This window comes from Xiphias gladius, chromosome 23, assembly GCF_016859285.1.
Source record: "Xiphias gladius isolate SHS-SW01 ecotype Sanya breed wild chromosome 23, ASM1685928v1, whole genome shotgun sequence".
Taxonomy (NCBI): Eukaryota; Metazoa; Chordata; class Actinopteri; order Istiophoriformes; family Xiphiidae; genus Xiphias; species Xiphias gladius.
In genome coordinates, this window is record NC_053422.1 from 16,271,903 (window position 1) to 16,392,638 (window position 120,736).

The following is a 120,736-nucleotide window of genomic DNA, read 5'->3' on the forward strand; positions in this document are numbered from 1 at the left end:
TCAGAACTGTGCATGAGAAAAATGATCAGCCAATTTAAAAAGAGGTTCACAGACAGCAATACAGCAACACATTGACAAAACATGTGAAACAGTGACAAAGATTTGAGGTCACCAGCTGGTTTATAACACATGGCAACTTCACATCTGTCCAGTAATACTGTAATGTGTCATAGACAGGTGTGTGCACACACGCACATGCAGATGCACACAGACACACACGTACACACACAACCACACAGTTAGTTACGTGGGGATTTGGGGACTCTGATAATTCTACCTAATGATTTCTCAAAGACAGTCCACTGAAGTAGGATATAGTTGCAGCAACACTATTCACTGGACAGTGAGTTGCAAATTCACCACAATCACTTCCACATTTGATGTTCTGCAAGATGTCTTAACACTGGGAAACAGGTTCATACTACACACACACACGCACGCACGCACGCACGCACGCACACACACACACATGCAAACACCCTCAATTGTCTTGTGATTCAAATGGCCTCTTGCAATTTCCAATGGTTTCCCTTTTGTCACGTCCCCCTCCATGTATTTCTTTTCTTCCCTCCCTCCCCTCACTCGTCTGGCTCTCTGGCAGCTACAGGCAGCAGTGATGGAGTGAGTATATGTGTCTTATTGTTTGTCTTGAAAATAGAATTTCAGCAGATGGATGGAGACATTCTGCAGGAGAAATATAATCTAAAAGCAAGTATGCACAGAAAGAATGGACTGTTATGGTTACCGGCTTCCTCTTTCCTAGATGGGGGAGTAATAGATTCGATTGTTCTTTTGTGTGTGTATGTGTGTGTGATCTGTGATATGTTGGCATGTGTCCTAATAAAGTCTGACTTTGTGTGTGTTCTTGACGTTTGACTTGTGTGGGAGGTGAAATGGGGAGATAGCAGAAATTCATTCCTGTATTGACTATAAAGGAAAGGAAAAACCTTAGCAGAAATTAACCCTAATCTGATATTTGCAATCAAACCCACATTTCACTACCTACACAGTGATGCAGATGGATTATCGTGTCTGGGGATGCATAACTGATTGTTTGCATATCAGCCTCTGTGTGTCGATATTTAAACAGACTGTGTGTGTACATTTTTACCAGAGTGACAAGAAGACAATAAAAGAGAGAGTGAATGTATTTTCCATATTAATGCTCCTCTCTCCTCTGCCTCCCTCTGAGATGTTGAGTGATGCAGAGACAATGAGCCAAATTTCCCCATGGGGATTATGAACAATTCATGTTATTTTATCTATATTCATATCATTTCATCTTTTCTTATTTTTATCTTATGAGCTCATGAATATGGATTCTGTTTTAATAGGATGTTCTCTAAATTTTAGGGAAGAAAATGCAACTTATGCCTTCATCTATCTATCTATCTATCTATCTATCTATCTATCTATCGTGTGTATCTTTACTTCTCAGACATTTTGATGAATATCTAAAGGGATTTAATATGATTGAATTAACTTGTGAAAGTGCGACTAAAATAAATCTATCATTTCCTTGATTTTTATGTCACATACACAATCATAAAGCCCTCAAAAATGATGTCTTCTGCCACATAAACAATAACAAACATGGGCAGTAACACAAAGCATAACTTTTTGGCCCGTCTACTAATGCAATGTAAGTGTAAGGCGGCACTAGATGGTTAGAAGCATCACGTGATTGGAGAACATACTGTATATCTGCCATTAACTACAGTAGATCACAGTTACTTAATTTCAATGTGTCAATATTTCTGATGTTTAGAGAAACTGAGATTGAGTAATAAATACAGCAGTGGGGTTATTAAAAGCATGCTAATGTTAATATATAGTAATTAGTAATCCAACACCATGTGGCTCAGATTCAACACACACACGCTTACTGGCATACTGGTATTCTGACCAGAAGGGTCTTCTCTAATAACTCTCTGATAAGAAAGCGTTTATATGAATCCTGAAATTCACTAGGCATTTTTAATAAAAAAGAAAAGCCTCTGCCAATTAATGACAACTGTCTCTTGATTTAATCTGCTCCTTCATTAGTTTAAGGGTGAATGATGGAGGGAACAGAGAGCAATGCTATAATGGAGAAGTGTTTTACCAACTTCACTGCTGCATAATTAATTCCTCCCCATCTTTGTTCAATAGAAACTATAATTATGTGCTTGGCTCATTGAGAGCTTGGCTGCGGGAGTTAAGGGAGAGGATGGGTGTGTCTGAAGAGAAACAAGATCTATTTCCAGATCTTGGACTGTGTCGACAGCTTTACACTCATTTTCAGTGTTGGCTCTCTGTTTCTTCTGAGTTTCCTGTCTGTGTCAAATAAACAAACATACCATCTCTATCTGTCTTTCTTTTTTAAGTACCCTTAAATCTAAAAACACTTTCCTTCGCTGACTTGAAAATGTGCCTATTGTGCGTTTGTGTCGCTGTGTGCTTCCAAAGAATATCTTTGTTTCTCTTCCATTCAACCACCCAGTTCTCTTTGTTCTGTTACCCCCTTCTGTATGCTTTCTGTCATCTTTAATGAGAGGAATTTAAAAATCTCCAGCAGTACCCATTTTGCTCTCTTTTGACTTTCACGCTGTAGCTTTTTCCTTCCTTTTTACCGCTCACCGCTTGCGTCTGTTTTACCGGCATGTGTACTGTAAATAAACTTTATTATAATGCATAGGAATGCAGGATCTCTTAGGGCAGAGCTGATGCTTTGAAATATCATGCAGATTAAGTATTCCTGCCTCATTCTCGCTGACAACACCCGTTTTCTTACTGTGTGTGTGTGTGTGTGTGTGTGCGTGTGTGCGTGTGTGTGTGTGTGTGTGTGTGTGTTTGTGTGTGTGTGTGCGTGTGTGTGCATGTGTGTGCGTGTGTGTGTGTGAGGGGGGCCTGTTTGTCAGTCAAACCTCCCAATCTTATCTTATCCACTCACTTCGCTTTGCTCGATCTCTCACCTATATATGTGCTGTCAACCACTTTCAGATCCATCATTGCCCAGTCCAGCTACCTCACTTTCTGGCTCCTATACCCTTTTCCAGTTTTTTGTTTTTTTAGGGGTTTTTTTTACATAGCTTTCCTCTGGCTGGCTGACACAGGAGAATATACTATAAATGGCTTCAATGCATTCCACAATATTAATAAAAATATGTTTTCTGATACTGTTATAATATGAGAAATGTAAGCCAGATTAAATATAAAAACTCAAAATGATGATATATGAAATAAGCTGTGTTCTATTGTTATCCATTAAATTAGACAAAACTCTTGACACATTTTAAAACAAAAGCTTCAATAGGTCATTATGTTATTTTATAATTAAAATTTGCTTTAAATCTTTAATTTGGACAACAGAATTTTGTGGAATGATAACATTATATGATTTAATCATCATAATATGGCTCCAATGAAAGTCAATTTTTGATAATATGTACATTTTTAACATGAACACTTACTTGAATGACAAATATCTGACACATGTATATCGCAATTCTCTGTCACTATGTGCTGTTAGATGCAGATTAAAGAGTTCTGAACATTTCCTATTATTACAGTCAGAACAGTTTGAGGATGTGCAGCCTTGGCAAAGGTATTCGCTCTCTAAGTTCTTCCGTGTTTTCAGGGTTTGTTTGTTTTTATGTTTAAAGGTATTTTACATTGTTGTGTGCCATGAATGTCGAATTATAAAAATAACTAAACAAAAAAAATAAACAAGCCACATTGTTAAATCATCATGGTATTTTGTCTGTTCTGTCTATTCTCTCTAACTTCTTCCTCTCAATGGAAGTCTTAAACCCAAGCAATTTAACCTTGACGAGAGCTGCAGAAATGTGGCAGTCAAAACACACACATCAAGGATATACAGATGCATGGGAGGGAGAAAGTTGGAGAAAAAAAAACAACAGAATGATAGATGTACACAAAAAAATAATGGAGCTATGTTAAGGACAGAGTAAAGGAAGGGATGTAAAGGCAAGAAAAATTTGGATCCATGGAGGACACTGTGGGACAACACAGCTGAAACCAGTGTTTGGATAGGCACTCGCTGTTACCTCAGATTTACTCCTAAATGTTGACTGATGACTAAATGATTTTGATATGGAATGCTGCCACTTACAGTTACAGCTTATACTGAGGGAAAAAAAACAACTATATGGTCCATTCTGTATAGTTCATCACAATGCATAACAAATCATCCTGAAAAAAAAAGGAAGCTGTCACATTTATTGCCAGAAATGTCCTTAAAACAGCAGGAAAATGGGAGAAATGCCTCCCTTACAGGCCTTTAGTGACAATAAAACACTACAGGTTTATAGTTGGGCCAAAAGACAAAAAAATATAATAGGATATATTATGTACCACACCTGGCTTTCCTCTCCGATTACTCAGTGCTGGTCCTGGTTTAGTTATCAGTATGTTATGGACACACTATCGCAAGCATTGGGCTAAACAGACTGCAGACTGTGGACTAAAAAATATGGTATCATGTGAATAACAACTCTTGATTTTGTAGCAAGCTCACTGTGAAGAGCTACAGGACCTCACTCTGAGTAAGTCTATCCATATGCCTCAAATCCGGATGACAACACAGTGCTAAGAAGCCGACAGGAGAAGACGGGAGGGGGTCGGGGGGTTGTGAGTAAACGCCACAAAGTAAAATTACTGTATTATGCAAATAAAAACAGGCAGGATATTGTGGCTGTCATACTGTAAAGAGCTAAAGAACTTCACTAAAAATGTATTTATTCATGTGCACCATACCACACCCAGTTAATGACAACACAGTGCCATAGTTTGTCAGAGGCTAGTCACGACAGGCTGTGTGACCACGGAAGCACAGCGGCAGTGTCACACCGAGTTTGCCGTGGGCACAGCACATCAACGCGGCTAGCACGATTTAAATGCGACACTGCCACGGGCGAAAAACGCGCAAACGCACTCACCGTCCGTGGGTCTACCTGGAAGTCAGCTCGTCGGTGTCCCGGGCAACTCTTAACCCCGACTGCAAGGATGAGAAACGCTGCAGCTTCAGTTGAGAGGCCGTTGGTGGTGGAGAACAGTGGCTGAATGTAAGCACCGACAGCAGAAAACTGTGCTGCTATCTTGGCTAACGTTAGCATAAATGTGTGTCCTTCAGGAGTAACAAAAGTTTTTTTTTTTTGTCCAGTTCCCAGTTTTGCTAGCAAAGCCCTTAAGCAACACGTAGCCTGAAGACTACAGGTGTGTCACAGTCTTTTTCTCCCTGCTGTAGTGTTTCCCCCAGAGCCCTCCTCCGCGGTTGGGGTTAGGAGTTTGGTTTAGGTTATGGTGGGGCCATGGACGGATTACGAGACTATGGGCCCCGGGGCACAGACAGGTAGCCCCCCCCCCTCCACAAGAGAAAGAAAACTATTTTGGGTTTGATTGTGGTGGTTTGGCATCTCTCTGTGTTCATTCTGTGTCTTTTAACTGAACTCTGTGACTTTTAAAAAAGAAATATCAACAGTCACTGTATACAGATGCACAGACCAAGTGCCCCCCTGACCTTTCGGGGCCATGGGACTGTGCCCAGAAGGGCCGTTCAGTACTCCAATCCATAGATTAGGTGTAGCAGAGATAGCTGTTTGGGGCTAGGGTAAGGTTGGGGTCAGGTTCAGCTAAGGGAAAACATGTTGACAAGGAAATTGACTCTGATGCAACTCCTGGTTTCATAGCAACAACATCTTCAGGTTCACATGCAGACAAGGGGCAGCAAAGGCACAATGGCATGCTGGGAGCTCTTGGCCTGTGGAAATGTGGGAACATACCGTTCCATCATAGAGTACAGTTTTATTCATTATGTTTAGCATGCACCTTTCTTTCACATACACCTCCCAATCAGATAATGTGCAGTGTCCTATTTAATGAATAAGAGCAAGAGATGCTAGCTAACAGTCAACTATGAGTTAACTTGATAGAGAAGGCTTTTACTGGAATTACTTTGATATGATTCTCCACAAAGCAAGGACTGTTGATATTTTGGCAGTCTACGCAGTTTCTTAGTTTAGGCAGTAAAAATCATTGGGATTGTTGAATTCTGTGATATCCTTAGGACACATTGAACACACACAGCTCACATAGTTCCATGAGCGATAATAAGACAATTAAATTTCTCTGTTGTACACCAAAACCCAACGGGACCATCTGTTTTCACAAAACCTCTCTTTGTATCTTCCTCCAAAAACAGCACGTTACCAGGGCAACAGCTACAGGAGTGCTTAATTCTTTCCAAAAGACCTGAATATAGTAACACTTAAAAACATAAGATTTCGGGCTACATATCAATACAGTATTTTGTTAAAATGTCTTTTGCAGATTTAGTTACAAGTAATGTAATCAGTACACATAAATAACAACTCCAAGTTTGAAATCCAGTCAAAATTTAAAGTCTATTTTGATGTAAGAGAGATTCAAAGACGTGTGAGTAAAAGTACAGCATCAACTCAGACGGATCCAGTATTACTACTTTATCTTTTATCCCTGTCTTACAGAGGGACCCTGTTTCAAAATCAAGTTTTAAGACCTTAATTTATCTATTTCATATGATGGTCACATGGCATATGTTCCAAAATATAGCTGTGTTCAGTCAAATTGCCCAACACGATTTAACATAACATGATACCATGTCATATTCCAGCATAGCATTACTGCTTGGTCGTGGAGTTGTATTATGCTGCAACAGGGTACAATACACAGAACGAACACAATGCACAGTAGGTGTACTGTACTGTAGGTGTGTGTGTGTGTGTGGGGGGGGGGGTCAGCAGGGGCTCTACAGCAAAGTTTTTACTCTAGGTCAATGGTTGTTGATCCGTAACAGGTGTCATTTCCTCTCAGCAGAATTCCCCAGTGACATTATTATTCTGTCTGAGAACAATGCAACACGTCACGATAAACCTGAATCACACAAGAGCATAATTAGATGCACATCACCCCTGCTGACAATATTATCGATGCTGTCACTTCAGTGTTTTCTGAGTGATTGTGAAAAACTGATGGCCATTATGTTTTCTGCTGCTATGTCATTCTAAACTGATCTGAGTTCAACATAATACAGTGTTTGATATTTGATCTATCGCACAGATTAATAGTCTCTCCTGAACTTTTCCTTGTGGGCCCAAACAAAAAATAACACACACACACATACACACACTTGACAATACAGAATAGCCATATTAGGCCTTAAGATTTAATTTTGCAGTTTTGTGTTCAGTCTAGCACATCACAGATAAAGAATGGACTGGGAAGAGCATTGTATTGTCTTTAAAGTAAGAATTCAATGTCAGACCCAATTTCTTTATGCCGACTTGTTCAATACCAACCAATGGATCCACTTTCAATGGTTTACCATGTATTAAAGTGTAGCCTTGACTGGCTCAGAAGCACCACCATCAAGCATCAAATATAGGTTTAAAACAGATCAGACTCTATTCTTTCTTTCTGCTTCTGAAACTGTCAACAAGGCCAAAAACACACTGATAAAGGACGTCTCATGGTAATTTTTTGAGGAGATTTCATTCACCATCGCGGTCCAAATTTCCCCACCTGCTAATTGAAATTGAACAAACTTCCTGTCGAAAACTTTCCAGACCTCTGCAGCACTATCCCCTGATATTGTAGCCTAACCCTGTTCCAGTTACAGTAGCAACCTCCCTTTCAGGGACTTGCTTTTTTTGTCCTTCATGCTACCTGCTTTTTATTACTCACTCTTATGGCCACTGCCTTTATGGGTACAATAATTATTTAATTTGAGTTACAGATACACCTCCACTGTAGATTGGAATAGTTTCTTTTTGAAAGCCTTTGACTGGTTGACTTTCACATTCCATCAGTTTATTATGTAATGTAGTTTTTATTTAAAATGTAGGTTTGCTTTATTTATGGGCTGTTTTACTGCAGTTAGATCTGTGCATCCACCATTATATCCCCTGATAATATTCTAAAAGGGTGATAAACCCATCTTTTACCTGTGTTGTAACCACTGTGGTTTGTTGGTTGGTTTGATTTTTATCAGCTTGACCTGTTGTAACAGGTTTCTCTATCCCCCTGCAAAGGGGTTAGTGATATGTACTCTACAATAGTATCAATGTAGAGCTAATTCAAGTGCATCAGTCTTCATATCCTTTACTCAAGTAAAAGTGTCAATACAACGATGTCGAAATACCATGCAATGCTGCAATCAAAATCCCACTTAAGTAGAAGCACAGGATTATCAGTTAAATGTTCTTAAATTATCAAAAATAAAAGTAATCATTATGCAGGAAATTGATTATTTTATTACTATATATGAAATTATTATATTGTTAAACTAAATCAATCAGTCTGTAAGTAGCCCTCCTTCCCCCCTGCAAAGGGTCAAAAGATAAATCTGAGGGGTCATGATATGACTGATAGAGTAGAGAAGCAGAAAGAAAGAAAGTACTGCAAAAGTGCAATAGTTCTGTCTGAAATGTTGAGGGGTAAAAGTATAAAGTAGTATAAAATGGAAATACTCAAGTAGTCTTAAGTACAATTATCTCTATCTGTGGTACAGTACTTGACTATATGTACTGAGTTACTTTCCACCACTGCCTTGTATGAACTACTGTACAGCTACTACATTGTTTTCTGTACAACAGTCTCATTTGTTTATATTTGTTTTAACAGTTGCTTTACTATCATATGTATCCTCCAGTAGCTTGTGTCTTTTTCCAGCCTCATGTGTTGTTTTGAAGTAGATGCTGATAAGCTGCCAACCTGGCACCCCTGGCTGTGTTTCATTTGTTTTCAACTTTTTTCTGCTTTTCTCTCTTCTCCCTTCACTGGTGATTCATTTGTTTTTCTGTTGAAAGAGATGAGGGCAAGAGGAAGGCGCATTCACAGGTGGCTGCTGTGGTAAAAAAAAAAGTTGGGGATTAGATTTCACACTCTGTGAGTGTTTGTACGTGTTTGGAAAGTTATTTCCAACTGTGTTATAAGGGAGTATGGAACATCTAAGTCAGCACCCCAGGTAGAGTTTATCACTGCCTCTAAATCTTGCTAATACACAGGATACCTATAGAGCATAACAAATTCTGCCAGACTCTACTTCTCACCTGTTCAGTTCTTTCTGTGAGTGGCATTGTGTGTCTTTATCTTTTGTGCTTTAACCAACAAGTTATACATATTTTCTCCTTCATGTTTCGAGTTCCCATGAGACCCTGTGGTTTGCTAATTTCAAAATAATCAGAAAACTAGTTGAGATTTTTACTATTCAGGGATGTTTTCTATACTGAAAGCATCAGTATAATTGAAGTTCTGCTGTAACTGTGCAACCCATTTAACCTCTCCAGTGCCCTTGGAGAGGCTGTGACGCTGTTTGTGTGTCTGACAACTAATGTACAAACCTGCCTGACCTCGCTGCGGAGCTCCTGTGTTCTCTCTCTCTGTTGTACCCCTCTATGTGTGTGTTTCTCAGTGGGTAAACTTACAGCTTTCTGAATCATTTCCCAACAAAATGACCTCTGGCACAGACAGCCATGTCGTGCCTGTCCAAAACAATTTGGGACACACCCAGAGAAACAGATAAGAGGGGTGCTCTGAGACTCATCCTGAGCCGTGATGCAAAATCTATAGAGAGTGGAGGGGGAGGAGTTGAGAGACGGGGCAGTGGGAGTGATATAAAGTCACAGGATGACAAAGTGCAGGGAAAGAACTAGAGATGTATCTCAGCATCTTAAAGCTGTATGGGGGCAGTGAAGAGAAAGATGAGAGAGGAATCTTGCAGTCAGAACAGTTTTAGGTTGTGGGAGCAAGTACAATGAGAAACTCTGATAAAGACAGACAGAGCAAAAGAGGATTAATGAAGTAAAAGAGGAGCGAGAGAGAGGATGACAGGCTGGATGATCAGACTCTTGAAAGAATTGAGTCCAGTTAAGACCAAGTTTTCGTAGCAATAGCTGTGGAGGAAAAGTGAGAAAATATATTATTTTATATTATTAATTATATTATTCAGAAAGAGACAAAAAAGATTCTGATACTCGATAGGATTATTGTAGTCCTCCACAGAATACCATGTATCTTTAAATTTGAGGATTTTTAGTTTTCAGATAAGCTGAAGGATTTAAGACCATTAAGGGTTAAGTTGCCCTCAAGGCTTTATCCCCAGTTTCAATGTAAATCGGAAAAACAGACAAGAATTCAGAAAAACACTATAAATATACTTAAATATGTCTGTGGTATAGTATAAACAAAACAGTTGCTCCGGTACCAAAAACACATTAGCATGGAATCTGCTATCATTCCAAAAATCTTTGACAGGTTTTTTAAACTCTAAAGATGAAAAAGTTGAGAAAACTCAAAATTTGAAGGCACCAAACCAGCAAACCTTTGAGTTAGGTGATATAACTTAATTTCTTAAGTTCAGACAGTGACATAGAATTTTTTTACTTCCCTTGCCCTATTAACCTATTACGAGTAACAAATTTTTTTAGTATGCTGAATGCACTTGGTGTTTTTAGTTTGTAAATGAGCATGGATTCATGTTTTTTTTTAATGTAATTTGTCAAGCCCTTCTTCTTTATTCTTCAGGACAGTTCTTGCCTTCATGCAGTCACAATAAGCCCAGGACCATTGTTCCTCAGTATGACAACCCTGACTCAAGTGCCTGACACAAGAACGGGCAGAAAGTGTCTGAACAACAGACCTGTCTTCATCATGGTTTGCACTGTTTTACTTTTGATCAGAGAGAAGACCATCTGACACCTCGGGGGCACATATATAAAAAGGCAGATAACTGCTAGGGAATTTTAACCTTAATGCAATACATGCACAATAAGCTAACAATGTTTCTAAATAACTTGAATCAATGAGTTAAGTAAACAAGAAATCTGACATTTTGACAATTGAACGTTATGTGATAAATTAACAATTTAAACTTTAAAACCGACAAACTTCTAAACTTCAAATCTAATTATGCTTAATAATAAAAGAAACGTCCAATTAATATAACTTATTCTGACAGCAAAAAGGATAAAGCAAACAGCGAGTGAAAATTGTTTTCCTGCCCAACTAACGAACACAGGTTAGCAGAAGGTGCTCTCGTTATGATGAATCGCAGACTAAGATTCAAAATTACGAGGACAGGAATAAGACACTAGTTTCATTTGTTGGCACAATTTCAATTTTAACTTTAAGTGCTGAAATTTAAGTCGCTATGACCTAACAACCTGTAATTGCTATTTATTTCAAAGAATAAATATTTTTTTACATTTTAAGTCATTAATGCTATGTGATACTGTAAAAGTTTTTTTTTCTACATCAATAATGTTCTTAACCACAGACGTAAATCAGATCTATAGTGTCATATGAAAAAAGTAATTTGAACACACATTATTTTGAACAGTTTGAAAAGCTTCCAAAATCACGATGAGCTGTTTGTTTACTGATATGAATAAAACAAGGGAGATTAGTTTTTTCAAACAAAAGCCCTTTCTGCCACCACTATTCCTGATACCATCCTGTACAAACATATATACATGGAAAACAAGCAGAGCTTTACACATAACAGAGCCTCTTTGTAATTCAGGAAGGTTTAGCCAAATTTTCAATCAGGAAGACTATCTTTATGCTTACTCTATTAATTACACATATTTCTCTGTCTTTTCCTTTCCTGCTTCCAACTAAATCAGCTGACTTCGGGCGATTACACTTTTCAATTCAACCAATCAGAATTTCCCACGACCTCTGTGAACCAATCATCTTCATGCTATCAAACTGTTCCTCGCTCTGCTGCTGTCAGTGGTCATTTCACTGTCAGACCGAAGTGACCTCCTCCACCAGTTTTTCGTTAGGAGCAGCTGTCAAGGTGGTCCTTCCCATGAGTTTATCAGAAACACCGCTCCATATAACACCCATTCAGATATTCAGCTAGACTGTTTTGCGCTCCTGTACCACCATCAGGAATATATTCCTGTACAGCTCATGGCGTGACTACCCCAGTAAAATGATGGTGTCACAATGGGGTCTACTCACCAAAGACTCCTTACACATGTCTTCCACTATTCCTGTTTTGCACACTAAGTCAAATGTATTAATTTAATTACAATTTAAGTCTTTCTTTCAGTTAGTCTATCCTGATTGAACTATAACTGCGTGGTGCTAAAACTCAAGGGCAGAGACTCATTTGCAAAAATTGTCTACAATACCAAGCTGCTGGCCAGGCAGCACAGACAACTGAATTTCCAGTGTAGATCAGCTGTATGCAGGAAGGCTCAGGCATGAATCAACAACACTAACTACCCCCTGAATCCTGAGTTTGAGTTTTCTCCTGTGTGGCTATTGCTGCAAAATACAAAAAGAAAGCAAAAGATCCTGTCTGCCTTGTGTTATAGACTCCTATAAGAAAGAAAACCAAACTAGTTCTTTAGATGTACAACTATTTTATATGTTGGATTTTCTTTGTATGTTGCTTCTATTATATCTTATATATATCTTATACTTGAGATAATAAGACAATTTTCCCTTCAGGCTCATTCTACTAAATAACTTACATACTGACAATTGTTGCCTCTTTCATAGTTGAAGAGCCATTTATCTATGATATATACTTTTGTGATATATGGTTTTTAGACAAAGATACCAGTTTGTTCTTTTACTTCACGTGTCTTGATGTGGTGTGCCAGGCTCCACTTGAACTTTAAGAAGCTGCCAGTTGAATGTAAAATGCCTCCTTTTGGAATATTAATACATTTTCGATCAGGCATGCCAAGAATCCATCTTTTAGATTGACTGTTTTGGTAAAAGGCAGAGAGCGTCTTCAGGGATTATTTTTGACCTGCACAAAAGAAAATGAAGGGAGCACATATAGAGATAGACTGATAGACAGGGAGGGAGAAAAGTCTTCTTAATTGGCAGTCAGACCCTGTCAGTGTCAGAAGTTTGAAGGAATGAGTGATTTGTTCAGCAGCGAAAGAGACTGACTTAAATTGGCAGTATCCAAAAATATGAGACAGGTTTGAAGGTGTTGACGGAGCTGTTTTCGAGCATTAATTTGATCACATCAAACCAATTCTCTGCAGGGATAATGTGTGGACAAAACTGTCTGTTCACACATTGGGAACCTCCCTTCCTACAGTTTTTAGTTACCTTCTTTCTTCCTTTGTTTATGGCTGGTAAGATCACTAAATCCACAATAATGCCCGAACCTCTTTTACCTGTAGTAGGCTTTGCAGGGAACACATACTGTACACGCTATCACGCACCACATAATATGATTACACACAAAAAAAGGAACTGCAAGCAACACTTTGTGTGCATGTACCTGTCAGCAAAGTCCAGAGATAATAAAATGTGAGGGATCAGTGGGTTTTATTATAGTTGTTCTCTGCGGATCCAGAGTGTAATTAGCTTTCAGAGCCGCAACTTTCCTTTGAGAAAACCTTGATAAGGGTAATCTATTTCCTCCCACTCCGAGGCAGCCGTGAGCCCACCACTGTGTTCAGTTACAGAATTTCCTATCTGTTGCTTTGGGTAGAGAAAGCCCAGTATCTTGTCGTGCTGGGAAGCAGTAATGACCGAGGATGTGTTCACACCTTTATTCTGGATCATCTCCCCAAACCAGAAAATGAAACTGTAGCATCATTTGTGTTCTAGTCTGCTCACACTGCCTTATAACAAAACAAACAAACAAACAAACAAAAAACTGACTCATATAGCCTCTAATTAAACTATGATTAGACAGTCTGCAGCAAAGGAAAATAATGGGAATAAAGACATACTTAAATGGGTATCATTGGACAAGGCTGAAACACGGTTTCTTCTATCATAAATAATAGACAAGGACCGCTTAGAATGTGTTCTATAAACTTGTGTTTTAAATTTTTGCCAGTTTTGGGCCGCTCTGCTTCATTGCAGATAATAGCTCTGACATGGAGTCAAGCATCCCTCCCTGGGGTACTGTTTTTTCTGGCCCCGGTGTCTGGTGAGAAACTCCTCTTGAGAGAGCCTCTCCTAACTGCCTGAGTCAAGAAACCTTGGTGCCCTTGCATGTTGCCTCTTCACTGCTACCCTGGAGGGAGGCCCAGCAGTTTTTGGTGCTATGCTGCATTGCAGTGCATCTCTCTGTTTGTTGTGTCCTCTCTAACAGTGGGCTGCTGTAAGAATAACCCCTCTGTGTGAATGCGGGTTTATAACATTAAACTGTTTTCTCCTTTTCCGTGTCTTCCGCTCTTCTGGAATATATGGGATAACACTTGGGAATCTTTACACCCTGAACACAACACTAGCAGCTGAGTGCGGTGCTGTTAAGAGTCCCTGAAAAGTTTTTTCTCTATTTCTGGTCTATGCTATCAAGTAACTCTTTTTTTGCAATATTTATCTATTCACTACTAGCTTTCCTTTTCCTTGGCCGTAACCTCACCGTCTGCCTTACTGTCTGTGTGTTGTCTGTCTTGCTAGAGGAATAGATGATCTCACACTGTACGAAAATGTATCAAACTTTTACTTCTGCTGACTATACTTTCTCTTTTGCTTCTCTCCCTTCTGGTTTCTCTCTAACTCTGTAGGTCTTTCTCTTTAGCTACAATATGTGTGTCAATGCCAGAGACTTTGTTCAGTTTATTGGGCCCCAGATTTTATCTGATTTGTTTGATGTAATTTTGAGGTTTGAGAGTGTTCCCCTAATTTTGGGTATTATTGTTTTTTCTCCTAATTTCATTGCAATAGGTCAGACATAAGTCAGTCAGTTGAGTTGTTAGATAACTGTTTTCGAGGTTTTGAAGTGGCAAGTGACAACTTTCAGCACCACGGAGAGCTCCTCTGCCTGCAGGGTTTCCTTGCTTCAGTAAACCTCACAGGCGTGCTGGAAAAAATCCGATTTGTATATTTTGAAATCACCACCAGACACCAAAATACTGGCGAGGCTTCTACCTAATTAATGTGATGCAAATGCAGGTTAAGAATTACAAATTCGATGTGGAAATAATGAATCACTTTGCTGGTTCAAATTGATTCATTCAGTTCAGCTCAAAGATTTGTAGTCACTCACTATGTAGTTCATTCACTTTTTTATAGTGCTAAGTGAATACATCCCCACTCAAATGCACTTCAGTAAGTACAACAATAAGCAAATGGATCACAGTTCATAACACCATGATAGAATCCGATTGTCCTCAGCTCCGTAGTACTTTAAGTCATTTGCCGGTCCAACCTGTTCAATTCAGCACAGTACAGAACTAGACCTATACAAGTATTGTTTATAAAGATGATAGCTAAGTGGCCACCTATTTGAAACAGAATAATGATATGATGATAGTTTCTGTGGCTTTTGTGGTCTTTCAGCAAGCTTTCAACAAGAAGTATTCACCTCTACTCTCAGTCAATAGTGAGAGGCTAAGCTGCTAAAAGCTGCTGATTCATTCAGAGACAATGGTGACTCAGTGAAGTCTATTCTGTTTGAAGACTCAGTGTTAAAGATTTGTTTGTAGGGTGCATGTATTGAACACCTCCACTACAAGTCCCATAACTTCAGTATTTAACTCAGGCCTTTTCTTCAAAGCTGCCTGGACGGTGCATGTGCTCTAAAAGAAGGTACTCCTGTAGCTGGAGGCCAAACAGAGCTCAGTTATTGAATCAGAATAGTAATATCACTGTGTCAACTTGTTACAACAGTTATACTTCATTTAAAATAATTTCTGTTCTTTTGTATAATTGGCTGTTGCAATGTTATCAGCATCGAATCCTGATGATGTCTCAGTGGAAAGAAAATCAAAACTCGCGGACATACTTTGAAAGTATAAATGCATTCCCTTTGTGTCATTTTATTCACGGCAAGCTCATATTCTTGCTTTGTTTTGTTTTTTTCATTTCGGCCCTTCTCATTTACGAGGCTAAAACATCTTTTTCAGCTAGAAATGCTGTGATGTTTTAGAAGATTTACAAACCTTGTCGAACCTGCTTTCCATACAAATGTTACGGAAAATGGCAAAAAAAGGCACCCATCTATTTTCTTTGGAAAAGATGACTTATACATGTGGCAGTACCAAAGCAACAGAGGTAAACATCAAAGCTGATTGCGGGCCACTTCTAAAAGAGTCAGATATCTGTAGTGATTTAATGTGTTTACATGCTTAACATTATCTCATTATTTTCTGGATGCTGAATCCCTTTTTTTAGATTGGGCATGTCATCAACATATTCTGTTTACTGTCACTGAAGTCCTTGATGAGGAACTGATTAGGATATGAATCCAGCATATAAAACCATCTGTCGGGATGCTGAGACATTTACACTCTTTATCCCATTTGCTGGTGGGTTTCATGCTCTATGAGTTTTCTCTTTTCATTCTATGTGGAACGTCAGATGTATTATTGGATTTACGAATGCCCCTAAGAGCACCGAGCAGAAACGTGAATTGCTGTGTGATGGAAATGCTACATTTTGCAACATTTTACACCTTGCACAATGGGACAGCCCAGGCAGATATCATCTCACAAGCTGATATGGCTTATGATCATGGTTCATTCTCAAGCAGACTGACTGAGCTGTTCTCTGGAGTCACTCAAGTGGAACTGAAGTTCTCATGCACAGGTTAAGTTAAAGATACAAAGCTCATTAAGCAACAGTCTATCACAACCCACTGCTCACTTTCAAACATTTCCTGCACACTTTCCCTCTCTTTCTCACTTGTCTCCAACACACCTACACACACACACACACACACACACACACACACACACACACACAAACCAACCACAACCACACAACTTTCATCTTTTAAACTTTTAATCTCATCATTCTCTATTTCCTTCTCTCACCCTCCCTCTTTTCCTTTCACCATCTGCACTTGCAATGTGGGAGATTTATGACTGTAAATTTACTGCTGAGATACTGCTCCCCTTTGCTTTGTGTCATATATTTTGATCTTTACAATTCAAAACTGGAACCCCTGCAGCTGCTCTTATCCTTCATCTCCCAGAGCCCCCCTGGTGGATGCTCGGATTTAGAGAAAGAGGGGGAGAGGAAATCAGGAGAATAACCAACTGAAGTGGGCCTGGATAGGATCCTTTGAACTCAGAGAGTGGTGAGTCTCTGGCTAAGCTGCTATAACAACACAATAACAATGATGTTTTTAAAGCACAGGGTTTGGTAAAATTTGAAAGAAAAAAAGCAAAAACCTCCCCAACCCTCGATACCCACTGTAATACATTTATCCACCCAACCATGATGTCTGTTTCAGTTTACATAGTGTGAACAGATAACTGCGATACATACATGTTACTGTCTAGTATTTTCTCAATATATATTTGTCACTGATATCAGTATTGTCAGTAATTTAGATAAAACAAAATGTATATATATATACATACATTTAAATACTGAAAACATTGTACTTTGAAGCCTCAAGTTTGCTATTTGATTAATCCTTAAAATATACCATCAGTGTCTTAAATTACATTTAAGGATATCTTTATCATCCCACCAGCTGCTTGGAGCAGTTCAGGGAAATGTATTGTTACTGGTGTTACAAACACTGATCTCTCTCTCTAGAATCTAAATGTAAATGTAAATAAGCCATTTGGCAGTAGCAGAAGGACAAATACTCAATCTCATCTCACATATCAAGTATCCCAACTTTACCCAGATTACTGTAAATGTCAAGGCACCCATTTAACACAGGCTACAAAATGATTAACATATACTGCATATATATGTGTCTTGTAAGAGCTCCTAAATGTCAAAATAAAGTATCTCACAATCAATCCGTTCCTAAGCTGCTTATGTTCCGAATGCCACCACTCACATAATACTTCAAGATGGCACAATGAGAAATGTGCTTTTAAAGCAGGAAGTCTCATTATTAGCCCATGTTACACAAACTTTCACCTCTATCCTTTAACCTTTTAAGGTTGAAGTGACTGTTGTATATTTCCAGGACACAATGACAGTGTCTTTCTTTCTTTCTATCTTTCTTTTTTGAACAATAAACATGTATGGAAGTAAAAGCCCTTCAATGGACCAATTTTCAATTTATGGCCCTAATATCCTCCATACAGGTTCATGGGCTGCCATAGTAGTAGTCTCATCTCATGTAGGTACTAAACACTGCAAAGATTAACTAAAGTACAGATGAAACCCAAATAGTTTTTCCACTAACATATTGTCGCATGAGTGTGACTTTAGATATAAAAGCACAACAACAAAACGCAATATCAAGCTTAAATGTCAGCAACTTTCCTCGTAAAAGAAAAAAGTGACATATCTGGAATTCCAATCTGCGAGACCTTTAAAATGTGAGCTAAAGCATAACTTAAACTACAAAAAATAAGTTTTCATAGGCATAATTTTGTTTCTTTCCTCTCTGGTGTCATTTTTGGTTTGCAGCGACCAAAAAGAAGATAAGCTGGGGGCTACCAAGAAAATGTGTCCTGTACAATTAAAACATACTGCCAAAGTAACTTGACTTTGGAATAGGGTCATTCCATTCCAACTCACCCAGAAATCAGAACTTTTCCCAGTTCATGTCATTGATTTTCTCAAAAAAATTAACAAAAAAAACAATTAATTCTATTCTAAAAAATTCTATTAAATTCATAGGACCTTCCACCGTATGTGTATATGTGTATTATAAGCCTCACCAATTGATTATTTTTCACTGGATTGGGTTGAAATTTGCACTGAACATCCAAGAAACTTTAAGGATAATTTGCAACATGTACATAGTTGTTGATTAATGTTTTACAGTAGTCAAATAAATAAAAATAAATATTTTTTTAACTGAACAAAGAAACTTTAACTTTCAAAAATTAATATCTCCACTAGTTTTCTCTTTCATGAACCAAATTTTGATTCCTTGCAGTATTAATATCATTCTATCACATCTTGCAGTTATTTGGTCCTGTGCCACAGATTTTGCTAAATATAGCTTTGAAGCTGAAAAACCTACTTTTCAGATATTTTGACTCTATAATTTCCCAGGAAGGATTGTTTTAATTTCTTTGAAACTTTTTTACGGGAAAGTGCAAACATTTATCGTAGATATATAAAAAATTCAAAGATGTTATGTTACCCCATCATCATTTAATATTTTTTTGAAACTAGCTAAATTTTCTTACTTTACACTGGCTGTAATTTTACATTCAGTGTTTTTATTTCATAGTTAGATATTTGTACTATGTTGACTTCAAGGTTTTCCATTTTATGTGTGACACCTGTTGAGCCTTTTTTTATTGGGTTCAAGAACTTTGCAAGTTACAGCTTGTAATGGCTGGTTGCACACTAGACCGTGTCATCTTGTTCCGTGTGTCTGGACAAAATATTAATCTTAGTTCCTTCGCTCAATACACATATATTATTTCCCAATTTCAAAGTTTTCTGAACTAATTTCTGACATAATCAGCTAGTAGCATTAGAAAGCAATAAAGCAAGTCTGGAGTAATCCCACTTGAAACAGGTTTAGGCAGATTATTGCAAAATGGATCGCAAAATACCCAGAGAAAAAGAGTGCAATTGTAATTGATTTTATGATTAAGCAGTTTGATGTTATAGTGAGATCATGGAGCCCTGCTCTATTGGAAAAAGCCTAGAAGAAGAAGCCAACTGTCACAACACAGTGTACACTACTGGAAAAGTTGATCTGTTGAGTTGGGAACAGACTAGGAACTACTGAAGTTGAGAAGTAGATGTTCTGAGTATAGAGATGATGCCATAGTTTGTATGCATCACTAGAGGTACTTTTTGGTAACATATACCGTCGCTTTCTTCAGAAACAGCGTTGGGATTCCTTCAACTTGCATCCCAACAGCAAACAGAGCTGCTCACTGAGGATCATAAATACGGCGAAAGCAAGAGAGCTTACAACAGTACAGGAGAAAAAGTCTGAAATTTCAAAATCGCAATGACATGACCTGGGAGGTCCTAGGTGAGTTGGTATGGAATTACCTAATAGTAAAAATCCTTGCATCCTCTTAAGGTCTCGCACTGTTAATGAAGGTTCTCTGTAAGAAAGTATCAGCCAAATGTATCAGCCATCACAAAGCTGAAAAGTGGTGCCACCTGTGAATCCCACATTTTATTTATTTTTAAACATCCACCCCTGGCTAAAGTGGATTTCATGGATGTTGATACATATGCAGTCACATGAAGAAGAGTAAAGAGAGTAAAAGTATCTATCCCAAAAGACTGAAGAGAAGCGTTAGACTACTGTGGATCAGGAATAATTATCACCACAGGTCTCAATCACTAAACCACAAATATCCTGTGCTAACACACTAATAACCTAGGAACTAACTGCTAATTGTAAAAAAAAAAAAAAAAATACATAAAACAGCTGCATAAAGACCACTTTCTTTGTGCATCGGACTGATTAACTCTGAAGCAGCTGCTACTGTAAATGACAAATAACTGATAACTAATAATTATTTTTATATTGCATACATATTAGCTACAGTTTTTGTACCCTCTCAAATAAAGACAAGTACCACACTGAGTTCTTAATGGGAATGAACCATTACTTCATGATTAACTAAGCATTAATTATCTATGTTGTCACGCAATGTAGAGTATAATCCTATCAAACTGACAAATAGCTACTGAGGTTTTACTTGGTTTGTATCATTACTACTTTAGGAGAGACGGCAGAAATCTCAAAAATCAGTTTTTACCAAGATATTCAGAACACATTTGTACAGTATTTACGACATGACAGACATGGATTCAAGCACCAGAACTACAACCAAGTTGTATTTATAAGTTGGTAAACTGTAATCCTGATGAAAATCAGGTGAGAAAAACAATATATTTTCTGATGATGTTTTTCAACGTTACAGCTGGAGTTAAGGGCTGGCTTCTCTGGTGTTCACCTGCTTCATTGAACCTCACAGGCCTGCTGGGACAATCTTGATTTATGTATGTTTAAGAAATCACCAGACTGCTCCCTGTTCATGTGACGACCATTCTCAACCCAGCTAATGCTTTAAACTTTGACTGTACATAATGTGGACAAACATGAAACACATAAAAGTTCAAGTTTTGGAAGTCCCTTATTTTTTTTGTTTTTCTTCCTCTTCATCTACTCAATAAAACCTGGATCTCACACTTTCCCACTTTAGAAAACACAGTTGCAAACTGTACAACTTCACTTAGTGTATAACCTGTTTCATTTTTAATGAGATTTGACAAAAACAGGAAATAAAAATAAAATTTGCAGTAGGCGTGTGATCTATAGGGTTTAATTTTCCTGGAAGAAAAAAAGTTCACCACTCAACCAGCACTGAACTCTGGGTGACAAAACAATCCTGACTTATTTAATAGTACGATAAAATATAAATATATAATGTTGGCAAAAGCAAAACCAACGCAGCAGGTCGAGAGGACAACAGCATCGTTGTTCTCGACTGTATCAATCCTGGCACGACTTTCCGAAAGTTCAAGAAATGCAAAAGAGAATTGTGACTGTAGCCAGAATAGTTAGAACGGGAAAACCTTTTATGTGAAACCGAGGGAGTTAAGGAGCTGTACCAGATCCCTGGCTTCTTTTTTGCTAAAAACGGGTCAATAAAAACAGACTTGAACTGAGCCACAAAAGAAATTACATCGTTTTCCACTACACGCACGCTCTCACCCGGACACGCATCCTGCAAAGGGAGGGAAAAGGAGGGCGAGGGTTTAGACAAGGGTGTTGCAGAAGCGAACAAAAACCCGGGAAGAGTCAAAGCAGACAGTCGCAGATTAAATATTGAAACATACAGTGGGGTCCCAAAGTCTGAGACCACATGGGAAAGTGGTGGCAGACTTTTGGACCCCACTGTTTATAGTTATATTCCTCCAAAATGAACGGCCCGGTTATGTGGCCCATCTATGAAACGTGTGTTTGAAAAGAGCGTTTGATGTGGCCTGTCTCTGTCCGTGGTGCTAAAAATCGCACTATCCCCAGCAGACCCCCACCCCCCCAACCCCAGTGTGGGACGTTTCGAGCACCAAAACAGCGCTGATTTAACGCTGTGTGTAACTTAATTGTATTTACTGTGGTGGACACACGAGCTCCGATTCCACAACAGAGGTGCGTGACTAAAACGCAATTTGTGTCTGTACACCCTGAACAGCGCGAGTTTGACACGGCTCCCAAATCCTGTCTGCTCTCTGGTGTGAACATAAAAAAAAGACACACACACCCCCCCGCTGAAAATCAATGACACGGTCAGTGCGTACTGGGGAGAGAGAGAGAGAGAGAGGGAGGGAGAGAGAGAGAGGGGGGGCGGTGTCTGGTGACCGGGGAGGAGGAGTAAGCTCCCGGTCCGCTCGTGCTAGCAGCTCTGTTTCGCAGTCAATCCTACAAAGCAGTCGGGTGCTACCGGAGTGCCCGGGGCCGTGGACTTATTTTTCCCCCGGGAATCGGAACTGGACCCCAACGAACTATCCCAGGTAGGTGCAAGCAACTGTGGCGGTTCTCTGTCAAAAAGAAATAGAAACTGCACATGAAAGTCACAATACTCGCCGATCCGTCGACTTTCGTAGCGCTGCTGCCGGATGGAGAGGAGAGCAGACGAAAGCCGGGACGGAGCTCCGTGGGGGCGGCAATTGTGTTGACGCCGCTAATTGCTTTTTAAATTGGCGGACGGGAGGCTCGGGAGCTAATCGTTTGGCGGTGCCCCATCTGCCGCGGCGACAACTCCACAGTGAAATAATCCGATTAAAAGCAGCGTCAGCAGTTTGATCAAATGAGCACTCTCCACACAGTGCGCACATACACAGCGGGTCGATTTTTTTTTTTCCTGCTTTGTGCTCTCTGGTGACACTCTGACCCGAAATGCGTCTCAGGGTGAGAGTTCTGGGTTCCCTAAAGTGCCGCGTCTCACTTCACTCTGCTCCTCTTACACTTCGCAGCATCCCCCTCTCCTCTGTGCCAGGTTTTTCTCACTCTGAGCGGCTCTGTCCGTCTTATACCCACCTGCCTCTCCTTCTCTCTGTCTTTGCTTTCAGAAGATGTTCTTCTTTCTGCTACCTGTCGTGGCTCTCTTGCTGAGCGGAGAAACGGCGGTCTCCGGTAACAGTAACGACAAATGGCTGAGCACCGTGGCTCAGTACAACAAGGACAGATCCTGGAACAGATTCAGAGATGTGAGTTACACTGAGAGACACAACATCTAGCCAAAAGGGGCATTATAATTAGCTTCAGTGTGTGTGTGTGTGTGTGTGTGTGTGTGTGTGTGTGTGTGTGTGTCTTTAAAGTGTGTACCCTTGTATGTGTATGTGTATGTGTGTTTGTGTGTGTGTGTGTGTGTGTGTGTGTGTCTGTGTGTGCCTGTGTATATGTGTGTCTGTGTTTGTGTGAGGGAGAGGGAGCGCACTACGCCCTTGATACACCCTGTGAGTACTTGAGCACTTGCCAGCAGGCATAATCCACCTTGTAGAAACTCAGCAGGCTCAAGCCCTGGTTGAAAGAGAGTCAGACTTACAGACAGAGAACATTAGATTTATGCACATGATGGAAAATTTCTTTATTTCTTAATATTTGACCTATTATTTTGTCTGACGGACTGATTTTCCAGAGGGATTACCTGTTTCTTTTTTAAGTAGCTGACCATAACGGTGGTCTTTTATCTCTGGTAATCGATCGTCTATTTCAGTCAAATGTTTTGATATTTCTGCCTTTCCTGTTACATTGTACATCCTGTACCCTTTTTTTCATGGCCTCTCTGTAAAAGATCATACAGTACATGTTGAGTCAACGGGCTACATAGGAGATAAGCGTACCTACTATGTGCAGGGGTATGTGGTTAGTTCAGATGTACATCACTCTAAATCCATTATGGAGAATCCCTGAGGCTTTTTCTTCAAGGATATCAGGCATTGGTTGGATGATATTTTGCGGGAAGTAACCATGTTAGCTCTACAGCTGACTGTAGGCTAGCTGACTGAATGTGCTGTCAAGCCAGTGCAGATGCATATTGATGCATAAACATTTGTGTGTAACTCTTGTATAAAGCGCCTTGATTGACTGAGTGAGATTTGGGTCATGTTTTCTATGTTTAAAACTTCTATAAAATGCTATTAAGAATCGTCTTAAGTTTTGACAGAAGAAGGACGGAGTGTATAAAGTAGATGCTTCAATAAAAAAATGATGAAAGTCACTAAAGTCTGATTCTCAAGTGCTAACTGCAGTGATACTGTAATGTAGGTCTAATTATTGTAAACTAAAGCACAGAATCAGCCGGTTGCTGTGCAGCCCAATTGTTCAAACCCACAGAACGATATTTTTTAGTAGAGATCCCCAGGTTTTCCAAGATACCAAATATATCAAACAGAATTTTGTGGGAATGTGTACAAAATGCTGCACAATACATAGAGAATTTTGATGAAATGGTGCAGCCATGAAAACATGCAGTCTTGGGTTTGAATATTTCACTCAGTGTAAACATCATATATACGTAGCTTGGATGAAGAGCCGGCAAAGAATATGCACAATGTGACCTTAAAGCTACTTAAGGGAAATTAAAGGGATTGCTTGTATTTACACTGAATCCAATGTCATGAGCTTAATGAGTTAAGCTTTCTTGTGCTGTGTTGACATTTAGACTGACTCTGTATCTTCAATCAACTCAACATGATCGCTCATTCCTAAAAGATCTTTCCATTGTTGGAGAGTGCATGACCTCCACCTGTATGTGAAACACAGCCATCTACTGGTGACTCCTAAATGCGTCAGGATACCGCTGGAGCTCACTTAGATAATTGATAAGCTGAGACCAAATCTTAACACCCAGAAACAGTCATGCATGCCATTTGTTCTTCGAAGAATTGGAACAAGCTTGTGTTCTTCATAGTATTCTCAGCACCCAAATTTTACTCAGAGCCCGGGCCTCAACTGCAGAGTAACCACAATGCAGAGCTAACACACTCTCCAGTCTCACCAGTCGTCTTCAGGCCGATTGTGACAGCAGTATAACCACTGACACTGTATTTGACGCCCTTCTCTTAACATTGCGATGTCTTTTGCTGCCTGCTAACGTGTTCTTCAGAGATTTCAGTAGACAGTGGGCTAACTTTGGCCTTATTAAAGCTGGCTTTCCCTGTAGAGTACTGGAGCCATGATGTGAGAGCTAGTATAAGGCATATCTGTATACACTCAGCCAGGGCTCTACTACCAGCAGTGTGTGTGTGTGTGGTTGTGTGTGTGTGTGTGTCTGTGTGTGTATGTCTGTGTGTGCTGCCCACTCTCTATTTCCCTCTGTGGTCTCCTGTGCAAATGAAACTCATTAACAGGAAACTGTCAGTGGAGGGTGGAGGACAGGAGGGGAGAGGAGGAGCAATGGACAGGGGGAAAGGCTGTGACATTTATGTTTAATATTTCAAGCAACGCCACCAACCAAATGCAGGAGCTGCTGGTGTGTTTATGTGTGTTCCTGTTCACTCGCGTCTGTGTGTGTTTTTGTGTATTGTTTGTCCTATCACATAGGGAAAACTGCTGGTTGTGATTTGTCTCCTGCAACATTTACCGTTGTTTGTTTCAATGCGTAGTCTTTCCTCCGCTCTTCTTTCTTAGCCCTGTCTCTCGTCCTCTCATTAGCACCAAACCTCTTAATATCACTGATAGCAAGACCTTAGAGTAGGAAATTGTGGTTCTGTATGAATTTCAGACAACACAAAGCAACCGTTCTTGCAATCATCTAAATTTGATGATTGGGGAAAGCCCGATCTTGAGATACTGTCATTCTGATCATGATGTGCTCAAAGGCCCCTTTAAACTGTGCAGTATTTGGCTGTCCCAGATAAAAAATTAAAAAAAAACTGTGGTGAAATCATTGATCATCAGTGAGAAACAGCGGTCTCAAATCGTACCGTGAGACTCATCCATGGCAACTGATTTAGAGCTTTGGTGACCAAAAACAGGCTGTGTCAGAATTCTGAAAATGTAGGACTAAAGTCCAACAATGTGACTGCTGCTATTATCCACATTTACAAACCAACTGATCAGAATATGGCATTTAAAAAAAACAGTAACTTAGAAATAGTGAAATTGTTACATAGGTTGTCAAGTAGCTTCTCTTTTTCTCTCATTTTCTTCCTCTGTCTCTGGAGAAGTGAATGACCTTGTGCTTCCTCAACTCTAGCCCCTCTCCATCTCCCCCTGTTCCCTCTGCCCTCACCCATGACTCGTCCTCTCTGCCTTTCCCTCCTGCCTGCCATGTTTCACTCTGCATCCCTGTTGATGAGCCACTTGCTCCCTCCTGCATAATGGATGAGCGTCCATTTGTTGGCAGGGGAGCTGGTGCAGTAGTTTAACAGTCAGAGTTCAGGTGGCTTATTATGAAAACATAAGGAAAATGGGATTTGATTTATTTGTTTACCTATTTATATTACTAATAACTGGACTCTAATGTGTTGGGAGATAAGTGTAATGTAGACAGAGGCAGTTTTATTCTAGTTCACTTCTACTGAGGAAGGATATGCAGTTGAAATTAAAACTATCCTGTCACGTTTTGTCAGTTCAAAAACATTTTTTCTTCAGTCAAATCAAGCCAATGTCTGTATACTTGCCGCCGACATGAATTTCAGCTGGTTTGTGGAGACAAAAGGACACATTTGTGGAATAAATGACACAACATATTGGCTTCAGACTGAAGTACATGGACAGGCTTGCTGGCTGAGCTAGTCTAATTCTTCACACACCCGCCACCATTGTTTAAGTGTCTGGATTTTGTGTAAACATTATGATTAGTTGAGTTGTCTTGTGAAAAAGATTTATTTTGTTTTCCTTTTGCAGTGCCTTTGTTTACATGATGGTATATGTATGGTTTTGAGCTTTCTCAGCTTGTTAGGGGATATCTAAATGTTTACGACCAATTAAACTGTTCCCTAATTCTTAAATTTGCCTAACCATCTTTGTTGCTCTTTTGCCAAAACAAATGTTGTTGTTATATATGCCATGAGTATTTAGATTTTCCTTAGGTTACAATCAACACTTTAATTTTCATGTGCTTTTATGCAAATAAAGTATAGCTGCAATGAATATACACACATTTGTATGCAGCAGTGAATTCAACTGTGTCTCTGTTTCAGGCAGGGTCAACTTTGTTGTAAGCCTGCAGCTGCCTCATGTTGTTGGCTACATCAAAGTATTCTGGTCAGGAGTTCAGCTGGGACAGTGATAGAACTAGCTTCAGTAGTAACAACGAACCCTGTCTCCTACAAATTACGTTTCTATAAAACTAAACTCCAACAACAAATACATTTTGTAGGAAAAATATTCGCTGGCTGGATTGTGTTCAGAGGCGACGTATTTTTTGACTGAATGAAGCGCTACATTCATTAACGGCTACGGAGGCGCCAGGAGGTGGTTTGGGTGGATGGTTAGGTGTACGAAGTGAACGACTGTTACACCAGAGACCGGGGTTCGCATCCAGATTCCTTAGGTTTAGGCAAGAAAAGCACTTTACCTTAAGTTAGGCAAAGATGGTTTTGCTTAAATGTAAATAAACAGGTTGTGTCAGAAGTCACAGTAAATTTTTCTGTGTTAAACTAGACCACGATTTTTCCCTAACCTTAACCAAGTGCTGTGGGTGCCTAAACATAACCATAAAAAAGTGTAATCACTACAAATGGATATTGCACTCCAAGATCAGATATTTTGACGGAAAACAAAAGTGTTGTCTGCAACCATTTACTGATATGTATCAGTATTCTCCTCCCCCTGATAATCTCTAAATTGGCACTCTCCATTAGCGTGTGCTAGATTTATTGTCTCACTCCTATTTACAGAGCCAGGGCTGTCTAGGAACACTGGATTTTTTTTCAGTGCTCACACAGAACAGACAACTAGCGGACCGTGAGGAGTTACTCACTGAATTTGGCAAAAAGTGTATTGGATTAGTATTGCTGAGACCACCTTTAATAAAAATTTTTATTGGATAGTTATTGTTCTTCACATTATGTGGCTAATTACTTCACCTTGATCACCTTGCGTGTCAACAACCGCTGACCTCAATCTTATATGCTCTCTGCGTCCAATAGAGGAAATCCTGTATGATGATTTGGAACAAAACTTTTTTTAACACAGCAGGGTTTATTGAAATGCAAAGTCATAAGATTGGAGACAATACCGGTATTTACAGTTTGGATAACAACAGTTTGAAAAGCTCTATGTATAATTACTTTTTTTTTACAGTTGTGAAATCAGTCATCTAATACATATTATGGTCTGTGGATTGAGGAGCAGGCATATCCAAGCCAGTTCAGCTATTCTGGCCTCAGCAAGCCTATTATTGGTCGATTTATGTTGTGCAAGGAAATTAGGTAGTTTGTATGTACAGTAAGCATTAGTGTCAGAGCGTTTGAACAGTGTTAAATGTGTGTGTAGAGAACTGATCATAAGGACTGCTGGAGATGAATGAGCCTGGTAAAAGAGAAAAAAGAGATCTTAGCAATGTGTGTATGCTGGCAATGATGTACAACCTTACTTGTATCTCACCTTAATACTTTTTAGTACCAGCCTAAAAGTGTATGTAGTATCAAGTATCGAAAACTGTCAAGTAGTGAAAGTTGATATCAAATGCGTGGGCAGACTTGTTTACTTAATCTTAGATCAAATATTTACTAATTTATGTCTTAATTTTGCAAATTTTAGACAGGAATGAAGGCAAAATTCTGCTTTCTGCTTGTTTTTAGACAACATTTAACACTTGAGAGCTTTGGCTTCTTTTGTTAAATGTAACAAGACAGTCTTGTCTTATTTTATCTGTTCTCCTCTCCTCTCCTTCCCTCTCCTGTGTCTCTTGTCAAAATCTTTGTCTGCAAAAAGCGACAAAAAAGCTGTCATTGCTATTCAGACAGCCCCACTTTTATCCTCAAGAGGTGAAAAAGTTGTTTCCACTCTTCTGAGCCTGTTGTTTCTTTCTGCTAAAAGAGGCTTTTCTTGTCCCCATCCTGCTTCCCCTATTTTCTCTCTTTTACTCGTGAAATCCTGTCTTCCAACCTGTTTGCATGCTCTCAGAAAAACAGAAAAGCACAAAATCTAATTTGTGAGGGACAATGGATGCCTGCTGCACATTTCCTCATATTTTGTGTAAATGCATGCCATCTCCAGACTGTCTATTCATTAGCTGGTGGACCTGGTGGCAGGTTGAAAATCTTAGCAAGCTAAAAACTGCTGTGTGTATGTTTGTGTGCTTGCAATGTAACTGTGTTAGATCATGCGGCCTTTCCCAGCTCTGTCTCACAGTGAGAATTAAATGTTGTCATCTTTTATCAGCAGTATTCTGTTTTCTGGGACATCCATCTCTCTAGAGCTGTCAGTCACAGCCCCCCTGCTGTCTCCCTTTATCCAAACAAGAGGGCTGTGTGTGCATGTGTGTTTGCACGTGTGTATGTGCAAGAATTTCTGAGTTACTATGTGTTTTGAAGCTATGGAATCGACTGCAGTGACACCATTATCTTCAATTCAAAGCTGATTGGTCTGGTAGCTTGTATTACATGTTTTTCCCCTTTGCATTTATGAAGGAAAGGGTTTTGCTGACCATGCATGTGCTTTTTCAGCTCCATTCCACCTCACAGTGAACATGTTTGCATCCGGGAGCTTCCCACTGCATCCAAATGATCTGGCTGTCTTCTGTTATATCTATGTTTTGCCTGTGTGTGTTCTGATTGGTTGGTTGTACAGCTGAGGGGGAAGGGTGGGGTGTGGTTTAGTGAAGCAGCTTAGAGAAGACAAACCCTGGAGTCACCTTCACCTTCCCTCATACACATACACAAACCCTCTGAGTGAATACTCTCCATCAGAGATACAGTATTTCCGTCAATTAAGTCATGACATGGCTGAACAGCTGTCAGTCTTTCTTATCGCTCTCCTGCTCTGTCCTCTATTCACCTCTCTCCTATTAAGCTGCGTCTATACTTTCTCTTCATACTTTGTATCATCTCCTCTGTCTCCTGGCTCTTCCGTCTCTCGTTTTATACTTGACTTATTCCTGATGAAACATTACTCTTCAAAATAAACCTTCTCTCTCACACTTTTTGCTGCTTTCATCCGTTTTCTATTTGCATGCTCTCCTTCTTCATGCATATTTATTACTGAGCTATTGATTTCAAATAAGGAAATGCCAATTATAATCTCCAAACTGTGGTGTGTGTGGAGAGGGACAAATGCCTTTTTCTGTGTAGGTTTGTACCTCTTTAAACTGGCTGGTGGAAAATTTTTACCTCTCTCTCTCTAACTGCTGTCTCTGCATGTGTATGAATTCTCACACGAACACACACACACACACACACACACACACACACGCATACACACACAACTTTCCATCCACCCTGAGGCTCTTGGGGAGATTGATCAGTAAATTTACAGGGCCTGGTAACCCTGATTGGAGCCTTGATATAATCAATAAGAGTGTGCAAAGACAGGAAGACACAGCCAAACACACATATGCAAGCACACGCACACAAACGCACTGGAGGACAATTTGGTTGCAGGGTAGACAAAGGTCACTGTCTATGACCAAGATAAATAGAATATGAGAGAGGTTTGTGTGTGTGCGTGTGTGTGTGTGTGTGTGTGTGTGTGTGTGTGTGTGTGTGTGTGTGTGTGTGTGTGTGTGTGTGTATTTTTGTGTTTGAATGTGTGTGCGCGCGCACGTGTACGTGTGTGTGCGTGTGTGTGTGTGTTGGGTGTGTGTTGGGTGTGTTTTCGGTGTGTGTTGGGTGTGTGTTGGGTGTTGAAAGATAAAAAAGACAAAGAGAGACAAAGCAGGAGAGCTAAAGGATTGCCAGTGTAATTTTGGCTGACGATAAGAAACAGGAAATGGAAAAAAGAGAGATGGTAAGAGGAGAGGAAGAGGAGGAGCTTTAATGTGAAGCCTATCAACACTGTGGCTATAACAGATGGACAGACGGAGAAATGTGGAATCCATCATCAATGCAAGTCAGTCAGCTTGGCCATGGCAGCCCCTCCATACTCCTTTCTCTCTCTGCGGGGATTGTCTTTCTGTTAGTCTATTTGTTGCTGGTATGAAGCTCTCCTGCTAAGCTGTTGATTCTTTTGAAGAGATGCTGTCTGATTGTCTGCTTTTGTCTAAAGATTTGCCAAGACAGAGAAACAAACGATGGTCCCAAAAGCTCAACGCATTGCAATTTAAGAAACCACATTAAAAAAACATTTTAACTTGATAACATATGCGCAGGATTTACAAAAATTGCTGCAAACTGAGAAAACACAACCAAAACAGAAACAAAGAGCATTTACAGAAAACAACCAAATAGCTACTGAAACACTGCAGGGTTAAAAGCAGATATCTGGAATGATATCTGAAATATTCAATCACACATGTTTAAAGAAAGGGTGGGAAAAACAGCTGATCTTCCTAAGCCACCAATGAAAAGTTTACTTCTCTAACTTCATGAATCACCACGGCAACAACAAGCGGGTCCCAGCTTTGTTCATCACGTTATAGGGTGTCCTGGAAATGTTTCCATTGTAGTCTGCTACTTGCAGCATTTCATCATTTGGTTGTGTTTTCTGTATTTGGTTGTGTTTCCTCACTTTGCAGCATTTTTGGCTGGACCCCAACAGCGGGGCCAGCCCTATACACGCAAATGTCTGATGCTGACTGAGTGAGTGAGTGATAAAGTTACAAAATTTGTTAGCTGAATGACACCTGACTGAGTGATGAAGTTACACCATTGGTCGCTGCTCTTTAAAAATGAATTGGCACTAACAGTTTCTATTACGTCACCGGGGGGCCTCTACAGGCAGTGTTGCCAACTTAGCGCCTTTATTGCGACATCTACTCACTTTGCAGACACCTTTAGCGACTTCACAAAAGCACCTAGCAAGTCTAGCGACTTTTTGGACAAACCGTAGTTATTTTACGTAGAAGACAGTTGCTAGTATTGCCACGCGAGCACAAAGTCAGACTTTCCCTCTGCAGGTGCACCTCTCTATGCGTCTCATTCAATTGACCACATGGCAACTGACACAGAGTAAGTAAATATAGCCGAAATCAAAGCACAGCCATTGTCTTTAACTTATGTGTGTGGTGATTTTGTCAGACGACATCACAGCTTTAAAATCAGGATTTTAGCTGTGCATAGCAGCAGCTTGGAAATGGCTTTGAAGTGACTGCTGGTTAACATATAGTCTTAATGGGGTGTGTTTCAGTCACTATTTCATACTTTTGCCGTTGTCTGACAACAGAAGCACAAAAACGTATAAATGAGAAAAGCTTTATTTGAAATTCAACCATATTAAATTACTGTATATGTGAGCACAGAGTAGGAGCGAGGCAAACAGATAAAGGGCTGAAACCAGCTGACACTAGGCAGAATGCAAATAAATGCAATGATGTCATGAATATGCTAATTGGTGTATTGTTTCATCTAGCGACATTTATGGATTCTTCTAGCAGGCTTTAGCCACTTTCCATTGAAAGTAGTTGTTTACATCGGTTCCACAACAGTTTTCAACAACGTCCTCAATTTTTCACATTGACCATACGTGGTCCAGCCACATACTAGGTTTTGACTTAGTCTTGTTTCTCTAAATGCCGTGCATGTGTTGTCAAATTTGTGGAGAATTTTTCTTAGTTTGCTTGTGTTTTGTCTATTTGCATGTGTTAGTCAGTAACCTACATTTGGTGACGATATATATCATGAGATGATATAAATTTGTCTAACATTTCCCTATCATTTGAGTTTTTGCAATGCCTTTTATGCTGATTCTGGATGTGTAAGATCATTGTGGACAAGGTTGCAATTCAATGAGTGGGAATGGTTTATTACAATATTAGCCTTTTAACCATGCAAGTTGCTGAAAGGACCTAAAAAGAACAACAGACAATATCGGTCTGTTGGTCCGAAAACTTAACTATTAGATGGATTGTCATGAACTTTTGTTCAGACATTTATGCTCTCAGAGGATGAATCCCACTTTGGTGATTTCCGGACTTTTACTGACTTTTCCTTTTTCACCACAATGAGGCTGAAATTTTTGGGTTTGGATTTGTAGTAAAATATCTCAACAACTATTGGGTGATTGCCTTGAAATTTGATACAGTCATGTACCTGTCAGGATAAATTGTAATAACAATTGAAAAGTTAAAGGTATACTATGCAGGATTTTCCTAAGAAACAATGTATAGACTCATACAAAAGAAATCCCTGTCAATCATCATTTATGAGCAACCAGAAGTGTGTGGCCCCCAGCCAATAACATAGAAAAAGACATAGCCACTATTTTACATCGTTGTCTCCTTCTCTCTCCTCTGTTCTCATTCTTTGTCATGGATGTATAAAGAGCTGCAGGTCTGTGTGTCTGTTTGAAAGAGAGCCGGGCTGAGCTACACTCACACACGCAGAGCAGAGAGGCCACAGCGGACAGGAAGAAGTGTGCACTTTGGCTGCATTCACACAAAATTGGCAATGTGGCACCTTCCGGCAGGGTTGTGCAGAGGTGTTGGCTTGTTTATTTTCGGTTTACAACGTACCCACCATGAAACAATCAGAAAATCAGGTTTTATTTCTCTGAATCACTGCTTTCTTCTCGCTAATGCCCCTCAATCTCTTCATTCTTTCTCTAGTTCACTCGACCACTGCTGCTCTCTCTTTCTCTTGCTCGTTGAGCCGGGAAGGAGGGGCCAATTTTGAATGGTATGTTTACAAACAGCAACCGACAAATCCTGCACGGTATACCTTTAAAGGATCACATATTTCATTAAGAGCTTTTAATAGGCCAAATCTTTGATCTATGACCAAATAATAGCAATACTAACGACATTCCCATCAATCTTCAGCTGTGCTTTGTATTCAATGCTAAGTAGCAAATGTTAACATGCTAATATTCTAAACTACAGCATATAGATTTTATCCATATAACTTATTCTTACCTAAAATATTCTGTTCATCTGTTAGGATATTCTGTTAATGAAGAAAAACTGTATCAACGCATACTATATTCAGCATATAACTACAATGGGTCTGCAACTATTGTTTTCATAATTGATTAATATGTTGACTTTTTTCCCAATAAAATGATTGATCATTTAGTCTACCAAATGTCAAAAATAGTCAAAAAGAGCCCAAGGTAATGTGTACAGATTTCTTGTTTTGTCTGAACAACAGTCCCATACCCAAGGATATTCAGTTTACAGTGATGTTAAACTGAGAAAACCCACATATCTTAATGTTTTAAAGTGTGGAACCAATGAAAGTTCGTGTCTGCCAATCATCTAATTGATTAGTTGGCTAACACTAAAACAGATTCATCCTAAATTTAATTTTCAGTGTTAATATGCCATTATGATACATGTGGTTCTGATCCACAGCTTCAAGCTGTCCCTTCTGTATTTCTACCATATTTCATCTTCATAGATGTCTGCCCTCGTTGCTAGAATACCTACTTTATACTAATGACAGGCAGCCAGCTTTCTGTCAACATATGTCTATAATATTGTAGGACTTTCACTCGTGTCTGTAGCAGCTGGTTTTGATGGCAGGGGGAGGATATCAGTGTGTGTGTGAGTGTGAGTGTGTAAAAACCTGAGTATGAACAAAACTGTATAGTTTCATGTATCAAACATGCATAGCTTGTTTTGATCATCATTTCTGCACGTTAAAGTGAAAATATACACGTACGTCACACAAGACATACGTATACACGTACGTCACACAAGTATTGTATATGTTTGTATGAGTGTTTCTGTTGCCTTTGCGATTAATGAAGCTGTCACCCCCACTGTGTGCAAGTTCTAGTGTGTGACCAGATGTTTCTTCCTCGGGGTTTGGTTCCCTCTAAATCTCTCCATATTCCAATGTTTGATTTGTCTTCTTGTAATCTGTTTTATTAGTCGAATCTATGAGTGGAGATGAGCCATAGCAGCCTTATTTGCCCGCTTATCACTCTGCCAAATAGGACGTCCCTTTTGGCACACTCATAGTATTGTTGTGTTGGGAGTGTGAAGTCTTGGGTTCATGCCTGCTCCCTGCTCTTGATTTTCTTGATCACCCTGGAATATAACGCTATAAACATCTGACATCAAAAAGCATATAATTATACAGAAATAAAGATAAATTTTGTAATTATGTTGTCTTATGTCCTTTTTTGAGGAAATAAATCAGAGCTCAAAAGGAAGCACTTTCTTGGAGAGTAAAGGGGTATTTTTGGATGTAGATGATATGACTTGATTTTTGACTGCAGAATATATATAGTGGTATAGTGGTGCTTAGACTTAGAAGCACATAGAAGTGGGACATGCAAAAGAATCTCCATGATGAGTTCAAATAAATTTATTTTCTTTGTTTATCTCTTCCTTTAGTTTGGTGTCTCTTTCCTTTATTCTCTTTCTTTGGTGCTTTCAGCTAAATGCTAACATCAGCAGGCTAATATGCTCCCAATGCTAACATGCTAATGTTTGGCAAGTATAATATTTAACATGTGCAACATCTTAGTTTAGAGTGCTAGCATGCTAATTTGCCAATTAGCACTAAACACAAAGTACAGATTAGAATGATGGGTACGTCACTAGTTTACAGGTATTTGATCATAAACAAAGTATTGGACAAAATGTTAACCAAATAGTAGTGCTAGATGAAATCTCAGGGGGATCAAAGTTATTACAATTCATCTTTTCGGGACCATGAATATCTGTGCCATATTCATGACATTCCATCCAACACCTGTACAGAAATTTCACTCTGAAACAAAAATGTCAATCAGTTGTTGGTGCTAGAAGTAAAATCTGGAGATCACAAAATCTATAGGATTCATCCTCTGGGGACCATAAATATTACCCAGTAGTACTGTACACAAATACTGCATGACAATCCATCCAATAGTTGTCAAGATATTTCAGTCTGGACCAAAGTGGTGGACAGACTAAACATTCATTATTTGATTAAGGTTTAATAAATATTCCATGTTGTTCTAGCAATCTTCAGTCAGTACTGTTAATATGTTAACCAAAACAATTCTTTTGCAAATAAGCTTATGAACCATCTATTGATTGTGCACTGTAGAAGTGCTCTATTGAAAAAGTAAACACATATACAAAACTATACACATATTGTGCATAGGTAAGGGTTAATCAATATGAATGTGAACATGAGATATAATCAGATATTTATTAGTGTTGTTTATTTTGTTTCAGTCACAATAGTTGTTTTTTTCCCTTTTATGTCTTGTAATAAGCTGCTGCCACACTCTAGAACAACAGTTTCCTTTTTACACTGCAATGAGGTTATATCTTTTGATATATAAAGCAGCTTCATGCTTTGATTGATTGTATGTGTCTGCCTCTGCTTGTTCCCTGTAATCACAGTAGTTGTTACTGAGATGATGGATGCAATCATTGCTTTGCCCATCCTGATAGCTGATGCATATGTTCATATGACCAGCATTCAAATTACACCTCGCTCTTTGGAATAAATTGCCTGGCTAATTACAGTGGTTTCCAAATGTCTGAGACCACTTTCCCATTCATTTGAATGAGAAAGCATTATTGTGGTGGTATTGTGTTTTGGAGGCAGTCTAGTCAATTGTGTAATGCAGCAGATTTTATTTACAAGTTGGCCATATTGCTCAGGTCACATGTGAAAGAGTGTCGCCATGTGAACTAAATCATGGGCAGTCTGTTTCTGTTTTCCACACCTCCCCAGTCCTCCTTTCGATCAGTGTCAGCATCTCTCCTCTCCCTCTCTCTTTTTCTCTCCTCTCACTCTGATGTTTATGGTCTCTAAAACCATGTCAGATTGACTTCGTCATTATCTCATTTTCCCCCTGAGGGCAGAAATACAGTTACTGTTTGTGTGTGAGAGTGTGTGTGGGTTTGAGAGATGTCTTGTCTGCTTCAATAATTCAGGAGGTTTCTGCCACCACAGCTAATGTGATGCTCCTGGGAGAGACAGACAGAGACAGAGAGTGAGAGGAAAGAGGGTAGGGAGGGATTGACACAAAGCTGTGGCAGATCTGTTCCTTGTAGATTTTAGTGCCTTTCCATAGTCCTTACTGCATCACTTTGTCATTCTCTGCAGCTAAGTAACTCCCTGCTGCACTCCTGTTTGTGACAGTTGAACCCTTGGGAGTTGCAGGTAATGGCAACGATCTGTTGAGCCCTGAGGGTTTGAATGAATACTGTATGTACGGTCAATGATTCTCTATATGTGTTTGTGGACAGTTAAACCAGTGGCCCTATGGGTAACGTAGTCAGACAGTATTATTTTCTCTGAAGACTTATTGGAACTGCTACCAAGAGACAACTGTTTTTTTTAAAGAGTTTGTCTATGAAGAGTTTTTTATATTGGGCTTTCTCATGGACTAGTGGTCTAAGATGCATATCTTGTTATTGCACCATCCTCGGTTAGATCAGCTAATGAGCACTAAACACAATCTACAGCTGAGGCTGATGGAAAATGTCATAAGTTTTGAAGGTCTTTGGTCATAAGTCAATGTACTGAACATATTAAAACTTTGACCTGATGATGGAAAGTTATTATATTATAATTCATCCCGAGGGAGACATGAATGACTGTACCAAATTTCTTGGCAGTTTGTGACAAGACGTCAATAAAAACTAAAAATGTCAACCTGCTGGTGTCGCTAGAGGAAACATTAGTGATTGACCAAAGTCAGGAGTGTTCATCCTCTGTGGACCATGTATATCTGTTCCAAATTTTATCTTAATCCATCCAGTAGCTGTTGAGATATTTCAATCTCGACCAAAGCAATGGATTGACCAACTGCTTTCCATACTGCCAACACGGCTGCAAAGAAGAGACGTAAAAAATGATTTTAATTATGTAAGATTTACTCATATGTAATGTACGTCCTTTCATAGTGGTAGTGTAGATAAAGAGTTTTCGTTCTCCAACACCACTGTATGTGAGTCCTTCAGTTGTAATCCAGGCATTAGAATTCAGCACCATGGTCAGCACCACATTGTTGATGTCCAGTTTTAATGGAGAAGAATCGAGATTATTGTCAGGGTCTGTGTTGGTGTGTTTCTGCTGTCAGAGTAGTGGTGAGTGAGTAAGGTCTGCTGTGTGTTGAAGGCTAGAAATGAAAAGTTCAAGTGGACAAAAACAGCATTGGACATGGTGCTCTGCTTTAAGGATGGACTGCTGTAGAGCTGGGTGATGGTGGTGGTGTTGGTGTTGGTTGTAGCCTGTCACTGCCAACTTTCCACCCATTTTCTCTGGCATTGCGCAACCACTCTCCAATCAGATGCCACTGTGTTGTTAGTGTAACAGCTGGCTGGATGTCCTGTTTCAGGCTGACTTTCAAACCCAGAGAGACATGAGTAACTAGATTTAAGCCAGATGGTGTTTTTATCCCTTATAACCTATTTAAACTTTTCAATTTTGAACACATAGATACAGGTCTGAAGGAGAGGCTCCAATTTAAAAGTCAATTGTTAATAGCATTTCTAGTGTAGATGTAGTTACAGAGGAATAGTTACAGTGGACTGTGTACTTGGCTGGATAAATTTTCGGTTTTTTTAATGATATAGTTTGTGATAATTTATTATAACAGTTAAATGAATGTATAAAGTAGGATTCATAAATGGAAATGGGAGTAGTTGATGCTACTTCAGCTTCTACCACTGATACTAAGTGTGTATCTCCATTCAGCTGCAGATGCTTTTATAATATAATCTGCAAAGCAAACATGTACACATCTTGAAGGATTTGTTTTATTCGGATAAATGACATTACACACCAGATGATAGCAGGTCGTTTGTGTACAGGTAAATGACACAAATTCATAAATATGACACACAGAATAAGGTGACCTGAATTGTATGCTATATATTATAACACAACCTAATTATTTACAGATACTCCTACTGCAAGGGTTTTGTGTCACTGTTTGCACTTGAAGCACCATTCAACAAAGCCTGAGAGTTGATCAGATGGTTTACATTTTATACGCTCACACCATGTCTGTAGATTTCCTAATGTAAAATAGATTTTTTTTTTTTTTTTTTTTAACATACACCCAAGATGATAGGATATGTTCATTAAGGTCTGTACGGCTACACAAAAAGATCCCTACTGTGATGAATGGGCTTTGCTTTTTAATATATGATGATCATGGGACATGGGACATTGCGCTTCCTGCAGTGCACCCGCATGTCATTAAAATGATCTGACAGTTGTAGATTCATTCCACAAACATTCCCTTGTTGTCTGTTTCAGACGTGGTCCAGTACAAATGAAAGTAGATACAGGCTTGAGTTTGGTACCATTTAATATCCAATCCGTCAGTGTTTCTCTGTTTTATTAAGGGCAAAAAAACTTGATTCTGTACTTAGTACACAATACTTCATGTTTTATTCAAATATGTTCCTAGGTCACCGTGAGGCTGAAGAAGTCTCATTTCACTAAGACCACTGCATTGACACAGAGGGGATGCGGCAAATCAAGAATAAAAAAATGAAGACATGCATTATTGGAATGACAATTGTATGTTAACATTATATGTCACAATATCCATAACATTAATCATATTACATCATATAACCATATACATGCCAAGGAGGCATACGTGAATGCGCCAGCCTCAACATTTATGTAGTAGAGCAGCAGTAGAAAAGCTCCTTTTTCATGTTCTAGCTTTTTAGCGATACAATTTTATTTTTTGGGAGAAAAATGGCAAAGGTCTGGAGCTCTGTGTCTTCACAGGTGGTGTTTTCGGATGACAGGAAACCCTCCCACCTAAAAAGAAACAGATTGATTGACTCAACTTCCTCATTTCTGTACGGTTGTGGTGATACGGGCACGTTGCTTGTGTTGACAAGGGCAGTCCCAGTGATCAAGCAGTGGGCAGGGGAAATACATGGGAAGAGTAATGAAGCCAAATGGCCATTCGTGTCTTTGGGATGACTAGAGGGAGACTGGTTATGTGAATGTCCCACTTCAATTGATGGGGAACAGAGAAACAGAGTGAGATAGGTACAGGTGTGAAAATGAATACATTTATGTATATGCATGTTGGAGGGTGACACAAGTATTGTTTGACAGCTTTAATTAAACTCAGCTGAGTCAGCCTCTGAGCTGCAGCCTCAATAACATTTTAATGAGCCACACACCCAGCAGGCCACATAGAATAAAGTCCGTCTCTTTAAACCTCCCCTCTTCTCCCTGTCTTCCTCTGGTTCTAGTGTGTGTGTGTGTGTGTGTGTGTGTGTGTGTGTGTGTGTGTGTGTGTGTGTGTGTGTGTGTGTGTGTGTGTGTGTGTGTGTGTGTGTGTGTGTGTGCGCGCGCCTGTGCGTGTTTGTGTGTGTGTGTGCGTTTGTGTCTGCACGTTTTACCTTGAAAGCACCAGCCTTTGGCCCATTCCCAGTGACTTTCTCATGGATTTTTAGTTGGATAATAAGGTGAACTGGGATGCTGCTGATCAATAGTGGGAGCTTCTTTTATCTGGAACAGACAGATAAAACTGGTCCATCACTGCCAAAACTGGCAGACGTGGCTTCACTTGGATGGTGCCATTTTATCTGGTGCCATTATGGGATTCATTTAGCCAGAACCTGTCATTTGAACTACTGTAGAGCCTGACTGACACACTGGTGGGCCGATATTATGAGCCGGTGTTGGCTTATCACAGATATATTTTAATCAGCATATACTGTACGTATATGTTAGAAGATGTGAAAAAGGAAATAGCTTCAGATTGGTTCAGATTTTTTCAAGTCTATGATACAACAATACTTGGTGTTCAAAAAAAAAAGAAGTGCCAGTACTCCCCTTTCTGACATTATGGAGTGGTATCAGCAAATCATTTGCAGCTTTACTTTTTGAAGTGAGTGAGTACAGTCAATACAAGACACTAGGGGACATTTATTTAAAATAAATGTGTGCTATCATTACAGGAAGTTGCTGATGGTGAAAATACAGCTTATTCCTTTGACCATCATTTTGACTTGAGCTGCTCATCTTGACAGATGACAAATTGTACCTCGCTGCAGTAGCAACAGCTGTAGCCGGTGCTTTTGTTAATACAACATTAACATCGCTAGGAATAGTGCTAATGTTAGCTTGATTTGGCTGCTTTTGGTCTGCATTTAGTACTGGTTGGGTAGGATTTCAAACTTTGCTGTGTGTCTGTTCATGTTCTTTTTGCGTTGCCCTTTTGGAGCCACAAAAACATTAGTGTAAGGTTACTAACATTATACACAGTAGACCTGTGATTGGCTGACAGAAAAAGACAGGTTGGTGAGAGAAGATACAGATGAGCCCACTTGTGTCACGTTGAAAAACCTCTTTTTTGTTTTACCATCCCTCCACTGCAGCGCATTAAGGGAATACTGTCTCTACTGATTTCATACTAAAATGATCAGACCACTTGCTTTGTGCAACTCAGACTGCTAAAGTCTGTGTGCATGTATATATACACGCATTAGGGGTCGACCGATACGGTTTTGTCAGGGCCGATATCAATACCAGTTATTATTGATCAAGGAGACCGATGAAATCATAAAACTTTAGTGAAATGCCTTTAAGCATATGTTTAATTAAAAGAGAACTTTTCAGCATTGTCTTAAACCATAAAGTGCAGCGAGCTCCCAGCAGTATTTTATAAAGTTAACTGATAATTTTAGTAAATAAATAAACAAAATAGCTGTATCTATTGCAGACACACTTCCAATGTGTTGGTTGAGTGTAATGCTCCCACACTGCAGTTTTAGACCTTTTCTTTAGTGCATCCATTTGCTGTGAGGGATCAGAGAAAGAGAGAGAGAGAGAGTTAAAGGTAGGGCCACAGGCTGATATGTGCACAATTATGCTTCATTTATGACAGCTAAACAGCTTTGGAAAGCTTGTAGTTTGTTTCAGTTATTTAAGTTTTATATATAGTATTAACCACCAGTGATAGCAGGGAACCTGTCATTCAAAATTAGGCTACTTCATTACTAATGATGATAATAGCTGAATATGTACAATAGCAGTAGAAGTGATTATTCAGTTCTGACAAATGTACATCTTCTATGCAGTCCATGTATGCATTAAAACAGGCATTAGATGCAGTTCAATTACATCTAAGTGCTGTAACAACAGTATCCTGCACCTATCTACAAGAAACAGAGTCAGACACAGCTTCAGGACACACCTAAGTAGTGTTACTAGTGGTCGTTGGTTGAGACTGAAAGTATGACCGGCCCTGTTAAGTGACGTGCAAGAAATAACGTTATGTCAATTTTTTTGCTAGTCAGCTGGCTAAATTATGGATCAACAAATGAATGAACTTGTTGACGTTTGCAATTGCATTCAAGTTATCTCTACGAGACTCTATATTAGCTTGTGTTATTATCTATTACTATTATATTATTACTATCTATTACTATTATCTATTACTTATAACATGTAAAAACACAATATGGTACCTAAATTAACTTCCAATTGCACTGTTACCAACGTCACTCAAAGATATAGCTGTCGCTACATAAATAAACTCTATAATCTCTCCTTATAGTTAACTGTATATCACTGCACCAAAGAGCATCATTCAGAAGCCCTCAGTGTTGGTAGGCTATTACTCATGATGTGTAACCAATCAAATAGCACTGTAGGTGGGACATTGTTCGAGACCACAGAGTGGTTACTACAGACAGAGAGAGATGGCTGCATCTGAGCCAAAGTATCCCATTTTTAAACTAATAAAAATGTTGGTAGTTGGATAAAAAAAAAAATGCAAATGTGCATACACCTACAGATGCATTAAGTAGTCTGTTAATGATCCTCCGTTGATTGCATTTTAAGTAATCAACAACACTGTAAACTACTTGCATTTGCACTAGCATTAATCCACCCTAGTGCACATATGCACACACGTCTGCCTGCACACGCACACACACACACACACACACACACACACACACACACACACACACACACACACACACACACACACACACGTGTGTGTTCTTACTTTTATTACTGCAGCTTTTCATAGTGAGAGCTCTGACATTTAGATGGAAACAGCCAGTACCAACCCACTCTGACTTTCTCTGTCTGGCTTCTCAGCAGAAGAAAATGATTGGGAGTTTCTGCATCCCACCTCCAGTGAAAGTGCTTTTTATCATTATGTGAGCCTGTATTTGCTTGCAGTATGTGTGTGTGTGGCACCTAGAATGCTGTTTGCCAAAGCTTAAATTCTGTCAGCTGAACTTTCTTTATTTCACTTCCTGGGATACGGGAACTACACTGCCCTTCCGTGACGACTGTAGGATCCCTGGGTATAGTAGTTTCGTGAGGCTGTGAGCTATCCTGATGAAAGCTCGGACCCTGCTTTGGCTGAACCACCGTAATGTATGCCATGTCTGTGCCAGTCTTTCAGAACAATGATGATTGGTTCATTTGCTAGAAGAAATAGGAGGGCAATGGCTAATTATCATGTTAACACTGTGATACTGCCACCATGACTGTATCACTGTTCAAAACCAGCCAGTCTGATATTTGGTATTGTCGAAAGCTGAACTTATGGTCGAGTCAAGGGGTTACTGGGAGTCCTGCAATAGATACCTATTGTGAAGGTTTGGTTTTTTTAGTTCAGTGTAGGATTTCTCTCCTTGATAACACCACAACAACAATAGACTGATGTATGGCAAGTGATCAGGTTGTATCATGCTTAAATTGGATTCTCCACGGCAACTGTATTTACAACAACCCCTCCTAATTAAAAAACAAATAATGTGGTAGATGTGTGTTACTGGAAAGAAGAAGATAGCTGAGCCTTTCTTCAATGTGTGTGTGTGTGTGTGTGTGTGTGTGTGTGTGTGTGTGTGTGTGTGTGTGTGTGTGTGTGTGTGTGTGTGTGTGTGTGTGTGTGTGTGTGTTTTTCCGGTGTTTATGTGCCCTATTCACATTTAGTACACCTCCACCCCCTTCCTGGTTTAACAAGGACACTCAGCAAGGGAGAGAGAAAGGTTCAGGATTTCCAGACTGTGATATCCCTGACTCAGATTTTAAGGCTGGCCTAGTTCCATACTTTTGCAGCGAAGGTCAAAGTAAAAGACAACATTGAAGTTGTCATGAAGTATGTGTATAGTATACGTGTGCATATGTGGAATATACTTGCAGCTACAGCTTCCATCCCTGAGGGCCAACATGTCCAACAGAGAATGTTCTGGTTAAACAGAATGAGTTGCGGTCTGATTACTGTGAAGCTAGCCTGATAACTTTGGCAATAACTTCTTTTGGGGCACAGGCACACACACACACACACACTTTTGATCAAAGCTCTCATTCATTCTTCCTGTGTTAAATGTGTGTGTGCATTTGGAGAGTTTGGATGTAAATATTGGGTGTTAAAATGAAGATAAAAGTAGTGGATTACTTAATATCTTTGTACCAGATGGTCATTTGATGGAAAAGCTTAGTGTTTAGACACTGAACCCTGTCAGTTAAGTTTTTAGTCCTTATAGAGTTTTGAACAGGGCGTAAAAGTGAACATAGCACCGTAAAATTTTTATTCATTTATGTTTTCATGTTTGAGTACTTGTTACAACCATCCACCAGCACAATGCTTACGTGTGGAGCACAATCTGAACCAGCAGGCTGTAAAGTTTATTTCTAAAGTGGACCCTCTTTATGTTGCTTCTGTAAAAACGTTTTCTTTATATCCTGGACAGATGCTATCTAAGATATAGAAAGTCGCTATCATGGCTATGGGGTACTTTTGGAACACAAAGTTATACTTTTCATGCAGTCCCGCTGTACAATAGCGCACAAGGCCTGCTCCATTCATGACACAGTAATATGATAATCTAGAGCAAATTTTACAATTAATTATCATTTCTTACACCAGATTAGATAGCTCAGGTGGTAGAGTAATTTGGCCAGTAATTGCTATATTTGTGGTTTGATCCCAGCCTCCTCTTGTCCACATGTCAAAAGGTCATCGAGTAAGACACTAAACCGCAAACTGCTCCTAATTTAAGTATATGGAAAAAATGTAGTTGCTAAACGATTAAGATGCTTTGGACAAAAGTGTCTTCCAAATGAATAGAATGGAATGTAAATGGCTGTAATGAGGTGTCTTCTTACTTTTACTACAACACTGGTCCCAGTGTTTCTCTCTGATTATGCTGTATACTCAGTTAATTGTGGTTTGTTTACTTAACTGTTTGGAAATAGCATTATGTTTAGCTTTGAGAAAGGTTAATAGCAGTAGCTTATGGCTGCTACACAAACACACCTACGTACCTCGTTGTTTTTTACTAACTCCACCTTTTCAGTACCATAACTTTACCAATAGCTCCACCTCATGTCAAGACCTATTGACATGAAGGACTGCAGATATCCTTTATTGCTACCACCATCAAACTAGAGGCAAATGACTTTTGATACAAGGCTTTTAAGGATGATGCACATTTACGAAGGTTTGATGGTGCTTTTTAAACCTGAAACAAGTATAGATGGTTGATACAATGAAGCCATGCGGAACGTATACAGCCTCGCTGGTCTAGTGCACCACAGATAATCATGCTTTGTTTATGGTGCTCATATTGTGGTGATGACAGCACATCAAAGAGGAATAAGCCCAGCTATAGAAGCCATATGTATATATGGCATGCATTTGTTAGAATGTACAGCGAAGAATGAGCATCTCCAAAATAAGTGGAGAGAAATTTGTGATATACTGATGTGACCATATACATTACAGTGAACAAAGGAGCGGGAGAGATAGAATTGAAGGGAATGGTAGGACATAGAAGAAAGGAAGAGAGGAAAGGAACTAAACAGAGGAGTATGAGTTTTGAAAGTGACAGCTCCATTACTGCTATCATCCATTAATAACCAGCCAGGTCATTAGTTTGAGAAATGAATCCGGACGCTCACAGAGACAAACAAACACAATGCTAATCTCTTTTCTCAAACAGAATGTCAACAGCCTGACATAAATGAGGGGAATGGAAACTGAACGGAGAGGTCAGGTTGGAGAGAAAGATTGAATGAGACAGAGAGGACGAAGAGGGAAGAGAGATTGTGGCAGACAAATGAAAAGCTGACGGGGATGACAATGTTTGGCAGACGTGATGAATGGAAATTGATCTTGAAGATATCAAAACGGGGTAATGAAAGTGTGGGGGGGGGGTGAAGTGACTGTGATTTCTTTTAGAGGACTTTCTTTAAGTTTGGACAATGACAGCCTCATTATTTCTATCATCTGTGAGGAGCCAGCTAAGTGTTTACTGCTAGAGTCAAACAAACTCAGCGCTGAGAGAAAGAAGTGGTCCGTGGTATGTCCTACGTGTCTTCTTGCTGTTTCATTACCACACTGGAGTCAAAAAATTACATTTCAGGAAGAAAAGCCTGTATCCTCTCTCTCCTTCACCCTCTCTTTTTACTACTTAGCCTTCCGTTCCCTTGCGTATCAGTTTTTTGGGTTTTTTTTCATCCATTCCCCTATTGAATGTCTGCCTATCACCACCTTTTCTATTATATTAGCCTTTTTTTTTATATAATTCCTCTATTTTCGGCCATGCTTTACACCCTTCTCACAGGTCTTTCTTTTTTCTGTCTTCCTCTGAAAAGGGGAATCATACAATGGTTTTTGAAGTTTTTGAAGAACAATAACAGATTTCCTGCTCATGGGCAAGGACCCAATCTACAAATACGCTTGTGTGTGCCTGCAGGCAAGCCGTTCGGGTATGCCGATGTGTACATGCAGGTAGATGACAGTAAAATGGACAACAGCCCCAAGCTAAGTCTGCAGATGTTGCTGACTTTATAAAATGAGATAAGACAATATTAAACTTTATTGATCCTCATGGGGATATTGGATCTTTGCAGTATCTAAAGTAATGTACTGTAGGAAAGGATTTAACCACAGATGTAAAATATAAAGAAATAAATACAACAATGTAATACAACAGGAAAATGGTATATAAAATTTCACGAGGGTATGTAAGCATATAAACAAATGCAATATATTCCACACATGTAAGTCACCTGTCCCTAATGGAAATTCTTTCTAGATTATACATTTCTAGATTATACATTTTGTTAGGGTTTATTGCTTGTTTTGTTGCCAAGAAAATCACAATTTCCAAGCCTGTACTTCCTCAATGTGTGTAAAAAGAAAAAAAATCCTTTTAATTTCCTGCCATGATGCGAATGCAGCATCACAATAGTTGGTATGCTGATTTGTCTGAAGGACCAGATGAATGTGGTTTGCTGATAGCTTCAGAGTAATTAGAGTTTCTGATTTGAAGATCCCCATGCGGCAGGGTGTGTTTAGATCATCTGAAACTCAGAGCCTCTGACTTTCTCCCTGACATCATCAGTTGATGACAGAATATGTTGAAAAAAAAAATGCATTATAATGAGTTTAGCTTAAATATATGACCTAAAATTGTTTTATGTATGTGTGGTTGGTAACATTAGTATCTCATGGCTTTAGTAATATATACACACACACACTCAGATTAGTTCTCTCTCAGAGATTATGTCTTGAGGCAGAAAAACCAGTAACGAACTAACATACACATACACACGCTTGTACAGACACAATTGCATGTGCGCGCGCGCACACACACACGCACACACACACACACAAACACAGAAAAGAGAACTGCCTGTTTTTATATGTTCGATTTTGCTTTGTGGTGCAGAGTCAGCATTGGATTTGTGTATGGAGCCAGCCTGCTGCCCTATTACTGCATTGTAACACACACGCGCACACACATACAGAAAGTATGTGACCAATTACTTTTTAATTTTGGTGACAAGAGGCAGAAGTGCAGTCCTGGCACCAAGCAGGATGAACACATTATTAGTAGCAGGGTGATAATATCAGGAGGTGGAGTCAGAGAAATTTCTCCGCAGGCCATGAAACTACATTTAACCTGTGTTTCATTATGCATATTTCATTTAATCAAGTGATTAATAGACAGGAGCTATTTCCAATTAGTCATATGTGGGAATAGCAATAGTTCCACATAAATACTTCAGTTAACAGGACAAATATTGTTTTTTATACAGAGGACAAAGTGTTTAATTTTAACAGTATATATATTCACGCATCTCTGATCAAGGATAGGACGCAACCTCAGGATGCATCCGTGGCTGCAAATGATTTGACACTTACATCTTGAATCTGTTCCCCAGTCTGTTGTGCAGAAAATGCACATAGGTTCTTATACCTGTTTTGTTAGACGTTGGTGCTCTGTAATTAAATTATTAAGGTACACATGCTGTTTGACCCGTGTGCACTCAAATCACAAACTGCGGAGAGAAAATTGCCTTCCTGCTGTATAATTGCTGCAGTATTCAGTCAACTGAAAGGAAAGAACTGAGAACAAACCTTAAGGATGACATTATTTGTAAGAATGAACCATCAGTCTAACCTGGTGAAGGCCTTAGTCACATTAAGAATTGTATTTGATATGCATTAACTGGAGAATTGTATGTGTATTTACATGTCCTGTACCGAACTGGATGAAAAATGCTGCTTGTGTTTGTGATACGAGGTGGTCTAAATGGGCAGAAATGCAACTGCAATTTCATGTCAAAAGGAGAACTGAAATTGCACCTTGCCAACCGATTTATACAAACACAGCCTTCATCCACCTCAAGCAAACTGTTTTATTTAGAGCCACAGTTTAACCAAAAAGACACAAGCACAAAAGAAATGACTTACATCCAATGAAACTGCAATGAACTGCACCTGAGTTGTGCTTCTGTCATCTAAGTTAATTTCCAGCCCCAGTCTGTGAGCTGTTCCTCTTTGAATGTATTGCAGTACTGCTTCTATCTGCTGCATTTTTTTTATTATGCGCTATATTTATTAAACAGGTGTTCTGACTATTTTCCATTTAGGACCTCTCTGTCATCTGTATGTTTGCCTGCTTGCTGTGATGCTCCCAGATTAGACTGTGTGTCACTGGGGAGCCTGACATGCTGATAAAAAAAAAAAAAAAAAAATTTAGTTCTTTCATGTATTGTGTGTGTGTGTGTGTGTGTGTGTGTGTGTGTGTGTGTGTGTGTGTGTGTGTGTGTGTGTGTGTGTGTGTGTGTGTGTGTGTCCTTTGCTGTCCTCATTTTTAGCTGAAATGGGTAAATTTAAAAAAATTGAAATAGATGGATGGAAAATGGGGGAAAAGTGGGAAAAAATACCTACAGTGAATAAAGGAACCTTGAAATTACAGTGTTACACAGTAAATTAAGTTCTTCCAGGCACTGTGCCTGAGCTGTTTCACTGGGGGCACTATTTTTCAAAATTGCCTTGATCTCTGACCTCATGTGACACTTGCCCTGAGCCCCACTTTGATTTGTCTACAGTTCGTCTGTCACTGTGTTCTTTGATAAGGACAACAAAAGCAGTGAAACACTTCCAACCTAGTAGATCTGATTAATTCAACTAGCGCCCTTGTTAACAGAAAATACTGACATCCATATCGAGAACCAGTGAGGTTTTCAATGCCGCCTGTGTTATCCAATTAATGATTTTTTTATTTTTTATTTCCTTGTGTTTATTTAGTTATAGTGTGTTTCTTTTTCATGACATGCGAAATGTCAGTTTGGGGATTTGTTTGGTTTCCATTTGCCCCTGTTTTGTCCGTTTAATTGTGTTTTCTTACTGTCACACCACAGATAAACCCGATAAAAGGATTTGTTATTAAGTGTAGGGTTAGGTCAGCAGCTCGCTACATTTCTCTCTCCTTCCTGTACTCTCTCACGGCATCTGCCTTCTGACTGGCTCATATTGGCCCTTCTTGACGATTGGCAACCACACAAAGTTACATATGACAACTTGTGATCATGACATTGCTGTGACACAGTGTCTACACAGGCTGTGGAATTAAAGCAGCACATTAACAGAGCAGCAGCAGCAGCTTCATTCCTCCGTCAGTGTCTACACAGGATGTGTTCAGGAACAGAGTTGAGTGTAGGTCAGGCGCGTTTTGGCAGTCATCAGAATCCAATACACAATTACTGTGCACAATTATGTGTGTGTAAAAAAAAAAAAAAAACTTTAGCCGATACGGTACAGGCTTGAGTTGTAGTGGGATGAGCTGTCTCAGCTATCGTAGAATCATATTTATTTGCATTTTGCACAGTACAAGTAGTAGTACGAGTTCAAAAATACAGAAGCACATTGGTGGCATTCAGACCTTTTGCTATGACACTTTTTCAAGTGTCATAAAGCTGGAGATTTACATATAAATGAACGTCCATTACATTCAAGCCCTTGCCAGACGAGTTCAAACAGTAGTGATTAAGCCTATCAGCACCAGATAAATCTTTCTGTATTTCGCAGTATACTGGAGTTTTAAATCTGGCATCTGTGGCGACATTCTTGCGTCGCGCTCTGGTAACAATGCATTCTGTGTCAACCAGCAAGTTTGCCAGAGCTGAGGAGAGGAGCAACCGTAGCGACAGACACGGAGAAGGCTACAGCAACTTTATGGCAGAAAAACCCAGGAATCGTCCAGTAAAAGTTTCTGATGCTCCAGATGAAAAGGAAACTTGGCATTCAGAGGAAAGATTACTGTCTCAAAAAGACGAAGGCGAGGACAAACACAGATTACCATTGATTTGGCTTTTCCTCCTTGGTGCATTTGTAAAATATTTGGAGTAAACTGTGTAGCTATTACATTTACTCTAACTAAATAATGAATTATTGTCTTGGAACTATGGAAATTTCACTGTCTTCAACAGTTTTGTGTAATCACTGTCACTGCCCAAAGGGGAAGACAATAGTTCCGCACTGCAAGTTTAAATTGTAGAAGTTTGGAACAACCAGGATTCTTCCTAGAGGTGGCCGCTCTGCCAAACTGTGCAATCAGGGGAGAAGGGCCGTGGTAAGAGAAGTGACCAAGAACCCGATGGTCACTCTGGCTGAGCTCCAGAGATCCTCTGTGGAAATGGGAGAAACTTCCACAAGGACAACCATCATGGCAGCACTCCACCGATCTGGGCTCAATGGCAGAGCGGAACGGAAGCCTTTCCTTAGTGAAAGAGACACATGAAAGCACCTAAAGGACTCGCAGACTGTGAGACACAAGAGTATCTGCTCTGACGAAACCAAGATTGAATTGTTTGGCCTTAGTTCTAAGCGCCGTGTCTGGAGGAAACCAGGCATTGCTCATCACCTGCCCGATACCATCACAGCAGGGAAGCCTGGTGGTGGCAGCATCATGCTGTGGGGGTGTTTTTCAGTGGCAGTGACAGGGAGACTGATCAGGGTTTAGGTAAAGCTGAAAAGAGCAAAGTACAGAGATATCCTCTATGAAGGATCTATGAAGGATCTGTAGAGGGAAAAAAAATGAATTTAAATGATTTTAGCAAAAGGCTGCAACATAACATAATGTAAAAAAAAATGTGAAGGGGTCAGAAAGCTTCCTGAATGCACTGTGACTGACTCACTAATGACACCATTGCATGACAGGGTGTTTCTTCAAGGGTTTTTGCAGCAATAACACCTAGCTTTTTGTGTAATCGTGATCCTTGCCACCTACTTTTATGTTTTTCAGTGACAAAAAGATTTACTTGTTGTTATGGCTATGATTCTTGGCCACAATGACTGAAGATATTATTTTAGAAATAAAGGTGTCTGATGTCTGTAATAATTCCAGTCTTATTATTAGAGAGTGCAAATAAATGAAAGTTATGAGAGCTCTAGCTGCACTCAACATGGGAAGGCAAAATTTCTCTTAATATAAGATTGGCAATGAAAATGCTTGAAATAGGTATTTCCATTGGATTTTTAGTTTACCATTTTTATTCTCATTTTACTGTAAATTTTGGCTGCTCTGTTTTTGACTATGTATTATGCTGCTCTTAAGTGCTCAAAACGAAGTGAGGGCATTTGTGTATAAGTGAGGTCTTAAAGTGAGTAGTTTCTACAAGACATTTCTGTTGCTCTATAAATATGATGGTTTGCGGGGTGTATCTTACGAGACTCAGATCTGTATTTGAAACAAGCCTCAAAACAGGAAAAGTTGGCCATGAATGCCTGTGGTGAGCCTGAAGCCATGTGAGGCTTAGCATGTTATCATCCAGAGTACCAAAATAGAGCTCAGTGACTTATCTACATTTTTAACAAGTGCACTTGAGAGAAATTAGCACTGTGTTATTGCATAATTAAGTATCTTAAATTTGTAAAGTAAACTAGCTGCGACTGTGTACTCTTTAACCTCTGTTGTCAAGTATTGTTTTCTGTTCTGTTGCAGGGTCTGATCCTGCATTTCACCAGCTTTATACGTAATTTGTTTGTGTTTCACACTGAAACCTTGGGTCACAAATTTATTGAGACCATAGACGAAGCTCAAGAAGGTCAACTCTGTCTCCTAGAAATTACGTTTCTATACAACTACACTAGAACTACAAATACATTTTGTGCAAAATTATGCTCAAAGGAAACATTTTTTGAATTAATGAAATGCTTAATTTATAAAGGGCAGCAGAGTCACCAGGAGGTGGTTGGGGTGGATGACAAGAGTACAAAGCGCACGACTGACACACCAGAAACGAGGGTTCACATCCAGAGTCCCGTCTGTGGTTAGGTTTCGGCTACAAAAGGCCCTTTGTTAAGTTTTGGAAAACTCTTTCTATATATATATATATATATATATATATATGAACATGTGGTGAAGTCACCGTGAACTTTTCTCTGCATTTAACCAGACCACAATCTTTTCCCTAACATTAGCAAAGTGCTGCGAGTGCCTAAACATAACTATAAAAAAGTGTCCTAATGCTGTCATCACTGCAACTGGATATTGTACTGCAAGATCAGATATTTAGCGGAAAACAAATATGTTGTCTTTGAAAATATTAAATTAGCAGGCTGCAAAGTCCACTTATAACTGTGTTTGAAGAGAGGGTTTTGGCAGGCCAGCTAGCGAGGAATTACAGGGGTCAAGAAAGGAGATGATAAAAGCTTGGATATGTCAGCAGTAGGTTGCGTAACATCACTCCAAGACACTTGGCAGGACTCTGGCCAGGACTCGCTGTCATGTTGGCAATGGTTTTGGAAAGGTCTAGAGAATACAAGACTCACGTGGGAAAAGAGCTACTCAGTTTGGGCAGGAGGGAAGCCATCCAGCTCAGCTCAAAATGTCACCTAGGCGAGCAGAAATTCCACCTCATGAGCCAGAGAGTCAGCAGCAAAAATTAAGAATACAAAAGAATATACTCACCCATACTCACCCACCTGTCTTTAAAGGAAAACACTGGTATTTTTCAATGTGCAGAATTTCCCATAAATGTGGTCATTCGTTATGCTAACTTTGCACTGGCGACCTGTGTTGCAGAGATGTTGACACGGATGTCGATCCCTATGTAGCTAGCACACATGGCTGTTCCAGGGGACTACTTTCTGAGTTTGATTCTGTTGAACTTAGACACAGGCGTTTGAAATGAGTCATGTTAAAATCATGTTCATTTTGAAAGCTGTAGGAGACCTCCACAGCTTGATATAGATATATAGTATGTTCATTTATGTGAGTCCTCATTTTCCATATATCTATAACAAAGGTGGCAAGTGCAAAGTTAGCATGGTCCGTAGAATTTCAATGGCCACACAATTTATGGGATATACGCCAGAATTTTCCTTTAAAAGCCTATCCTATGCTTCTCCTATGCTTTGTCAATTACTGTAATTGATTAGCCAATCAGCAGATATTCATCAGAGAAAAAAAATTGATAATGGATTATTGTTCAAGTAAGCTTTTGATCAAAAAATGACAAAAAGCTTCTAAAACTTAAATATTTTTTGTTTCTGTTACTCCTCTGTGACAGTTGGAACACTTGTCACTCTAATTATTATACTAGCGCAGCAGCTGTCACACTTCGTATCAATATAGCAACACTTCTCCTCCCACCCACTTCCGACCTTTAACTTCCCTCCTTATTTCCAGCTCCTCACCCCCCTTTCCCTTAGCTCAGTGCGATAATTTACTCTACCTCCCTTTATATGCATACTGTATATTATGTATCTCCCTTATTCTATCTCCTCTGGAACCTATCAATCATAACAATTTCCAAAATTCGCTCTCAATATTGAGGACATCGCTCTCCCTGCTAGACTGACACACACATTCTCTGCCCCGCACGTTCACACACACATGCTCAGACGCACGGTTACAAACATAGCAGCATGCAGTCTCACAGGCGCACAAAAAACGTAAAACATGCTCCCTCGCTTCAGTCATGTTTTTAAGTCTTGAAGTCGAAAAGATTAAGCATCCAGCTTTAAAATGGAGATAAATACCTTCACATCCATTTCAATTACTTTTCCACTCTGCTATCAGCATTTTGATTAGCGTCCCTGTCAGCTTTATGATTATGATGCTGATTACGGTGATCATAACTGTTGTGATGCTGGTGATGATGATTGTGTTTGTGATTAGTCTGCTTATTGACTGCAGCCGTGTCACCAACGTAGTCTTTCATTCGCTCAACTGTGTTGAATTTGCAGTCTGGAGGAGAGAAGGAGGTACTTGAACTGGTCCAGATCTGTTTGTTCTGTAATTTATAAAATTATAAAATATAGATATAAAACTCTTAGACATACCATCAAATTTATGGAAAAAATGAAAACATTAATGAAAATGAATGAAAAATTATCCTACTGTTTAAGAAATATTGTTGCAAGAGCAGCTGAGACATTTATGGGAGAATCTTAAAGGTTAAAAAAAATGGCATACTGTAATAGTAGCACAAGTAGAGAAAAGTGAATTTTTATTTTTATGAATTTAACATTTCATTTGTAAGAGGAAGAATGTGTTATTACCTCTTTCAAAAGTACCATTGTCTTGTTTTAATATGTGTCCATGTAGATTTTAATTCTTCAGTACACATTTACCATCATGCCTATTACCATCCCACTAACACACAGACACAGAGGTTAAGACCTATAAACACAACAATAATTTGTGGAGGAAGAAGAAGAGCATGACAGAGGAAAACAGAGGAAGAAAATCCATCAGTTTGTAAATGTCACCTCCGCATGCAGAATCTCAAATCTCATTTAACAGCTGTTTGGAAGAGATGGAAAGAAACAAAGGATGTAAGGAAGAAATAATGACATGATAAATGCTTTTGGAGTTTTTCGTTGTTAACTGGCTTTCCAGAAGGGAAAAGCAGAGAAAATCACTAGTGGAAGGGAAAAAAGACAATAATGAAAACTAGCAGCAGAAATGTGTCTCTATTTTTTTCTTTTTTTTTATTGGCGAATAGCATTATGAATGATAATGGTTAAAAATAGAGTATATCTCATCGTGCATTCCTTGTAGATCATTTTGATGAAGAATCTGCAGATAAACCGCCTGACAGGCCTACACAGCATGTCTAAGTCCTTGAGTTGAATGGCGAACCGGCTGTCTAAGTGAATGATGTAAATCTCGTTGGTTATTCACTGCAGCTGTCTAAACAAAGAGGACTTTGCAGAGGGGTCCTCTTCTGACTTAGACTGCGTCAGTCAAAACAAATCTGCATTTACAGCAGGGTTTCTGGAAATGTTATTAAGCGCCTCAATCACCCTGACCGAATTACTGTATCCACAGCATGACAGAAAGACTGTGTGACGGGCATGGGAGTTCTATACAGAGTTCTCCACATTTCAGTCCAGAGAAATTTTGTATAAAAGCACAAAGGACTGTAAAGATCCTCTTAGGGCTCCTTAGGAGTGGATTGCTGCAAGTCTCCCTATCTACTTACAATCTTTAGCATCACTCTCATGTTTTCAGTCTAAACTGATCTCATAATTACTGAGCAAGAGTAAGGATTTAAATGGAAGCATTAAGGCTGACTTGACTGATCTAAGTGGATATAAAATGGTGAATAAGCCACTGAACTCTGTTACCGCGGAGTGTAGAAATACAAGGCTTTCCGGGTAGCAGCTGGAGAGACTCAAATTGATGGTGCATGTAAAAGCACCTCCTCTGGAGCACGGCTGAAAGACGAGTTACTAGACTGATACTTCGGTTCAGAACTAAGGAGAGGGAGAGCATTAAGAGCTTTTTTACTTACCCCGGTAAATTCGCTTCCACTGTTTTTAGAGCGCATGAAAAATTCAGACTGAGTTATCATCATGAATGACTCAAGGACTAGAACAAAGATTTCCAGATTAGAGCTCATGGTTTGGCTGTTAAACCAGCGGCTGGAGAAGGTGCACAGGCAGGTTCTGTGTGTGGAATGTATCTGTGACATCACTGCTGGACAGTATTCTAGAATCCAGCGGTGCAGGCACAAAGAACTAGAACAGAACATTTGTCGTCCTATACACCGACACATTGGATTTGAAATGAAAATATAACCAGAATTTTGCTTAGGGCTGACTCAGAGTTTTAACTCAAGTAACTCCCTCCTGTACTATGTAAGGCTAACAAAGAAACCATGTTACAGTTACTTAAGGTTAATATATAGATAGACTGTCATCATCTGGAAAGAACCAATCACCTGGCGATGCCTCCAGCCAAGGAACCAATCATCACTCCAGTCTGTCAAACTTCACCTTGCACAATAACACGTACACCTGTCATACAGTCTGTAGGAGCCCAAGACAGGATTTGTAAAAACAATCCTACACTTACAGGGGGTAATGTGTAAGTATTTTAGTTTAAAGCATTCCAAAATTAAATAAGATTATCAACAAAATGTGAAGAAATTACAGTTTTGACGTTATGTCAAAGACATCTATGTATTGTGTTACAGAGATATCTACTAAAGCTAGCATGCTAACCAGCCATCCTGTCTAGGGGAGATTCCTCTATTTTTCCTCAAGCTCAGCTATCGATGCTACTTCTCTAGCTCCTCTCCCTCGCGTTCCCCGACCTCTCGTGGCTCGTCCTCTTCTCCTGCCCCGACAATTTTTGACAGTCCATCAGCCCGCCGGGATTTGTCCCAGTATAGCCGATGGTTTGTCTGACTATGGCACCGGGGGGGGTCGACCACAGAGTCCATTTCATCGTTTCTTATGATAGAGGTGGGCTTCCCAACTTTCTGGTAATATTATATTGCCCCCTATTTGTTTGAAGTATGAATTTGACAGTTGTCCAATTCTTACAAATTGCTCCTTTAAGTATATCCATCTGTATTTTCAGTTTTACCTTTACTCATGTGCAGGATTCCAAAGAAGATAAAAAGCAGTTACATACTGGATGTACAGTAAAGTACGTGGTTTAGGGACCATTCATGGTTCAATTGTTGTGGTCTAATAAAATCGTTCCAACAGTTTATTATTAGCAGTCAAGAATAGATGGATGGATGGATGGATGGATGGATGGATGGATGGATGGATGGATTGAGTGATTCAAAGTAAATCTAGGCGTGAAGACTTGCAAGTTAACACCCAGTTTTATCAAACGGCAAGTGTGCCGACTTGCTACATTAAAAACACCCATCACAATGTGGAAATCAACAACAGCGGACACACTACATTTATATCCAATATGTACAGCACTAATGGTATGATTTAAACAGGTTGTGTCTTGCTTATGTGTTAGAGAGTGGTGCGCAGAAGAGCGCTTGCAAACCACGTCCACAGCTGTCGTGTTCACTGTTGCTGGTTGACATGTACGGCAACATGAAACAGTAGTATTTCACTCCACACTATCCATTCCGTGCATTTTTGCAGTGCATTGCCGTTTTATATGAATACTGTAGGACTTTTTTAGTATTCATAGTTCCCCAATTATAGGACAACATAATTCAACATAACAACATTCAACATAATTGAACAAGAAAACATAATTGCACAACAATAGAGGCCTCATTTTTAACATCAACACATTTTATTAATATCAAATCCTCTGTTGACTGGCTGAAGTCTATGACCCAGAAAGCAGCAGACACTGCCAGCCCTGTACTACAGTCAGGTTTACTTCCTGCTTGTTTCAGGAGCTTTTTGCCTTCACTTTAGTGGTGAACTCATGTAAAGTTGAATTTAGGTCAGGTGATTGATGTGGCCAGCCAAGACCATTCAGCTGTTTGGCCACTGTTTGGATTGCTTTGTCTGTATGTTTAGGATAATTGTCCTGCTGCATTGTCCTGAAATGGGGGAATATGTATAAAAAGAGAAAGTTCCACACTGGTAACCCTAATAGACGTGAACACCCTCAACTTAAACCTAAAGTTAGACTGTGGCCTTATAGGGATTGTTTCATTTCAAATCCAATGTGCTGGAGTCGAACCAAAACAATGAAAAAACATATGACTTTCCTAATGCTTTCTGACTGTGCAATATATCATCATATGTGGTTGAAGAACAGAATGGAGGTCGTATATGATCAGGAACTGTTGCAAATCCTTGTTTCACCTTTAAAGGGTAAAATCAGGCTTCAACCAGTGAAATCACTGGAAGGGCGGTTCTCCCAGGAGGGCTCATTAAATTTTATTTTATTTTTGTTAACTCAGTATAAAAAAGAAATACCTTTCTCTATGTCATTTCAGATTGGAGTAATGGTAATAGGATGCCCCCTACAATTACTACAATGAAGTTGTAGCATTGAGGTACTGATAGAATATAATAATTGTGCTAGATCATTGTATTACCCTTGCAGAGTGAAAGAACAACCTTCAGCCAATCAGTGCAGAGATCACCCAGTCAGAAGGGCCAATCCCCATGTGGGGTTGTTAGGGACCTGGTGTTGTTGTTTGTTGAGAGGAGAGAGAGAGAGAGTCGAGATAATAGCAAGTTAGAATGATGGTGGCAATGGGGAAAACACAGCAATTTGTGTGTGTGTGTGTGTGTGTGTGTGTGTGTGTGTGTGTGTGTGTGTGTGTGTGTGTGTGTGTGTGTGTGTGTGTGTGTGTGCTTGTTCTACTATATTGTTGGAGCTTATTATATACTTGTCAGGTCTGACAGTTTGTGGGGACCAAAAGGCTTAACCTCACAAGTTTAAATGTCTGTTTGAGGATTAAGACTTGGTTTTAGGGTTCAGGTTAGAATTAGGTTTAGGTCAGGGTCAGGGTAAGGGTTGGGGCTAGGCATTCAGTTGTGATTGTTAAGGTTAGGGTAAGGGGCCAAGATTGCATTATGTCAATGACAAGGAATTGTGTGATTCTCTCTCTGTGTCCTTCTGTCTGTGTCTGAACAAGATAATGTGTTTCGTGCTATGTTGCTCTGGTCGAATTTGGGAAATGGTTCAGTGACAGTAGAAGAAGAGACAGCAAAAGAAAATTGGCCAGGATTGGCCCTATCTCCTCCTGTGACTGAAATTTTTCAATCTGGTGCAAACACGTGAGTTTTAGTACTAATACCAAAATGCTACTTTATCAGTACATTACTTTGAAAAATATAAACATGTTTTTCTGTAAACCCACTTTTTTTCTTTTAACAAAACAAACCGAAGCCCTCAAGTATTTATTGCCAAACACAAGAAGCTGCACAAGAACTTTACCTAAATAAAATAGCCAAAAATTGGCAAAAGGAACTACATGAATTAGTAAAAAAATTTTGGACCAGACCAGACATTCAGAGACAGCTTTGACAGTATTGACAGTTTTCAATAATGAGTGCTACAGAAAATTTTTGGTCAGATACCACAAAATATTGAGGTTCGATACCCAGCCCTATCCATTTGTTTGCTACAGTTTACAGGATATTGGGGTTTAAGTGCATGTGTGCCAACAGTACTGGTGTACTTACTTCTCTGTTGTTGATCAAGTGGTAGGGAAGTGAAGAGTGTAGGGACCACTCTGACATACCATTTTAATATTGATCCAGCAGAGAATGGCCCTTGGGAAGAGATCTGATAGGAATTAACAGTCAGTCTAGAAAAGGTCAAACACCAACCGGGCTCATGTGTCCCACTGATCCTAAAAGAGCGTTGTTCCTCTTTTGTTTGGTTCTCTCTCCTTAGTGAAAGCCTACTGGACCACAGTGTTGCCTGGGACACACTTGGTTCACACTGTCACACACCTACCTCTCTAATTTGGAGTCATCATTATGGACAATATGGAAAAGTCTACTGTTTCTCCTCACAACATTTAATATTAACTACAGCAGGTCAAATAAAATAATTATTTTCTAGTAGGTCAGTAATTAATGTGATTTATTCATGACTTTTCTTCATATCCTTTTAATGTTTGGCTAACAAGAAGGTGATGATTACTTCATTTTTGTCAGTTAATTGACAATGACAAGGTGTGTATTCATCATCATTTGTGTAATAATGATGAAACATTTACATTTCAGGCTGTATCTTGACTGTTGTGAATTTCCAGTGCTAGCTGTAATTTATTAGTTGTGAATTAGATATTTGCTATTATAAAAGATCGGCAGTGTTGATGATTTGTAATACATTAATATGTTTTGAAAGTCAAGATTAATGTTAAATAAATCAGTAAATATGACAGACTAGCATGTATCACACCAGTATATTTGAAACCCCAAAATTGTACTTAGCTGTAGTGTAACAAAACGTAAACAATATCTGTGCTATTTATCTTGAAGTGTGAAAAGGATCTAGTAAATTGTTTGTGACAGCTTTAGTTTTGACAGATAAATTTATTTAGATAAAGACGTCTGTCAGCTGTAGCTAACCTGAAGTTGCATTTCTCTGCTACATGTTAAATCTGCCATCTTTGCCTCATCTCTCTCTTCAGTGCTCGTCTCCTTCTCTCTTTCTCTCTGATTTCTATCCTATATTCACCTTTCCAATGCAGTCTCCTTCTTCATTTCCTACATCAGCACCTTTCCGTCTTTTCTCTTTGTTTCCCTCACTGCCTCTGTTCCTGAGTAAGCCTTTTAAACTCCCATGAGACTGTTTGAAATTAGCTCCTGGCTGCTGTGGATGGTAGAGCTGTGCGTGTGTGGTTGTGCGGCGGTGGTGTCAGCAAGCAGTCCTTGTACTCTTTACTACGAGCTTTGATTGGACATGAAGCAGGCTACTGTTTCCCTGTTGTGTTCATAAGACAATGGATGTAACAGTCAAGAAGAGGAATATTTGTCAAGAGTCCTGTCCTGCTTTAAATCCCCTTTCCTTCCCTTCAGCGGCAGCAGTGCTGTTTCTGTCTAAGAATATCCGCATTATTTGTCCAACTGTGTGTGTGTGGGATCTGTTGTTATGGCTGAGTTGCCTTACTGTGGGTCAGATCTTGACTTTGGGTCAGTACTTGACTTTTGCCCTGTGCAGTGTTGTTTCCTCGTGCAAGATGGACCCTTAGGTGATAGATATGGAAATCAAGGAAAGTTCCCAGCATTCTTGCTCACATTTTCTCGCTCCAACTTAATATGTAATTTGGATGCTCCTTTCATAGATACACAAAAACCCTTTCATAGTTTTTGTCTGGCTTTTATGATTTCCTCAGAGACATAAAATCGGTGGCTCATTGGAGATCTCAGTATGAAGAGGTCAGTTTGCTTTAACATAATTGCTTGTTGCGTCATTTGATCTAATCAAATTGTCAAATCATACAGACAAAAATGCCAGTTTTATCTGTTATGCTTTTTGGAAATGTTCCTAGGTTAGTTGTTATCCTAAAAACAAAACTTTCAGAGCAAAAGCATTTCTTGAGCAGAAGTGCATTGTTTATTTTACCAACATTCCCCTGAGAAAGTCAGAGATAATCAAGAAAGGATGGGAATAAACCTACTTGAGCTAAAACGATTAGTTGATTACTCAAAAATTAATCAGAAACTATTCTGATTAATTTCCAAAGTCAATTTTTAAGCAAAAACGCCAAACAATTGAAGGTTCCAGATTCTTCATCGAGAAGATTTGCTGCTTTTCCATGCACTCCCTTACGGGAAATTGAATATCTTTTTATGTGAACAGAAAGTTTGTAGACATCACCATGGGTTCAGGAAATTTTGATGCACATTTTTCCACTACTTTCTAATTGATTACTTGAGAAAATAGCTTTGTAATCTTTAATGGATAAAGAAAATTATTAGATTAGATGATAATTGTAGCCCTAAAACCAACAAACTATTCAGGGAGCACAGATTAGATGCAGCTCTTGATCCTTTTGAGAGCCATAAGCATTATATACATGGTGCTGGTGTGGTGTCAGACATCCGATATACCAAGATTTTTAGACTGCACATAAATATTAATAATATTTAATATAATATAATATAATATAATATAATATTTTTCTCCATGCATTGACCAGAAGTGAGTTCAGACTTTCTGTTCATAAAGCACACAATAAGCTCTAACAATAAATCGGTGTCTTTGAACATGGACCGGTAAATTGGGGGATATATGGACTTGTTCCGATTACGGCTGAGCTCAGGTTTTACTGTAAATATAGTTTGGGTGACCTCCAGAAAAACCCACATGGCGGAAAAAAAAAGACTACAACTTTAACATAGCAAAGTGAAAAACCAACAATTGTTTATTTTCCGTCCACATACAGTGAACACAAAATCATTTTGTGAAAAGTTAAAGATGAGAGCTTGACTGGGGACTGATGTGGATGTCTTGTCTGCATTCAGCTGACTTGCATTTAGTTTGACAAATCCTTAGAGACAGGTAGGTATCAGCACAAAGACACACACACATAAACGCGCACAAACAGTAAAATGTGAAAGCGTCTTCCCACAGGCTTCCTTTGAACTTTCTACTGGCGTTTACTCTGTGAACAGACAGGCAAACGAGAAGAGAGACAGAAAGTGTCAAAGCAGAAGGAAGGTGATGAAGAAGAGTTTGGAAAAAGGAAGTGAGGAGAAGCCCAGCGCAACACTGCTCTGACTAGTTTAGGACAGCTCTAACATGCTGAGGGGGGAGGAAACTCTGCAAACTACTGAGGGGGACTGAGGTGGAGGAAAGAGAGGAGGAAAAGAAAAGGATTAAACAGAGCAGAGTAATGTACTTGGAGTAAAGAAAGGCCATTTATCTCTCCATCCTCCTGAGCTCTTCCCTTGTTTCCGCAGTAGAGCAGACAGATAAGAGAGCGTGTGCATGATTGGCTTAACACTTGGCCCGTCGCCAAGGCTGCACTATCACCATGGGATACCGACAGGAGCTGAGGGATTCTATCAGATAGGATGGTATTTAAAAGAGATAGGACATTTTCGTACAGGAAGTTAGGTGACTGAATTTTAAATCAGTGTATTTGAATTCTGCATGTGAACTCGGACTAGCTAACAAGAACTGCCCAAAAAACATGTAGCTGTAAGCTCACTGTCATGGTCCCTTTCACACTCTTTCTGCATAATTTCCTGCACTTTTCATGTATTTTCAGCGTGAGACTCAATAGATGTCCGTTCAAGGTAGTAACTCACATGGAGAAAGAGAAAACACAGTTTCCATATGACTATATTATGTCTGTTGTGAACTTCTGCATCCTTTGCCCTTATTTTCATTCATCTCCATCCTGTAGCTTTCTCACAGCTCATTAATGCAAGTATGTGGATTGAATCACAGCCAATGTGTCTTTTTATCAGCATAGGTTCCCTTTAAGGTGACAAATTAAAGATCTAGTTACCAATCAGAAAGCAAAAAGAGAAAGAGATGTTCACCTTCCTTATCTTTCTCTCTGTGATTCCCACTATTTGATTCCAAATATCATTTTCTGTACCACGCTCACATAAATTATTTCACTTTGGGTATTTAGATGTAGTGTAGACAACACCAACAGAACACAGCCAGAGGCAGGTGGGCTATTGACCGTTCACAATTTTCATTCTAAAGATCTATATCCTGCTCAGCAGTGACAAGTAGCAACATCTGTCAGCAAGAGGACAGAGAGTGGAAACGAAACTGATATGTTTAGAGCAAGCTGTTGAGTTTTTCTTCCAGGAGCAGAGGAAAAAAGACAACTACGGCTTTGTTTTTCACACCAAGGAGAGGTTATGGAAGCATGGTAGCTACAGGAAAGCACTGCGTGAGAGCTGAAGCCAGCAGTAGCAGAGTCTATTCATCATCATCTAGCTTATGGCTGCACACTCACTGGTGGAGCTCATCTCACAGATAAGAAAATCAAGGCCCTGTACACTAGTATGACTTAATGCCAAACCTGTAGCCAAGTAGACACACATACAAGAAACATCGTTTCCTGTTAAGCTTCTTTGCTGCTTGTTTCCTCAGCCAAGGGCAGCAGGCAGCAAACATGTCGCCATGTCAAGCTAATCTAGAGACATCTTATCTGTAATTTATTACACTGTTTCGAACAGCCGGTGTTTCCACCTCAGCCTTAGGTCTAGGTTGACCTCGACACGCCCGTGAGCTACTGCAAGGCTTACACGGTGACGAAACACTGATCTGACAGCCAAAAGTGACTTGGGGACAGAAACAAACACGAGACTTAGCTAGGTGTGTGGAGGAAATGTCTGAATCACAAGCAAAGTGTTTCAGACTTTGCATTTTTTCCCTTGTCAGTTTCCTTCTGCCTTCACTTAGATCTCGTTCTCCTCAGTTTTTTCTCTGTCACTGTGTTCAACTCCAACGTGTGGCTGAGATTTTCTTCAGCTTTTTTTCCTTTATCCTTGTCACTTACTGATATGGTCACTTTTTCAGGCAGTCAGTCAGTTGCTCACTCATTCGCTAACTCATTGATGGGGATGCTCTAATATCCACAATTCTCACTGCGGACGTGTTCTTGACAAATTTTGATTTTGACAAATCGTGCTGAAATGATTAAAGAATAAGCAATGAAAATGAAATGATTATCGCTTATGTCATTTATCAGGCAAAAATGTCAAACATTTACTGGTTCCAGTCTCTGAGATATAAGAATATGCTGCTCCTCTTTGTTTTGTATCGTTGTAAATGAGGATAGAAATTGGAATATCTTTGGGTTTTGAACAGTTGATCAGACAAAAGAATCAAATTGAAGAGTTTTGCCAGCTGGTAAAATTGTGGCATTTTTCACCATTTTCTGACATTTTAAAGACCAAACAGTTATTTAATACAAAAAAATATTTTGTCAGATTAATCAATAAGGAAAATAATTTTTTGTAGCCCGAAAAATAGACTTTTTTCTCTCTCAGAGAGATGTAATAGTTTTTGGTTCAGTTTCTTGAATTTCATGTTACATTTGTTGATCAGTCTACCACTTTTCACCCTGACTTTGAATGGGGCTATTCGGAGCAGCTAAAAACACTTTTGCCTTCAGGCGAGGTCAGACACATGACCTGCAAACTAGTTCCATTGGAGCATACCCAAGCCTATAGTGTATCGTTAGATCAAATTTGTCTCCAGGTCAAGAGATTTAATTTTTGATTTATGAAATCCACGAATGTACAAATTGGGGTGAGCCCATGTGGCATGAGAGGGACATTTTTAAAAGCTAGATATAATTAACAATGGGGCTTTTTATTACTCATTATCCTCTTTTATATAAAAAAGTGATATATTTTTATACCTGTTTCAACATTTCAATGAAAATATAACTATAGCACTGACAACCAGTCATTTTATTCAATCCAAAGTGTCATTCATCTAGACTGACTGTCTTTCTTGTTTCTTTCTCTGGAAATGTGCAAAGATCGCTGTTTCTTGGAGCTCCATCATCAGTCTCCTTCTTTATCCTCTCCTTACTCTTTTTTTCTACAAACTCTAGTGTTCTTCACAGTTCCCCCCTCTGCTAACTACACTTTTTTGTTAAACTAACTCTAAGTTTTGCCTCTTTTCACCACTCCTCCTCTGTCGTAATCAATTGATTTCGATCTTCAATATCCTGAAACTGAGCAGTAATAGAAGAAAAATGAAAGGAAACCAGTTTGGAGAGGGTATTAGAAAGAGAATCACATCTGCAGAGTTTGAAGATGGTAAGATATTTTGAATAACAGGCTGCTCAGTGAAGGTTTTCCCCTCATTAACGTGAAAAGACAGGACAGAATGAAGAGAAAGTGTATTTTTGGTGTTTGGCTTTGAGCCTCATTGTTCAGGTTCTGGATCGGTTGAGGAATGCTTTCAGCGGTGGAAATAAAAGAGGAGTAGAGGAGAGAGGAAGAGAGTTGATGAATGAGGGAGACCACAAAAATAGAAAGTCAAGGGGGGGAGTAAGCAGTGAGAAAAGAATTTGTATCAGTTTGGATACAAACAAAAAGTTGCATGTCATTGGCTGTGACATGCAAATGTTCTCATTGGTTAGCCAGATCCTTATGTAACTTTACAGTCTGGACAGAAATCACTGTTGCAATGATCGAGCCATGTCTATTTTTGGCCTAATTGTGTGTGTGTTTGTGTGTGATAGAGAGAGTGAGAGAGAGTAGGTGAGAAAGTTTGAGCAACTTCCAAAAGCTATTAATTTGAGCTTGTGCAGCTATCCTTAAAAGCAGGTGAAAACGTTTGTGTGTGTGCATGTGTTTGTGTGTGTATGTGTGTGTATGTGTGTGTGTGTGTGTGTGTGTCTGCAATATTTATGTGTGCGGCAGCATACTGCTTCATTTTCTCAGCACCGCATGTAATTTTCAGTGTTACCTCTCTGTTTAAATGAATGAGAAGCTGTCTGTTAGACTCCAGGATGTAGACACGGATACTGGATAGACTCCAGTGGAGCTGCACTGCAGGAAAGCAAACTCCCATCTCTGTTCTTCCTTTTTCCTCTTTTCTTTCTTTCTTACTTTTCACTGTGTTGCCTGTGTGCCTCACTCCCTTCCCCTCCTCCCTCTGTCCATGTCTCCTCCAAGACACTCCTTCATTTCCATCTTCTTTTCTCTTCTCTCATGCTCTTGATATCCTCTTTTATCCAGGACATTCTTCTTCTCTTCCCTCTGTATATCTCCATTCCCTTGCTCAGTCCATTCCCCTGTGCATTTCATAGTTCCACTGCAGAAAAAATCAGGTGTGGAATGTGTAAGTAAATAAGCCACCATTACAGCAGTGAAATTTTACTTGTGAACACGCAATGCAGTAACACTGTAACATATTTACAGGTATTACTTTTTAACCTGCAATAGGATGTTGAAAATATAGCCATCAAATGCCATTAAAATAAAGGTTAATATAAAAAAGATCATATTATAAAACGTGATACTAAATTTAGTCCAGAAGCCTGCACATCTAGGCTTCTTTTCATCTGCTTATCAACAAAACCAGGCTTAATGTTCTGTGCAATTATCAGCTGCTGCAACAAAAAAATTGTAAGAAGAAAAAAAAAAGAATGTAAGATCCACAGTCCTCTGCTCCATAAAGGCAATTTCACTTTAAATAATCTCCATTAAACCCCACCTCCATGTTAACATTGGGCTCTAAAGACTATAAAGTGCCCATGGTGTGCCGCACTCTGCGTATGTTTCCTGGCCAAATTTTCACTTTTACAAGTTGTTTAGCTGTTTCAAATTGTAGTTAAATGATGTATTTCATCAGATAACAATTGATTTACGTATAACCATAAGATATACCGTCTATAGGGATCCACAGCAGTGCAACGTCCATTCTCTGGAGGTCAGACAAAAAAATTGTACTCATAATGCTCAGCTAGTTAAGGCTAACGCACATGACCTCACACTGCTGAGGGTTTGAGTGCTAGTCGTAACATTAATAGCATATAATGCCCTTAAAGTCACTTAGAAAACTACTGATCCAAGTAATTTGTCAAGTGTTTGACAGTTAATGAGTTTCCATATTAAACTCCCTATTATGACAATGACCAGGAAGCCTTCATAAGCCCTATTAATCCTTTTACCTTCATCAATATAGTGCCTTAAACTGCTCTCATAAAGGCTACATAAATCTCTACTAGAGGTTCATCTGACATTCATTTAAAAAAAGCATTGTTTTTATATTATACATGAGAAGTGAAAAGCCTGATTTCTTTAATAGTTTTGTTTGGTTAGGGCAAATTATTTTGGTTACAGTTGATTGTTGTTTTGACGATTTTTTTGCTTCATTTTGAGAACACGACGAGCTTGGTTGACTTCACGCCTAACAGTAATCTGATGCAGTGTATCTCTGAAATCTGCTCTCTGCTCTGTTTTGCTATCTGCTCACAAAGCTCATATATCAGCTTCACAGGGTCCTGATCAGATCCCCGACTGGTGCTTGTCTATAAGTAGGATGTAGCCTAAGGAGGAGAGCAGAGACTTGGTGGAGAGGGAAGGAAGGAGATGAGGGGGAGGGGGGAATGAATTAGAGGCTATGTGGAAAAGATTGGGGTGGGAAGGAATTCGGCAAGACCCATGAATAAAATGCATAAAGTACACAGTAAATTTTTAATGCTGTTTAGTTTCCACCAAGAGGCCAGATTTGCATCCACATCCCCTGATTATGACATCTTCAGTCAGCACTCCAGGCACGGCTTTGCCTATTTTAATGTTAGTGTGAGTATTTGTGCAAACTCACAAATGCTCACCTGTGAGTTTAAGCACGTACACACACAGACAAACACACACACACACACACACACACACACACACGTTCAGTAGAGGTTACTTCTGCTGAGAGAAGCTAATCTGGCTGAAGCCAGCCCCACTTTGGTTTCCTTCTGAATCAATTCTTTTCCTTCTCAGGAGACAGACAGACTGTGAAGAGGTCATCTTAGAATTTAAAGACTTATTGAGACTGTCATAACAAGTAAAACAAAAGTTCATACCGCTTTAACAACTCTTTTTAAATTTTCTTTAAAAGTGGCCTCTTGCTGCTATGCCAATAATTTGTATGTTCACATGTACATTAGTATCCCTGTTTTGAGTGTTATTATTTTTTTGATCATATTCAGGATATGTTGTTTTCACTGAATAAGAAGAACCAGGTTATGAATCTCTTTGTACACACAATTTTACGCAAAGGTTTTTACTCTTCGACATCCAGCAAACTGGTCACACAGTTTGGTTTCTGGCTGCCTGGATTCTGCTGGATTTAGCTTATTCCATCAGACCATCAGTAATGGGAGACCAAAGTAACAATAACATTTATCCTCTGCATCAGCGATGCATTAATCCAACATTTTCTCACCTGACTTTGCTTCACAGACCTCAACTTAGATCCTGATCAGACTACACAATTTTCTTGTCTTTCAAAATGGTCACCATGTCAGATTAGGAAATCATAGTGCCATAAATTCATGCCGCATCTTGGTCACGGGACTGGCGTTTGACCCCGCCCAATCATTGTTCACATCCTTGTGTGTTGTCAGGGAGGAGGGTCAAGAAATTTTAAACATGCTGTCAAGCAATATCAAGAGCGTGCCAAACCAGACGGCGGTGTTTTCAGCCCAAGAGATCCCTCTGTCATCCCACTGGTCATCGTGAAGGAACACTTCGTAGGAGATGTCACACTGGTCAGGAAAATACAAAAAATTCGGATATGCTAGACTTTTCGTTGGGGTGTAGTGGTGTAGTGGAGTCCCAGATGCCCCGTCGTTGTCCTTCCATTATTTCATTATGTCAATATGTTCTGAACGTTCATATTCGGGCCAAACGCTGGAAATTTGTCAGCCGAGACATCATAGTGTCACAACCGGGCTGAATTCGGGTAGTCTGATCCCGGCTTTACGGTGTCTGCCGATTTAGAATACCGTTCTGTTCTTGCTTTTGTCCTATTTTAAAATCTGTAAACCTCACTACATGGAATATATATTTATTACCATGAGCCCAGGGATTGCTCTGGCACTAAAAACTGAGTTCAGTGGCCCACCATTATGGAAAGAATGTACAGTAACTAATAGCATAAACACTGAATTTTATAAGGACATCGACAGAGAAACTCTATTTTAATGTGGATCACATCTGGTGGATACCCAATCCACTAAATAAAGTCAGTATCCGTTTGCGATTCGGCACATTGGACCGCTACATCCCTAATTACCACTGTCAGACTGTTATATCAGCATGTGGACCATCATTATATCATTTATCATCACTTACCCCATAACTCAGGATAGGGAAGGACCAGCTAATATGGCAGATAATAATTAGAAACCTGGATAAGGTGTTTACATGCCATAGTATCCTGGTTTCTAATAATGCACTCAAGCTAGCATGTCAGGTTTCTAAAAACTGGGATATTATGTTTACATATGCTGACACATAACTCAATGACTGCCCTCTTCTTTGGTCATTTGCTTATAAAACAACCCATGTTTATGTTGGGACACAAACAGAAAGGATAAAGTTTTAATCTACCACAGGAAAAATCGGATTTCTTTGTTGTTTGACACAAATGAGCGGGGTTCACAATGACCATAACAGAGCCAAGTAACCATATTACCAAGCATACAGGATATGCTGCGTTGAAGTTTTCACCAAGTTGTTTTCAGTCTTTCCCAGTACATTTCCTCATTGGTATGTCGGCCCCTTTTCCACCTCTGGGGAGACTGTCCAAAGACTGCAGCATAGTTTAACTTGATCGTTTAGCTGCTAAACAGCAACATCTAATGGAACCAATCACTGCGACATGAAGGTGTTTACGCAGACATGCAGTCAATTAACCATAATTAAAATTGAGGCACTGCTAAATAAACTGCATCAAGTATAGTTTTATAATAAAGGAATCCCATTTTTACTGACAGCTGTTGTGTTAAGTTTTAAACAGATTTTAATTAAACCCTAAAAAAACTTAATTAAACAGTTCAAATTTTTGCTTGCCAACAAGCTCCTGCAGAGTGTTTGCAACTTTAAATGGACATCGTTGATGGACTTCCCTCACTGTGAATCACTATTGGAAATTCCAGCACCACCTCCAACAAAGATAATAAGATAATAACGACACAGTTTTATCTCCTTGTAATCACTTTGAAGGGTTTGAATGACATTGGGGCAGTGTCGCAGTGAGCTAAACAGCCAGTTAATGCTTTTGAGATGAGCGCACTAAAATATTAATGGGGGTCCTGGGCAAGGAGAGGTCATCCCTGAGACTTAGACTGAATAATAAGAGGGTGAATGGCAACTGCTGTCAACCTTCCACAATACCAGCTAGTAAAAAACAGTTGAACTACATCTTAGGCAGCAGCACTTCAGCTGCAGTCCTCTGCTGGACACAGTAAATGCTGATGAGAGAAAAGCCCGTCTTGAACACACGTTTGTAGCTGCAGGTCAAAATGAATTCAGCACAAAATACCAACAAGTCAGAAATCAACAAGCCAACAAATACACTAATTCCACAGAATCTGGTTCAGAAATGGCCACACAGACAGACTTATTCACTGTTTGCTGGATTCTAAAGAGGACCTCAAATGAGCTCTGTCTAATTATGGACAGTAACCTGTAGTTCATAGGGATTGATATATGTTTTGTTAAGTTTCTATCTACTGATATTACACTGAAATCAAAAATATATGAATCTAGAAATTTTCACATTTCAATAAGCGTTATCACAGAAATCTTTCTGTGGCATAATAAGTTTTAACATGGTAAAAGAAATGCCTAAAGGTTGGTTTCCAGTCATAACTCCATTTTGACTTTGTAGGAAGGAACATACAATACCAATCCTCCACCTTACCAGCTTTCGCTCATTCAGATCAGGAGAACCTGCAAATAAAATGTCCACCCTCTCTCCTCTCCTCTCCATCACATTTTAGCACAATAAAGAGACACTAAAATTATCAACGACAACTTCCCTGCCTCTCCCTCTTTCTTCCTTCTTTCTCTCTCTCCTTCTTTTATGCCTTACCTTTGCTGTAAGCCCGCAGTGTTTGCCCTCACTGTGTTTCAAATTACATTCCATATCAAATAAGGCCTTTTCATAAGGCCTTTTTCACGCAATTGCAAGTGTGTGTATGTGTGAGTCCTTTGGTATTCTACCACCTTCAGAATCAGATTCCTATTAAATTAATCCTTAGAGTTGAGCTCAGTATTCACAATGAGTAACACAGGGTTGTAATAGATCTGATAGACTTAGCATACTGTGCCATTATCACTGACCTTTCTTTCTTTCTCTCCTCTCTCCCATCTATTCCTCTACCTGGCTCCTCTGCAAACATTTAAAGGAAGCGGAGGTAAGTAAATCCATTGTGTCTGAAACTTGATAATACTACTTTGAAACATACTCCAATACCTTCCAGGCAGCCACAGACATTGTAGTCTATTGGGCATTGTGCTTTAAGGCATTGTTGCAGAGCAGGAGAGGTGTTGCTGATTTAAATGCACGGCAGGTTGGGTGGGTGGTCAGCCATAACTTGGTATAGTTCAGCATATTAAAATGTTGCAGTGGTGGTTTGATAGCTTTCTGACTTTAAAGCAAATTTAGAAGTTTCTACAAGTATTATCAGTCAGTGCACGGTAGCTTTCAGTAATATTAACCCCGCAAAAAGAAAATCATTTTGCCCACAAGAAAGGTGTCTTTATACTTTTGGTACATGGCCAAAAGGTTATAGAGCATCTCCTTTCAAAACCATGGTCATGAATATGCTGCTATAACAGACCCCATTGTTCTGGGAAGATTTTCCACAAGAATTTAGAACCTGTCTACCAGGATTTGTTCCCAATCAGCCACAAGAGCATAAGCAAGGTTGGATAATAAGGTCTGGCTCACAGTCTACATTCCAGTGTTGGATGGGGTTAAGGTTGGGACTCTGTGCCGGCCAGTCAAGTTCTTCCATACCAAACTGGGAAAACCCTTTCTTTACAGACCTGGCTTTGCGAATGGGGGCAGTGTCATCCTTAAACAGGAAATGGCGCTCCCCAGACTGGTAAAATAGGTAAAAAATGTCAAAAACTGCATACTGAATTTGAAGCCCCTCCCTAACCATGACAAGCTGCTCAAGACAAAAACAACAAAAGTCTATCCTATAAAAAATAGAACATCTAAAATGTGATTATTTTGTGTAACCCATTCTATACGTATTATAAAGAAAAAGTATATATAAAGCCTGATAAATATCTGATCAGAACTCCAACTCAATATTTAAACAATATTTAAGGTCCTTTTAGGGGCTTATATACTGTATCTCTAAATTGATGTGTAGAGACAGAGCGGGAGAGATGGACATAAAAAAAGAGAAAAAAGAAGGGAGGACATGAGTGCGATAAGGACCTGAGGGAGAAGCTAATTAGGTTTCATCTCCTCATTTCAAACTTTTTTGTTGGCTCAAATGTTGACAGTTGTCATTTATAGAACACGGACTAAATGAGTGGGTCAATTGTCCATTTCTGTGGACTCCTTTAGCCTATTTCTCTATCTCTATTTCTATATATCTATCTACTGTTTCTCCCTCTCTTCCTTTTTATTCAATAATAAAGGAGGTAGAGATCCTGCTTGCAAACCCAGCAGGTTTTCTCTGCCTGGTTCACATAGTGTCACTGACACAGGCTTACTCCCTGCTGACACACATATGGTTTACTCTGGGTACTACTTTAGCTGCAGGCACCGCCACTACGTATGTGCGTGTGTGTGTGTGTGTGTGTGTGTGTGTGTGTGTGTGTGTGTGTGTGTGTGTGTGTGTGTGTGTGTGTCTGTGTGTGTGTGTGCGTGCAGACTACTTCACAGCAGACCAAATTTGGAAACACTTTTCCTCCCGCCGTTTTATAAGGACATTTCTTAAAGGTTTTAGAACACATAATAATGTGGTTATAGGCAGATATAAATGATTATTAACATATTTAAGGAATGACAATATAGTAAAATACTGCTGGAATAATCTAAAATATGTCTTCATAGGAGAAGTTATAATTTCTGACAAATACTTCCCATTAAGAAACACTTAAAATGTTCTTATAGCTGCTTAAACTACATTATAGTGTGTTATAAACCATTTATAGTGCTTATTAATGCTAAATAAGGGGGGCTGATGTAAACAAGCAAATCTATCACAAATGGAGCTCATATTGAAAGTTCAGGGAGAATTATAAAGTCATTTATACCTGAGCTTCGATCTGTTCACATAACAGAGTGGTCTATTGAAATGCACAGCTGTTTTTCCTGCCGTGGCTACAAGCTGAAAACTCTCCACCTGTACCACTCCTGCCTTCATCTATATGTTAGTTTTATAGGGTGATTTATGGATTATTAACCTTTTTTTCACTTGTAATCATGATATGCATATACAACACTAAATATCAGTTTTTAAGCCTTGGCTCTTTTCATAATGGGGTTTTTTTAATTGCTTTACATAATAGAAGATATCTGTAACGGGGAAGAGAATTCCACTCTGAATTGAGCCATTAAATCAAAGTGTATTTGACTTAACAAATCCAAACCTCTGCTCAACTGAGCTCAGCTGAGAAAAGCCAATTATTTTCAGTTTTAATATTTTCACTTGATAAGCCTTTCTCCGTGACTGTAGACTATAATGTATCTGAGCAATAAAAATAATTTTCGCTTTTTCAAATATGATTATGGAAACAAGAAAGCCAAAAGGTTTAGTATAGGAACTATGGTACACTATCTCTCTCTTCAAATAACAGCCACATCACTGCTGAATTGTTTTTATGTGTTAAAGTCCATGTTGACCTTGACAGTAAATATTTTTGTCCTAGTTTAACTTCTCTTTACTGGAGCCTGTAACTCTCTTTATTCTCCAGTGTGTTTCCTGCAGGTGTCTCTGTATATTTTTGTCCTATTTTTAAATGCCCAAACAGTTTTTTACCTCTCAATGTCTTTTCTTTTTCTACTGCAATCATTTGTTTTTACAAAACACGAGTGTGAAAGAACACAAGGAGAAAAGAATGAGGACAGGAATTTGAAATGTATTTGAGATGTTCTCCCCCTGGTCTACCAAATAATTCAAAGATATTCTCAGCATGGCGTTATGTTTTTTTATAACCCAGTTTCTTATGTTGTGTTTCCACTCAGGATGACTACTTCAAAAGCTGGGCTCCTGCCAAGTCTCTAGACCAAGGTGAGTCCTGTTGTTTGTGTGACTCCAATGTTTATGTTAGTACTTAATGTATGTGGATGTCAAACCTCAATAATTTCCAACCAAAATGTGTCTGTAGCATTCAAAAGGTATTTACAGAAACAAAAACACATCTTAAACTAAGGAACTAATTTTGTATGATTTTGGTGCCAAAATGCAGAAATCGTGCATCGATAAGACTAATAATTTTCGTTTCCAAAGACTTTTAACCTCCTTGTTATGTCAAGAGAGCACTTTTCCTTGGCTAGAAAAAACATTTCCCACACAGACGATAATGCGGCCATCATTACCACAGGACAAAGTCCTTAAAGGCCTGCCCTTTTTTTTTTTACAGTTTCCGTTCCTTTCAAGTTAATTGTAGAAGTAATGTTAGGACCTGCGTCCTGTCAGTCACAGCCCATGCAAGGCAACCGACAAACTGAAGCAAGAATCTAACACACAACATTAAACCGAAAATATTGCTGGATTTTACAGTTGTGTGTTGAAATTGCTTTGAAGGGCATTAATCATATGTAGGCAGTATTATATAGATCAGTGATCTGTATCTCATGAGCTGAAAGAAGTAGTGCAAAACCATCTATTGTGCAGTGACTTAACCAGGGGTGCAAACTTGTCACCTTTCACCATTGTTCAAACAGTTTTGTATGTAAAATACGTAATTTATGTGATTCGTGTAGATCTGGTGAGTTTTTGAAATTGGTTGGCGGGGGGTAACCTTAATTGGCTTACATGACGATATGGCAAACTTGGTACTGTTAATTACCCTCAGAAGGTTAAGTTTTTTTGGATTTAGCAAACAATAGCCATCATAATTTAGGTGCAACATTAAGTGTTAAGATATCTTCATAGAGTCTAACGTAAGCTAGCGTACTTGTTATTCCAAATTCCAGGTGTATAATGTTACTGATGTTGGGGCTCTGGGACTAATCGTTTAACGCTACTTACAATAGCATTTTGCAGAGAATTAGAACAAAGGTTGACTTTCACAGCTGCAGTGCCAACTTAACGTTAACGTTAGCCCCTGATGGTTCCATTTTCTTTATCCCTAGATAATATTAGGAAGGCTAATACTGTCATAACTACAGCGTAAAAAAAAGAAATTGCTTCGGAATTTGTTGTAAAATCAATTTATTAATGTCATATCTAAGCCCAATCTTTTAATTGACCAAAGAGCAGTTGCAAAAGCTGTAAAGTGCAAGAACCACAGTAGCCGATCCCCCTAGCAGTTAATATACTCAGGCTTGAGTGCATTGTTTTGTATAGTTGTTTGATTTTCACGTTACATTATACATCTTTCACTCAGTGTTTTAATGGTACAGTTTGCAGCTTGTAAATTAGAAGGACTCCAGTTGAACTAATTGTACTTTTCAGTGAGCTACTGCCAAAGATCCAGTCATCCCTTTAAACATAGGTGTGTGTGTGTGTGTGTGTGTGTGTGTGTGTGTGTGTGTGTGTGTGTGTGTGTGTGTGTGTGTGTGTGTGTGTGTGTGTGTTTTAGTTTGTCTTTTTCCAAGGCCAAATGCAGCTACTTCTCACAGTTGCGTACTGCTTGTGGACTTACTATGGCAACAAAGCCAAGTCCACTTTATCAATCACACTCAAGTGTGTAATGCTCTTAGACCCCCAGTAACTCTTGACTAAACTCAATTATTGCAAACACTTGCTCAGTCACACTCTGAGTCTCATTGTCTCACTCACACATACAGTTTGGGGGCTTTATTGGACTGCAACGCTGTTGCAGCACACCAGACTTTAAATCTTTCAACCACTAAGTTTGTTCTGGTCTGTGCTGGCTTGGTTTTGCATATCTAGCGCAGTAACTGTAACTCTTCAGGGAAAGATGTGCCGAGCAGGTTTATCTGGGCCAGCTCCTCGTGGATACTGAGCCTAATGAGAACAGCCTCGCCTCACTGCATCAAATTCTGGAGCTACTCTGTAGTTTCTCAGAGGCGACTAAAGACAAAAAGTAAACAGAGCTTCGTTCTCCTAACCAGGTACTAAATACATAAGATGTTATAGAGGAATCCACTGCGCCAAAATCCAGGGGAAGTACATGTAAATGCCTAATGTGGTGCTAAAACAATGATGTGCTACTATACTATGTCTGTGCCCTGTTCTCCAAACATGGAGGCTCTGCTTTGATTCCCACTAAGACCAAACTTTTAGTGGTATCTACTGTAGTTTGACTTATCTATCAACTGCAGTGTACTCCTTACTTTACTAATATTTCATCCAGCTAGGCAAGAGACCAAACAGAGAGTGCTTCACTGTTGATGTTATCGGCAGCTACAGAGAATAATCAGAGGGAAAGGATAGCCACTGCCCTGGCTTACTGTATGGTTCTCCACACACACTCAGACAAGAAGTCGCCCTTCACTGGCCAGTTTAATGCTCCTCCGTGATGATGTATTGTCCTTAAGGGAAAACGTCAGGAATTATTTTTGTTGCTCTGACCATCTGCTCTGTCACCGAGGTAAGGGCCAGGTCATGCTTGAAAAGAACTAACGACTAGTGACTAGATGTGATCTCATAAAATCCGATGTGTGTGGTCGGAAATGACGCGTGTGACCACGGAACTTGATTGGGGGCTCAAAACAGCGGCAGGATAGCGGCATCAATCACCACCGGCTGATCTCAGTTTGACTAATGACTCACTGGTCGCCCTTGGAGACTAATCAGCAGTAGGAAGGTTGATGGGGGAAAATCCAGTCCCCTGATGAATCACTTGGTGATAAATGCCTCTGTAGCATCTAATGAATGAAATCAGTGGGATCACAAACGACTTGTTGGCGATACTGAACGTTGAGCAATCAAATCCCCAAGTGGTAAATCTGTTTTCCAGGCTTCTTGTGGCTTAATGAGGTCCAGCAGTTGATTTGAAGCTTATTGTGGAGCTGTGGTAAACATGTATTTGAATCCAAACTAATCCTACTGAATTTCAGAAAATTCGGAATCTGCTATAGTTTGCAGGGTCAATTGGTTGCTTTGCCTCACTGACATGAACATATGATCCAGCTCATCAGTGTCCTGGTATTATAAACATGTCAAGATTGTGCTGTTGATTTGGTTTCACATGTAATCGTGGTTTCTGTGTGATTCTGTTTTCCTGCGGCTGTTTGGAGACAGCAGGCCAGACAAAATTTCCAGTTATATTACTTATTTTCAGCAAGGGCTTTCTTTTTGCAACAAAATCCTGATTTTAGATTTTAATTTAATAAATAAATTTTCATTTAATGATTGATTAATTTATTAATCATTTTCAGTCTTTATTTTGTAGCTATTATGAATGTCCTTGTTTATGTTTTGCAAGTATGAATGGCTTTCCTGAGACTCAACAACAAGAACATTAGAGCCATTCGATTCTGCTGTTGTGGAGTAATGTACAGTTACGTATATTTTTTTTTGTATCCATTTAAACTAAAGAAAGAATAAGTGGAAGAGGTAGAATTAGTAATTCAGTAATTTAAATTAAAAACATGGTATGACATTTATGGTATAAACTAGTTCCCTTTGTTGTCTCCATTTGTTGTCCATTGTTTATATAATGTGAAGGTAGCAACCTAAGAGAACATTTTCTACAGTGAAAAACCTCACATGCAACTTTTTTGGAAGACTGAAGAAGTCACAAACTTAACATCCCGTTGAGGTTAAGTTTTTCAACAGTTTCCTCTAGCAGACAATTTAATAAACCAACAGAATATTATATAAAGTGCTGCTCCACACAAAATATATCCATGCAACAATATACCCTGAAACTTCCCTGTTTCTCTCTTTCCCCCTCAACTGTTTGTTTATGTTACCCTCATTTTCTCTAAATTCTCTCATCACTTTCGTTTGTTCTTCGTACTTTCAGGCCATCTATCTCTCACCAACCCTTCACCTCATACGCCTGTCCCTCTGCTCATTGTTTTTCCAGAGTTTTCTATTGTTTCTGACGTATTGAGTTCATCAGATGGAAATTACATAATGATGAACAATGAGTGACTGTGAATAAACATACCACAGTGACGTAAACACACACACACACACACACACACACACACACACACACTGGAAGCCTGTGAGAATTAGTTGTTAGAGGCTTTCATACATATTTGATTAATATTTTAAGAGGTTTGGTTATTATTATCACATTCCCTCTGTGTAACTGTGCTTATGTCTCTTCTCTCTCTCCTATCATTAGCTTGTTTTGTCCTGAAGGAAATATTTAGTAGAAACACTCACAAACATGCTGTCCCTTCCAGCACCACATACACATTCTTCATGTTGATGGGTACTTTTGCATCTTTTATGCGTGCAGTCATTTTTGCACTTGTCATAAAGTACAGTTGGACCATATTCCAACAACTCAGTAGGGATCTTTTCACGTACTCACATTACACGCTGTAACTTGCATCATTCAGCTCTAAAGCTGACAGTTTGGATGGTTGCCTATATTCATGTATCTAGCAGGTTACAGACAGATCTCCATGGTTAAGATGGGAAGTTTTTTGTGTGAAATAAAAATGTCATTAAATTACTTTGTACTACATTTGTCTGGATTATGAAAATATGAGGACATTTCAGAAAGGCATAAATTTGGCTTTTCAGATATTAAAATTTCAACTTTTGGAACAGATTAATAAATAGTATAGACTAATTATGAATAGATTCAAATCATCTATATTACAGTAAGAATACTGCATGTACGGCAGTTTACTTTGCCTGTGCTTCATTTTGGCTGTTCATCAAACTTCTTGACACACAGCTCTCCAGCGAGATGAGAAATTCAAATATCAATTAGTCAATTCAGATGTTGTTAATGTCGTCAAAATGTGTGATATTAATAGATGGAAATTTTGTGATTCAATTATTCTGTTGACTGAAAGAATCGGGCTGAGAGAGGTCTGACAATGACAATGTCATAACCCCTCTTGTCTCTGCTATGAATGTAGACAGACCGGAGAATCCTTTGCAATGCCCCATGAACTTGTTTCCATGGTGACATCTCCTTGACCTGTATATTTGCCTGTCATGGATGGTTAACCTGTTAGGCCTCTGTACATGTTATGCTTAAAGCTAAATTCTATAGCTGTGTAAGGAGGCAGGTGTGTGTGGGTGACACTGGCCTGTGTCCCAGGCAGCCCAGCTCGCCCTGTGAGTGGATTAAACAGACATCTGCTGTACTCAGATCAGGGCTTTATGCTAAAGATGACCCCGGACCAGTGTGAATGAGAAGTTACATAGTTTCGAGCAAGATAAAAGATAATAGTGGCTCCTGAGGCTGATGTCACAAAAAAAAAACAAAAAAAAACATTTTGACAAAAATAATCTCAACACAAGGTCTTCTTACTAGCTTTTTGTTTTTTAGCTTTCAATGAGCCTGCAGCTAATGATTATTTTCATTTTCGATTAATCTGCTGATTTTGTTGAGAAAAACAATTGTCGGTTTTAATTTTCAATAAAATGTCAGAAAACAGTGAAAAATGTCCTAGGAAACGTCTTCAAATGTCTTGTTTTGTTTGACCAAGAGTGCACAACTCAAAAAGAATGACTTAAACTTTAATTAGATTATCAAAATAGTTGCTGATTAATTTTCTGTAATTTATTATTCGATTAATCATTGCAGATCTCGACCATATCTCGCTTTCTTCATCAGTGGATGGAGTTTGTTCAGTTGTAATGGAGATGGCTCACTAGTATTCAAATGATATAACTTCTGTTACAACTGAGGGCACTCAATCTGCAGATGAAAAAGGTGAGATGTGGTTCAAAGCTCCCAAAAAAAGCTAGTCAGAGGACTCTGTGTTAAGATTACTTTGTCAAACCGCTGTTTCCAAGTTCAAGAATGAACTTTTATGCTCATCAGAAGCCACATTTTAAGAGTGGGGGAGCATTTATACACACTGGAACACACACATACACACTTCGTTGTTTCTTTTACACTCAATCTCACACTCACTCACACAAAATTCTTTTGTTGACTATAGCCATGATGGTGAGTGGATCACACATTCTGTCATTTACATGAATTTAAAAAGGGTTTTTACTTCTTAAACTTAACTGTGATATGTTAACAACCGACTTCTCTAGCCTCTCTAGCCATGTTAACACACGCTGAATACCATGTTACAGCATCTTCTTTTGTATGGCTACTCCCCACTGCTAGTCCCTGGATTCCAGCATTCAGCTAAACCTAAAATCCGTTATGTCCTCCAGGTCAGCTCAGCCTTCTTCCAAAGTCAGACTGAATATTTATTTATTAATGGTTTTCTGCATCTGCATTAGTTTCTGCTCAGTCCCATTTTAATGATTGGAGAGTTGCCCTGAAAAGACCTTTAAGCCCGAGCACAGACAGAGAGAGACAAGAGGGGAGGAAGGGTCCTTGGCAGCAGATGACAGTTGTACTGTCAGCAAGACCAATGTTAGACTCAGTATTCTGGCTATTACGTCAGGGATCTTGTATATGGGCATGCCCAACAGATTTTGTGAGGGTGCGATTGCAATGCATTATCCATAGATGGGAGTCAAAGGGAGGATTACAAATGCCAGGCAGTCCCCCATTATCACAGCCAGTCCAGAAGAGCACAGGAGAGTCAAACTGGCACCGAGACGCAACCAGAGAGCACAATACAGACAAGGACGGAGAAAAGACAATACAAGTTAAGTTCACAATTTTCAGGTGTGTCTGTTTGCTTAATTAGATTACACAGTGAATAAGGGGTTGCTATAGGAACCGTTTTGGCAGCAGAAACAAAAGTCATTTGTTATGCACTTTAGTTGGGCAGGAGCAGCCACAAACAAAGCCTCAAAGATCTGGAGCTTCCAAATTGCCAATCAGCCTGATTAGATGTGACATTGTGTTTTCCCAGCGGAGTGTTCGTCGTTGTTATATGTTTCATCAGCTAGTTCTCCAACTGACTAAGCCTCTGTCTTTCTGAAGATATGCTGTCTGTCTACTCCCATTTCTCATTGGTCCATCTTTAATCTCCTGCAACTCTGTCACTGCTTCTCAATACATTCTCATACAACCATCCTTGATCTGTGCTTGGAGGAGCTAAAAGAATTAGAAAGAGAGGAACTGATAAGAAAACAAACAGATAGGGCAACAAACAACAGTGAGCACCACAGGTCTGTGTATTAAATGGGGTGTGAGCTGGAGCAAGAACAAATATCTCATTGCAGTTTAATGTGCTAAGGGTCTGTAGCTCGCTCTCCAGGCGTTCTTTAAACATTGTTTACCGCTCTGATTTTAATGGCTTGTTGGCCACATCATAAAAAGTGGCTCACTATCCACGACCCTCGGCTCAGCTCTTATCTCGCTCTTTCAGGGGGGTGAGCGCTCGCAGTGTTGAGCCTTAACACATAAATGGCACTATCAGTTGAAATGCACAAGTGCATGCTACAGTGGTTTCAGGCGAATGCAGTAAATTAACCAGTCACACACACACACACAGATGCGGTAATCAATGATACCTTGGGGCCTGCTGACACGCAGAGAAAGGAAATATACACAGGCACACCGAGGGTATTCTTAATTTAATGAACAGATGAAGCCAATCATATCAGCAAAGCAGTTAAATTTCTGTTTAGAATGGAAAAGAAGGGATGGTGTGAAAGAAGAGGTACTGAGGAACTAGTGGCTAAGAGAAAATGGTGATTGAGAAAGGCAGACAGAGCCCCAGTGAGTCGAGTGAATTGTTACTGCCCTGCACTTCCAGTTTACAAAGGCAGTGCCAAAACCAACAACAAGCTCAAAGCAAAATGAGGTTGCGAATCAATGGACTGCAGTGTGTGAGTACTTCTGATCAGGCTGTTTTCAAGGGGAGATACACACAACAGTAAATCACATAGAGGGAAGACTAAAAGTGTGTGCTTATCTCTGTTTTCATTTTGCCCTTTTTGCCCCATTGCCAATAGAGCCTCCGATGCTCATCATAGATTAGGATAAATAAACTTCAGAGAAATTGCAGACAGCTGTTGCTAGTGATCATAGCAGCAGCCCTCAGGCTAAATGCCAGCATGTGAAAGTGACAGTGGCACCAGAGAGTCTCGATGGAGGGAGACAGAGGGAGATACAAAGATATAACGACACGAGGCCTACAGAGAGCACTTGAGAGCGATTGCCTGTAGAGAGGATAAGTCAGAGATAAGAAGGGCGTCCCATAATGAGGAGAAGAGGGGTCTGTCAAAGAGGGGGGTGGATGAATAATGAATAGGGGGTGTATTGACAAAAAAAAGTTGGACTTACTTTTGCCTAATTTACTCACACAGGTCCTGGTCACAATATACTGTACAGTCCATGGTCAGCCCTTGGTCAAAACCCTCACTCGCCACTAAATAAAGGAGATAGACGAGTTTGGAAGTTAATCATCTCAGGTCGTTAATGTCACAGCCTACAAACAGACATGACAAACTCCCCGCTCCTCAGTGCTTGGCTCCTCTGCTCCCTCCCTGAGGCTCTGCCACCACTGGCCTGCTTGTGGGATGCTGTACTGCAGTGTCAGTGTAAGAGATAGGGTGGATTAGTGTTTTTGTATCTAGAAGGACAGGTGAATTACTTTGCTTTCCCTTAACTGTGCTTAATTGTTTTTGTGTTTCAGTAATGATTCTACAATTATTATTCCTTTAGAAAAATTATTTTTGTGTCAGTTTGCAGAAACACTTGAGTCTGACTTTAGAACTCAGATTGGAGATTAAAAAGCTTTATATTTAAAAAGTTATTCAATACTTATTACATTTTGGGAAGTGCCCTTATTTCCTTTTTTTTTGAGAGTTAGAAGAAGAGATTGAAAAAACCGCTGTGTTTGTGCATTAAGTAAAAAGCTAGAGCTGAAGCCTGGATGCCATTAACTTATTTCAGTATTAGACAGGAAGCAGAGTTAAACAGCTAGCCTGACTCTCCCAAGTTTAAAAAAAAAAAAAAACAGCATCTCTAAAGCTCAGCAATTAACATGTCCCATCGTGTTTGTTTAATCCATACAAAAACGGTAACATGAAAACAACTAGTTGAGGTTTAAGGGGAGTTGTGTTAGCGCAGTGGTGCAACGCAACCAGCAGAGATGTTAATTTGCATTTTTTAAATTAGTGTTTTTCTATGGATTAAACAAAAGAGATGTGACATGGTAATTAGCGGTGGTAGGTGTATTTTGTACTTTGGATGGAGCCAGGCTAGCTGTTTACCCGCGCCTTCAGTCTTTGTGCTAAGCTTAACTAATTGACTCAATGAACATACATGACGTGGTATTGATCTTCTCTTCCCACACAAGCCTGTATATTTCACAAAATGTTTAACTATCCCTTTAAGCAGGTATGAACTATTCTAATTATTCTGTTTTTTGTATTGTTTTCTTTGGTTTGGTTGGGGTTTTTTTCTGGTTTTTTAGAGCGAGAGGCCGGACCTAGTAGATATGGAGACCCAGGAACTAAAGCTTACTCTGGCTTGGCCAAGAAGACAGTACAGGATGGTGAGTTTAGGCCACATCATTTTCATCAGGGTGGGGAGGCTTTTCTTCCATTGTAAGTCATTTTCAGTGACTGGAAGAAATACCTTCAGCCAACATGCAGACAAAAGTTGCTTTATACCATAACCATCCTGTTCTTGTTGTTACAGCTGATATAAATAAATATACGGTATGTGTTGTTGGGCTATAATGATCACAGTGCTGATCTACCCCATTTAAAAGTGAGACTGTTCAATTCAGATTATCTGGTTTAATGAGAATTAAATGCTTTGATAGCAGTCGACGTTCACAGCAGACTGTGGCGACTCTGCCGTCTCAGCTGCAGTTCCCATAAAACAGTGGGTATAAAACAGCAATGTTTAATACAATTAGTTATCCACCCTGTTTCAGGTTGTGTGCAGAGATGTCAGTATGAAAGGAGAGATAACCAAGTCCAAAGCTCATCGTGTGAACCAGATAGACCATGGCTAATTCACCCACAGGATGATCAAAGCCAGCCCCTTCAGAAACATGGAGCTATTTCCAGAGTTAGCCTCAGTACTAACATTATGGTCTGTTAGTGCAGGCTAACACTGCAATTTGAGATTTAGGAAATGGGCCGTAATATGCTGGAGCACAGATTTCCCTCCTCAGAAGACAGTGGCATACCTGTCAGTTCTGGTGTTAGAGCTTGTAGTTTAGCAGAGCTTAACAATGTGGGTTAATGCTAATGTGGGTGTTGTGGGCTGCAATCCTTTGTAATGCTGTTTGTTTAAGATTACCAAAGGTAACATCCAATTCTTTTCATATGCTTATTCCCACTAACCAGAGCAGCAATGTACCAGCAAAGCCTGTAAGAAGAAGACTGCAAACTAATAAATGTGTGTGTAATCAGTGCGTTTCAAACATTTAATAAAAATCAGCTTTGCAAATGTTTTATAAGGAGGGAAATGTATTCACTACATATGTTAGATCTCAAGGATACACACAATGCATTTTGGTGAGTATCACTGAATGTAAATATATGCTTGTTTACCTTTAATAAAAAAATAGTTTAATTTATTTTATTCATTAAATAACCAAGTAAACAGTTGTTGAATAGGTTATCGGAGATCTCATGTCCACTCAGCTGAAGTTGGTGATATGGCACACCCATAGCAAGGTCAGTGAGAGTAATTGTGACCCTACATGTAAGATTCATTTTGCCACAAGGCTCCAGAGTCTTTCTTACATGATAACAGAGTTGGCAAATGGAAAACTAAATGGGGAACCAATTGGTAAATCGAAATGTAAATTGAAATGCGACTGATGCCGTCAGCAACCACACATTGTGTGCTGTTCGTTAGGTAATTACAAAACCAATTACACATGTTTTGATCTAATTCACTGTGAGATAAAATGCATCGTAGCATACAGTAATCCACGTCAAAATCCAATATACAGTAAATCTACAAAAAGAGCTGCAGCCACATCGTGCTACTTATGTAAGAGTCATCCTGAATAAATAACTTATTTGAGTCAGTTCAAACACAGATGTTGGGGTCTGTGGTGAAGGTCTGGTTATTTTTAGTTATTTAGGGTTCTTGTTGCTTTTGATATCATCTTGAACAGTTCCTTACAGATTAAATCAGTTACAACACTGTAGTGCCACATATATTTTAGTTAGAAAGCTGCAATTCAAAGATTTAAATTGAAAGACAGGCTTTTAATTGGGAGTGCCTTTGTTACAAAACAGAGTGAAATTGGTCAGGTTATGAATCCCAGAATTCTCCGTAGCTCATGTAGAAATGTAAGTGAGCCACTGATGGTGACTCGCACATGTTCTATATGGTCAAACAAACCTTACTCACTTTCTCTTTGAACTACATATCCTATCATCTCATTCTCCATTCGTCCCTTGTCTGCTGTGTAGTATGAGTCACTGTGTGATGTAGTAATCTGGCTGGGGGCATAATGTGTTCAGTTCAGCACACACGCTTTGTCTTCTTGATAAAGTGTAAAGAAAGAGGAGATTGAACAGAGTCTGGTACTGCCCCTATTTGTGACTTTACTACATGCTTTAGGTAAAAGGATAATTTAATGGACACACAGAGGTTTGGCATATCATATCAGGTACTGTTGTTTTGTATAATTTTTTGTAACATTGTTAAAATTATAAACACGGTTGGATAATAACAAGAGAGACTAATTAGAGGTAGCAGAGATAGAGGGTTCTGATCTACTCTTACTCATTCGTGCTCTCTCTCACACACACACACACACACACACACACACACACACACACACACACACACACACACACACACACACAGACACTTCAGCTTCAGATTAATAAATGCCTCAGTCTAGGACAGTGCAAAAACATTTAATTATCACTGACACTGAAGGTGAGTCAAGAGGCCAGATCTGTCACCCAACTGTGTGTGTGTCCATATGTGTGTGTGAGGACAGAGGACAAAGAGGAAGAGATCACAGTGTGTCAACGAAGAATCCCGCTATAAGTCAAGTGCGTGGTCTGTCATTGTGACCTCTCCTGAATTTTACTAAAGGTCAAACTGACACAAACTCCTTGTCTGGCAGCAACACATGGCCCTTAAGAGTCAGGGGGATCTTTTTTTAAATACAAGTGTTAAAAAAAAAAATTTAGAGCAGCAGGAAGGGAAGGTTTTACTTCCGTTCCTGCATAGCTGCTAACATTCACTTCTAACCCTGCCACAGTCAACCAGCCAAAACTAATGTAGCTTAAATTAGTTAATGACTTTGATTCTAATACAAAAGATTTTCATTATGCATTAAAATGTCAGTTATGAGAAACATAAAACATGTTGCAAAAGAACCAAACAGGACAGTGATGCTCATGGAAGTGACCTCAAGATCTTATATACTTATATACTTATAGTTGTTTTCTTTCTGTTTTTAGCCACTCTAGCAGTGTGGCTCTAGGGATGTCAGTGTCTGTATGTCAGCTATCACATGGTCCAGCTTGAAATATCTCAACAACTACCTCATACATAGACACAAAATTTTGCACAGACATTCATGGCCCCCAGAGCATGAATCCTAATGACTTTAATCCTGACTTCCTTTGTCCAACTTTTTTGGTGTGACCAAATACCGGCATACAAATGAAATTCCCATCGGCCCCAGCTGTACTTTGTGTTTAGTGCTAATTAGCAAATGTTAGCATGCTAAAACACAAAAGTAAGATGAAGAAAATTGTAAACATTATACTTTCTAAACATCAGCTTGTTAGCATTGTCATTGATAGCATTTAGCTCAAAGCACCACTGTGCATTGGTGCAGCCTCACAGAGCCCCTTACCATGGCTGTAGACTTTTCCTGTGGGTTCACACTTATTGAAGTTTGCCAAAAGCTGGGTGAGTATTGCTATGGAGGCCCAGTGTTAATGTTGGGTTTCAGGTAGCAGTGTTGTCTTTCCAAACAGATAGCACGTTTGAAATGAAGCCCTTCATATACCACATACACTGAACTGTTAGCCACAATGAAGACTTTTCAGTTTGTTTTTAAGAGGGTGGATACAGCTAGAGACTCAGGTATATATACCAACCATTGTTTGTATTTCTCTGAGCGTGTTCCTTCAAACCAAACCAATTTCACGCATATTCTATGTTATTTCTACTCTCTCAGTTCTCCTTGATGATAATTAGAACTGTAAATACACTTCAAGTGGAACAGGTTATGTATAACTTTTTTTTAGACTGTGACAATTAGCAACTTCCAACTGAAATCAATGTCCTCTCTTATGCGCATACACCTTTGCTTTGAAGCTGTCTTCAAAGACTGATTATTCGCTTTCATAGTGTTCTTTTAGAAATGCTTTGCTGTCAGCAACAGCTTCACCTAAGATCTTCCTATGGGGCTTTTTTCTTAACAATGTGTGAGACTGTGCATGTGTGTGAACACATGTATAATGGTCGTGTGGCAGTGATAACTATTCGGTTTGTAAATGATAGTCAATAGCCTCTCTCTCTCCAGATATTTTCCTCCCGTAAGCCACTGCCGTTTCTTCCTTGACATTCAAACTGAAACAGCCTGTTTATCTTATCCACAATGATATGATTTACCCATGTTTTCAATAATTAATTTTCTGGATGGTGGATCTGTTCCATCAATGTGTTTTCCCAGAGGCACTCTCTGTGCTTTCATGCCTCCATCACTCCTCTCTGTCATGCCTTGCTCTAGTGCCTCTCACAGGGCAAACAGTCAGACCCTGAGGAACGTTCATAAAGCAGAGAGAGAGGGAGATTTTAGCTCCTCCTGATCTATTTGTCTTTCTGGTTTTTCTCTCTCCCCATCCCTTGTTCTATTCTGCAGCCCCCCAGGTGAAAGAGAAGAAACACCTTTTTAATTAGTTTATCAGGGCCTGAAAGTAATGCTTTTTCTAATAACAGTCAGAAATGTATCCTTTGGGAATGGTTGCTGAAGCTCTTGTTTATTTAATTTCAAGCTTGTTTATTTGCTATTAGAAACAGTAGATTGGGAGAGCAAACAATGGAGAGCAATGGAACACTCTTTTGATAAAGGAACACACACACCCACACACAGAGATTACAAAAACACCCCGCTGACCCATGTCCAGCTCAGCAGCAATTAATTTGAGGTCACCCTCCACTCTCTGACAGGTCTTGTTGGAGAAGTGGCCTCTTCTATTGGACTATGACTGTCTTATTATCCAATCACTGCACTCTATTCTGGCCCCCATCTAGTATTAAAAGACACAGGAACAGTGTTTTATCTTACCTTTCTCCTTTATAGCCGCTTTTTCTCGTCTCTTAAGGAACATTAAGGGTAAAAAAAGGGGGGAGAAAAATTCTTGAGGAGACAAAAAACTGGACGAGTAGGGCAATTTGATGTCAACTGTAATTGGAATAAAATTTTACAGCTTCAAGTATAATGTGCTTTTCTGCCATGAACCCGCTTGGAAGTGTAGCAGCAATTAAATGGCTGGAAGGGCTGAATCATCCAGGAGCTTTTTAAAGAAGGACTCTTTCTGCACCCTTTAGACAATAAATTGCCATATTTGCTGATATGGCTTGGATCAAAAATGCCCCTCACAAACCCTTGTATACTGAAATTCCCCAACAGTATCCCATTGGAAGTATCCATTTAAACAAAGGATGTTAGAAAGCGCTGGATGTAGTTTAATGTCTGTGCCCTGTCTATAATTGTTCCAAATAATAACTTGTTTTAGTAGGGTGCTACAACAGACAACACATGAGTGTTTTGTGACACTGGCAGGTCAAGTGTATAAATCAGTAAATATTTCATGAAGAAGAATGAAGATTTTCATTCCAAAATGTAATATCCTATGTTTTAAAGCTCAGTTGTCAGTTATTTTAGGTACACCTAGCTAAAACTACTGGTGCTGCAACTGTTTTAGAGAGGTGTTGATTCAACTTTACGGTCATTCTGGAGGCTGCAATTTCTTATTGTATTGCATTATACGAACAGGTGTTTCTATTTTTTTTCCAACCCATTTATATCAATGAGGGTGGGCTTAATAACAGAATCACTTGTCTGTGTAATGCAGTACAGTTCAGCAGCAGCAAAAACTTCATTCTCGAAAGTTGAATCAGCACCTCTCTAAAAAAGTTTCAATAAAAACTGTATAAACAGTGTAAACAGTATAACCTTCATGAAGGGAAGCTTTATTGCGGGACTGCTGTATTAGACAGCATTAGTTTGAGCTAGGTGTAGGTAATAAACTGACAACTGAGTGTACACAAATAACATCACGACTGCATTGGAAATGGAACAACCTCTAATGTTTAATGTAATGAAATAGCTGATTTTCTTATTTTTTTTATTAAAAATTAAGTATACAGAAGCAATGCACCGAATAAGAATGTTTCTCTAAATTTTCCTATGCCACAACAATCTGTTTCTAGCTTTCCTTTAGCTGACTGTGTTTGCCCTGTGGCTCCCTTAAGGCTCTGACCTTTGGACTTTAGAGAGGGAGGGATACAGGGAGGTGATGGAAGTCAATACATGAACCTTCCCAATTCATCCACAGTCTGGGCAATGGACACACAATGTGCTCAAGAGAGCACTGTAACTGTGGTAATGGCAGGAATGTAGAGCGACGGTAGAATGATGGTACTGTAGATATATTGTAACACTGCCACACCCACACACACAGAGGAACAAAGCTATGATTGCCAGGACATGAGCAGAAAAGTGAGGAGAGCTCTTGAAAAATAACTTGCGAGACATTTGTTAAAACTACAGTGTGGATAAAAAGACAAACTGGAAAAAACAAAACCTCTCGTAGCATTCACATATTCCTTTACATGCTCACAGAGAGCTTATGGATCCCTCATAGATAATATAACCACACACATATGGGCATAATTTTTACATGAGCTTAAGGAAGATGACTTTGATCTTCATGTTCAGTCAGATGGAGCATTTTTGTCAGTTTATCTTTTCTCTAAGACGCAGCACAACTTCTGATTTCAGGGAATCTATTTTTTTTTCATGTACTTGCTGTGCTCTCTGAGCATGAGCTACCAACCAAGGACTATATTGATTCGCCCCCAGTATATAAAAGCAGATCTGACCAGATGGTAGCTGGGATGACTCTGGGTGTCCAGCAACAGCAGAGCTTACAAAGCATGCAGCAACACAGCAGTGAAATGTAAAACAGCCACAAGGTGTCCATGTCAACAGATTTTTAGAGTCAGATTGTAAAGGTCTTACAACTTGGCCCTATACAGGAGTATTTTGGCCCCAAAAGGCAGCCATCATAGGGCCACAACTTTATCTTTCTAGTGTTAATTACAATACAATTATAAAAAGTACAATAAAAATATTGTGCATACAGCACAGCTGATACTCTGCATTAATAGACTATACTGTACATAAACAGAAATATGGGATCACTTCAATTTAATATCAATTAATGTAGAAATGAATTCATTTAAACTGGGAATTTTATTCACATATGGGGAATATAGTTGGCTCATGCACTGAAGTCACACTTGCTGATTAGCATCAGCTGCTTCATTCATGCTTCACCAGCTGTTCAGCTATCAGCTGACTAGTGACGTCCAGTCATATTCATGTACTCACTATCACTCTGCTGATACAGTCATGCCATCACCGTTTGCTGCAGCGGCTCGGTTCACCACCCCAACCTCTCCCTAATGGTACCTTTACGCTATACTATATCTTTCCGAGATGAAAGTTGACAGTCGTGAGAGAAACATGACAAAAATCTTTGGTCATCAGTCCAAAAAACGGTGGTGTCAGAATATACTGTGAGACAATTCGAAGGACCAAAATTGGTATCAAACTTCTGACAGAGTCAGAAATTTAGGACCACAATCCCACAGTGTGGCTGCAGCTACAGCCTTTGTAGCTGCAGCTTAGTGTGTTGCTATATTTTTAAAATGTGGTGATGGATTACACAGTGGTTACATGTCTCTGTTTGCATCAGTCTTTTTTTCTACGTACATTGAAATGCTAAGATTCACCGTCATCCGACATACCTCAAAATTAATATTTCAGTCTGACACAGATTTCGACCAAGACTTACCTATGTCAGATACATCTAATAAAGTTAGATGGGTCTAATATTAGAAATGCATTTAACTTGTAAGATAGTTGTTATTGCAGTCTATAAGCACCTTTGTGTATTTTTGCTAATGTTAATTTAAGATTTGTTGTTAATGTATGAGTTCGGGGGTTTGGGTCTCCAAGCAGAGTAATCGTTGCTGCTTGCATTGTTTGAGAGCCCGATTGTAGAGCCTAGAGTCTTTTCTACATGGCCATTTGCTATGAATGGTCAATGCACTGAATGAAAGTGTCTCTGACTGAAATACACATTTTTTTAAAGATTGTAGTGTTTTATATCCAAGCACATTTTTGGAAACAACGGAACAGCACCAAACTGTGTAAACCTGCCTAACTTTAATATAAACTGAGGACATTTCTGTCCATTTGTTAATGATCTTCCCTTTTCTTATGCCCTTGCTGCTTTCAGCCACAGCTCTGCCAACTCTTCCATCTATCTCACCCCTACAGACTGACCCCAGCACCCAGAGAATACACACATGACTTAACTTCTTCCTGTTTCCTTCTCCCTTGTCAGCTACCAATTTCAAATCCTGTCTTCACAGTTCCTCTGTTCAGCAATTTCTGATGAAGAATCATATTCACTTTACACACACACACACACACACACACACACACACACACACACACACAGGCAAAGGCACAAATCCTTTACACGTGTTCATTTGGCAAAGTCTTATCAGTGGCAGGCGACCTTGTTCATTTACATAAATCAGTAACATTTTCAATGTAAAAATGTGGTTTAGAGTGTGAAAAGGAGTTTTACTTGGCACTTTGGAATGAATGGATATGCAACAAGGCATTTCAAGTTATATTGCTCATGCAAATTAACTTATTCACACACAAAGGGATGAGAACAAAGTCATACTTAAGATTAGAAAGAAGAGAGAGGAATTTAAGGAGATGAGAGACACGTATAGAGGAAAGTGAAAGAGAGGTAGCCAGGGTGTGCTGCAGTGCTCCTGCACTACAATTGATTGGCTGGTTTAACCGCCAGTGCTGCTCGCTCAAGCTTTAAATAGATGGATAAAACTCTCTTTTACCCAACACTCCTCCTCCTCTTCATCCTGTCATTTTTCTCCTCTCCTTTTCTCTCCTCTCCTATCGTCTCGTCTTGTCTCCTCTCTTTATATACCATAAATATTCAAATCACATCATCTGAAAAACGATTTCACTTTCAGAGCATCATTGTCTGTGTAATGGTCTACATGCGATGCTTTGGTATGTGCATGTGTACGTGGATAAACTGACTTACTCATTTGTATGTGTGTGTCTGATTTCCAATTTGTCCAAGAGTGGAGGTCACGAACTAATCCCAAATTGTCCTCCAATCCTCTGTTAACCAACTACAAATCCCCCTTTTTTCTCAATTCCTTTCTCTCTCCCTCTCTCCTCTCGTCCCCTCTTCTCACATTTCCTCACAGTGATAAAGTCATTTTGAAGTAAAGTGTAATAAGACGGGTTTCCTCCAGCACTGATAGATCGAAGTGAGGGGAGGCGAAAATAAGCAGGTGATAGAAACACGCTTTTGCACATGTGCATGTGTTTTACAGATTGTAAGGAAACAAGTGTGTTGCCCATTTATGACAGATGCGTGCAGTGTACAAGGAATCTCCTCCCTTGAGACTATCTAAGCTTCACCATCTTTATTGAGCGTGTTTGTTCTTATACTTCAAAGATAAAGAAAGCTCTTCCATGTCCTCCGACAGACGTCAGTATGTTTACAGTTGATACGTGTAGCTGTTCAGTGATTCATATAGATGGTTGCAGAGATTACGGCGTTACCGCGAGCAGAGGAAAGAAAAAAAAACGCCCTCATGTCTGAGTCTCTGGCTGATTAAATGCTGATTAACCAGCATGTAAACAGCAGAGCAGTGTGCAAGCAGGTCAGGAACTAGTTGATGTTCACATCAGACACCAGTTGTGGCTCAAACATGACCCATTAGGCCCCTAATGGAGACAAGGCGACTCTTGTTTTATAATGTTAGCAGGCACATGCTAATGACTTGTACATAATGCAGAGCTTTGAGCTATACACTCCGTACTCAGTCTTAATTAACTTGGGATTTGAAATAATTTTTACTCCATTTACCATGGTGACAGCATGTGGTGTCTGTACGTGGTTTAAAACCCACTTTGATCTCATTTTATTAGCTTTCTCTTTTTCGTTGGTTTTGTTCATTATAAAGGCTTTTTATCTTTCTTTAATCCATATCTAGCACAGCTGCTGGGATTGACGGGGTCACCACGACCACCAGTCCAGAGTCCACTGCCTGATGTTGGCTTGTCTCTCACTTCATTTGTACTAAATGCTCTCATCTCTCTCATTTACCGCCATTGTCGCTTTTTCACTTCCTCCAACTCAGTTTTTTTTTTTTTTTCCTTTTCTTCTGCCTGTCAAATGAATGTGGGTTTTTGCTGTTAGCCTAGTGTGAAATGACATAATGCTCAGAGTCAATGAGCTGCTTTGATCTTTTGTCACCTTGGACACCAGCACGCTGTGCCTGGCTGTCACTTTGGAGATTGATTTGGAAGAAGATGGGGTTGAGAGAGCGAACAGAGAATAGTCCTCATTAAGAGCAGCTCACACCGCGGAAAACTCGACGATTACTTCATACCTTTAACCATTCTTCTTCTCCGTATTTTTCTCCAACTCATTATTTTTCTGTCCGCTTCACTCAGTAGGATGTAAGAATCTACCAGCAGGAAAACCAAAAGAACAGCTTGATGTTTTGCTGCATCAACTTCCAACTTCAGCACTATATTGTGCTGATTCTCTTGCTCTGCGTGGTTCCACTTACTTATTTCTGCGGTTCAGAGATGACGCTTGTCCTTGGTCTCTCCCTGTAGGCCCGGATGCCACGAAGGATCCCTGTCTGAAGGTGCGCTGTCCTCCTAACAAGGTGTGTGTCAGCCATGACTACCAGACAGCCATCTGCACCAATCACAAGCAGCCAGCTCACAGGTAAGAACCCGTTATGTGGCATTCATTTCTCAGCATTAATGTGATCTACAAAAAAACAACAAAACTGTGGAAGTGTGGTTGTTTTAATGCAAGACATTTTCTCTCCTTAAATATGGAATTACCATTAACCTTGAGTAAATGCCTGTAATTACAAATTACTATGCAAAGTTGAACTTCTTTATACTGAAGACCCTCAGGGGAGGTTTGTCAAATTAAGCCCAGCAGAAGCATGGAGTAAAGTAACATTTTGTGTTTTGTGTGATAGCATTGTGTAAGAATCTGCATCAGTGACAGAAACGCAGACACATATTCTCAACGCTAAATAATTTTAATAAAACTATCTGTTTGCTCTTTGGACTCTGTCAGCACCAAATTTGTTTGTGTTTTCAACCTTGTCATGTTGCCAATTTTAGGGTTCTGCAATTTTTCAGTTCAAGAAGCGTTTCCCCCAAAAGACAGCTGAACATGTTTTGTCTCCGTCTTGGTTTTAATTGATTTCCTCAAGTCATTAGCTCCTATGATACTTAGTTTTAATGCTTTTCCTTGTATTGCATTAATTACAAGTCCTTTTTGCTGCTTAATATGTCAAATGATTCACCTGAAATCTGTATTTCCCTAACAGCATCACTCACTGAAGCTTTGGACCATGTTATTGTTTTATCTACATGATTTCAAGTAGTTTCAATAATTAGACTAACACAGATTTGGTGACTATCAGAGGGAAAATCTAAACTTTGTTGCTCTCAAAATATTTGAAAACAGTAAACTATGGTGCAGCATGCATAGTTTATCTAGGAGATGAGTCAGCATTATTATTCACTGCTAACAAAATTACCTTCTTGAAAATGCCCTGTACACTCTTTACTATTACTGCTGTGGTTTCCACAAGCAAATTAGTTTTTTTTTTCTCTACTAGGCAGCTGTCAACACAAGTCCAAGTCCCAAGCAGAGTTTCATCGTCTTCTTCTTGAAATTGATATAGTTCTGGACCTTCCCTTATTGGTTGTTAATGTTTGTCTGCAGGCTTGGGCATCTACAATAGCAGCACGCTATAATTCAGGAACCATTATGGAAGCTTGCAGTGTTCATTTGTGAGCGCCTCTATCCTGCTGTGAAGGGGCTGTAATACCGCCAAATCAGAGCCTTTCCAGATTAGAGCAACATGGAATCTCTCAGCAGGGGGGTGAAGTACAGTGGTATATGAGGGAGACAGAGATCACTTTCTTGTTACTGTTTGAGGTTAATATGTCATAGATAGTCTTTCCACTCTGATCTCTGTAGCTGTCTCTGTCAGCAACATGGAATCTTATTATCTTATATTTGTCATTAGTACTCTAATTTCCCTGGCCGAGCAAATCCCGCCTTTCAAATCACACTAATTACTTGAAAACACTCCCGTCAGGATGAGATGCATTGTATTTGACTGGGAGAATGATGAAGCATCTCAGACAATGTTACCAGCCTACAAATCCCATCTTACCGCTGTCTTGCCTTATCTGCCAGCACTGTCTTGTTTATCAGTGCAGTGTGCATGTCTAATCTGCGGTGGCAATCATTTGTGGCTCAGGCAATGAGTGTGACACCTCTAAAGAACCAAGAGCGCGGTTGCTATGCTGCCTAGGATTTGAATGTTGTACTTTTACAGATTGTGGATGTCTCCCAGGAGGCTTACTCAATGTGATGTCATAATTTATTTGACTTTGGTCAAATAAAAGTCCGATGGTTTTTTTTTTCTCCCCAAAGATACTATCCTGAGCCTAACTGATTAGAAGCACTGAGCCCTGCCACATTAGGAAACCACAGCATCTCAGCTCTGCTACATGTGTGCACTGTGCTGAGATTTTATCCTACCAGAAGTTTTTTTGTATTGTTACATTCTTCATTGAATTTTCATAGTAAAATGTCCTTGCAACTGTTGAATCTTCTAGAAGGCTGCTGCACTGAAAAGATAGGAACCTCGTTAGGAAGTTAGGAACCTCGACTTTAATTAGCCTTGTTTGGTAAGCCTGTATTATTATGCCCACATCTCATATTTCAGTACTCTCAGATAGTGTGGTTATTGGATGAAAAAATTTGTTTTTTTCTGACATTTTTAATTCTTTGATCTTTGGTTAATTCAGTTATTTTGTGTATTTATGATTGAAATTATCAAATATGAAATTGTAAGATTAATAATGAATAGTGGCTGTTTTGCCATTTTTCTACTCCTTCTCTAAATTTTTTTTTTTTTTTTTTTTTTTAAGGCTTCTTTACCTAATTACCTAGATGGCCATATGTGTTTTGCTCAGGGTCTTTAACTGACCAACTGAACTAATTTCAGTGGTCATCTTTTAGCCAGCATCTAAAGTATGTGTATATGGAACTGTTTTGACGCTTGCCCATACACCTGATGAAGGTTGAGCAGGCTGAAATAAATAAATATTAAATAAATATTCCAACAGTAAGCTGGACATTGTGCAGAAGTCTTTTTAGATTTTTGTTCAGGCGGTGCTTTCCTCTGGCACACCCTGTTACATATTCACATGTGCAGAGCTTTTCTAGCTGTGAAGAGGTTTTGTGGAATCTCGCCTTGTTCACTTCAGTAGGCGGTGTTAACTTTGCATCATTTGTTGTTGTCACATTCATTTCTATGTAGAGTCTCTCTGGCTCTAATTCCATCTCTGCTCGATGGATCAGGAGGCAGCAGGGTGTTCAGTGAGAGCACTTAGATAGAAAATTGCTGCGAGATTTGGATCAAACATAATTACACTGGTTATTGAAAAGGTCTTCATGGACCAATCAGGTTTTGCTCCGCTTGAGCTGACCCTAAAAACCAGAAACACTTTAAAAACTTTCTGATCAGTAAAAACTTCTGTTAGTTTGGATAATATTCCTGCCTGGAAAGTTATTACTGCGCTTCAGTTTAACCTTCCCACATAGATGAGATCAATGTTTTTGAAAATGGAATATAAAAACTAGAAAGCTTTTGGCTTCTAGCACCTTCGCTGTTATTGTTTATTTTGTGTTCCTTTATGAGCAGGAGACCTCATCTTTGTTTTACTAAGTAATGTCAAAATTCGGCATCATGCCTTTCTGATTTTAGGGAGTGTTTCTCTCTGTTTCTCTCTTCCTCAGTGTGAAACCCAGGAAAGGTAGCGTAGGCCACAAGCACAGGCTTGAAGCCGGTGCTCATGGTAAATGTACGCTCTGCTCGGCCCTCCATTCAACTCCTGTGTGTGGATCTGATGGACACACCTACTCCTCCAAGGTTGGATGTCTCTTTTCCATTTATTTCTCTTTAAGCTTCACATTCTTTACCTTTTCTCTCACTTTTTGTGCCATTTTCTTCTCTCCTGTTCTCAATGAATTTCATTTATCACGAAATTCGGTTTTATGTTAATACTGACCATGTACAATATTAAATATAAATGTTACCCTCCTCAATGTACTGATCTCAGTAGTACTTTTCTCATAGGCTGTTGGGGCTAGCTATCAGAGGTCTTTCTGGCAGCTAAAAATCACCTCTAGATGATCTGGAAGAGCTCTCCAACCATCATCATCACATCTGACTCTGTAGCCCCAGTTCCAGCCACTCAGTCTCAGCTACTTTAAATCACACCGAACTCACAGTATCATGATTGAGGAGAAAAGAAAGGTGTGGATTAATCTTTGTGATTAGCCCAGAAGGAAATGAACAAAAGGAAGGTAAGACTGAGGAGCTGAGGAGTTAAACCAGGTGGCAGAAGGAGACATGAAGAATTGAAGCATAGTGACTCTGTCCTTGGTGTGGCAGACTGTGGACTTAATGACATCCACATTCGTACTATCTTATTGTTGCTGTGTTCAACCTTTTGGTTGCAGGGGGTGAAGCATAATCCAATAAACAGGAACCTCATAAAAATGGACAACAGAACACATCTCTTGCATGTCTCTCATAGCTGAATCAAAGTCTTTATGACAGGAATATTGGCAAAGTAGAACAAGCTATGAGCTTTACAGGATACCTGCAGACCGGTGTCACTTGCTCCATAATATTTATTTACTGCAGCGTTTCAGTCAGGGACATTCCTTAAACGTATAATAGTGTCTGAGGAGACAGAATCAATAAAAGCAAGCCTTTTAGAGAGGGAGTTCAACTTCGGTCATGTTTTCTTTGCCAGGAAGCCTGTTGTTCATCCACACATCTTTTTCTTAGCTCAGTTCTGCAGGAAGTTAACGGACATCCAGACATTTGGTCATCGTGTGGTTTTCACTTTGAATCTAGGGTTAAGCCTCCAACCAAGAAGTACGCAACAACCTGAGATTGGGAGTTCACCTCTTTGTGTTTGAGGAACTGAGGACATAGGCCTTCTTAATAACCTACCTACTGTATCTGTGAGCTGAGGATGTGCTGAGGAGGAGGAAGAATAAAAGGAGGCAGAGGGCTAGGGAGTCCCTCTGCTCTCTGTGGTAATTTAGTTGGAGGGGTTCAGTTAGCTGGTGGAATGATGGGTCCCTGTGGCCCAACTTAAACTCTGCTCACCAGTGAGCTGCTGGTCTCAAGCTTATTCATGTTTTATTATTACATTACATGCCTCCCTCATCGTAACCGGAGACACACACACACACATTCACACAATATCCTATTAAGAGGACAGTGCACTTATCTCCTGAGAGGCTTCAGCCCAATAAGTTAAGTCCATTACTTCCCTCCTCTTAAATCATCCTTTTTTCTCCTCTCCTTTCCTCTCCTCTCCTCTCCTCTCCTCTCCTCTCCTCTCCTCTCCTTTCCTCTACTCTCCTCTATTTTTATTTCACCAAGTCAGGTGTTAAAGCACTGTTTCATCAAAACCACATTAACCCCTGGAGAGAGGCAAACATAAAGATTCATGGGGCCTCTCAGTGTGCTGACAGTGACTGGGGGAGGCCATCCATTTCCTGGCCTCCCTCTCACTCTCTCTCTCTCTCTCTGTCTCCCTCCCCACACCACTAATTCAATATGTTGAGAACAGGACAGAGCGCTGTTCCTCTGTCAACAAATTTCATTAAGCAACATTAGCAGCGCTATCAAAGAGGTGACAGGGAGGAAATGATGGATTTGAATTAGAACGTGGGAAATGAAAGTGCTGGCAGGATAAGGCTAAGCCTGTGTATGGCATTATATGTGTATAGATGTTTATGCACAGTCATGGTCTCACCCTGACAAAAACTGTCATCATCATCATCTTGCAAACAGAATTTACATAACTCATCTCAGTTTTCATTATTCCTCTCAGAAGGATCTTGTAATTGGATTTTTTTTCTCCCAACTAGTCCAAACAATTTCTTATCCCTCACTTACCTGAAATGAGATTTATACTGATGAATTACATTCTGAAGTAGTCCGTCTTGCTCTCTGCATAGCATTAGGTTTGAACTGTAGTGAATAACAGAATGTTCGCTGGACATCTTTGTGTCTAATGGTGTGTCTTCATGGCTGCCTAATGGACACATCTGTTCATCAAAGATAAATGACCAATCCTGCCTCAGCAAATCTTTCCCTTAATCAGTTAGACAAGGAAAGTTCAATATTCTAAGTTTTGGTTTGGTTGGAATTACATGCCTTCAACACAGTTACACATCCTGGACATTAAGTGTCAAGAATTCATGATTCTGCCTTATTTGTACTGCTACATAGCTGTATTTCTTTTAAACTGGTACCCAGTGATTTAACATTGTACTTCCATGAAGAAAAAGAGATTTGAATAAGGACACTCAAAATCAGTGCAGTAGAGTCCAAAATATCCTGGCTTCTCATTTAAACTCGCATACCTGGTCACTGCCCTTGGCTTTCAAATTCCCTGCATATTTGTAGTCAACAGGAAGGTAGCTGTGCTGGCACATCCTGTCTTGTAGTTAGGTCAGCTCCAAGATACTTGATTCAACAAAGAATGACCGATGGGATTGAAACATTGCCTTTTTCCACTCCAGTAAATTCTTGGGAGTTCCCATCCCTTGAGTCTGTAAAATAAAGCCTCCATCACCAATGTTGTTTTGTCTTTTTTTTGTTACAGTGTAAGTTGGAGTTCCAGAGCTGCCTCTCTGGGAAGACGATCTCGGTAAAATGTGATGGGCTGTGTCCCTGTTTGCCTGGTCAGGAGCTCAGCAATCCACCACACAAGACTGAGAAGGCTGGTGAGTATAGTACTAAAACATTCTGTTTAGATAGCTAGCTACAAACACAGCTTCATCTTTGGATTGAGGTTGATTTACATATAGGCTGTTACATAGTCATTTAATCTGTTTTGAGCTTGTCAGTCACTTAATATACAGTATAAGCTAAAGTTGGGCCAGTCAAACCCCTTGTTTGTCTTTCACTGACATTTACTGTATGGATGGATGTTTACATGTAGATGCTTGGATGGGTAGACAGAGGGAAGGTGGAAGGGCTAAACAAGGAGATGGATGTGCAGACAGAGAGAAGGTGATCTGTATTTTAGCCATTTTCAAGTTAAGGTGGATGCCTCAGAAACACACCCTATGACTCTACACCACACACACTCAAACACACACACACGCACACACAGGTACAGCCTTACAAAAACCCTTTCACTGGTAATCCCTCAAAACCCTGGTGATTCACGTTGTTTCCATTCCTTTCCTGTCACCTCTCCCCTTCCTCACGTTATTTTCTTCCCTTCCCACCCCATCACCCACCCACTCATTCTATGACAGCTACAGGGAGCAGTGATGGAGTGAGTGTGTGTGTCTTATTGTTCGTCATGAAAATAGGATTTCAGCAGATGGATGGAGAGATTCTGGAGGAGAAATGCAATCTAAAGGAAAGCAGCACAGAAAAGGATGGATTGTTATCATTACAGGCTTCCTCTCTCCCAAATGGGGTAGTAGTAAGATGGTTTTACTTTGTGTGTGTGTGTGTGTGTGTGTGTGTGTGTGTGTGTGTGTGTGTGTGTGTGTGTGTGTGTGTGTGTGTGTGTGTGTGTGTGTGTGTGTGTCTATATATCTATTTATCTATCTATCTAGTTGGAATATTGAATTTTTAGAAATGCTTATGCCCTTCATACACACAAACACACACATAATCTGCCCTCATAGGTCTTTCCTAATCACTCTCTGATTAGGAAGCATTTACTAGGATCCCAAGATTCATCAGCCACATTTAATACAAAAGGAAAATGTCTGCTAATTAATGATGGCTGTCTCCGTATCTTACACTCTCCTTCATTAGGTTAAAGCTGAATGATGGAGGGAACAGAGAGCGATGTCGTAACAGACAAGTATTCTACCAACTTGACTGCTATATAATTCATTCCCCTGCATCTTTTCTCAATAGATGCTATAATGATGTGTTTGGTCTTTTGAGAGATTGGCTGTGGGAGTGAACAGAGTGGATGAGAATGTGTGAAGAGAAAGTAAATCTATTTTCAGATCTTGGATAGTGTCAACATGCAGCATTTCACTTATTTTCACTATCTTGCTCTCTGCTTCGATTATTTTCTGTGTAATTTTTCCTTTTGAACTTCGAGTTTCCTCCCGTTTCTATTTCTGATTGAAGTCTTTCTCTCTGGATTCTTCTTCTTCTCATGAGTGTCACAGTACTTCTCAGTACAGCCTGCCCTCAGACCATCAGTGAGGTAGCAGTGTATTCCTGCGTCTGCAACTGAAGTTTCATTAGTGTCCCTTTTACAGTAAACAGGGGTGTTGTGTTTCCACAACGCAGTAGCGGTTTGTGGCAGTGTTGCTTTCACACTGGAGGTTCGGACACTGGAGAATATCAGGTGGAGTAGACAATATGTAACTGTATCTCTTTTGGATTGGACAATCGCCAATTTAACTATATATCCTGATAAGAATTAGATACTATGTATGCATTTTGGTAGTATTACCATTAATATCACAATAACCAGTACAAAGCACAATTTGGAATTTTTTCTCCTGGCTGAAATTAGAAAAAATAATGTTTTAAAGACAGGAAAAGGCACACAGGTTTCATATTTACTTTATTTAAAGTTCAAATTTGTTTATGTTTTCATAAAATAAAAGATTTCAAATTTAAAAATGTCTTTTGACATATTTCAAAATATATTTTGGTTTCGATTTTTAGACAGTCCCAGTCACCTCATGAAATGTCATCTTGATCAAGCACGATCAGGATGAGTGAAATTTTTATCGTGATTATTATTATTTCCATTATTATTTATGTGACAGCCATGTAAAACAGGAGAGTTAGATTTCAGTAACTTAAGAAAGAAGTGGAAATATCCATTGAAATTTTTTTTTATGCGTGGTTGTGTGTGTGTGTGTGTGTGTGTGTGTGTGTGTGTGTGTGTGTGTGTGTGTGTGTGTGTGTGTGGAAGCTCATCTGTACAGAGGGCAGATGAGATAAGTGTTATGATGAGTTTACATCAGGAGAAATAAGCTGGGCAGGCAGAACTAAGCTAATTAAAGTGCCAGTGAGCTCGACTGTTTAAATCAAGCAAAAGTAATCATATAGAGGAGGTTTACTGCCGTATACCCGCAGCAGTGTTAATGGTTTCGTTGAGGCAACTTTAGTCTTGTTGTAATTTCATACAGTTCATCTATGATGAATGAAGTCAAATGAAGTCAGTCTATTTAGGTGAGCTTAATTATTAATCATGTCTGTTTGGACTTTACTGATTAGTGTGTAGCTGAGTCTGTGTTCGAAATCACTCCCTCATCCATTCACTCACTACTCCTCATTTAACAGAGAAGAAAGAAGAAGAAGTAAATTGGTATTTCAGACACTTATCAATCATTGTCTTTTTTCTGACAGGTGTAGTGTAGCACAGCTGTAATTTTCACGTCAATAAAATGTGAAGCACTGCATTATGGGATTGTTAGCAGGAAGTAGTGTGCAATGCTGTGGACACCACTTGTTTGCATTTGTTGGAATTTCTGAGGGCACTATATTGTGCATAAAATTTACACTCAGAATTTGGACACTCGAAAAAAAAAGTAGAGGGTAAATGTAGTGAATATATACTAACAGAGTAATAATATGAAGTGATTTTGGACGCAGCCCAATCGTACAACATGCTGTAAAAAACATAAATGAACTGGTTGCAAAGATTTTTTTAACTGGAGGAAACGACATTTTACTGCCGAACTTATTTTTTTTATTTTTTATTTTTTTTCATTTAATGGCTTTTTCAAAACATACTCTAATATTTATGATGTGCAGCAGAATAGTTGAAAATTATGTTATTTTTGAATGAGTATTAGAATATCTGATGAAGCCTTGTGTGACTGCTGAGATAAACTAACCCATAAGACGGTTAGTTAGTATGGCCCACGACTGTGTGTAAAAGAAAGCCATAGATTGAACAGACAATAGAAAGCAGTTTGACCCGTTGAAAAAGCTGATTCTCTTGTAAGAATTGAGGAAGAAGTGGAGGAAGAGACAAAATTGTTGCAAGTGTATCAAGCGCCTTATACAGGTGAAGCTCTGTCTTTCCATCTTCTCTTTCATTAACTCCCTCGATTTTGATCAATAGCTGCAGACGAGAAGTGGGTGCTGCAGTATGGGCTACTGTTTACTTGGAGTGCAGAGCGAATATTGTTTCTTATCTGACAAGGCAGAGTGGAAGGCTTCAAATATCATACTTTTTGAGTACCTTTGCCTCAGCTGTTTTCCTTAACCTTTATTATTCTCTGAGTGTTAGGGGGTGTGTGGGGACCACATCGCTGTGTGTTTGACAGTCAGATCTCTTCCACACTCTTTTTCCTTGCTCTCCCATCTCTGTCTGTTGCTCACTTACTGAAGCCTCTAGACAATTTTGCAGAGAGTTAAAGTTCCGCCTCCACTTTTTGTCTCTCTCACATTTTTCGGTTCTTTTTTTCATTGTACAGTGGACTGTGAAAATGATGCATCTTTGAATATCACATATAGAGTTGAACCTGTTCCTTATCTTTCAACACTGGGTCAGTTTGGTGCCTGTTTGGCACAAATGGATCCTTCAAAGTCTCAACAATAATGTAACCTAAGAAGGCACAAGGCAGAAAACGGTCTAGAGCTCATAAATCTGAAAAAATGTCTAGACCGTATTTACGGGTGAATTGTAAATGTTAATTGCAAATCTTTCTATAATCTTTATTTTAATGACTAATCAAGATGTTTTTTAAAAGACCAGTGCGGGTGTGCTGAGGTTGCAGAGTGCAACCAACTGAATTCCCCTCGCCTCACCCCTGCCTTCCCAAACATGTAGGAGAACCTATCGCGGAATTCAAGTAACATAAAAATGCTAAAGGCCCTCTCTAGAGCCAGCTTTTGGTTTGTCTGTTCTGGGCTACTGTAGAAACATGGCGGTGCAACATAGTGGGCTCCTTGGAAGAGGACCCACTCCCTATTTAGATATGAACGGCTCATTTGAAGCTAACCAAAACACAATGATTCTTAGTTTCAGGTGATTATACACTATAAAAACATAATTGTGAATGTTTTATTCCATTTCTGCCATTAGATCCCCCTAAATCCCACACACTGGTCCTTTAATGAACATTTAAACCTGATGTGCTCAGATATCCATTGCTGCTGCTTGCCTGTTTGTCAGCAAAGGTTAACACATTGACACAGAGGCACTGAAATTTAATTTGATCCATCATTCGCCCCCGAGGCAGGACTGTTGTGACATTGAACATCATCACTCACATATGACACAACTACTTGAGCTGACACAAAGCAATCCTGATAGTGATAAAGGCCTGCGTCAGTACTGGTTATGGTTAATGGGGTTTTTCTTAAATAATAATGGTTAATTTTCTCTCAGCTACTGTTGAACAAAGACATCGACCAAACAAAGAGAACTGTTAGAGGCTGAATGGGCTAAATCCCCATTAAATTTAATTTTTCCTGGCAATTCTGTCTCATAGCTCCACAGAGAGCACACAGGAGGACGGATTGTGTTGTCCTCTCTTCTGCCTCCACACCTCCTAACACATGCCAGTAGCTTAGGGATTTTTTCCAGAGTGCTGACCAGTGTGACGAGTGCCTGTAGAGCATTTTTAGTATGTCCTATTGAGGCTGTCCTCACTAAAAAAAAAGCTGCATTGGTCATTTGTTCAAAAACTTAAAACAAATTATGTTCACAGTTTCCTGACAAGCTGCTCATGTTGCCAGGATGTTGTTATGGTGCTGTAAAACCTCTTAGGGAGGATGTAAGGAGGATGGTCGGATAAACATGTTTTTAAACCGTGAAACGTCAGAAAAAACAGTTCACATGAGCGTCTAAGTTGTTCCAAGTTGGAGATATCTGGAATTTTCTGACTACTATGATACCTCCCACTTGGCAAAAATAATTACAAGCCGGTGGTAAAATGTCTACAAAGCCATCATTATTAGCAGCTAAATGAAATCAAGTATTAATGATAATGCAACCAATTTAGCTAATTTCAAAGGAACTTTTTTGTATGTATCTGGTTGTTGGCGAACTGCTCCAAATACATAACACAGCAAAAGTAGCTAATTTTTTTATCTAGTGTGATTGGCTCTCTTCTCAGGAATGTTTGAGTGGGTTAAAATAAAATAAAATAAAATAAATCAAATAAATCCAACTCCTACTCCTCCTAATACTTGGTAAAATGAGCTCACTTCGCAAAAATAGTCTCATTTTACAGGTTAAAACTTAAACTGGGTCTCTCTCTGACTCTGTCTTGGTACCCGTCTCTCTACTATCTCTACCTGTCCCCCTGTCCGTGCAGACAGTGTATTACTGATCATTATCTGGGCTAACCTTAACTCACTGCCAGTGAGATTATTCTGGAGAGCTGATAGCTGGGGGCAAAGACAATCAAACATACCCTTGTATCTTTTTAATGAATCTGACCTTCTATCTTCCTCATATCTCCTATCTGTCCTAGTCCATTTCTTTCTCCTTCTGTTACCTTGTTAAGAAGTGTCACCTAACTACACAGCCTCCCACCCTTCCTCTCTCCTTTTCCATCTGCCTTTCATCTAGATCTGATCAGAGAAGTTCCTGATTCCTCAAGGTGATCACCACCCACCTTTCCTCTGTCTGGAATAAGAGTCACTTCTTCTCTTTTATATGACAAACTTAGTTAATCATTTATAAATGATAGAGGAGACCACTGGAGGGATTCAAAGCCTAATGTCTCCTGAGTCTAGAGACATACATTGTAAAGCCCGTTGAGTGCTCGATAGACTAGAAAAGCTCTATATAAATGCCGTCCATGTAGCATTTACTATTTATATATTAGGAGGTCTGGTGGACACAGTGGACACATGACCTCAACTGACCTGGAGGGGTTGTCACCGCGTGTAATTTGCGAAAGTTGCATTCGATCACCTCCCAATGGAAGTCACACCTACAGCATCTGGTGATGGTGCAAGACTGTTGCATATTGGCAGGCTGTCTACTACCACTTCAACCTGGGTAAAAGTTCAATGTCATACAGTCTGTGATGGTTTGGAAGTAGGGCCAATAGCATCGGCTTTAGCAAATCTCACCCTACAGTATATCTCTGTCTCTGTGCACATAAGTGTCTTGACTGTAACAGTCAGGACGTAGCTGTTTGCCTTAGGGATACTGCTGTATTTATATTTGAAGGAGAGAGGAAATTTTGCTGACAGATATGCAGATCTGACATGGAAACTTCTCAACCAAAGGCTTCTAGCTATTCTGGCTGCTGCCAATTTTATATCACCATCTATTGGAGCTTTTTTTTTTATTTTAACAGTTAAATTTGCTGCTAAAAACATATAAAGCGGAAATTCTAAAGCACTAGTGCAGTGCCAGTTCAAAGCGTGCTTGTTATGTCTAAAACTAATACAGTACAAAACAACAGGCCTGCAAGCAATCCTCCCTTCATGAGGATTATAATGTTTTTTATTTTTTATTGAATCTCTTTAAGAGGATGTTGATTTATTTTACTGTTCATTTTAAAGGCTGTAATTTGTGGTGCTGTTGAACTGTACTCAGTTTTACTGAGAGGTGTTCCTAATATTTTGTCCATCCCTTTTCATATGACAGAATATTAAGAACACCTCTCAGTATAACCCAGTACAGTTCAACAGCACCACAAATTACAGCCTCCAGAATGACCATTAAAATAAATCAACACGTTTTTAAAACAGATTCAATAAAAACTGAACATTATAATCCTCCTGAAGGGAGGATTTATTGCAGGCCTGTTGTTTTGTACTGCTTTAGTTTTATCTAGGTGTACCTAATAAATTAGCAAGTGAGTGCAGATTAATTTAGTCAATATCCTTTCCCTGAACTGGAGAATTAGTATTTTTACCGTAGAACTGGACTTAAAATTAGAAATGGATATAACATGGATTTGTTTCATGATTCTTCTTTTAAACGATTTACATAGTGTAAGAACAGTTTCTAACGTTAGTTTAAGCCATTTTCTCACTCACACATGGCCGTTAAAGGAAAATATACAGCAGCCAAATAAAAACATTAGATAACACATGGTGTAACGTTACATTACCATAACAGCAGCAGTGCATACATTACTTTTTCCACGTTAACAATCTTAATATATAATACTTGGGTGGGGATAAAAAGTAAACAAAACAGTGCTGTTTTGCTGTTGCTACATCTTAAAAAAAGCACTCTGGGATGGTTTTACTTCAAGTAACTGTGCATGGCTGCAATTTTGAGTTTGGGTCTCTGTCTAATATGGTCACACACTTCAGTTTATCCTGTGTGAGGTTTCCTTGGGTCCTCAACAATACACACGTGAAGTTTGAAGTCGATCAGGTGAACGTTTGTCGAGGAAATCGAAGGACAGAAAGACAGAAAAAAAATGTTCTTTATGCTTAGAAGATACCCTCCAGTCCCTTGAAGTTGGTGAGGTGCCAAGCTGAAAAGCCAAGCTCTCTTTCCGTAGTGGAAATTTTTTTTTTCTGTACCACAGGAAGCTGAGCCATGAGTAGTTACAGGTGGCTGACACATTGAACTTGTTAGTATTTACACTTTTTTTCAAACACCAGTTGCATCAGTTATGATTTCACAAGGACGGTTATCACCACTTGGTCATAGTCTATTTCGCAGTATCACAAAAAAAAATAATGAACCCTTTGTGGGTCCATTGACTGTATTATTAAGCCCTGGAAAATAACTCTAAATTTGAAAATAACCAAATTAATTAGGAGCCTTGCAAAATTGATCATGTGCATATGTGTCGAAAAGGTAATTAAAAATGGAAACACATTTTGTGGAATGAATAATGACAGAGGCTTCGTATGGTCAGCCAGACAAATAGTTCATTTAGTGCAGTGGTCCCCAACATTTTGCCATATGAAACCTTCAAACAAAGCAATTTTTTAGAGGCCTGATGAAGTAAAACTATATCATTAAAAAAAAGCTGTTGGAGGAACACAACAAGAAAATTGTTTCTCTAGAGGAACTTGCAAACAAAGCTGCCTCGCAACTTGTGGAGCTGAGGAGTGCACAAAATAAGCTAGAGAAAGAGAGCGGATCCCTATAACAAAACATTGGAGAACTAGTCTTGCAAGTTTAATGTAGGTTTTTGAATTAAGCAAAGGGGAACAGTCTAGTTACCAAACAAGATTTACAGAAGAGTTATGTTTCTTGCTTATTTGGAGAGGGAAAATTGGGTCCCTCATCTTTCAGTGGAAACCATGGAGAAAAGAAGATCATTCAGTCACATAAAAACTTCCCTTTATGAAGTGAACATGCAGATTAATTCATTTGGCCACCGTAGTGATCTAGGAAAAAAAAAAATAAAGATTGGAGAAAAGTTTAATTTAAATCAAGGAAATTAGGGCAGTCCAAACTATTTTCTAAAGTATCTGTTTTTTCAGTGCGTTACTACATTTTGCCCCCGTTTACTTTGGCCTGCACAACCTGTCCACAGCCAGCTGAACAACATGGACAGCATTAAAGAAGCATGATTGTCACAATTGAATATGTGGACATACGTGTGCTTCTTAAATATTTCAGAGAAAGAAATCAGTCCAAACTACTTGTAAGAAAATCTTGGTGATTAAATATGAATCTACTTTTAGGCTTAGGAGTAAAAGCAAACTTGGGTCCAGCTCTGAGATAAGTCTAATTTGTTGTCTGAGTAAAACTTTTTTCAGTGAGGTCACTCTGAGACTCTTGGTCAGGTTCTCTACTGACAGCAGCTACATTGAGTCCCACATCATATCTACTCCCGTCGTAACAGTGTAATCTTTGTAGGCGCCTGCGGGAAGCCATTGATGTTGGTTGTGTGTCTGACATGTTTAAGCCTGCCTCACCCTGATGTAGCTCGGAAAGAGACAGAAATGGTTAGCGGGTCATTTTATCTGTGTGCTGTCTCCTTCAGTGCGTGAATGTTTTCAGTTCCAGCTTTCTGACTCATTGCCCAACAAAAAGGACTCCTAACACAGGCAGCAGTGTCGTGGCTGTCCGAAACAATTTGGGTCACACTGAGAAGACGAGATAAGAAGGATCCACCGAGACTCATTGTGGGCCGCAGTGCAAAGTCCAAGAGACTTGGGAGGAAAAGATGGAGAGAGCAGTGTAGCCAAAAGTAAAGAAAGTGGAGGAAGGGGGTGAGGGACAGAGGGAGTGGATATCAAAGGGAAAAAAAGGAGTACTTAAATCTTTGGAGTCGATAGGCGATGTACGAGGAGAGGGATGGAAAATGAAGCACTCAAAGCAATTTAGGTAAGAGAAAGAAATAGGAGAGAGGGGCATATCAAAGTGGTCTTCTAAGTCTGAGAGAAAAACTTAGTTAGGTACAGCTAGGTGTGATAAGTAGATTCTGCTGAATCTCACAAAATTGACAGTTAAAAGGACAGAAAGAGATGGAAAATGAACAGGTAATAAAGGGGAAAGAGCAAGAAGCCAACAAAAGAATTGCAAAAGCAGAGAATTATTGAAATTGCAGAGAGTGGGAACAGAAAAGAGGACAAAGGAGGGAAAACCTGGTGTGGGGATGAAGAACGGTCATAAATGAACAGAGGGATAAACCTTCCAGAGATTTGTGTTCATAAGAGTGAAACATACTACAGATCCACTTACGCCTGTGGGAGAATTTTGTTTAGGAGGTGAAGACAGATAATGTTCAGCTGTTGATATTTCGCCTTCTCTTTCTCTGCTCCAGACCGTGAAAATGAAGAGCAGTCTGAAATATTATCTGTCTGGTCCTGAAGGGTTATATCTCACACACTCACACAAACACTCACACACACACACACACACGCACACACACACACACACGCACACACACACACACACACACACACACACATAGACCACCTTTGGATTCCAGAGTTAATGTCACATGGATGCCTGACCAGATAAATGTTATTTGTCCTCAACTCAGCTCCAGTCTGTTACCTGGGGTGTCCACCATTTTATAGTAGCTGTGATAATCCCAATCCCAAACTATAACTATAGAATACTGTGTATATGTGTGTGTTTCTCTGTGTGTCTGTTTGTGTGTGTGTGTGTGTGTGTACGCATGTGTTGTGTGGATGCAGGACATGATTCATCAACAGGATGGGGGGTATGACTCAACAAAAACAGAACCTGTTCTAATAAGAGACATGACAACATCTCACAGCCCGGCATGGAAATGCCTGCTTAAAAATGTGTGCTTGCGAGTGTGTGTCAGGCTCCTGTGTGTGGCTTGTATGCACCTCCTTTGATGTCAGGCTGCAGACGTCTTCATCCCCTGACAGCAAAATGTTATCCAGGTCCTCACACAGAGACCACTCTGCTCTGTTCTCGCTATTAGAATAAATACCTGTGTGTAACTTAGTGTGTGTGACAGAGCGGACTTTTGATGAGATGATATTTCACTCCTGCCTGATGTGTGTATAGGATTCCGTTCATTTTCATGTAAGTGGTAGTAGATTTTTTTTTTTTTTGTGATTTCTAACACTACATCCGAGAATCGGAAGTTATTCTCAAGATAAAATCCTTGTGATTTGTATTTAGACATGACTCTTTTAACCATCCAAACCTTTGCATGTTCTTCAGCAAACTGCCTCAGTTTTCAAACAGAAGTGCCACAGGAATGTTAACAGCCTCCTTTTGCATTTTCTGTCCTCCACGACAAAGCTGAAGCGTTTGGATTGGCAAGCTCAGTATGAGGTGGAGAATGGCTCTTGTCCTTCAGGCACATTATCAATCTCTCACAAGAAACTGAATGGGGAAAGAAATATGTCAATCACATGCAGGAGAGAAAGAGAAAGAAAGACGGAGATTGACAGACAGAGATGCAGAGAGAGACAGGCAGAGGCAGAGGTCTGCTTGAATTGCAGACAGACCCTGTCAGTCCCACAGGGCTGAAGCTACTAGGGATTTGTTAGGCAGCAACAGAGGCTGGTTTATACTCTTAATTAGGGATATCATTAAATATATGGTTCATTCTCTTTGGGTAGTTGCATGGAGAGCAGCATCAACTTGCTTGACAGTGTTGGATCAGCTTTCTTTTTCGGTGTACAGGGGAGCGTGAACATGCATAAAAACACAAACACAGATCCATCTCCACCATGGATTAAATGCAACAATCAAGTGGCCTCTCACTGCAAGACATTAGTTTATATTTCCTTTGAGGGCAAGATGACATTTGGGATTTCAAACATCTTTGTCCTGTTGTGTGTGTGTGTGTGTGTGTGTGTGTGTGTGTGTGTGTGTGTGTGTGTGTGTGTGTGTGTGTGTGTGTGTGTGTGTGTGTGTGTGTGTGTGTGTGTGTGTGTGTGTTTTTTCCCACACAAAGATAAAATCATTCATTTGTGCAGGGACACTAAATGGTAAACTGGGAGAAATCTCTGTATGTGTATGTCAGATTGGGTTCCTATGGTAACTGTCAAGAGATAGAGCCAGTTCAGTATGTGTTATCACTCCACTGTGTTTACTCAAGAAGAAAAGTTGGATGAGAAAAGGAAAGAAAGAACACAGGGAGAAAAAGTACACAGCAGAAATGAAATGAAAGTTTGATAAGGAGCAAGAAAAGAATAGTTTTTTTCTATCTGATGACAACAGTAGATTGACAGCTTCCCCTCTCCTCATTATTTTTGTGTGTGTTTGTGTGTGTGTTTGTGTAGCCTGCACTGACACAGGACTCCACAGTCTGGCTGCCAGACTGAAGGACTGGTTCGGAGTTCTCCACCTCGATGCCAACAGAGATCTCAAATCCTCTGACAGCTTCGACTCTGCCACTGGACGTGAGTACATCCCCTTAAATTATGTACTGTACGTGTATGTGTGTGTGTGTGTGTGTGTGTGTGTGTGTGTGTGTGTGTGTGTGTGTGTGTGTGTGTGTGTGTGTGTGTGTGTGTGTGTGTGTGTGTGTGTGTGTGTGTGTGTGTGTGTGTGTGTGTGTGTGTGTGTTTGTGTTTGTGCGTGTGCGTTTCTGTGTGTGTGTGTGTGTGTGTGTGTGTGTCTGTGTGTGTTTGTGTTTGTGTATGCAGCCCTTTCCTGTTGAATAGCCATGCTTTTCAGTCCTCATGAGGGCTGGCAGTGATGTTGACAGCGACCCTGCTCTGTTCTCAGTAATGTCAACGTGTCTGAACACATCTCAGCTCTGCTATCACGCACACAAACACTCACACACACTCATATCTCGGTGTGCTGCTTGAAAAAGATAAAAATGTAAGTGGCGTGTTCTGTAGTTTCAAAAGTTTTCAATTCAGTGATTTTTGTCTCTACTTTTTGTCTCTCTGTCTCTTTCCTCCTCTAGACTTTGACACCAGCATCTTGCCCATCTGTAAGGACTCACTGGGCTGGATGTTTAACAAGCTAGACATGAACTTTGACCTCCTGCTGGACCAATCAGAGCTGAGTGCCATCTACCTGGACAAGTATGAGCTGTGCATGAAGCCCCTCTTCAACTCCTGCGACTCCTTCAAGGATGGCAAGCTGTCTAACAACGAGTGGTGTTACTGCTTCCAGAAACCTGAGGGTGAGGGAGGGGAAGCAGAAATGGATGGTTAAAAACAGTGATTGATGGAAATGGGAGTGGGGAAGAAGAATTAAGAAATATGAAGTGAATACTACAGTAATGAGGGGTAGTGAACTGTACTCATTTCACACAAGTTAGTTCTCACACAAACATAATATCACATAAGAAAAAAGGTAACAAAATGTTCACTTGAAGTTTTGCTACAAAATGAGTTTTATTCTCATAGTTTTGGCCATGACATGTATTCCTATCTGTTGTGATGACATTTTACGACCTAACTTCATTGCCGATATCTGGGTATGTGGTGACATCTCTGCAGCACAGCATGCAAAAGTACGGGCAGTAAAAAGATCAGACAGGTTGTAACAAACCACCAAACAAAAGAAATCCTTAAAATTTTCACACCTATTTTTTGTTCTAAATCTTAATAGGGTTTGCAGATTACTTACGGGTGTAATGCTGACCTACTGTACCTACAACACAATTTTTCTAGGCAGTGACGAATTATTCACATATTTCTGTGGTACTGTGTTATAGATATTATGGTAAATTTGCGCCTGTGTGATCATCTGACAGGTCATTTTCCTAGCCCTATTGGGCTATGTTGTGGCAATATCACTGCATCTCCAGATGTCACCCATCAACATTGTGTCGGGAAAAATGTTTTCATAACCTATAGAAATGATGGCCAACAGAAACTTTCCTTTAAGAGTCATGATTGATTTGGGAAACTAATGGCAGTGTCCAGTATGCACAAACTGTAGTTAATGGGCTAAATCAAGCAAAATCAATACTGCGGTGCTTTAAGGGTATGGTGGATTTAGGAGGATAAACAATAGATTCAGTCAAAGCCTGAGGATGCATAGAGGAAAGTAAGTGGATGACCAATATAAGAAAACAATAAGAAGGGGCGTTAGAAGTTGGTAGAAAGACATAGCAAGCTCTTTCAATGAAACTATTTTGTATGTTCTATGGTTGTAGGACTGCCATGCCAAACTGAGAAGAGCAGGATCCAGAATCAGAGTCGAAGGAAGAGCCTCATAGGTCAGTTTGGATGTTTGGACAGCTGTCAGCCATTCACTCCTGTTCAAGAAACCAACATGCTCACCTTGGATGCTAAGAAACACACACAAACTAGTGTGATATACGGTATCTCCTTTCAATTGACTCAAGCAGGCAAAAGGGATAATAGGCCATAGATATACAATACACATTCAATAAAGCACATCCTGACATTTTGATTACACATGTCATCTGTCCCTTTGGGGCAGACTGTTCAGTGTTCCAGCTTGCAACAAAAAAGCTTGAAATATGAGCTGGGACTGGGTCAAATGAAGGTAACAGAAAATAGGTGTGTGTTTTTGGGTGTGCATGGGTTTCTGTGTGTGTGTGTGTGTGTGTGTGTGTGTGTGTGTGTGTGTGTGTGTGTGTGTGTGTGTGTGTGTGTGTGTGTGTGTGTGTGTGTGTGTGTGTGTGTGTGTGTGTGTGTGTGTGTGTGTGTGTGTGTGTGTGTGTGTGTGTGTGTGTGTGTGTGTTATTGAAAGTGACTGCTACTTTCCCTTAAACAGGATATATGATTGTTGTCCTGCAACCTTCACAGCAGTAATTGATTGCTGTTCTCCCTCTGTGAATACACAAGAACTTTGGTTGCACCCACAGGACACGTACATGTAAGCTCTGCTGAGCAGGGATCAGATTTTACTCCATAGCTTTGCCAGTTTGATGTTCGCAGTGCTTTTCCTCTCTTCATATCACTGCTTACTTTCTTTTTTTCCTGTCTCTAACCTTCTATTCCCATCCTTCCTTCCTTCCTTCCATCTTCTCCCATCCTCCGCCCTCTCCTGTTTTCCTTCCCTCCCTCTCCTCTTTGTTTCTAGGCTCCTATATCCCTCGTTGTACTGAGGAGGGCTACTTCAAGCCGACCCAGTGTCACGGCAGCACCGGCCAGTGTTGGTGTGTGGACAAATATGGCAACGAGATCGCTGGCTCCAGAAAACAAGGCAACCCCAACTGCGGTAAGACCACGACAAACACAAACAAAGCACACCAACACATGCAAACAGCCACAAGTTCAGTACAGCAGAACAAGGTATTTGGTTTTGCTGCATTTGCCCCTACTGGTTCCAATTTATCTAATTCTCTTTCAGAGTTAGTGCTTTGGTCCAGGTGGACTGCTGTACGTCTGTCTTTCCTCTCCCTTTGTAATGTGCTGCAGACGAGAGAGACAGCAGAGCTTCTCTTTAAGCACTGAAACACAAATTGCAAGTTTGTTCTGTTTCATCACTCAATATCTCTCCATGTGTCTCTTTATCTATACTGGTATCTACACATCAGTGATCATTTAGGAAATAGAGAACATAAGGCAGGCCTCCGGAGCCAGTCTGGCTGCTTCACAATCAGTCATATGTGTGAGTCTATCTGCCTCAGATATTTAACACATGTAGCTTTGATAAAACACCAGCTTCTTGCCAGTCAAGTAGGAAAATTTGTCACACTTGTCAGGTAGAGAGCAGTGTAAGAAGATTTTTCATAAATATGAATTTGTAGCAGTGACTGAGTTGCACCTTGTAGAAGAAAATAAACACTTAAACTGCTGCTGATGTTGGCATCCATGAAGATGTATTTCGACAAAGACTATATAAAATTTAGGGCTTTGATATGTAAAAAGGATAGTTTACAAGCCTTCAGTGGAAATTCATGTGGAATGGTCAAAAAGCCAATAGAAGCACTTTGCTGCAAATCAATGACTGAGGGATTTCATAGTGAAAAAAAGAAAAATTAGCAAGAAAGAATCCAGGCAGACATACTGATTACCAATCAAACAGCCAACTCACAGTCACAGATTATGCCTCACTCAAATCCCAGTCTCGTCCAAAAACAATAATTGCAGCTTCCAATATTAATGAGTTGTCTCTCCCACCACCACACACACACTGACAGCAGCAGCTCTTTGTCTCCGGTCTAACCAGCTCACCTAACTCTGGCAAAGTGGCCTCAGGCTGGGGCAGCCTGGAATTCTCCCATTTGGCCCTGCACAGAATAAACAGGTAGCAATGCAGAGGCTCTCCACTCAAATGTCTAAACACAAGGACACCAAACTGATTTTAACACTGTAAGTTCCACTCAACCAGAGTACACTTGTACCCAGGTGTAAATAGGCTGTTTTGAACTGAAGGATTTTAAGGTCTCAGTTTCAGAAAACGCTGGAGGCAGCAGCTCTGATAATGACTCCTGTTTGCACTGTGGATGCACAAGATTCAACATTAATGCCAAAAAACATGTTTTCAAAATGTTTGCCACTTTAGCATGATGTAACTGTGCTCAGTGGGACACCACTGAGACTGCCTAGTCAAGCAATTTCTCGATTTCTGCAATTTCTGTGTTTTGTTGGGTTGAGGATCGAGAGACGGGAGGTTTTCGTCTGTTTTTGTGCAGTCGTTTATTGTCTGGGTAGGAACAGAATGTATCTTCTGGTCAGTCACAGAGGGCACTTATCAATATTAATGTGATACATTTGTCCAGAGTATTGAGCTAAAAAACCTAGCTCAGGCATATGTGTCTCTAACCTGTCTGTTTGTCTATATTTTTGTGCACCTCCCCACAGACGAGGACCAGGAGACATCAGGGGATTTTGGCAGCGGCGGAGCAGTCATTCTCCTCGACGACCAGGAAGAGCCATCACAGAGTGTCCGGAGCCGGCAGAAGAAGAGACGGGGCCGGATCCACCCCAGAGGAGCCATCGAGGACGACGAGGACGAGGAAGACGATAAGGATGATGAGATCGGCTACATTTGGTAGCTCCACTTCATTTTATTCTGCCATTAGCCGACCAGGAAACTCCGTTAAATCAGCACAGATCTGAAGCCATTCCAATGTCTCCTCCTCCAGTTACCTTGGCAGCAGTCCATCCTTAGGCTCCTGAACTTGCTCCTGTAATCCATGTCCCTTATCCAAATCTCTCTCTTCAGTGAACCTCATTCGACCTCAGACAGAAAACAAAGAGCCTATTAGAACAACAACTGTCGAGCCCCTGTTAGATTCTGCTCAAGCTGTCCACGTACTGCTTCTACCTTCCCTCAAACCTGCAATCTTTAACCTCTTCTAACATGGACACTTCTCTGTTTTCTCTATTACTCCCTCTATCTCCTTTCACTTCTTCTGTCCCTCTTCTAACTCTTTATGTCCTTGTCAGAGCCTCTGGTCAGTCTGTGAGCCCAGATACATTAGCTGATGAATTGGATGTAAATATGTTTCCTCTAGGAAGGCGAGAATGGGGATTACTGTCCCTGTTCTTCCATCAACGGATCATTCTTATGTTCTGTGTCCCACCGTCAGGCTCCTTCCAGTGTTCATAAATGTTTCCACAAATCACTGCCACACTCGCAGGCTCTGATATGCTCCTTCTATCTCTGTTATTTCATGGAGGATTGTAAATTATTTAATCGTTGATCTTGAATGTCCCAGAAAGCCCAGGAAGCAATGAGATTAATGATGTATTGTCGTTGTTGTTGCATGTTTCTCATCGTGTTTCTGTAAAAGACGATTTTACCTGGCCAGGTCTAGCTCTATGCATCTCAAACAGAAAGTGATGCCTATTTGGCTGCTACAATACTTTGTTGCTATGTTGATGCTGTCTAGTGTCTTTTTGGTTCTTCTCCCAATCTCAGGAGGTAGGAAGTTGCATTGCAGAGCGATAGCAGTGTAGAAAAGCGAACTGCAAGGCCTACAGTCCAAATCTGCGGTGTCTCAGCCAGCTATTCCTTTATTAATTGGTCAGTAGGGCTGCTGAGGCTGTTTGACTGTGCATGGACACTAGAGGAAGAAGCTGCTCCTGAGCTGGGAGGACACATGAAGTCGGTCGAGCAGAGAAGAGGCTCTGTTCTGCCATTGGATATGTTCAGTGATTTGAAATTGAAATCTTCACCATGTCAACTAAGTGAACTTTTATTTGTAACTTTGAAAATTTAAGTAAAGTGGCACTTTGGGTGTCTTTTGAACCTTACAGGTGTGTCAATGTGTCTGTTGTTCTCCTGATGTACCATTTACAGCTCAAGCCTCACATATTACTTTGCCGAATCATGATGAAATAAAAACACATCTTTTCCTCCCTCTGAAACCACAAAAACATTTATATGCGTTTCACGCTGTTTGGTTTTGTTTTTTTTCTGAAGCTCAGATTTCTCTGCAGTAGAACAATCAAAGCCCTCCATCAATTGTGACCTTTTCCAACCTTGAGAAAGCAGTCCTCCCAGTTAGAGGCAGACATAAATGGTGAAACAGAAATACTCTTATCATTCGCCTTTGAGAGAGGAGAATCACATAGCGAGCAGTACCCAAAAGAACATAAAAGCTTAATTAGTGTTTTTGTAATATCACTGGCTAATGGGACAGCTGACCCCATTGGCTTGAAACAGCCCGCTCAGCACTTTGAAAACACATTGTACCAACAATCACAGGCTAAAAGGACGACTGAATCTCCTGGTTTGAAACAGACAAATCAGCAGTTCACAACACACTCTGTTAGATACAATAGACAATGGGCTTAACTGTGTGCATCAAATTATGCCAAGAGCTGTGGAGAGTGTATAATCACCCAATTCTGGGACCCTGGCTAGTGCAGCATCTTCTACAGCTTCAGGCTACATGACAAAAGCTTTAGAAAGCTGTAGAAAACGTCTCATTTGTTTATCTCTCATCACAAGCAGTGTCTGCTGCTTTTTTTCCGCATTTTATCCACCTTATTCTTAGCCCCATAATACCTTGTGTGAATTATGGGTGTGGCATCTGGTCATTCCTTTCACTGAACTAGCATCTTGAAGCACACCCTAAACGAAAAGTTTCATCATCCTGGGAATTAATCTTATTTTCTTTCCCATCAAGAGTTAGATGACAAAATACCACTGATCTCTGTACAGTGAATCCGCTGCCAGCAACCATCTAGCTTGGCTTAATACAAAGATGGGGAACTGCAGGAAACAGCTTGCCTACCTCTGTCCAAAGGTATCAAAATCAACCTACCAGAACCTCTAAAGCTTATACTAATGAACTCGTGTCTCCTTTTTTTAGCCAGGGGTCTCCAGTCTTTGTGCTAAGCTAAGTTGGCTGGCTGCTGGCAGTATCTTTAGGCTTGATTAAGTGTACAGAAATGAGAGTGGGTTCAATGTTCTGATCCCACTCTGCAGAAAAGCAAATTTGCTTTTCTAAAATGTCAAACTTACACCTCTACCTTCTTCTACTAAGAAATTCGAGAGTGACCTGAAGAAGTGGCCTCGGATAGCAGTAACAAACTAAGTTAGTGTAGCATTAACTAACTGATGTGGTGAAGAGGGACTTGAGGCTCGGACTTGGCTCTGTGTCTGCTTTGAGATAGGCAGGGTTCTGCTCCACCTCCTTTGTAAAAACACACTCGACTTCATTACTTTGGAAGAACTAATAAGTCCCAGAGCCTTACAGATTGTTGATCGCTTCACTGTCGGTAGCATCAGAATCAGTAAAACTGGCTAAATATGCTACTGTACATTATGCAAGGCCACTTCTTCAGGTTGACTTCCCATCCTCCAGTATTAGGAGGCAGAGCTGTGACAGGCTATGTTCCCATGTCATTTGTTTGACCCAAATCTCTTTAAGAAAAGAGAAGACACCTGTAGCATGCTCCCAACTCTTGCAGATACCAGTGCAGTGAAAGGAATAACCAGAAGTCACATCCATTATTCATGCAAGGCATCGTGGGGAAGGAATAAGGTGGATATATTCAAATAATCACAAGCCCAAAGTATTCACATTTTTAATCACATAGTAGTTCATTTTGCCTCCTAACCACAAGACACATCTATTACACACCAGCGCGCACTTTCAGCCCACGTCCTAACACACATACACACACAGAGTTTCATTATTGTTTCTATTTCCTTCCACTCTCCCACTCACTCTCCTGGAGTGAGTTCCATCTTCATCTCAGTAAGGGAGATGCTTGGTTGTGTTTTATCCGCAGGGCACTCTGTTCCTCTTTTTCATTTTTCTATTGGCTGCTTTTTTACTGTCCACAGATGGGTTCCCTGTCAGGTGGATCCTCCCATCAGCCCAGGGTCTCCATGGGGACCAAGGATTGCTTACGAGTGGCGGGCTTTAAGCAATTGGTGGTATGTTTTAGAAAAAAAGAGGTGGTTTAGATATAGTTTGTCATTTAATATTAGATGCTGATGTTTTAGTTATTAGTTATTATTCAGTTATTAGTGTTCTACCTTTAATTCTGATCATTTGTAAATTACGATATCATACAACCTCTAACTTT

The 120,736-nt window shown here is 39.7% G+C and overlaps 1 protein-coding gene across 7 annotated transcripts; it reads left to right on the plus strand.

Moving 5' to 3' along the window:
• The first annotated feature begins 4,588 nt into the window (after positions 1 to 4,588).
• Positions 4,589 to 118,368, plus strand: spock1 (SPARC (osteonectin), cwcv and kazal like domains proteoglycan 1). 7 transcript variants are annotated; one of them, XM_040120782.1, is made up of 13 exons: positions 4,589 to 4,632; positions 22,951 to 23,088; positions 71,725 to 71,733; positions 74,529 to 74,574; positions 83,958 to 84,038; positions 94,461 to 94,575; positions 97,690 to 97,822; positions 100,587 to 100,707; positions 112,589 to 112,708; positions 113,224 to 113,445; positions 114,427 to 114,489; positions 115,323 to 115,460; positions 117,050 to 118,368. In XM_040120782.1, the coding sequence occupies exons 2-13, from the start codon at positions 22,954 to 22,956 to the stop codon at positions 117,241 to 117,243; spliced, it is 1,377 nt and encodes a 458-aa protein (XP_039976716.1). In that variant the 5' UTR covers positions 4,589 to 4,632; positions 22,951 to 22,953; the 3' UTR covers positions 117,244 to 118,368. The 7 variants fall into 7 exon arrangements, with proteins under 7 accessions (XP_039976716.1, XP_039976715.1, XP_039976714.1 ...); XM_040120781.1 differs by lacking the exon at positions 4,589 to 4,632 and adding an exon at positions 4,786 to 5,066; XM_040120780.1 differs by lacking the exon at positions 4,589 to 4,632 and adding an exon at positions 22,304 to 22,392 and having other exon boundaries at positions 22,954 to 23,088.
• The last annotated feature ends 2,368 nt before the right edge of the window (positions 118,369 to 120,736 follow it).

Bases quoted from the DNA above. Each gene is read 5' to 3' on its own strand.
- spock1 (XM_040120782.1), top strand. From the start codon at position 22,954: ATGTTCTTCTTTCTGCTACCTGTCGTGGCTCTCTTGCTGAGCGGAGAA. The intron at 94,576-97,689 runs GTAAGAACCCGT...TCTCTTCCTCAG, and splicing joins CACAAGCAGCCAGCTCACAG to TGTGAAACCCAGGAAAGGTA. The intron at 97,823-100,586 runs GTTGGATGTCTC...TTTTTGTTACAG, and splicing joins GACACACCTACTCCTCCAAG to TGTAAGTTGGAGTTCCAGAG.